The sequence below is a fragment of the Phocoena sinus genome, chromosome 3, assembly GCF_008692025.1.
Source record: "Phocoena sinus isolate mPhoSin1 chromosome 3, mPhoSin1.pri, whole genome shotgun sequence".
Taxonomy (NCBI): domain Eukaryota; kingdom Metazoa; phylum Chordata; class Mammalia; order Artiodactyla; family Phocoenidae; genus Phocoena; species Phocoena sinus.
The window spans coordinates 71,864,426-72,008,604 of record NC_045765.1 but is presented as its reverse complement, the minus strand read 5'-3'; the positions used below and the strand labels follow the sequence as shown (position 1 = coordinate 72,008,604).

The window sequence follows — 144,179 nt, the reverse complement described above, 5'->3', positions numbered from 1 at the left end:
AATTGTATATTTAAAATAGACAGCATGGTGATTTGATATACATTGTGGAATGACTACCCATATTGAGATAATTAACACATTTAGCACTTCACATAGTTAACTTGTGTGTGTGTGTGTCTGTGTGTCTGTGTGTGTGTGTGTGGTGAAAATGCTTAAGATCTACTCTCAGCAACTCTCAAGTATACAATACTATATTATTAACTATAGTCACCATGCTATACATTAGATCCTCAGAACTTATTCTTATAATTGGAAGTTTGTACGCTTTGACTACATCTCCTCTTTTCACCCTCCTCCCAGCTTCTGGCAGCTACCATTCTATTCTCTGTTTCTATGAAGACTAGCTTTCTTTTTTTAAGATTACACATATAAGTGATACCATACAGTATTGTTTGTCTCTGTCTGTCTTATTTCAATTAGCATAATGCCCTCCAAGTTCATCCATATTATCAAAAATGATGGCAGAATTTTCTTCTTTATAATGGCTTGCTAATATTCCATTATATATATATATATATATATATATATATATATATATATATATCACATTTCTTTTACCCATTCATCTGTTGAAGGACATTTAGGTTGTATCCATATACTGACTACTGTGAACAGTGCTGCAATGAACATGCATGTGCAGATATTTCTTCAAGATACTGATTTCATTTCCTTCAGAGGCAATCATTCTTCATTCTTGTAAAGGGGGTAGTATATTTACTAATAAGGAATTCGTTGCTCTACTACACCTTGGGTCAAACTGCTTATACAAAGTTCAAATTTAAAATAATTTTTATTAACAACAATTGTTTGAGAACTATCCAAGTGTGAAACGGGATCTATTGCAGGTATAACTTCATGATAACTGTCTTCTCTTACAAATAAATGAAAGCCTACTTCTTTTATTTGGAGAGGCAGTGCTTTCCTGATCTGCATCAACAAATAATATATAGGAAATCATCTTATAAAATGCATGGTTTCTCTCATTCTTATCCACCTAATAAAATCCTTTGTAAAAGAAAAAGGAAACTTAATCAGTGCTGTTTCCATTCACTAATGACTACTGAACCAAATTTAAATAAAAGAGAGAAGAGAGCTGTGCAGAGCTGTAGGGTGTGTTGCGCCCCTAGTGATTATCTTTCCAGTCCTTCCATCCTTCACAACCAATTACCCAAAGAAGTGTTTCCCAATTAGGGTATATGAGTTCTATTCAAGTTAATTTTTAAATTTGATATGTTTATTTTGCTAATAATCTAAAATTTTATACATAAGCATATTCTGGATATCTGCCTTATACTTGAGTGCAGCCGTATTATTTCAGCACCTGTTGAATTTTCTGTACTATCAAAATGAAACTAAACAGTTTGCTTTATTTGTTGAAGCTAATGACAAAAGCACAGATGTGGACTTAATATACAAATAATATTTTCATGCCAAACGAAGGTTAGATGGATATCACTAAACACTCTCAAAACAATGGTTATGAAGCTGTTTCAATGAAGAAAAGTGAAGGAAATTTTGAGGTATCTGTGAGCATATGGTGATATAGGCATGTCAAATTTAATAGAACCTGCCTGTGTAGCAGCTGGTTTCATATTTATATTTTGAGCAATGATTCTGTTTCAGCAAACAACATCATCTGCCATAGTAAAACAATGTTTTTAAATAAAATTTTATGTTTTCTTTTAGTTCTGTTTGCATTTGATTGGTAAGATTATTTTGAAGATTATGTGGAAGAGTTGTATTGAGATTGTGGGGAACTACTCTCCACCCTCGGCTACCAGTTGACAGCCGCATTGGGTAGAAAACCAGAAACACAGTATTACTGTACTATTACATGTAATTTTCCATGTTGTTTTAAACCAAGAAACAAAAAATAGTGATCATGTTTCTATTCTTCCCCATTCAACAAACTTATAAAAGAAGGTAGTATATTTCTTAATAAGCACAAAATGCTTGAACTTTTTAAAATATTGAAAATAGTGATGAATAAAAATAATTTTAAACTACACTGAGGAGGGCTGTGATCATTTCTTTTTCATTTAAAAGAGGCCATGCATGTCTCAGCTTTGAGGAACACTGTCCTTAGATACCCAGCATCTTTTGTCCTACCTTTAGTAATAGCATCCCACTCTTCCCTTGGAAAACTATTCCTCTATTACATGTGGTTCTAGTAGAACTATAAATCATGCTGCTACTTTTTCCCTTATCCAAGGTATGGACACATAACTCACATTAGAACAATCAAAATTCTCTCTCCTAGTATTGTGACTATTGGATGGAGCCATACAAAAAGTGGAAGACAGATAGAACTGAGTTATGTCCAAGGAAAATGATTATGGGTCCTCACTACTGAGATCCCTGGAGCAACAGTGGGTTTCTGTTCTCTCGCCTATGTTGTTGAACCTACCATTTTCTATTATGAGTAATACATTAGGCTTTCTTTAAATTCCTTTTTTCTTTTTTGCTTAAGTTAATCAAAGTCAGTTTCTACTCGTCACCGCCAAGAATCCTGATACACTAACCTAAACAAAACAAGTCCAAACACACAAACGTCAAAGGAGAAGACCAAAAAGCACTCAAGAGTTGAGAAAAGGATAGAAAAGAGTAAAACAAGACTGTGCATAACATTTTATTCCTTTCTCTGACTTTGGATTCACTTAGTAATACATTTTAAAATTGGCATGTATTCAGCTCTATAATATATCACACATGACTAAAGGTTTCTTGAAAGCAAGAATGAAACTTTAGTCATATGGTATCTCTAGCCTCTCACAAAATGCTTGGCATACATAGCAGGTAGTCAATAAATATGTTTTGAACTGACAAATATTCACAGATATAAGATTATGTCAACAAACAAGGACCTTTTAAAATTCATTGAGTTCGTTGAAAAGAGAGATACAGGTGAATTTTCCAGTTATTGGAGAATGTTTTTTAGAAAAGTAATTATTGCTATCATGAACATCCTTCTCTCTATAGTAAGCTCCTTTAAGTAAGCTCCTTTATAGTAAGCTCCAAAAATAGAAAACCATTTCTATTTTTGTATTTCCAGAACTCTAAAAGTGTCCAGTACATAGCTGTCATTCAATAACTATTTGTTTAGTAAATTAATGTATATTGAAAGTAGATACAGCACCCTAGAATTTTCATGATATAAATTAATGTGACTTGATTTTGTAGACACTCTTTGTATCCTACTCTAGCTCACACCTAACGTTCTGCCCAAACTATCTGTATTACTTGCCAAATTTTCTCCTTAAGGCTATCACGTATGTCATACAGTAGCACAAGTTCTTCCAATTCTCTAACAATATACTAGGTCTGTTGAGGTCTAAGGTGAGAACCATGGAGCACTGAATATTAAATTAATTAGTAGCACTGATTTCTGTCAGAAGTACTGCCATTATCAACAGCTTTATTAAGATATTTTCAGTCCTTTTTGCTGAAGCACATGATCCAGAAATCACTATAACATATGTAAAATTTCTGTGACCTAGGTTATTCTTTCACAGAGCTTTAAGAACAATCTAGCCTTACATTTACCTCTACTCCATCCCTATCTCACCATCCTGATCCAAATGGATCACTTTCACGAGACGCTCAGCAGAGTTGAGGCTTGGTCTTACATATATTACGTTTCACTTAAAAATGGATGTTGGTATCATTAATTATTAGAGAAATGCAAACCAAAACTACAATGAGGTATCACCTCACACCAAGCAGAATGACCATCATCAAAAAGTTTACAAATAATAAATGCTGGAGAGGGTGTGAAGAAAAGGGAACCCTCCTACACTGTTGGTGGGAATGTAAATTGGTACAGCCGCTATGGAGAACAATATGGAGGTTGCTTAAAAAACTAAAAATAAAGTTACCATATGACCCAGCAATCCCACTCCTGGGCATATATCTGGAGAAAACTATAATTTGGAAAGATACATGCACCCCAATGTACACTGTAGCACTATTTACAATAGCCAAGATGTGGAAGCAACCTAAGTGTCCATTGACAGAGGAATGGATAAAGAAGTTGTGGTACATATATACAATGGAATATTACTCAGCCATAAAAAAGAATGAAATAATGGCATTTGTAGCCACATGGATGGACCTAGAGATTATCATACTGAGGAAGTAAGGCAGACAGAGAAAAACAAATATCATATTTCATCTCTTATATGTGGAATCTAAAAAAATGATACAAATGGACTTATTTACAAAACAGAAATAGACACACATAGAAAATAAACTTATGGCTACCAAAAAGGAAGAGGGTGGAGGGATAAATTAGGAGTTTGGGTTAACATATACACACTACTATATATAAAGTAGATAACCAACAAGAACCTACTGTATAGCATAGGAAACTCTACTCTACTCTACATCTTATAATAATTATAAGGGAAAAGAATCTAGAAAAGAATATATATATATATATATATATATATATATATATATATATAAAACTGAATCACTTTTTTGTACACCTGAAACTAACACACCATTGTAAATCAACTACACTTCAATTTAAAAAAGAAGAAAAAAAGTTAAAAAGTAGTTAGTAGTAATAACAAAAAATAGAAAAAAAAAAGGTTGATTAGTGTTTGCTTAGGCCTGAGGGGAATGGGAGGGATAGGGGAGTGATAGCTAAAAGGGATGTGGTTTCTATTTGAGGTAATGAAAATGTTTTAAAATTGACTGTAGAGACAGTTGCACATACATGTGACTACATTAAAAACCATCAAATTGTACATATGAAATAGGTGAATTCTATATATGTGAATTATATCTCAATAAAACTGTCATTTAGAAAATGGATGTTGGTGAGAAAGTTCTAAAGGAAGTTGTCCCCATAACTGAACAAAGATGTGGCAAGTATACTGTACTTCTGAACTTTGTGAAGTCACTCTACTCCTTGGAGCTGTGGGATTTGAAATCCAAAGTAGAAATTAAAGACTCCATGGGGCTTTCCTGGTGGTGCAGTGGTTAAGAATCTGCCTGCCAATGCAGGGGACATGGGTTCGAGCCATTGTCCAGGAATATCCCACATGCCATGGAGCAACTAAGCCCATGCACCACAACTACTGAGCCTGCGTGTCACAGCTACTGAAGCCCACGTGCCTAGAGCCCATGCTCCGCTACAAGAGAAGCCACCGCAATGAGAAGCCCGCGCACCACAACAAAGAGTAGCCCCCACTTTACCACAACTAGAGAAAGCCCACGTGCAGCAACAAAGACCCAACGCAGCCAAAAGAAATAAAATAAAAAAATAAAATAAAATAAACAGTTTCTGTTAAAAAAAAAAAGAAATTAAAGACTCCTTACCCTGAGGCATCTGATTATCAAGACAAAAAAACTTTGTTCTATATGTATATGTATAATTGATTCACTTTGTTATAAAGCAGAAACTAACACACTATTGTAAAGCAATTATACCCCAATAAAGATGTTAAAAAAGAAAAAAACCTCAAAGTAGTGGGTGGGGGATTAGGGCACAAGGAGGGTTTTCACTATACCTGTTATTTCATTGTTATATATTGAGAATATAATCATGTATTACTTGTATAATGGAAAATAAGTTTAAATTGTCTCTTACTGATTTTAAAGAGGTCCTGCCAAATTTAATTTTTAAAATAAACACAGAATTTCAATCATAAAGAAAAAAACTTTGTTCTAGTTCTTTCTTTGCCATTAACTATATTTATGACCTTGATCAAGTTATATAATATCTCTGAATTTCAGCTGCCATGCCTATCCACTTTGGCCATATCATGCTTTCTCTGGCCTTCATACTTCTGTACATGCTGAAAATGTTCTTGCCTCCTGATGACTGCCTTGCTAATTTTTTATTTAATTAGCCCACATTCAATCAACACTCATCCTAGAAGCCTCCCAGACTGCCTTAGTTCCCCTTGCCATGCTCCCATAGCATCCTGGACATGTCTCTCTCACAACTCTTATCATACTACATCATCAATGCTCTTGTTGATCTATCCATCTCTTCCTTTGGATTAAGAGCTCTTTGAGTGTCTGGACTGTGTCTTATTCCGAATGCTATTCTTATTAATTTACACAGTGCCTGTACGTATTAGAAGCTCAATATGTGAATTAATGAATGGATAGATGGATGAATGGATGGATGGATGGATGGATGAATAAAATAACAGATTGTTCTAATACTGGTGGCATTTTAATGACCAAATGGCATATTTGATAAATATTATTCTACAGATATAAAAAAACCCTGGAATAATGCTTGGTCTCCTTACAATACAAAATGTAAGTGAAGGAAAGAAATCCAGCTGCATCCCTTCCTGACAAAAGAGGACTACACGCAGGATCTATTGTTTCTGTGGTCCTTAGATCAGCTTAATTATAATGGAGGTATTTACATAAACATGATTATGCTATCTGCAGTCAATTCACTATAAATACTTTCTTTTGATGAATGCAGAAGTTAACAGAAAAAATGAGTGTCATCACAGCAATTTTTGTAATGAGTTTTGAATAATAAATTAGCAGTGTACGACAGTAAAATTTAAGAGCCATTTACGAGGAATATTGTTTCATATTTTTTCATTGTTTTATCAATAAAAACAGTGTTTAATGTCACATAACAGAAAAATGCCAATGTTAACAATATCACTAACATTTTAGTTTTGGAACATATTTTAATAGAATTCCATTTCAAGTTTTCTTTAGTATAAATGTAGTAAAATCAAGTATATCTTATTTGAAGCTTAAAAAGAAATCACTTACTAAAGTTTCAAATATTTGTTATTGGTTGGAATTTTACCATAACAAATAAGGCATACCATTCACGTTGATGTTTGTTTTTATCATTCCTCTATATTTTACTATTGGAAGAAAATATGCTTCATGGTCTAAGCCTGCATTGCATTGTTTCCAATATCTCAAAAACTTACGTATCTGGAAACCAAGAGTGTGTTGACAAGATGCTATTTTATTTTTGACAATGGTTATAAATAGAAGAAAAAGAATAGCTGAAAATTTGAGAATCAAAAATTTTTCTTCCTTATCAAAGCAGCAAACGTGATGACCACTGTCCTAAAATTTCAGTAGATTTTATAAATTTCCAAAAGAGCAATGCAAAAGCAGAAAACAAGGGAGAAGATACACAACCAAAAAGCTTATTTCTTACAGTCATTACAGTTTTTCTGGAAAAGCTGAGTAATAATACAGATGCTTTTGGAAAACCTCTAAAAGGCAGTCAACGTAAAGAAGTTTTCAATTACAATTTATTCTTTGGCCTTGTATATTGTTCATATTTGTGTTTATTTTCGATTTTCATATTTGTTTCTTAAAATATACCAGCAAATGAGTTGATTTAGGGATTACATATATTTTTCTGTAACACTTGGGACAGCTCGGGGCAACTATAAGTTTGAGGAGAGGTGTGAAGGCAGCAAATCTGATTGTACAGATTATACAAAAAGAAAATGTCATGAATGAACAAGTAAGAGTACGGTGAGTCACTACTTTATACAGAATTTAATTGACAATTGCCGTTCAAAACGACACTGGGTTCTTACCTAAAGAAATTCATGGCCATTGATTTAAAAATAAAAATTTTTACCTCTTCTCAACAATCATCAAAGGATATTGATAAGTTACAAAAATTACATTGTCACCATTTGGCTTTCACAGTTCTGATAGTTATCCTCTTGGCTCCCCACAAGGAGAGTTTGTTTACATGATAATTGCATGTTTTAGACAGATTGCTAATGAAGTCTTTTTCAATATGGTAATAATAATCTTAACCAGAAATCGCTCTTTAATTACTTACATACAAATTTTATGTTTTCTTGAATCATGTCATCAGGTTTAGTTTACTTCATTTTAACTATTTATTCTTAAATTATTATTTAAAATAGTAGCTTTTTGTGGAGTGCTTACTCTGTCTCTAGGACTATACCAAGAATTTTTTGCAGATTGTCTCATTTAATCTCTACAAAAAACAGATCAAACAGGTGCTCTTATTAACTTCATTTTAAAGATGAGATAACTCAGGCTTAGAAAGGATTTCTTGATCTGGTTAGCGGCAGAAACTGAGCCCGTCCCAGATCTGTCTGATTTCTGAACTTACGCTCTTAGTCACAAACTCAACTGCTTGAAGAGAGAACATGATCGTACCATTCAAAGTCTCATTTTAGTCACTTGTTATTCATAAAATGTTCGTTTTATTTTAAGTTAGACTATAAACAGGACTTTAAGTTAGACTATAAACAGTAAAATGAAATTCTGAAATGCAGAAAGAAGACGGAGCAAAACTGCTGTTAAATCTTGATCTTTTCAGAGTATTACAGTTAGCAATTTATACCAGATTCATAAACATCGTGTACCACAGGTCAGAGCAAGTTTTTCAGTTCAACTCAGCTTATTCCATAGAAATAGATGCTTTATTAAAATACACATGCATAATAATTACTAAACATTAATTTCTAAATTACAGACACCAATACATTATTTAGAGCAGAAGAGAGAATCTCAATCTCATAAGATCAAATCTCAGCAAAAACACATTTCAAACATTACATAGTTCTGCATAGTATTCTCTAAACTTGATAATGTCTAATACATCCTAAATCTCTTACATCGTACACAATATTTCCCATGGGCTTCCCTTGATCCTCTAATTTACAATTTTTTTAATCTGCTTTACATTAAAAGCGTTTTCAGTTATCTTCCTGAGAACTTCTGAATTCTATCTAACTATATACTTAGAACTTATCAAAGAATACAACCTCAGTTATTTGTACAGTATCTACACCTAACCTAACTCTTCCCAAATCCACAAAAATGGAAAATTAAGAAGCACCATGAAAATCTAGCTCTTATGGAAACCACATGATGGTCTATTGTTTCCTTATCAATATTGTAGGTGGCTATTTTCCCCATTTTGAGAAGCTTCATCTCCTTTTTTCCTGACTCTTACTTTTGCCGACAAACAGTTAACATGCCACTACTGTTAGCAGGCAAGATTTTGTGGTCAGGATTTCCACAAAGATAATATATATTTTTGTGGGACCATTCTCCACTTGTCCAGATCATAATACCTTAAATTATATTTTAATGTAACATACATTTTTTAAAACAGAAATTTAAAGTAGTTTATCTATATTTGTCTAAGACTTCCTTACACTGAAACCTGTGCTTCAGACTGGTTGATCCTTTTACCAGATTTTAGTATCCCCACGTTTGCCAGACACAAAGATGGCAGAGTTGTATAGCACTATACTCAGAGGCTAGAGATATACCTAAACAACTTGATTCCCTCATAACGTAATAATGCATAATATAATAGTCATTCCCAAAATGTGCTATACTTAATACTAAGTACTTGATATGATTTAGCTAGTACACAGATAAACATTTTTAATTTGAATTGTAATGTGTTTATTAAATATATATATCAAAACATATTACTAATACATCAAAACTGTGATACTATTATAAGGAAAAGGCTAAAACATTACTTAGGTTTTATTTTCTTTTTAAGAGAGTCATTTTAACAGAAAATATTAAGCAAATAATAGGAGAGGAGGTAAATGGACAAGTCAAAACTTATGAAAACTCTATAAGAATTACCTAAGTTTGAAAAACAGATATAATGTTTAAATAATTGAAAGTTGACTATGGTCTCAAAAGAAGCATCAAAATTAGGCCAACCTAAATTACTGTAACTAATTCATAGTTGTTATTGAAGTTTTAAAAAAAAAGAATAATTTGGTTCCATATTAGAGGGTAATATCTTCAGGCATATCTCAAAGCTAATGTTTTATTCAATGTGACATTGTAAGCATTAACTTTTATGAACCAAGCAAAGAAATAAAATCTGCAGCTTTTTAAATAATGTATAATATTTACAGATTTTTCTCCCACTCAAATGTGTGCTTTATTCTGTAAAGACAAAAATACCAAGGGCCCGAAAAGATTTATAAATGCTTCTTAAAAGTCTTTGTAGAAATTTATTTGAGGCAGAAATATGAGGAACCATGTAAAATAAAGGAAAACTAGGAGTAAAGTAGATTCCATTCCTGATGCTACATTGTAATACGAATGTGAGAAAAAGCAGGTTCCATTTAATAGGTACAAAGGCGAAAGTGGTACAAATAATTTCTGTAAATCAGATTAGGTAAAGTTTTGATTCTATCCACTCTTAGCTCTCTCAAGTTGTGTGAATTTGTGGCTTTTTTATTTAGTAGAGGGAAATTAAATAAAATTAATTCTCAAAAATAAAATTCTTAAAATGTGAATTATTTCTCTTGTTTTACTTTTGGATATAAGCTTCCACTTTGAGCCATTCTTTTTAGGGGAAAAATGTTAAAATTATACATACTATGAATATTAAGTAAATACAGACTACATTAAATTATTCCAGATACAAGTGCTTCAATACCAAAAGTCAAAAGTATCGTAATTCAGAAGCAAATAACACATACATGATTTTACACATAAAACTTGTATAGTTTACTGTATGTAATGATACTTCAATAAATAAAACTGACTGAGAAAAATTATAGAAAGATATGTAGTAAAACTGAAAGAATTAGCCAACTCCTAGTAATGGTGAGCACTGACTAAAAATTGTTTCATGGAAGTAATCCAAAAATGACAAATTATACTTTAAAAGGCTTTGTCATAAAAATTGTGACAGACAGTAGCTGAGGGGAAAATTAGAGGGCTGAGCCTCAGGCACACTGGTCTGTTTGTAAGATTAATCAAATATATGTCCAGTGAGACAAATGTATACATTTTCAATACAGCAAAGGGATAGGCAAAGTCACTAAGGCTAATTGTTAGAGAAACACAACATGTACACACAACAGTCATCAGCAGAAATCCATCACCTTGATCTCTCCCCGACTGTTCCCAGAGGAGGGGCCAGTGAGAGGGACTGAACACAAAAGTTCTGTAGGCTTCAATTTATTTATTTTTAATCAAAGTACAGTTGATTTATAATATATTAGTTTCAGGTGTACAACAAAATTATTAGATATTTTTACAAATAATACTCCATTTAAAGTTATTATAAACTACTGGCTATATTCCCTATGCTGTACAATATATCCTTGTAACATTGTAGTTTATTTATTTTATACATAGTAGTTTGTGCCTCAATCCCCTACCCCTATATCTAGCCCCTCCCTCCTCCTTTTCCCCACTGGTAACCACTAGTTTGTTCTCTTTATATATAAAGCTGTTTCTGTTTTGTTATATTCATTCACATGTGTTATACTTTATATTCCACATATAAGCAATAACATACAGTATTTGTCTTCTGTCTGACTTATGTCACTAAGGATAATACCCTCTAGATCCATCCATATTTTTGCAACTGGCATCGTTTCATTCTTTTTTTATGGCCGAGTAATATTCCATTGTGTATACATACCACATCCTCTTATCCATTCACCTCTTGATGGACACTTAGGTTGTTTCCATATCTCAGCTATTATAAATAATGCTGCATGAACGTTGGGGTGTTTGTATATTTTCAAATTAGCGTTTTCATTTTCTTTGGAAGTATACCCAGGAGTGGAATTGCTGGATGATATGGCTGTTCTATTTTTAGTTTTTTGGGTAAACTTTATACTGTTTTCCACAAGACTGCACAAATTTACATTGCTACCAACAGTGTACAGGGTTACTTTTCTCCACATCCTTGACAACTTCTATTATTTGTAGACTTTTAGATGATAGCCTTTCTGAGAGATGTGAGGTAATAACTCATTCTAGTCTTGATTTGCATTTCTCTGATGATTAACGATGTTGAGCATCTTTTCAGGTGCCTTTCGGCCATCTGTATGTCTTCTTCAGAAAAATACCTATTCAGGTCTTCCACACATTTTTTAATTGGGTATTTTTAAATTGAGTTGTATGGAATGTTTTTATATTTGGGATATTAACTCCTTATCCATCATATCATTTGCAAATATTTTTACCCATTCAGTAGGTTGTCTTTTCATTTTTGTCAATGGTTTCCTTTGCTGTGCAAAAGCTTATAAGTTTAATTAGGTATCATTAGTTTATTTATTTATTTATTTATTTATTTATTTATTTTTACATGTTTATTGGCGTATAATTGCTTCACAATGTTGTGTTAGTTTCTGCTGTAAAACAGAGTGAATCAGCTATATGTATACATATATTCTCTCCCTCTTGAGCCTCCCGCCCACTCTCCCTATCCCACCTCTCTAGGTGGTCACAAAGCACCGAGCTGCTCTCCCTGTGCTGTGCAGCTGCTTCCCACTAGCTATCTATTTTACATTTGGTAGTGTATATATGTCAATGCCACTCCCTCCCTTCATCCCAGCTTACACTTTGCCCTCCCCATGTCCTCAAGTCCATTCACTATGTCTGCATCTTTATTCCTGTCCTGCCCCTAGGTTCTTCAGAACAATTTTTTTGATTTTTGATTCCATATATATGTGTTGGCATATGGTATTTTTTTTTCTCTTTCTGACTTACTTCACTCTGTATGACAGACTCTAGGTCCACTTCACTACAAATAACTCAATTTCATTTCTTTTTTTTTTTTTTTTTTTTTTTTGGTGGTACGCGGGCCTCTCACTGTTGTGTCTCTCCCGTTGCGGACCACAGGCTCTGGACGCGACGGCTCAGTGGCCATGGCTCATGGGCCCAGCCGCTCCACGGCATGTGGGATCTTCCCGGACCGGGGCACGAACCCGCGTCCCCTGCATCGGCAGGCGGACTCTCAACCACTGCGCCACCAGGGAAGCCCTCATTTCTCTTTATGATTGAGTAATATTCCATTGTTTATATGTGCCACTTCTTCATCCATTCGTCTGTCGATGGACACGTAGGTTGTTTCCATGTCCTGGCTATTGTAAATAGTGCTGCAATGAACACTGTGGTACATGTCTCTTTTTGAATTATGGTTTTCTCAGGGTATATGCCCAGTAGTGGGAATGTTGGGTCATATGATAGCTATATTTTTAGTTTTTTAAGGAACCTCCATACTGTTCTGCAGAGTGGCTGTATTAATTTATATTCCCACCAACAGTGTAAGAGTGTTCCCTTTTCTGCACACTCTCTCCAGCATTTATTGTTTCTAGATTTTTTGATGATGGCCATTCTGACTGGTGTGAGGTGATACCTCATTGTAGTTTTGATTTGCATTTCCCTATGATTAGTGACATTGAGCATCCTTTCATGTGTTTGTTGATATCTTCAACAATCTGTATATCTTCTTTGGAGAAATGTCTATTTAGGTTTTCTACCCATTTTTGGATAGGTTGTTTGCTTTTCTGATACTGAGCTGCATGAACTGCTTGTATAGTTTAGAGATTAATCCTTTGTCAGTTGCTTCATTTGCAAACATTTTCTCCAATTCTCAGCATTGTCTTTTCATCTTGTTTATGGCTTCCTTTGCTGTGCAAAAGCTTTTAAGTTTTATTAGGTCCCATTTGTTTATTTTTGTTTTTATTTCCATTTCTCTAGGAGGCAGGTCAAAAAGGATCTTGCTGTGAGTTATGTCATAGAGTGTTCTGCCTGTGTTTTCCTCTAAGAGTTTTATAGTGCCTGGCCTTACATTTAGGTCTTTAATCCTTTTTGAGTTTATTTTTGTGTTTGGTGTTAGGGAGCGTTCTAATTTCATTCTTTTACATGTAGCTGTCCAGTTTTCCAGCACTACTTATTGAAGAGGCTGTCTTTTCTCCATTGTATATTCTTGCCTCCTTTATCAAAGGTAAGGTAACCATATGTACATGGGTTGATCTCTGGGCTCTCTATCCTCTTCCACAGATCTATGTTTCTGTTTTTGTGCCAGTACCATACTGTCTTGCTTACTGTAGCTTTATAGTATAGTCTGAAGTCAGGGAGCCTGATTCCTCCAGCTCCATTTTTCTTGCTCAAGATTGCTTTGGCTATTTGGGGTCTTTTGTGTTTCCATACAAACTGTGAAATTTTTTGTTTTACTGTGAAAAATGCCAGTGGTAGTTTGATCGGGATTGCATTGAATCTGTAGATTGCTTTGGGTAGTATAGTCATTTTAAATTGAAATCATGTCTAGTATCTTTTCCAACTACAATGCAATGAGACTAGATATCAATTACAGGAAAAAATCTGTAAAAAATACAAACACATGGAGGCTAAACAATATACTACTAAATAACCAATAGATCACTGAAGAAGTCAAAGAGGTAATCAAAAAATACCTAGAAACAAATGACAATGAAAACACAATGACCCAAAATCTATGGAATGCAGAAAAAGCACTTTTAAGAGGGAAGTTTATAGCAATACAATCTTATCTCAGGAAACAGGAAAAATTTCAATTAACAACCTAAACTTACACCTAAAGCAATTATAGAAAGAACAAAAAACCCCCAAAGTTAGCAGAAGGAAATCATAAAGATAAGATCAGAAATAAATGTAAAAGAAATGAAGGAAACAGTAGCAAAGATCAATAAAACTAAAATCTGGTTCTCTGAGAAGATAAACAAAATTGATAAACGATTAGCCAGACTTATCAAGAAAAAAGGAGAAAAGACTCAAATCAATAGAATTAGAAATGAAACAGGAGAAGTAACAACTGACACTGCAGAAAGACAAAAGATCATGAGCGATTACTACAAGCAACTCTATGCCAATAAAATGGACAACCTGGAAGAAACGGACAAATTCAGAAATGCACAACATGCCAGGACTAAATCAGGAAGAAATAGAAAATATGAACAGACCAATCACAAGCACTGAAATTGAAACTGTGATTAAAACTCTTCCAACAAACAAAAGCCCAGGACCAGATGGCTTCACAGGTAAATTCTATCAAACATAGGTGTTAGAGAAGAGCTAACACCTATCCTTCTCAAACTCTTCCAAAATATAGCAGAGGGAAAAACACTCCCAAACTCATTCTACGAGGCCACCATCACCTTGATACCAAAACCAGACAAGGATGTCACAAAGAAAGAAAACTACAGGCCAATATCAATGATGAACATAGATGCAAAAATCCTCAACAAAATACTAGCAAGCAGAATCCAACAGCACATTAAAAGGATCATACACCATGATCAAGTGGGGTTTATTCCAGGAATGCAAGGATTCTTCTATACGTGCAAATCAATCAACTTGATACACCATATTAACAAATTGAAGGAGAAAAACCATATGATCATCTCAATAGATGCAGAGAAAGCTTTCAACAAAATTCAACACCCATTTATGATAAAAACCATGCAGAAAGTAGGCATAGAGAGAACTTTCCTCAACATAATAAAGGCCATATATGACAAACCCACAGCCAACATCGTCCTCAATGGTGAAAAACTGAAAGTATTTCCACTAAGATCAGGAACAAGACAAGGTTGCCCACTCTCACCACTCTTATTCAACATAGTTTTGGAAGTTTTAGCCATAGCAATCAGAGAAGAAAAGGAAATAAAAGGAATCCACATCGGAAAAGGAGAAGTAAAGCTGTCACTGTTTTCAGATGACATGATAGTATACATAGAGAATCCTAAAGATGCTACCAGAAAACTATTAGAGCTAATCAATGAATTTGGTAAAGTAGCAGGATACAAAATTAATGCACAGAAATCTCTGGCATTCCTATACACTAATGATTAAATATATGAAAGTGAAATCAAGAAAACACTCCCATTTACCATTGCAACAAAAAGAGTAAAATATCTAGGAATAAACCTACCTAAGGATACGAAAGACCTGTATGCAGAAAATTATAAGACACTGATGAAAGAAATTAAAGATGATACAAATAGATGGAAAGATATACCATGTTCTTGGATTGGAAGAATCAACATTGTGAAAATGACTCTACTACCCAAAGCAATCTACAGAGTCAATGCAATCCCTATCAAACTACCACTGGCATTTTTCACAGAACTAGAACAAAAAATTTCACAATTTGTATGGAAACACAAAAATCCCGAATAGCCAAAGCAATCTTGAGAATGAAAAATGGAGCTGGAGGAATCAGACTCCCTGACTTCAGACTATACTACAAAGCTACAGTAATGAAGACAGTATGGTACTGGCACAAAAACAGAAAGATAGATCAGTGGAACAGGACAGAAAGCCCGGAGATAAACCCACACACATATGGTCACCTTATCTTTGATAAAGGAGGCAGGAATGTACAGTGGAGAAAGGACAGCCTCTTCAAAAAGTGGTGCTGGGAAAACTGGACAGGTATATGTAAAAGTATGAGATTAGATCACTCCCTAACACCATACACAAAAATAAGCTCAAAATGGATTAAAGACCTAAATGTAAGGCCAGAAACTATCAAACTGTTAGAGGAAAACATAGGCAGAACACTCTATGACATAAATCACAGCAAGATCATTTTTGACCCACCTCCTAGAGAAATGGAAACAAAAGTCAACAAATGGGACCTAATGAAACCTCAACGTTTTTGCACAGCATAGGAAACCATAAAGAAGACCAAAAGACAACCCTCAATATGGGAGAAAATATTTGCAAATGAAGCAACTGACAAAGGATTCTCCAAAATCTATAAGCAGCTCATGCAGCTCAATAACAAAAAAACAAACAACCCAATCCAAAAATGCGCAGAACACCTAAATAGACATTTCTCCTAAGAAGATATACAGACTGCCAACAAACACATGAAAGAATGCTCAGCATCATTAATCATTGGAGAAATGCAAATCAAAACTACAATGAGATATCATCTCACACCAGTCAGAATGGCCATCATCAAAAAATCTAGAAACAATAAATGCTGGAGAGAGTGTGGAGAAAAGGGAACACTCTTGCACTGCTGGTGGGAATGTGAATTGGTACAGCCACTATGGAGAACAGTATGGAGGTTCCTTAAAAAACTACAAATAGAACTACCATATGACCCAGCAATCCCACTACTGGGCATATACCCTGAGAAAACGATAATTCAGAAAGAGTCATGTACCAAAATGTTCATTGCAGCTCTATTTACAATAGCCAGTAGATGGAAACAACCTAAGTGTCCATCATCAGATGAATGGATAAATAAGATGTGGCACATATATAGAATGGAATATTACTCAGCCATAAAAAAAATGAAATTGAGCTATTTGTAATGAGGTGGATGGACCTAGAGTCTGTCATACAGAGTGAAGTAAGTCAGAAAGAGAAAGACAAATACCGTATGCTAGCACATATATATGGAATTGAAGAAAAAAAAATGTCATGAAGAACCTAGGGGTAAGACAGGAATAAAGACACAGACCTACTAGAGAATGGACTTGAGGATATGGGGAGGGGGAAGGGTAAGCTGTGACAAAGCAAGAGAGTGGCATGGACATATATACAGTACCAAATGTAAAACAGATAGCTAGTGGGAAGCAACTGCATAGCACAGGGAGATCAGCTCGGTGCCTTGTGACCACCTAGAGGGGTGGGATAGGGAGGGTGGGAGGGAGGGAGACGCAAGAGGGAAGAGATATGGGAACATATGTATATGTATAACTGATTCACTTTGCTATAAAGCAGAAACTAACTCCATTGTAAAGCAATTATACTCCAATAAAGATGTAAAAAAAAATAAAAAGAAAAAAAGAGAGAAGACTCAAATCAATGGAATTAGAAATGTAAAAGGAGAAGTAACAACTGACACTGCAGAAATACAAAGGATCATGAGAGATTGCTACAAGCAACTCTATGCCAATAAAATGGACAACCTGGAAGAAACGGACAAATTCTTAGAAAAGTACAACCTTCCAAGACTGAACCAGGAAGAAATAGAAAATATGAACAGACCAATCACAAGCACTGAAATTGAAACTGTGATTAAAACTCTTCCAACAAACAAAAGCTTTGGACCAGATGGCTTCATAGGTGAATTCTATCAAACATTTAGAGAAGAGTTAACACCTATCCTTCTCAAACTCTTCCAAAATATAGTAGAGGGAAGAACACTCCCAAACTCATTCTATGAGGCCACCATCACCCTGATACCAAAACCAGAGAAAGATGTCATGAAAAAAGAATACTACAGCCCAGTATCACTGATGAACATAGATGCAAAAATCCTCAATAAAATACTAGCAAACAGAATCCAGCAGCACATTAGTTTATTCTTGTGTTCTTTTCTTTTGCTTTAGGAAGCACAACTAAAAAAATATGTTGCTACAATTTATGTCAGATGTTTTGCCTATGTTCTCTTCTACAAATTTTATGGTTTCAGGTTTTACATTTAGGTCTTTAATCAATTTTGAGTTTATTTTTGTATAAGGTATGAGCAAATGTTCTAAACTCATTCTTTTACATCAGGCTGTCCAGTTTTCCCAGCACCATTTATTGAAGTGACTATCTTTTCTTCATTGTATATTCTTGCTTCCTTTGTCATAGATCAATTGACCATAAGTGTGTGGGTTTATTTCTGGGCTCTCTATCCTTTTCCATTGATCTATGAGTCTATTTTTGTGCCTGTACCATGCTGTTATGATTACAGTAGTTTGGTAGTATAGTCTGAGGTTACAGAGCATGATACCTCCAGCTCTGTTCTTTCTCAAAATTGTTTTGACTATTTGACATCCTTTGTGTTTCCATACAAATTTTAGAATTATTTATTCTAGTTCTATGAAAAATTATATTGGTATTTTGATAGAGATTGTATTGAATCTGTAGATTGACTTTTGTAGTATGGTAATTTTACACTTTAACTCTTCCAATCCATGAACTCAGTATATCCTTCCATCTGTTTGTGTCACCTTCAGTTTCTTTCATCAGTTTTTTATAGTTTTCTGCATACAGGTCTTTTATCTACTTAGCTAGATTTATTAGTAGGTATTTAATTCTTTTTGATGCAATTGTAAATGGGATTTTCCTCTTAATTTCTCATTTGGATTGTTCATTATTAGTGTATAGAAAAGCAACAGATTTCTGTGTATTAATTTTGTATCCTGCAAATTTACCAAATTCTTTGATGAGCTTCAGTAGTTTTTTGGTGGCATCTTTAGGATTTTCTATGTATAATATCATGTCATCTGCAAACAGCAACAATTTTACTATTTTCTTGTCAATTTGGATTCCTTTTAGTTCTCTTTCTTCTCTGATTTCTGTGGCTAGGACTTTCAATACTATTTTGAATAGAAGTGGTGAGAGTGGACATTCTTTTCTTGTTCCTGATCTTGGAGGCAATAATTTCAGCCTTGCACCATTGGGTATGAAATTAGCTGTCTGATGACCATAAATGGACTTTATTATGTTGAGATATCATCCCTCTATATCCACACATGAGAGTTTTTATCATAAATGGATGTTGAATTTTGGCAGAATTGGCCTGTGAAACCCTCTGATCCTGGGCTTTTGTTGGTTGAAAGTTTTTTGATTACTGATTCAGTTTCATTACTAGTTATTGGTCTGTTTAGGTTTTCTATTTCTTCCTGATTCAGTCTTGGAAGACTGTATGTTCCTACAAATTTATCCTTTTCTTCTAGGTTGTCCAATTTGTTGGTGCATAATTGGTCATGGTATTGGTTGTAACTTCTCTTCTTTCATTTCTGATTTTCTTTATTTGAGCCCGTTCTCTATTTTTCTTAATGAATCTGGTTAAAGGTCTGTAAATTTTCTTTATCTTTTCAAAGAACTAGCTCTTGATTTCATTGATTTTTTTTGGTCTCTATCTTATTTAATTCCACTCTGATCTTTATTATGTCCTTCCTTCTACTAATTATAGGCTTTTAAAAACTCTTTTTCTAGTTTCTGTAAGTGTAAAGTTAGATTGTTTATTTGAGATTTTTCTTTTTTTGTTTTGCTTTGTCTTTTTTTTTGTTTTGTTTGCAGTACGTTGGCCTCTCACTGTTGTGTTCTCTCCCGTTGTGGAGCACAGGCTCTGGACACGCAGGCCCAGCGGCCATGGCTCACGGGCCCAGTTGCTCCATGGCATGTGGGATCTTCCCAGACCGGGGCATGAACCTGTGTCCCCTGCATTGGCAGGCAGACTCTCAACTACTGCACCACCAGGGAAGGCCCAAGAGATTTTTCTTATTTTTTGAAGTAGGCCTGCATTGCTATGAACTTCTCTCTTAGAACTGCTTTTGCTACATCCCATAAATTTTGGAAAGTTGTTTGTCCATTTTCATTTGTCTCAAGGTAGTTTTTGATTTCTTTTTTGATTTCTTCATTGATCCATTGGCTATTTAGTAGCATGTTGTTCAGTCTCCACATATTTGTGATTTTTCTCCAGTTTTCTACTTGTAATAGATTTCTAGTTTCATACTGTTGAGATTAGAAAAGACGCTTGATATGATCTCCGTATTCTTAAATTTACTGAGACTTGATTTATGGCCTAACATGTGAGCTATTGTGGACAATGTTCCATGTACACTTCAAAAAATGTGTATTCTGCTTTTTTTTTTTTTTTGGATGAAATGTCCTGTAGGTATCTATTAAGTCCAATTGATCTATTGTTTTATTTTAGACCACTGTTAACTTTTTGATTTTGTCTGGATGATCTGTCCATTGATATAAGAGGGGTGTTAAAGTCCCTTACCATTATTGTATTACTGTCAATTTTCCCCTTTATGTCTGATAGTATTTGCTTTATATATTTAAGTGTTCCTTTATTGAGTGCATATATGTTAATGAGTGTTATATTCTCGTCTTTTATTGATCCCTTTATCACTATTTAATTCCCTTCTTTGTCTTTTTTATAGTTTTGTCTGATATGAGAATTGCTATCTTCCCTTTCTTGTCATTTCCATTCACATTACTATCTTTCTCCATCTCTTTACTTTCAGTCTGTGTGTTTCTTTGTAAAGTGAGTCTCTTTTAAGCAGCATATAGATGAATTCTGTTTTGTTTTTTTATCCAATCAGCCACCCTCTGTTTTTTGATTAGAGGATTTAGTCTATTGACATTTAAAGTAATTATTGATAAGTATGTACTTATTGCCATTTTAGTACTTATTTTCCAGCTGTTTTTAAAGTTCTTTTCTGTTCTCTTCATCTAATTTTTGTTTCTTCCCTTGTGGTTTGATAATTTTCTCTAGTCCTATGCTTGCATTCCTTTCTCTCTAGCTTTTGCCCATCTATTGTATGATAGGTTTGTGATTTGTGGTTAACATGGGGTTCTTAAATGTTGACCTATAACTATATCTACTTGTTTTAAGTAGGTTTTCCTTTAAGTTCAAATTCATTCTAAAAGTTCTACATTTTCATTCCTCTCCTCCACATTTTGGTTTTTGATGTCATATTTTAAATCTTCATGTTTATTCCTTAACAGTTTATTGTGGTCATTGTTGCTTTTACAATTTTTTGTCTTTTAATCTTCATACTAGCTTATTTAAGTGGTTTATCCTCTGCATTTACTATATATTTACCTTTACGAGTGGGATTTTTCCTTTCCTCTAGTTTCTTACCTCTTTTTATTGCCTTCTATTTTCCACTTCGAGAAGACCCATTATCATTTCTTTTAGGTTTAGTATTGATGAACTCTTTTAGTTTTTACTTGTCTAAGAAATTCCTTATCTCTCCTTCAATTCTAAATATAATCCTGGGTAGAGTATCCTATGTTGCAGGTTTTTCTCTTTCAGCAGTTTGAATATATTATACCATTCCCTTCTGACCTGCAAAGTTTCTGCAGAGAAATTAGCTTGTAGCCTTATAGGGAGTCCCTTACATATGATTCTTTGTTTTTTTCTTGCTGCCTCTAGAATTCTCTTTACCCTTAACTTTTGTCTAATTATGATATATCTTGATGCGGGTCTGTGTTCATCTTGTCTGGGACCGTCTGCTTCTTGTACCTGGATATCTGTTTCCTTCTTCAGGTTTGGTAAGATTTTAGTCATAATTTTATCAAATACATTTTCAACCCTCTCCTCTCCCTCTTCTTCTTCTGGTACCCTTATAATGGGAATGTTGGTATGCTTGAAGTTATCCCAGAGATCCTTTAAACTCTTTTTATTATTATTTTTTCTTTTTTCTGTTCTGATTGGGTGATTTCCATTATTTTATCTTCCAGATCATTTATGTGTTCTTACGTATTACCTAGTCTGCTATTAATTCCTCCTAGTGTGTTTTTTCATTTCAGTAATTTTACTCTTCAGTTTTGACTGCTTTTTAAATATTTTCTAGTTTCTTATTAAAATTTTCACTATTTTCATCTATTTTTTCCTAATTCAGTTAGCATTCTTATTACTAATGCTTTGAATTCTTTATCTGGTAAATTATTTCTTTCTGTTTCATTAGCTGTTTTTTCAGGGATTTCTCTTGTTCTTTCTATTGAAAGAAACCTTCTTCCTACCTATTGAAAGAAATTCCTTTGTCTTGTCATTTTGTTTAACTTTTTCTGATGAAATTAAGTGAAACAGTTATCTCTGGTGGTCTTGAATGGCTTCCTCATGTGGGAGCATCCCTGTATAGTCTGCATATGCCCAGTGCTTTGGTGGGAGAACTGGAATTGATGTGAACACAAGTCGCATCTTTTCTCTGGGTGTGTTGCTAGCTATCACTTGGTGAGAGGTGGGGCTGGAAATGGCAGGACTAACACTGGAGCCAGCTATGAGCTGGGGCTACCCATCAGATAAGGCTGTCACCACCTTATCAGGGGCAGAGGCAGGTCCCAACTTGCATGAGTAGAAGCCCTGAGGATCATGTCCAACCTGGCTCCATTCTCTTTAGGTGTGTGCTCTCCCCACTCCTAGCACCTGCAACCTCATCCAGAAGGAGAACAGTGCTGGAGCAAAAGTGTGTGGTGTGGTCATTTGGTGTGTGTCCAGGCACAGGCTGCAGCAGTCCAGCCTGGGTCTAGATCTGGACTACTTCTGATGCACTGCTTTTGTAAGTGCCAGTAATGGCTGCCCCACCCTGCTGAGATGCAGCTTTGGCTCTGAGCTGCCTCTGTGTCTCACAGCCAAGCCCTTGCCCCAGTGTGGAGTTGTTTCATGAAGCTTCAGGCTGGACCATTTGCTTGGCTCAGGCTGCGGCACACACTAGGGCAATCATAGGTAATTTTCCAGCCACTGGTGCAGTTTTCAATCCAACCTCTCTGCCCTGTTTTGGGAGCAAGAAAATGTATCCTCCTTACTTGCAGAGTTCAGGCTTCCCACAGCCCTCCTGTTAGTCTCATCAGCCTTCCAAACAACGAAGGGGGCTTGTATTTCCTGTGTTGGGCCCCAGAGCTTGGACATCTAATATGTGGCTTGAACCACCCACTTCCCAGGGAGGATCTCCACCTGTGTAATCTCCCTTTTCCTCTGAGTCCCCTCACAGGGGCAAAGGTCCCGACCTGAATGCTTCTCTTCTCTTCCTACCCAAATCCACATGGATCTTTCTTACAGCCTTGGTTGTACAGGAGTCTTTCTGCAAGTCTCCTGTTAGTTTTCAGTGAGAATTGTTCCACATATAGATGTACTTTTCATGTGATCCTGGAGGGAGGTGAGTTTCACATCCTCCTACTCTGCCATCTTAATCTCCTCCAGAACATTCCATCTTCCCAGTTTCTAGAGGCTACCTGAATTTCTTGGTACCTAGTACCCTTCTTCCCACTCTTATAATCTTAACATTTGCCATTTTAATTATGGTATATCTTGATGTGGATCTCTTTGGGTTCATCTTGTTTGGGACTTTCTGTTCTTCCTACACCTAAATATCTGTTTCCTTCCCCAGATTAGGGAAGTTTTCAGCCATTATTTATTTAAATATTTTTTTCTGCCCCTTTCTCTCTCTCTCTTCTTCTGGGACCCCTATAATGCAAATGTTGATATGCTTCATGTTATCCCAGAGCTCCCTTAAACTATCCTCATTTTTTAAAATTCTTTTTTCTTTTTGCTGTTATGATTGGGTGATTTCCATTATTCTGTCTTCTAGATCGCTTATCTGTTCTTATCACCTAATCTGCTGTTGATTCCTTCTCGTGTATCTTTCATTTCAGTTATAGTCTTCATCTCTGATTAGTTCTTTCTCATATTTTCTAATGTTTTGTTGACATTCTCACTGTGTTCCTCCATTCTTCTCCTGTGTTCGATAAGCTTCTTTATGATCATTACCTTGAACTCTCAATCAGATAAATTACTTATCTCCATTTCATCAGTGTTTTTTCTGTGATCATATCTTGTTCTTTTGTTTTGAATGTATTCTTATGTCTATTTTGTTTGACTTTCTGTGTTTGTTTCTATGAATTAAGCAAAACAGGTACCTCACCTGGTCTTAAAGACTGGGCTTAGAGTAAGAACATCCCATGTGTAGTCTGCATGTACCAAAAGGCTTTGGCAGGCCAGCTGGGGCTGGAGCAAGTGTGGGTTAAGGGGGTCCCAGGGCATGCTGCAACAGAGCCAACCCAGTGGGACAGCTTGAGCTGGAGCAGGTGTGTGCCAGGAGGTCCCGCAGCCTTGTGCTCCAAGGCCACCCTGGTGGGATGGCTGTAGCTGGAGCAGGCACAGGATGAGTGTGTCCCAGGATGCTCTGCACAAAGGCCACCTCAGGATGACTGGGGTTGGAGCAGGCATAGGCTGGGGTGGCCTTGGGTTGTGGGGATGTGGCTGGAGCTGGTGTAAGCAGGGGGCCTGGGATGTGATGAGGCAGTTCTAGCAGGCTGGCTAGAGTGCATGGACCATGTTCCTAGCTGCACTATCAAGGTGGATGGGGAGTGCAAAAAATGGCACTCTTGGTACCTCATACCCTGGCGAGAGTTCCAATAATTCCTGGCCCATTTGGAAGACTCTCTAGGGTCAGTTAATGGATTTCCTTCAAGTGTAGTTTGGTGCCCTTTAAACCATTGTTTTTTTCACTGTACCCCAGAACAGGCAAGTCTTACTATTACCTCTTCTTACTGCAGGTCACTACATCAGGAGTGGGGGTTCCCATCAATTCCATGTTTCTATCTCTTCTATCTATCTCTGTGTGGTCCCTCTATCATTTGTTCAGAAGCTGTTCAATCAGCCTTCATTTATTCTTTATGAGGAATTGCTTTATATGTAGGTGTAGATTAGGTGTGTCCATAGGAAGAAGTGAGTTGAGGGTCTTCTTATATGATCATCTTTGACACCAGATAAAAAATTAAATATTCTTAAATGTTTACTTTAAAAATGGTTAAAACACCCTAGTAGAAACACTTCCACCTTTCTTCCCAGGACAGGAGAAAAAATAAACAATTGTACTGAAAACAACAATATTGACGGGAGAGAGACACACATGCAGAAGTAAATCCTAGAATCCTAATCCAGGAAACAGTTCAAACTCTCACAGAAAAGATATGATAAAAACAGTAGTCCACATGATTATTAAAATAACCTCCTAACAGGCATAGATTCTTTGCAGTTTTTCTTCAGCTAGTATAAAGAAGACCTTTGCCTGTGAAATACTGATCAACCAGGAAATAATTATTTCTGACTCAAACGTTATTCTTAAAAAGATATAATAACAAATTATCTGATGTCAATAATAAAAGCTAAGGGTGTCTTCTGAGTTTAGACTAAGTTTTTAACTGTCTTTTTAAAAATGTTTAAAGCCAGAACCCCTTTTCTGCTCTACATTAATTTATCATTTTAAGCTTGGCTACTTCTAACAATACAGTCATACTGTATATGATACTATGATTGAAATAAGGACTCTAGTGATGTTGTATTGTCTTTTATTTTAATAGAAAGAATTGAGTAGAAATAAAATTGTACTCAACTTACACAGCTAAATTGAAACCACCACTTACCTGAGTCTTTCAAACACTCATTTAATCAATGTGCATTTTTAATTGTAACAGTTACATGCTTACTGAGAGAGATTAATTAAGAAATACAATGATGAAATTAGTAAAGGTACTAAAGGAAGCCATCTGGACATTTAGTCTCTCATCCCACAGACTATCTGTAATCATTTTATGTTTTAAAAGTGCATTTAGGAACAATTTAGTGAGCATATAGCAATACCAGATGTACTTGAGAAGCTGATTATGAAGCAGATGGTTTTATGATCACACTTGTGTTTTGAAAGGTGTTATTCTATTATATAAGGTTCACATTTATGACACATGCTTCTTGTTTAGTATTGTGGATGGTGTCATCCTGTCAGAGCATCTCACACATTTCTCTTTCTTTGCATCTGTTCTGTAAGTATGCTTACTGATTCCCTTAGCAGGAGGGATAAATCATCCAATTACATTGTTGAAAGTATGGTATATTACACAGTCTTAATTTTCTGATTAACATGATGACATCAGTATAACTTACACTATAGGCAACCATGGAAAATCAACAAGATGTATAAAGCCAAGTCAGATTGCAACCTGTTTATTAAATGCCTGATCCATGTAACCTAAGAAGATTTGATGTGAACATTTTATTCGTTAACGGTGTCTTTCTGCTATATATGATATAGTCTTGCTTAACCAAGCTCAAAGGTAAAAAGCAGTCTGGAAGTAATTCTATATTAAGAGGCTATAACCATAATTATTCTAGACATACTAATCTAATAATAAAAATATTAGTCTCTACTTAGCCATAATAGAAAGTAAATCTGATGACAGTGATAAGCATGGCTTTCTGAAGAAAGCAATTAAGCATTATGCCTTTTGTTCATGCAATAAATTTCAATTTTGTCACTTCTTAAGGATGTAATGAAATGTAAGAAAAGTGGTTCAAGAAAGAGCCCAACTTGTCTATGAACTCAGTCTTAAGTGTCCTGATATCTTGGCAATGTTCTCTGCCTGATTTGTCAAGATAACCTAATTCTGGATTTGAGTGATCCAGTGGGATTTATCCTATTATCTTAACTGACTAGATTGGTATTACTGTGAGGAGAGACCTTCATTCATTCAACTAGCATTTATTTACCACCTACTAAATTTTCCTGTGCTAGCCAATACAAATATAAGTGGATCATTGTGCATGCCCTCAGGGAGATCACAGTTCAGTGGTAAAGCAGGAGCAGGATGCAAATAATTACGTGTGTGTGTGAATCACTATCATTGTAAACAAATATTAAACTATAGTTAATGACATCTATTCTAAGGTACTAAAGTAGTTTTACTCATGTCTGCAATTTACTTTGAAATGCACTTAAAATAAGATGAAATAATGATGGAGAGAGGGATGGATAGATAGATAGATAGATAATGTTGTATAGCAAATACAGTAAAATGTTAATGATAGAATCTAGGTCGTGGGTATACAGATATTTACTGTAAAAATTCTTCAACTTTTCTGTATGTTTGAAAACTTTTTATAATAAAATGCTGGAAAGGAAAAGAAAGCAGTATACTTAAACATGAAATGATGGATGAAGAAGTACAATTGTTGGTTATGACTAGTTTAGAGTAAGAACATGAGAGTTGCCTGTTTTAAGATGAAAAATATGGTTAATAAAGGAAAGTCAAAGAATTGAGAAACCGGGACAAGGAAGTGGAAGGTCCATCTACTTGAATCTATGTGGATACTGAAATCATCAAATTTTGTGTTTGTTGTACTGGAGTGTGACAGTGAACCAGTACTTAAGTATTCAAGAAATGGGAGAGACTGGCCTGTGTGTAGCTAACAGAAATAATAATGAGTGACACAGTCTGATGGCAGAAGCTTCAATGCTGGAGGCTTTTTGGAAAGAGGGAAAGACAGTGTTCTGAATATAACAGAGAGAAACAAAAAGGCCATTTATTTCAATTTCAGGCTCAGAGTCACAAGGGCCATAGGAGAAGAAAAATAACCGGTACCTGAAAAACATACATGAAAAATAGTGTGGTGGTTATGAGAGTCTGGGGCTTCCAGCAGGGACTGGAATACACAAAAATCAAAGTTGCGGTGGGAATAGTCTTGGTGGTCTCAGAGACTAACTGAGCTGATAAAGTTCTGAATGATGGAAGGGGAGAAGGATTTGTAGGTATATTGCCAGAAAGCATGTAGAAAGAGTAGATATTTATTAGGCAGATGGGTGAGGAAGGGATTTCCAAGCAGTGGGAACAGCCTGAGCAAAGACTCAGAGCTTTGTGAGTCTCAGATGTTCCAGGGATTACAATTAGTTGAGCATTTGTGGTATATTACAAGTGCACAGGTGGGAGTCCTAAAAGTTAAAGCTGCAGAGAAAGGCAAGATGTTATATGCTATGTGGAAAGGATTTAAAATTTATTCTGTAAGCAGTGGGGAACCACTGAAAAATTGTACAGAGGGAAGTGATATGATAACATATCCTCGCTACAAAGATTACTCTGGATGCATGATAGAGCTTTGGTTTGGATGGCTTTATTCCAGAAACAGAAAGGCCAGCTAAGAGGATCGTTTCAAGGGGATGGAGAAGCATGGAGAGAAATGAGATGTGTTTAAGTAAAAGGACCAACAGGCTGCAGCAACTGATGCAGAAAGCAAGATAAATAGAAAAACTCACGACAGTTTCAGGTTTCTGGGATGATCCTGGAGCCAGTCACTATTCAGAAAGTAATGAAAGTTGAGGATTTAATGGAAGTTGAGACGGCTTGGAATAAGGGAAATATAATGGATTGCTTTTGTAATATGAGGCTGAATACAAATGTAAACTTGTATGGTGACAATTTGGATTTTAGAATCAGGGAATGTGTGTGGATTGCTAAGTAGCTTTTAAATATTGAACTAAAATCTGATCATTCCCTGCCCTTCTACTGCTAGCCCAAACATTAAAATCAAAGAATGCAAATTACCAGGAGGGAAGCATGGAAATCAAGAGAGATATACAAGATTAATACATTATAAGACACTCACTTGAAAAAAATGTAGTATTCAATAATAAGTTAAAATATTCAAATAGCTAGAATAGTTCTGATGTATTATCTCAATATTTTTGATTAATAATTTTAAGAGCCATAACATTGTAATTATGAGCCTATTACTATTATGTACCCTGATATATTATGGAGTCAACAAAACTGGAAGCAAAGTCTTCACTTTCTTAGAATAGCTGCAGAGTTGAACTGAACAAAACTTAATGTTATTCTAATACCTTTGCTTGCATTAACCTAGGTACTCACATGGCTCCTTTACTCTACAAGCAGTGATGACCCAATTTTTTTGGCTATGGCATCGGATGGGTGCTATCCTGAAAACCTCAATGCAAAGCCAATGAAGAACGGGCTTAAGCCCTAGTAAATATACTAAATATGCCTGACCATAGGAAACTGTTGCTCAAATTAAAAATTAAGAACCATTTCATAAATGCGTTTTTATTTTTGGTATCATGTTCCAATACATTTAGGGTATAAAATTTCTCTGATCAGTGGATCCATGTAGAGATAACTTTTCATTAAGAATATAAAATCATACAACACTGCAATTGATTCCTACATTTAAAAATATTAATATTATGAGGTTTTCTTGTTTAAAATATGAAAAATGAAAATTTAAAGTTCACTTCTTGAAAACTGAAAAAAAAAGTCACATTTATCCTAAAGGGAAATGTCATTTCCTTACTTTGTTATGGAAGCTATCTTGCAAAAATCTTAACTACAAGGTAAAATCAAAATCTGTAACGATAGCTTTGAGCTTCTTTTTTGACACAAAAATATTACGGTTGAATGATTCATCATTCTGCCAAGTTCATGAGTCTGTTTTTCCCATTTCTGTTTAGATACAGTATTCTATGCTGGATGGACATAAAATCATTTAAGGCTAGAAAACTGTCAAAATTCTAATCAAAATTGACATGTTTTAAACTACTTCTATCAGTACTTAAATTTGACTTACTACTAGCAGCAGACACATTTAGCATTCTCACATAAAATAAAATTTATTTTAAAACCTTTGCATGATTCTTAATTATCTAGTTTTGTTCAAACTTGCTGACCTGTCTCCACTGAAAGAACACTATTTATACTATTGCTCTTTAAGATAATCAAATAATTGAAAAGGAAAAAGTTTCTCTTTATAGAAGTAAGAAAACTCCTAAATAAACAAACGATGGAGTTAAAATATCACCATTTTGTAGCCATTAAGAAATGAATTGAGCTAAACAATGATGACAACAGCTACATTAAGTCACAGGAGTCAAATATCCATGCCTTTCATGGAGGTACACATTATTACAAATGAAGTGTCTTTATTTTTTTAAAAAAATCAAAATCCTATTTAGCCTCCAGATCTAAGTACTACATCACAAAAAATATAGGGGTTAGGGGACAGATTAAATGATACTATGGTATTTAGAGGTGGTTTTAGTACTTAAAAAAACAATTTTAAAACTCAAAATATTCATAACATAAAATATATCTTGTTTAGAAGTATAATTAATACTGACTGAGAGCATAGAAGAATATCTTTTTTTTGAATTTTATTTATTTTTTTATACAGCAGTTTCTTTATTAAACAATTTTTTTTTTTTTTTTTTGTGGTACATGGGCCTCTCACTGTTGCGGCCTCTCCCGTTGTGGAGCACAGGCTCAGCACACGCAGGCTCAGCGGCCATGGCTCACGGGCCTAGTTGCTCCGCGGCATCTGGGATCTTCCCAGACCAGGGCACGAACCCGTGTCCCCTGCCTTGGCAGGCAGATTCTCAACCACTGCGCCACCAGGGAAGCCCTAGTTATCCATTTCATACATATTTGTGTATACATGTCAATCCCAATCTCCCAATTCATCACACCACCACCCCCCCAGCCACTTTCCCCCCTTGGTGCCCATACGTCTGTTCTCTACATCTGTCTCAATTTCTGCCCTGCAAACTGGTTCATCTGTACCATTTTTCTAGGTTCCACATATATGCGTTAATATACGATATTTGTTTTTCTCTTTCTGACTTACTTCACTCTGTATGACACTCTCTGGATTCACCCATGTCTCTACAAATGACCCAATTTCATTCCTTTCTATGGCTGAGTAATATTCCATTGTAGAAGAATATCTTAAATAGGTCTATATTCATTTGTTTGCTTTCTTTCAGTGATTACAGGCCTGTGCTGCCTATTGTCCAATTCCATACATTTCCATACATTTCATACAGTTTTCTAGTTGTTTACAGCAGAAAGTAATCCCAGATCACGTTAGTCTCTCAAGGTTGGGAGATGAACCACCCTGCCCTCCACTTTTTTTTTTTAACTTGATCTTCAATATTTTGAAACAACACTTTGGTGAATCAAAACTTTGGATGCCCTCCAGTTGTAGAACACAAAATATAAGCATTCTTTTAAGGACAGATAAATAGTAAACAACAGGAAAATTGACAGTGTTGATTATAAAAATTTTCACAATGTCTTCATTGACATGATGGCTTCAGGAAGGAGGATATAGTTGAGGTTGGTTCTCCGTGATCTTAGTATCAGTGTTAATTACCCTTCTAAACAATGAGAAATATGTTATGTTATGGACTTTTAAAGCATCAAAATTACTGTATTTCTCCCTGTATATTAGCACTATAATTTTAGATTTTAACTCATGGCTCATCCCTAAAAAACATATAGGACCTTGTGGCATCCATTTTGTATATTAACCTTTGTTCTGCTTCCATTTTATTTTCCTGCCTAGAGGCAAGGTTTCTTTTCACATTAAAAATCGAACCTCAGGGTCCAGGTCTCTCATATACATTTGTAGAGGCTTTCAATCGGCCTGAGCCATCAGAAAGAGGGCTGCCTTTAAAGGATGTATTGGATGGAGATGTGACACTGGCACAGTCAAGTTTTAATTGAAACCTAATATTCCATAGGCAAAAGCTAGCTTTTGGTAATCAAGAAATACAGTTTTCTGAAACTTCAGCAGAGGTTCTTAGTTTCTCCAGCACATTCTCTTTTACCCCATGGTTCTGTCAACTTTTTCCCTCCTCTGCCCATGCGCTCTACTCAGTTTATCTAAGCAAGAAAATTAACATGGGGTGTGCATATTCTAAGATTTCTAAATTCTGCTTTGGCCAGTGGCTGTTTTTTTTAATTCTTCTGTTTGTTTGTTTGTTTTCTTAATACTTTCTGTAGCCTTTATGCTTTTCTCTGGGTAATTTTTGTCCTTTTGACTGGGAAGGGAAGAAGCTTTCAGGGTTCAGATGAAAGTATTATGGGAGATGGGGAAAGGAGGCAGATATTCTTTTTTTTATATTATGTAATTTTGATGTTTTATAATATTATCCCACCACACTGCATTGAGTTCTTTTGAATAGATAATGACAAATGGGTAGCTAAATCAAATGAAATTTTTAAAAATACAGTTACCATTATTATTATATCAGAGGAAATTAAGTTCACCCCAATGTTTCAAAACATCCAAATTTAAGTGGCTCAAGCACACAAGTTTTGTCTTATATTTCTTTTCACCCAAGGAATAGACCAGTCTTGGTATGACAGTTCAATGAAGTAATCAGGGAACCAAACTCCTTCCAAATTTTGACTTCATCATTATTTTATGTAGCCTTCATCTGTATGTTCTTAAATATTGCTGGAGCTCCTACCATTAGGTCAACATTCCAGCCAGTAGTAAGGAGGCACAGCAAGAGGCACATTCACTTTAACATAAGCTACCAACCACTTTCATTTATAACCCTTTGGTCAGAAATTGATAAGGTGGCTAGCTTACCTGTAAAGGAGGCTAATACAGAATCTATACTCTGGGTGGCTGAATATATTTTTAGTTGTCCCAGCTTTAAAAAAATCAATGATTCTTTTACAATATCAGATGAGGAAAAGAAGTAATAGAAGAAACTCTTAATCTCTGTCACAGTTGTTATAGAATTAGTAATAAATAATTTCAATAAATATTTACTGAATGAATTTTAGGGCACAGACCATACATGATGACAGTTAGGACTAGATGTGAAGTGAGATCTAAAGTTAAGATATACCAAATTGTCAAGGGCCTTAAATAGCAGCATATGTACTTATATTATGCATAAGAAAATGTATAGACAAACTGAGCCATTTAAGGTTGTAAAATGGAGGAAGAACATGATCTTATTTATGTTTCAGGAAGTAAACCTTTGATAATAGTGAGAGGATAACATGATTAGCTATAAAACTAGAATCAGGAACATCTGTTTGCTAGCAATTGCAACTCTTCAGGTAAGAGATAATAAGGGCCTGAATCTAGATATTGAGATAAGAAATGCAGGAATAATTTTGAAAGGCATTTCATGGATAATTAGGAGTAAAATTGGTGATTAATAATCCTCTAAAATGTCAGGAGTACAAGAGATGAGAGATGAATGTTAACCATATGCTTCTTATTTGGATGACTAAGGTTATGCCAGTAAATAATACAAAACAAAGAACAAGTACTGTAATGGATCTAAGAAAGGACAAAACAGCTCTTGATATTGGAGACCTGTTCTAATACACACCTATTCTCAATGTTATTACAAGTTCTTCTGATGCTAAAAGTTAAGCCATATTGTTCTGCTCTTGGACATAAACAACCTCACCAAACATGAATATCAAACACAATAACTCTGTAACCATGACTAAATAAGACAAAAAGATGAATTGGGAAATTCACAAAATACTAAATATTCCCCTCCCTCAGCTAAAATAAATGACTGCTACTTCTTTACCAATTACAGCTTTATTCTCACTCTAGCCAGCCCTCCTAAACATAAAATGTATTGAGATATTCAATAATAGAGCTGCTCTCTGTTTCTGATAGCACCCAATCTAGAGCTAGTCCCTGCTTCCTTAGATCCTCTCCAAAATTACCCAAACTAAACTAAAATCTCACAGTAAGTTCTTTCTAACATCCTGTTTGCGAGACACCCTGCATTTTGCTATGTTGTGCATTTTCCCTCACTGTAACCAGCAATAAATTCAACTTGTTTAACTATAAGTGTATGTTGGTGGTCTTTGGCTTCAGGTCATTGATACAGCAACAGGCCTAATATTGGACTATATAATCTTGAAGTACCTCTGGGTATGTAAGAGACAGTTGGAAATTCAGTCTTGGAGTTCACATAACAGGAGGGACTGGATACATACATTGGAAAGTTATCAACTTTCATGCCAATATTTCCCAAACTAGTATACACAGTTTCAGTAGATTTGATAAATGCACCATGATGTGATCTATACTCCAATGGTATTCGAAAGGATTAGTTTAAACATGGTTGAGAAGGTTCATTACTTCAGAATTATCATAGGATTTAGTTTGCATTATGAATGTTACTTTACATCATGAATCACACAGAAAATTCTAAATGTATTTAAATATAGAACTATTTTTCTAGCTAGACCTAATGCCGTGAGATATTGCATAGAACATTACTTGGGAAATGTTTCAAAAGAAAGGTGAAACATTAGGGGTAGATGAGATTCCTCAAAGAGTAAACATACACCAAAAGAGGAAAAAAAACCAAGAATATAATCTGTTGCAAAACATAACCATTATTGGAACTTCCCCGCTGGCACAGTGGTTAAGAATCCGCCGGCCAATGAAGGGGACATGGGTTTGATCCCTGGTCCAGGAAGATCCCACATGCCACATAGCAACTAAGCCCGTGTGCTCTAGAGCCTGCAAGCCACGACTACTGAGTCCGTGCACCTAGAGCAGGTGCTCTGCAACATGAGAAGCCACTGCAGTAAGAAGCTCACGCACCGCAACTAGAGAAAGCCCACGTGCAGCAATGAAGACCCAACGCAGCCAAAAATAAATAAATTTTTAAAAACCATTATTAAAATTTATCTAAATTTATAATTAAACATTAGAAACAAAGGTAATAGATACTCAAAACTCATCCCTTCCTAATTTTTTTTTTACTACATCATACTTTTTTTAAATTAATCAATTTATTTATTTATTTTTGTCTATGTTGGGTCTTTGTTACTGCACACTGGCTTTCTCTGGTTGCAGCAAGAGGGGGCTAATCTTCGTTGCGGTGCACGGGCTTCTCACTGTGATGGCTTCTCTTGTTGCAAAGCATGGGCTCTAGGCATGCGGGCTTCAGTTGTTGTGGCACATGGGCTCAGTAGTTGTGGCTCACGGGCTCTAGAGCGCAGGCTCAGTAGTTGTGGTGCAACGGCTTAGCTGCTCCGCAGCACGTGGGATCTTCCTGGACCAGGGATTGAAGCTGTGTCCCCTGCATTGGCAGGCGGAGTCTTAACTACTGCACCACCAGGGAAGTCCAAACATCATACAATTATCTACGTTTTTGAGCTTCTGACTGTTTGATCTGTATGGTGGAATGTGAAGATTTTAAAACAGAATTAGGTAATGCACATTTTGTAAAGACACCTGCCCCCTCAAAAAAGATACATATTAAATACAATAGAATAGTTACTTACCAGGGTGGAGGGTGGAAATAGGAGTGGATAGAGGAAATACATAACTAAAATAAGAAAGGAATATTGTCCTGACCAATGATGAAAATGTATATGAACTGAGAAATATGACTAAACCTAACCTGAGATTACACCAGTTTCTGGTGGGAAAATGGCATCAGAGTTAAGTAATCCAGACTGATAAATATAGAAGTAGATAAATGGACCCCTGGGCAAGCGTGAGGAGTGAAATGTTCAGTGTTTGGGGCCAAGAATCCATATCTACAATGACATATCCAACAGAAAATGTTAAAAGAAATGAAAATTTGGGGGTACATTTTATAACTATAAAGTTTTAGCAGGGAATATACCTGTAGATGTCATCACGGACCAAATCATAAAGAGTCTGATATACCATACCAAGAAGTTTGGTTTTTATACTAAAAGCAATGAAAACCCAGTGAAAGTTTTATGGAGGGAATGATGTGATTAGTTATCTAGAAAACATCCCCAGCAATGTGAGGAATGGATAGATAGTGGTAAATGTGAAGGCAGGGAGCCAACTTGGGAAACTACTACATAATCCACGAGAGAAAAGGGTAGGGCCTAACTGAAATCAGCAGCTGTGTGGATAGAAATGAAGAGATTCAGGAGAGAGATGAAAGAAGGAGAAGCTAAACAATGTTATTATTGACTATTTATGTGGGAGTGAGGACTGAATGAAGGAAGAAGTCAAGGATGATGGTGTGAATGATAATGCCATTTACTGGAATTAGGAGTTCTTATTGTTTGCTTTTTAAACATGACTTCATGAAGGGTAAGTAGTGAATTTATCAATAGTTTCAGACATATCAACTTCAAGTACGTCTCAGATATTAGAACATCAATGGCATAACCTATTGTACATCCAGAACAAATCATATTACTATTCTCTATACAAAAAAATTATTTTCAGAAAAAGTTGTAAAAAGAAACAACAAATAATGGCCAGAAGAGAAAGCACACAGTGAAATTATTTTTTATTGAATTTTGTATATAAAATCATGTAGTAAAAAAACTTTAAACTGAAAATATTAATTAAATGCTGGAATATAAAAATATAAAAGAAAACATACTAATGATTTTTAACTATATTTTAACACATTTTTGACCAGAGACACATTACAGGCATTAGTTTCTGCAAAAATCCCCTGGTCAATAATGTCTTAAAAAGGTAAAATTTATTCCTACATATTGGTCTGTCACAGCATTCAATAATAACATAATTGTTTTTCTTTTCAAGCCCAAACTTTTGCATATTTGTCAAAAACTTCATCAAAAATTGATCTTCTTCACATATTCATATTTACAAGATAGTATAGCCAGATTTGTCAACTTCTCTTCACTTAGAATTGAAGAGCACTTTTTTTTTTCTTTTTTTTTTTTTTTTGCGGTACGCGGGCCTCTCACTGCTGTGCCCTTTCCCATTGCGGAGCACAGGCTCCGGACGCGCAGGCTCAGCGACCATGGCCCACGGGCCCAGCCGCCCCACAGCATGCGGGATCCTCCCGGACAGGGGCACGAACCCATGTCCCCTGCATCGGCAGGTGGGCATGAACCCGTGTCCCCTGCATCGGCAGCTGGACTCCCAACCACTGCACCACCAGGGAAGTCCGAAGAGCACTTTTAACTAATTTTAACATTTATGCTTCTTTCACACGAAGCAACATATATGCAACTAGTGAAGAAAACCTTAAACTTTATAATAATCTGATTCCCAGTAAATTCCAAAGATTGTTATACTATCCATGTATTTGTTTCTTTAGAATGTATGTTGGTGGTTTCAAATGGCTCTTCAGTCAAAAATACTTCCACTACAATATTTTCACCATAAAATGCATCATAAATTTCTATAACGCTGGTTATAACTACAAATTTTTTCTTCTTTTGCAAAAGTGAAAGAAAATGGCCGAATGATAACAAACATGGACATTATTTGATCCATTGCTTTAGAAAAAGTGTCCATTCTTCATGGAAACAATTAAGGTATTCACATGTTGCTATTTTTAATGGCAATGTAATACTAGCATCTTCTGTTGTTTCTCCTGGCATTCTTCTCTGAAATTTGACTCTTTTTTCTATATGAATGTCCATTTTCTTACTTTGTTGGTCATTGTTGTTAAATAGTTAATATCCTTTCCCACATTTTCTGTACGCCTCTCTTTAAGAAATGATTTTAAAGCTTGGTGTTTCTGTACAGTGTACAGTGCTCCAGGATAATTCCAGATGTTTGTGATTTTTCTTTTTTGGTCAGATTAACCTCATCTAAAACCTCACACTAGAAAAAGCAAGATAACTCAAAAAAAAATCACACACAGCTATCATTGTTTATTTTGAATCACTGTTAAATGCAGGAATTTGTCCTATCACAGAGATTGCAAATGAACTGTGTCAAAAAGTGAGCTCAGTTGATTCCAAACAATTACAAACTTATTACTGAATAGGTGTCCCTAGGTCTACATGTGTCAGGGGCCTACTGCATAACTGGCAGTGCTCCAAACTTACTTTCATATAGAATATAATGTTTATTAAAGTTAATAAAACTTTACTAATTTTGAAGCCTACATATATAATTTTAAAACTTAACAGTAAAACTGAACTAGTTATTTATACTTAGACTGATAAAATATTTGTTCAGGGAGGAGAATTTTTATCACTGAATTTTTTTTTTAGAATTTCTAATGCATGGTGATAATAAAACCAGATTGACTTTTAGTCAGGATTATAACTGGTTTAAAATTCTACACAGGGACTTACCTGGTGGTCCAGTCATTAAGACTTCATCTTCTAATGCAGGGGATGTGGGTTTGATCCCTGGTCAGGGAGCTAAGATCCCACATGCCTCATGGCCAAAAAACCAAAAAAACATAAACCAGAAGCAATATTGTATCAAATTCAGTAAAGACTTTAAAAATGGTCCACATCAAAAAAAATTCTAGGGCTTCCCTGGTGGCGCAGTGGTTGAGAGTCCGGCTGCCGATGCAGGGGGACACGGGTTCGTGCCCCAGTCCGGGAAGATCCCACATGCCCTGGAGCCGCTGGGCCCGTGAGCCATGGCTGCTGAGCCTGCGCGTCCAGAGCCTGTGCTCCGCAATGAGAGAGGCCACAGCAGTGAGAGGACCACGTACCGCAAAAAAAAAAAAAAAAAAAAAAAAAAATTATATACAGACCAATCCCTGCACCCTCCCTCATTTCTTGTACACAGACCTAACCTCTCCCACAGCCTGGTCCTTGGTACTTCACTGCACTATAAAATGGATTGTTACAGACATGAACATAGATTAGCAGCTCTCAATCTCAGCACTAGTGACATTTGGGTTGGGTAATTCTTTGTTGAATCAATAGTGTTCATATGGCTAGGGTCAGGCATAAAAAAGTCTGGTATGAAGTGCCACTACATAGGTAAATCTATCTGGCAAGATTTCTAGCTTGGACAATGATACATGTGGGGAGATGAAAGAGGAAAGGAGTCACTGGCTCAGCCAACACATTCGGGTGAGTCAATGCTGGCAAAGAAAAGAGGTTATATCTTGTACCCCAAGGTCAGTTGAGTACCTGGGAGGTTACTGGTGACTCTGACCAGCAGAGCTTCAGTGGGGTTTTAAAAGGGGATTCCAAAACTATGCAACAGCTAAAAACTGAAGAAGCAGAGACAGCACTTTCAAGAACCTTGAGTATGAGTTGGGGAACATAATGGAATTTCTTTTTTTAACCTTAATCCTTGCCAGCGAAAAGGCATTGAATTCCTTCAAGGAGAAGCTATACGACCTGCTAAATTTAACTCCCAAGCTACGTATTTTCTCTCTGTCTTGGTCTTGATGGACATGCAACCAGAACTATTTGCTATAAATTCCTTGCTCTTGATGGTATGTTCAATTAAAAACGTTTTCTCTGAACTGGCTTTTACACCATTGACTTCATTCTATCTCGAATTTCCGTCTTTATGTTTAAATATAACTGCAGCAAAATTCCCTTTAAATATTGCTCATTTACAAATCTGAAAATTCCCAGGTATTTTAAAACCCACCTCTTCCAGTCTATTATGATTCATGAAGTTTGGTTTTTGCCTCAAAAGATTTTGCTTCACTTTTTAAAAATTTCAATAACTTAAGAGAGCTTCCTTTTTCAGAGGTATGTGTAGGGGAGATATATTTAAGAAATTTAAAAGGTTTTAATTTCTATGTCTTTCTAAGAATGTTTTTGGAAACTTTAAATAAGAGTATATAAAAAAACTTTTAGATGCTTTACTTTATTTATGAAATAGAGTGCCTTTTATTACCTTGCTTTTATTTAACTGATTTCCTCTGCTGAGGAATTTTCTCCCTATTCTACAGCTGCCTATTGAAGTCCCACCCTTCTTTCAAAATAGAACTCAAAACCCACCTCCTCTAGGAAGCCTTCTAATCAAATTGCTCTCACTTCCCTGTAATATTCTTTCTCTGGCACTTAATATATTGAGTTGGTCTTGGTGTTAGAATTATTAAAGTTATTACTCTGTAAGTCTATGGTGAACGTGGACAAGGACAATGTCTTAATCATTTTTCAAAATCTCCTACTGAACTTAGCACCATGCTTTGCAAAACAGATGGTCAAAAATGTTGATTTCAGTGAATCAAAGCCAATCACTTTATTGAAAATGAATCCGAATTGGGCTGTAATAATGTTTTCTGAACTTAGCTTTAAAATATTATAGGCTTTGTTGCATAATCTTGAGCCTATCTTGGGCTAATTGGAAAATAATTTAAAAAAATAAATCATATATATGTTAAGATTTATAGTTTATAAAGTGCCTTAGCTCATTAATTGCTGAAAAATCAATAAATAATTAGGTGAATGGGAAAGAATAGTGGTCATAAATTATTAATGTAATTTACACATTTGTATCATAGAGTTGTTGTAAAACTGCCACCAGTGATTTTATGTCAAGATACTTGGATTGCCCTCTTATTACCTCTGTGACCTCAGGCATATTTGTTATTCGTAAGACATGCATCCTTCATATGTACCATGCCTATCTCCCAAAGTTACTGTCAAGATCAAATTAGACAATGGAAAATAATAGCAGATTAAATTATTGAGAGGTAAATATTCAAGAACTCTACATTGTGTTTTCATTTTACCATTCCCATTTTTATAAAAAAAAAGAAGTCTTGTCACAGACAGTGAATATAATTTGCCCAAGGGCACATAGTTATTAAAAGATAGAATTAGAATTTGATATCCATCTGATTCCAGAGCCAAAGCTCTAGGCCAAAATGCTAAATTGCTAAGTGTCAGCTCCATCCCTTCAGATTTTATAAAACTTGACTATGTAATATTAACTAGCTATTTCAAAATTTTTAAGATCTAAAATTCCTACAATAGAAACTTTTCTTTAAATTTCCTAGAGATATAAAGTAACAAATCTAACCAAAACACTCCATAAACATTGACATGAAATTTAGGCAAAAAATAATCTGTTAGAAGATTGATTTAGGAAACATATTAGCCTAGTAACTTGCCAACTACTTGTCTCCTATACAGTAACTAGTTACACCCTTTGGTATGTTATATATATAAAACTTTGAATCTTACATAAATCCATTAGTAGCTCAATTAGAGGGTTTATTATTGTTTAGGAATTCACTTCAAGTCAAAAATTGAAACCTGAGGAGTTAATCTTACACATTAAAAATACAAAGTCTGTACACTGATGTGTATAAAATTGATGACTAATAAGAACGTGCTGTATAAAAAAATAAAAAGATAAAATTCAAAAATAAAAAAACTAATACTAAACTTTCTTTGGGTTATTTGTATGGAAATATGTTAATATAAATGTTTCAGACATTACATGAAATTCCTAAAAATCTTATATGTTCTGGTGTTACAAGTCATAATTCTAGTTATTACTTTAAAATATATATCTTCTCAGAAATAACTAAATTTCCTTGTCAATTGCATTATTATGAACTTTCATTAAATCTTTAACTGTGGTTATTTTCAAGTCTTTTGTCATTTACAGAGAGTTCTGGGTGTACTCTGATGCTTTTGCAAAAATGTTCCCATAAAAGGGTTTCATTTTCAAGGAATTCATGGAAAAGTCTCTGACAAGTACAGGTTTCTGGTTTCTGACTATACTGCTGAACTGAATGAATAAGCATTTTCAGAACTCTAATGGAAAACTGATGAATTCATAAAAGTGCTAACAAAAGATCAAGATGAAAAAAAATTAATTACATGGGACTGAGTGAACTGATGAGGATGATTATAATTTTTGTGACTTTCTGTTTGAATAAAAAAATATATATAAAATCTGATAGATCCATCTATTTTCCTTCTAATTCAAAAATGCTACCGTAAGCCATTCAGTCAGATTGATTTCTTTAAGATGCCAAGTTTCAACTGTAATGTGAAATGTGGAGAACACTGCCATCCAGGGGATAGAGGATTGAAAATGCAGAGCCAATGTATGGACACCAAGGAGGGAAAGGGGTGGGGTGGGGGGTAGGGGGCAGGCGGGGAATGATGAATTGGGAGATTGGGACTGATATATATACAATAATATGTATAAAATGGATAACTAATAAGAACCTGCTGTATAAAAATATAAAATTCAAAAAAGTATATATATAACTAAAAAAAAAAGAAAATGCAGAGCCAGAATAACAGAGAAACTTAATGCAGTGGTTGTAAGCTGGGATTGAAACAGTTTTGTTGGAATCTGCTGTGAGGTGAATTACTAATAATAGCTCAAGTACTAAAGATTGTAAATGACATGCTGAAAAAAATGACAGGTTTGCCAATAATAATTTCTCTTTACCACTTATTCAAGTAAGAGAAAGGTGTAACGTTTGTTTCTTTAAACCCCATAGCTTTTTTTTAAAAAAAAAAACATTTTATTGTGGTATAATTGACATACAAAAAGCTGTAAATAATTAATATTTTCAACTTGATGACTTTGGAGATAAGCATACACCGTGAAACCATCACCACAATCTGTGCCATTAGCATATCCATCATCTCCAAAAGTTTCTTCCTGCCCCCTCTATCATTATTTGTGTGATGATAAAAACACTTAAATGCTTTTAAGATTTGTCCTCTCAGCAAATTTTTAAGTATACAATAAAGTATGGTTAACTATGAGAACTATGCTGTACAGTAAATCCACAGCACTTACTTATTTTGTATAACTAAAACTTTGTGCCTTTTGACTAATACTTTCCCATTTTCCCCTCCCTTGGGCCTCTGACAACCACCATTCTATTCTTTGCTTCTATGAGTTTGACAGCTTTTGATTCCTGATTTAAGTGGTATCATGTAGTATTTGTCTGTCTGTGTCTGGCTTATTTCACTTAACATAATGTCCTTCAGGTTCATTCATGTAGTTACAAATGGCAGAATTTCCTTCTTTTTAAAAGTTGAATAACAATCTATTGTTTGTGTATAACACATTTTCTTTATCCAGTCATCCACAGATGAACATTTAGATTGCTTCCATGTCTTGGATACTGTGAATGCTGCTGCAGTGGGCTCAGTTACCAGGTGATCCTACCATTCTATATTCCCATAAATGATGCTTGAGAGTTCCAGTTGTTCCACACCCTCACTAGCACTTGTTATGATCACTTTTTAACTATTCCATTAGGTGTGTAATTGTATCATATTGTGGTTTTAACTTGCTTTTCCCTGATGATGTTGAACATACTTTCATGTGCTTATTTGCTATCTACTTATCTTTTTTTAAAAATACCATTTTAAACTATTTATTTATTTATTTATATTTGGCTGCATTGGGTCTTCATTGCTGCATGCAGGCTATCTCTAGTTGCGGTGAGCAGGGGCTACTCTTTGTTGTGGTATGTGGGCTTCTCATTGCAGTGGCTCCTCTTGTTGTGGAGCACAGGCTCTAGAGTGCAGGCTCAGTAGTTGTGGTGCACAGACTTAGTTGCTCCGCGGTATGTGGGATCTTCCTGGACCAGAGCTTGAACCCTTGTCCCCTCCGTTGGCAGGCAGATTCTTAACCATTGCACCACCAGGAAAGTCCCACATATCTTTTTAAGTGTATTTTCTGTCCGGATCTTTTGGCCACTTATTTTATTGGGTTCTTTTTATCCTTATTGAGTTTGGAGAGTTCTTTACATATTCTAGATAAAAGTCCTTTATAAAATATGTTAGTTGCAAAATTTTCTTCTACATGTAGAGCTTATCTTTTTACTATCTTAACAGTGCATTTTGAAGAGAAGTTTTAATGTTGATTCAGTCCAGTTTATCAGTGCATTTTTATATGGATTCTGCATTTGTTCTGATATCCAAGAAATCTTTGCCTAACCCTAGGTCACAACGTCTTTGTCCTATCTTTTATTCTCTAAGTTTTACAGTTTTGTGCTTTACATTTAGGTGTATAATACATTTTAAGTTTTTTTTATTGTATTTGGTGTGAGATGTGGGTCAAAGTTAATTTTTTATATGAGTATCCAATTGTTTCAGCACAAATTTTGAAAAGGCTACCTTTCCTCCACTGAATTATCTTTACAACTTTGTTGAAAATCAGTTGTCCATATATGCATGGGTCTATTCCTCAATTCTATTCTGAATGCTAAACATCCATGAGTTTAGTTGTAATCTAGAAATGTATGATTATAATTTTTTGAAAGTGCAAAATGATAGAAATGTCAGTCATCAGGTATGTTAGATAAGGAGAATATTACTTTTGAGGCAATTTCCTTTTTTCAAAGAACGTGGGTGTTATAGACTGAATTGTGTCTCCATATATTGAAACTCTAATCCCCAATATAATGATGTTTGGAGATAAAGTCTTTAGGGAGTCAATTAAGGTGAAACAAGGTCATAAGGGTGGAGCCCTAATACAACAGGATTGGCATCCTTATAAGAAGAGGGAAAGACATCAGAGAAGGCTCTTCCGGCTATGCACATTGGAAAGGCCATGTGAAGACACAGCAAGAAGGCTGTTTCTGCAAGCCAGGAAGAGAACTCTCAGGAGAAACAACCATGATAGCACCTTGATCTTGGACTTCTGGCCTCCAGAACTGTATGAAAATAAATTTCTGTTGTTTAAGCCACCCATTCTGTGGTACTTTGTTGTAGTCTGAGTAGACAAGTACAGTGGGATTTGAGAAAGTCTTAAGAAGTTTGAATTTGGAAAACTTGAGTCCCTATTGTATATGCTTGCGAATCCTTACTTCCACTAAATGTAACACTGCAATAAAGAGGAAAAAGATCTTGTACCAGTTGCTTTTAATGATAGTAGTTTTGTTGTTTCATATCTCTGACAGCATTTAAATGATCCAGGACCAGCCCTTCAGGAATAAAAGGGGCAGGTGCTGCTTTCTAGAGAAACTTGTAGCCTGATGAACACAAATGCATTATTATTCCTAGAGGACATGTGTATAGCTTAATGAAAGCAGATTAGTTAGTAGAACCAACTCTGTAAAGAATCAAAATGATTTTTGAGGTTGTAACATCAAAAGACAGAGATGGATTGATATTTAAGTGATATATCAGGCACAATGAAAAACTACAAGTCACTTTAAAAATGAATATCTAAAGTTGCTGAGAGCTTATCATGTAAAAGAGTAGACAGTACATAAGAAATTTCAAATTAAAGTAGAATATTGTAAATAATATAAGAATGAACTGCTGATGAGAAAAATTAACTTCTGTTGGGGGCTATGAAGACCATTGTTAAAAAAGGATGTATAGAATGTGAACCTGTCTTGAAAAGTAGCACTTGAGAAAGCCGATCTGGCAGAGGGAGCATCATAAGCAAAGGAGAGAGCTTCTGCTAAGAAAAGGTAGAAAACAAATGCTGAGCCTGAAGAGACTGTGCTGGCTAGAGAAATGAGATGTTGGAGAACAAGAGGAGTGGTCAAGAGAAAACATTACAGAGACTTTAAGAGCTATAGACAAACTTCATATTAATACATTTTTTGAAGCATTATGGAATCATACTAACACCTTTCTCCTAAATTAGAAGACACATTTTCCATAAAGCTCTACATTTATCTTTAAAACAACCTTTCCTGAGTATTTATGTATGAAGTGCCTACTAGCCACCTGGGGTGAAAAACCCCAGCACTCCAGGAGATCAGTTTTAATGAGGAGAAGAAGTAGCTGAATAAGGAGACAATTAAAATTCAGCGTATGATTTATGAATGCAAAAACTACCTTTATGCAACGCTAGTCAAACAGGAAGTTACGCATTAATCTAATTCTGCCCAAATCACACACTGAAGAATACCAATCCAAACACAAGACTAAGTTATTGTAAATTGAGTACAGAATCAGGAGTCAAGAGCATTGGACTTGCACAGGACTGTCTTCCTGAACAGAAGCTCAGAAGTGGGCCTGGCTTAAATTTACTTTCCACACAGTCTTGAAATACTTAATAAGTTTATCTGTGAATTTGAGTTTTGTAAGTGAAATCCAGTGGGACAATGAAACATATGTCAACGGTTTAGTCTCAGGTCAAGTGTGGTCTTACCTGCTACATACTTCCATTTGGGTTCTCTGGCTTCCTACTTCCCTGTCTCTGCCCAGCAACTACTGCCATCTTGGTCCAGTACAGGCACTCCTCCCTGAGTCCTCAAGCATGGGTCCCAGGCACCTGTGAAGATGTGCACTAGCCCCATGGCATCCCTGTGCTTGAGGGAGCATCACACTAAATACCAAATAGAAAGCACATGACAGGTCAAAAGACACCACGGAAGAAAAGAAGAAACTTTTTCCTACTTTTTGAATGGGGGGGGGGGTCCTGCATTTTCATTTTGCACTGGGCCCCTTAGATTATGTAACCAGCCCTGGAATCCTGTAGCAGTGGTCGGCTCCAGCTCGGCAACTCTTGACAAGACACTTGGCCCCTCGAAAGTTAGTTTCCAAACCTGTAAAATAAGAATAATATTTCCTATCTCATTGGATTTGACTATTTTGGAGATAATTCACGCAAAGTGTTTGTCCCAGCACTTGACCCATTTTAAAGCTCTATACTACCAGGTGTTAACTATTAATGTTATTTAACTCCGACTCAGTCCCTCATGTGTCCTCTACACGCAGCCTAATACTTCAAAACAGCCAATCTCACAGGCAGCATGAAATGTGCATCCTGGTTCTGTTTTATAAGCTCATTAGACCTTCTTACAGTGTGCAGAAAAATATGTCAATGCTTGAGCTATAAAGTGAGGCTGGTAAAAAAGCTGAATCTAAGAGATGTGTTTGTTAGAAGCGCAAAAATCTTCACAAACGCTAGATAAAAATTCGGAGCAAAACTGGTCGCTCAAGTGATCATTTCATGAAGGCTTTCACTCCCATTGAGACACGAAAAACAAGGTCCTTACACAGCTGGACCCACTCTGCGAACGAATATAAGAAAATTAGCATCTTGAAAAACTTCTAAACAAGGAAACGGCTTCTGGAGCGTCCTCTTTGCCACCGGCCCCTACCTAGTTTCCATAGGAACGCGCAAATCAGACGGGGAGCACTCCACGCAGGAAGTTGTTATTCGTCACTTCCGTCCTTCACCTCAGAGTCAGTGTACCTTTTACTCGCACTTCGGCTGAAGCAGTCGGCGGATGAATTTTGGCCCAACGAGGCCGCCGTTGGAGGGGCGTGGCAACGCACCCGTGTTCCGGCCGATGCAGTTCATGTGCGAGCAGCCGGGGTACTTCTTAGAGCTACCATGGACCAGCCGGGGACTTTGAACCTCAATAATGAGGTGAGCACCGAGGTCTAGAAACCTGTGGGACTGATCTTTAGGGCCTTCAGAACAGCTTTGCTGCGTCATTTTGAGGGGCCTGGGCGAGGCGGGAGTCAGGCGAGTTTTCCGGAGCTCAGAGACTGACAACCGTAACTCCCCACCCCCACCCTCCTACCCCCTGGTTTCTAGGTGAAGTGTCTCTGGCCCTCAGTCCTCGTGAGTTTTTATTTGTGGTACTTTGGGAAGAATATTTAATCTCTTTATTCAGTGTCTATCTGTAAAACGAAGCTCATGATAGTACCTTCCCCAGCAAGGCTGGAGTGAGAAATTAACTGGAGTATGTAGTGTTTGCACAGTGCCTGACAGTAAACTCTCAGTATATATTTCCTGCCTTTTGTTGACTGCAGAAAATGAAGGAGAGATTGAGAGCTGTAGCTTTTCCTAAGAAATTGTTCATCTTGAATGAGACCGTATCATTTATAAGGATGTACGCTCGCTCAGTACCTCATTTCTTCTTTCCGCTACTGTCCTATTTCTGTGCTTCCATTTACAGCAAAACTTTAATACTTGCTGTCCACAAGTTTTCATCTCTCCTTTTCTCTTGAATCCAGTCTCATCAGACGTTTGCCCTCATCACCTCCACCATTACATGTCACCAGGTTACCATTTCTGTCATTTTCCCCTTTCTAGTTTCTGCTTCTATTCAAGGAAGTCATAGTCATCAAAGACTTAAAGTAATCTGGAAAAGCAGGAATCAAATGAGGACCTCACAACTACAGCAAAGGAAATTATTCGCCATTTTTATTCAGTGGATATATGAGTCTGCTGTGAGCAAGCCACTGTTCATATTACACAGTTCTGTAAGCAACCTGTTCTGAGGTAGGAAAGGTTAAGCACCATTCATCAATGATACAGGACAGTGCTCACAGAAAAAAGTTACGTAGTGCAGAAAAGTTTCCAAAGAGGGCAAGATGAAATGAGTGATAACTTGTTCTTGGTCTTTAAGGGTCCTACACAGGATTGCATTCAGGAATTCAATGATGGAGAAAGAAGGTGTTCTAACCAGAGGAACCAGTATAAGCGAGGAAAGAATGGGAGTGGGAATCCCCTTGGATTGTATAGTAGTAGATAACTCTCTACTGATGAGAACTTGTGGGATAAAGTAGGAAATAAAGCTGAAATGTATTATTGCCTTACTACCAGGTTAGTCAGTCTGGGTTTTGCTTGACAGTGGAGAACAGGGTATACCTAAGAGGAGAACTCTTGAAGGTGTTTATATTGGTAAACATATGTTAAGCTTGTGCTAGTTACAGAAAGCATTTGGTGGTCTATTTTTCCATTAGATTCCCTAGGAGGTATAAAAGATCTTAATCGGAGTGATGTCCTTGGAAATTCACTGGAAATACTAGTGAACTTCCTGTTCAATTTCGAAATTACTGTGAAAGGAGTGGTGACAGTCATTTACCCCACTCTTCGCTTAAGGCTCTTTCTTTTTCCACTTAGTTTCCAGGCCTCTTCAAAGCAGTTAAAATTTGGCCTTTAGGAAGTCTTCACTAATTCACCGCAGTCTGGGCTAGGTGTCTATTCTTTATGCAACCAGGATGCTTTCCACTCTGAAAACACTTGTTTACCTGTTTCTCTCTTTTGGTGTGTATGTCTGTCACCTGCAACATATGTGGTCTGTAACTGTTTGCTGGATGATTGAATGAACTTATCCAATTAGGAAATTTGTACATCCCACACTGAAGTAAACCTTACATGTTCTAATATGAAGGTAGGAAAAAAAAGGATAGAAGAAAGTGGAGATGGTGGAAGAAAAGTGTTATAATTTAAAATTAATGGGAGAAACACTACTAAAGGAAAAACAGTTGTTTACATAAAAATTGAAAAACAAAGGGGGAAAAACGGGACAACCAATTAGAAAAAAAATACAGCAAATATGACAGATAAATGGCTAATGTATTACTATAAAATAGCTCATGGAACTTAAGAAAAGTCATCTCATAGAAAATTGGTAAAAAAAATGAATTAAAACTTCTTCATGGAAGAAATATATATGAAAAAGGGTTTAAATTCACTGTTATCTTTCTATCTTTCCATTACTTTTCCATCATCACCCCTATCTTAGTCCAAGTTATATCTCCCAGCAGAACTACTATCCTAGCCTCCCAGCTACTTTGACTTGTTTTCTCATCTCATCTCTCTAGTATAGCTGGAGCGCTCTCTTCAAAACAAACCTAATCATGTGTTTCCTTGCTTAGAACTGATTTGGTGGCTTCCTGTTGCTTTTGGTCAAGACCAATCTACACAAAGCCAGTCTCCACTGTTATACCACTACCCTCACCGCCCTCAGGCTGTGTACTTCAGCCACACTGGCTTTCCTCCACTATCTAGCGTAGCCTTCTCCAGATCTTTTGCACTTGCTGTTCCTTTTACCCACAGCTCCTTTTCCTCACAGTACATTTTATACTTCTACTTAGTCACTTTCTCAGGGAAATGCTTTTTGACTTTCATTTACTCCTTTTGTAAGCTTTTGTTACACTATTTACTTCTTTTTAGCATGTGTAAGAATTGCTTAATGTGTGGGGCATGTGAATGTGAGAGAGATTTCTTATGCCCTCAACCTGACTAAATTTTCGCTCACCATCATATCCTCAGTGCCTGTCTGTTAAATGAGTAACTTGAGGCATCATTTTTATGATCCTTAATGACTTAAATTAGGTCTCCTTAACTGAGATTCAGGAATGAATTTCAGGGATCGTATAACTGCCTAAAATTGTGTGTAATTTGTTGTATTTAGCCTGTCTCTGGGGGAGGGCGAAATATTTCATAGGTTTTATCACATTTGCAAAAATTTGTAAATCTCTGGTATTATCTTTGGAATATTGGTACTCATATCTGTGATTAATTTGATTGGAATCCTTTTTCCATAATTTTTAATTATAGTCTTTTCTTTTAAAAAATTATGTGGCCAGCTAATTTACAGTATCTTTAATTTCCCAAAATGTCTTTTGTGAAGATAAAAGCCAGCTTGCAGACACAACTATTATATTATGCTAACTTTCAATGTCATCGGCTCTAATTCTGTTTTTTTAAATAATTTTCCAGGGCTAAAGGCTGACATTTATAACACACTTCCTGGCTGTAGGTTCTTAAAATACATGTATTCTTCTGAAATAATGTAAAATTCTACCTTTACTTTTTTTAAAAATAATTACTTTTTACTTTATCTTATGATTATTTATTGCATATTTTATCTTCACAAGCACTCATGTGGACTTTGAAGAGAGAATATTTAATTGATTTATTATAGCAGCTTCCCTAATGTTTAACATAGTACCTTGTGTATAATAAGGACCATATACTTGCTGGGCAGGTAAAAGTATGGCTAACTCAACTTGAATCACCTAATGTTAAGATGAGGGGGAGAAATCTGCTAAATGAAGACTTTTTTCTCCCTTTCCATTAGAACCAGAGAAGGGAAGCACAATTGAAAACAACAGTAAGCATTTAATGAGTAAAGAATTTGGAAAACTAGAGCTGGGTTTCCTTCAGTCATTTGTTTCTTTAGGCAGCAGTGATATATAAAATCAGAATTAGGAGGTGAAACATTCTAATCTGGTACTCTAATTCCACAGTAGGGCCAAAGGCTTCTGTATGAAACTGACATTATTTTATTCTTGATAGCAAATTATTAAGAAGCTCATTAGAAAATGGCTTTCCATGTCCTGCAAGATAGTAAAGGTAGAAACTAAAATGCCAGAGAACAAAATGATTTGCCTTTACTTATTTGTAAAAGATAAGAATGTCAAGAATTGTGTTTGTATGTGCTTCTGAAGTTGCAAAGCTCCAGTTTCATAATTAAATATGTGATACTTTTTAATAATTCTTTACTGAAGTAGTAAACTAGGGTCCATCCTTCAGAAGAGAACCATTTTCTGTTTGGTTGTTAAACAATTCTGGGAAGTTTTGCTAGGTGGCAGCATATGCTCAAGTTGTAGATAATCACCAAGCACTCTAGAATTTTAAAATTGTTGCTCATCAGAAATAAAAAGTATAATTCAGTAGTAAATTATCATCCAAATGGCCAAATTAGAAGTCCTCTGTATAAACCTGTAATTAATATTGTTAACTATGAAATAGTTCAAACATATGGAAAATGATATAACAAATGTCCTTATAATCTGTTTTCTGTATTTAGCAAGTGTCAATATTTTGCCATATTGTAATGCTTAATTCCACCCAGCTTCTTTTCCACCTTAGAAGTATTACTCATTCAGTGTGTTTTCTCATATGTATTTTTTATAATTTTCATATTCATACCCAGTGTATAGTATTGTGTTGTATATTTTTACACTTTGCATGTGTGGTATCATACTGGATAAATGCAGTATCATATGTATAATTCAAAAAGTTATTTTTTTCACCAAACAGTGTTTTCAGTGTTTATCCATAATACATGCAGATTTCCTGCATTGATCTAAAATGGTACATTGCTTATGCTTTATTTATATGCAATATTTTATCTCTTATGCAACATTTTGTAAAAATGCTGCATTGAATAGTCTTGTGCATAGCCTTTTGCTATAGCTGGAGGTATGTCTTCTGGACAGATTTCTAGAAGTAGAATTTTTGTTAGGTGTTGCCAGAGTTCCCTCCAGAAGGAGTATACCAATTTGCATTCCTACCAGCAATGTATGAGAGTGCCTGTTTCCTCACAGTCTCACAAACAGAATGTGTTGTCATATTTTTTTGTATTTGCCAGTCTGACAGGTGGGTAATGAATAAGCAGAAGTTTTAATATATTCTAAGAAACAGAGATACACTCAGATTTTTCTTAGCACTGCAGGCTTCTCTAGAGCAACTAGCTCTTAGAATAATTGTTTTCTAATAACCGTGGGTTTTTGTTATAAGTTAATTCATATGTGTAGCAAAGTTAGTACATTACCAAAAGAGGTTGGCTAATTGGCTAGCAGATAGCCAACTATGACTCATTTCAAGGTAACATTTACGTTTACTTTTGTCTGTGAAGCAAAGTTTGCTCTTAGCTTTGTAGATCAGAAACTTGCTATTGTTGTCACCCCAAAAGTATTCTCTAAAAAGTATTCTCTCAAAAGCAAATTCATATCAACCATAAACTTTTAAGAGACCATATACATAACAAAACTAGTTTATTGAGAAATATATTTAATGTGGATACTAATGCTCACATAGTAAGACACATTCTTTTCCTGTCTACTGATCCACATGAGATACTTGAAATACAGAGCCGCAAAAAGGGTTTCAGGTGCATGATTCAGTGTTGGGCTGTGATACATCTGTCCCCATAATTGAGTTATTCCAGTACAAATTGGAGTTCCCAGGTCTTTGAGCTGGGGAACCTTTCTTTGGAATCTTCTTGATTCAGACAATGCCAGCTTTTGCTCTTTGTGGTTCCCTTTCCTGTGTTTTAAGTTGACTCTTAACCATATGTTCACATGTTCTTTTTCCAGTCAGGTATATTAGCTTTTTATTTATTTATGATTGTATTTTTGTACTGTCTACCTAAGAGTTGATCCAGGTTACATTACTGTGTTCAGATTTCGCCAGGTTAACTGAGGGCATCTCTATGCCTAGGTTTTAGGCGACACCTCATTTTCAGTGCATGTATTTTGTGTGGGTGTGGATGTGTGTGTCTTACCTCTTTTTCTTGTCCTCTTATAGATTATTAAATGCATTATTTTGCAGCTTGGAAGCACTCAGCTTGGGCCTATCAGTCTTGGTAATGATGACCTACAGAGTTTTGTCTTTCAATTTTTGACTTCAAACTCTTCCCTTCCACTTCTTTTTCATTTTGTCTCTTCTCTTTCAGCACATTTCATTATTCTGCCTGTTTTGTCCTTGCTTACTTTATTTCTCTTTCCTTCTTTTCCTCCTGAACAATATTATACTCTTTTCACATTTCTAACAAAGACAGTTCTATTTGCTTTTGGTTGAAGAATTCACCAAAGCATGTTGCCCTTAAGCAGTACATTGGCCTTCTGACAATATTGAGTGTTTTAGGCCTGTTTGTTGACATCTGGGTTATCTGTCAACCAGCTTCATAATTCCTGGGTAACAAATGAATTGGCAACCTTTTAAATCCTAACTAAAAGGCTACTGGTAGCTGTTTGTCAGTTTTACAAAAATAAATTTAAATGCTTGGAGAAAGCTAGGTGTTTGGGGCAGGCAGTGTGAGGAAAATAAAAGTAATAGTTTCATTTTTACATGAAGTGAATATACTTATTTTTTTAGTATATTAAACTTAACAAATACTGGAAAAGTTAATAAGCTAGAAAAGCATTTTTTGGCATTGGCATGAAACTAAATACATGAAGCATCCCTTTGCTTTTCAGAATTCCCTTATGCAGTAATGACAAACATAGTACTTCTTAAATTGGAATTTTAAAATTGGAGTCTAGCTTTCCCAAGATTGAAATGTAACTGAGGACCAGTTCTGCCCACTGCAATTTATTAATCAAGTTTGGTTAAGAGCAGTTAGCAAATAGTATATAATCATGTCATGCACCTACAGGTTACAGCAGTTAGAAATATTTGTTACTATACTTCAATGCATAGTTTATTACTTGCTATTTATTTTATGAATGACTTAACTTTCAAAAAATGTATCATAACCCCCTATTATGCTGCTTATGAAATGTAGCAATTCATTTTTCCACTTAAACCTTGTCTAAATGGCTTTTGTTTATGCAAGTATGATTTTTTTCCTAAGTAGATCTAACTTTGAAACAAATTTCAAAGAGGTTAACATATCTAGTGGAAATCTGATTACATTCTGTTATTATATTACTCTTTTGAAACAGTGAATGAACAAGTGAGTATTGCTCCCTTTCTGGTCATTTGCTTAACAAATATTTATTGAACACACTTATTGTATGCCATCTACTAAGCTGGGTGTTAAGATGCAGTGTTGAATAAAACCAGATATTTGACCTTCATGGAGTTTATAACCTAGTGGGAGAAAGACACATTAAGCATAATCAGATTAAAAGTAAAATATCTTAAAATAAGTGTCATGATAATTCTAGAAGCACTTTTTGACCCCTGAGGGAGGCCAGGAGACACTTTATTGAAACATGACAGTTGGGCCAAAATCAGAAAGATAAGATGTTAAGCTAACATGGAGAGAAAGCAGTCCTATCAGAGAAAACAGCAGGTGTAAAGATTTGGTGGTAGTTATAAGCATGGTGAGGATGGAGTAAAAGATGGCCCATGTGGCCATTCTAAGAGCAATTGGATCTAAGTGTTAAAAAATGTATTCTGATTGAGTTGTGGGTACGTGATTGGAGAAGGGCACGAATGGATATTGAGAAAACAGTTGCCAGTAACTCAGCCAAGAGAGCCAAGAAGTCAAGATAGAAGAAAAATGGTACAATTTGAGAGGTAATTAGGAAATAAAATTATCAGGACTTGATAATAGATTCATTGTGAGGGATTTAGAAAAGAAAGCTACCTATAATGAGCCTAGGTTTATAACTGAAAGGATTGTTCTATTCCCTTAAATATGAAACACCAAAAAAGGGATCCAGTTGGGAGTGAAGAACATGGGTTCAGGTGTGAGTTGGAGGTGATTTTTTAAGCATACTTGAAATACCAAGTAGGCAGTTACACATTTAGGTCTGGAGCTAAAGTGGAGATCTCATGTGAAGGTAGAAATTTTCAAGTCATCTTTGTTTAGGTGGCAAATTAAAACTGTATACACACATAAGATCACTTAGGGCTAAAATGTATATCTTGAAAAGAAGAGCTGGCCTAATCAGTTCAAGACTGATTAGAGGTGGATGTGCCTTCACAGAAGACCAAAGTGAAGTAGCTAGAGAGAAAGCAGGAAAACCAGGATAGTATTCTGTTACGGAAACCAAAAGGAGAGTATTTTAAGAAGGAGAAAGTGTTCAACAGTATCAAATGCTGCTGAGACTTCAAGCAAAATGAAGTCTGAAAAATTCTTGTTGGATTCAGGGACTTGTAGACATCATTGGTGACTTCTAGAAATCATTTTGACAGCTTTTAGTAGACTGATGGGAATTTTTATGTGGCATGCAGATAAGGAGATGGTGAGTTTGAACATCTCTAAAAGCTTGACTCTGGGGCAGTTGAGAGAGGGTGCTCCTAGTGAACTTTGTACTGAGATGTTTTGTTTGTCTTTTCTTTAATGAAAATGACTCAAACATGATTAAAGATTAGTGGAAAACATCCATTTAAGAGATTGACAATGCTAGAGTAAATGGATAGTTTGTAGTAAGGGTTATAAGAAGGCAGAAGAGGATGGGATCCAAAATACAGTTAAAAGATTAACCTCAGAAAAGTTCAGGGATATTTCTTATATTGTAACTTTATTAATAGAGGAGGATGGGTGATGCAAGTAAATTTACATTCATGGTAGTAGAAAGACGATGTTTCCCATCTGATGTTTATTTTCTCCATGAAATTGGAAAAGAGAGAAGAGAAAGGTTAGATGTTTTAGGAAAGCAGACACAGATTTAAAATAGTCATTATAAAGTGAATTGACCAAAATATGTATGTATAATAGGATTGCTAGGAAGTGTAAGGACCCATTTGAGGTTAGTATGGTGAATATCTAGTAGATAGAATGCCTCAGATATTTCCTGGCTCTTGGGGTACTGTGATAAAAGAACTCAGAATGTTGTTTTTATCCAGGGTTCACTAGAGGGATTGCTAACCAGAGGGATGAGTTTAAGGTATTGGCAAGTGTTGATTATGTACCTAAACTGGATAAGAGAAGGAAAATTAAAAAGAAAAGGACTAATCATTTGAGAGAATGTATAGGGGTCAGTGAACTAGTGGTTCCAGTAAACTCGAAGACCATTATGGTGGGTGGGGTTGAACAAGCAAGCTGAAAGAAGTTGTGATCTCAGTGCAGAGTATTTGAATTGATGGTTTTAGAAATGGAATAGTTACGAGCAATGACTAGAACTATGTGTGACCATGGAAGTGGGTGGCTATGATAGAATAGATTAGGTCATTAGAAAGGAGGAAGTCAAGAAGTGAGGATATAATATTGGGGTGGGTTATTCAAGTAGACACCTACATCACCCAGAATAATGGCAAAACTTAGGGTGGAGAGAAATTGTAAGTTGGTTGCCAATATTGTCAATGATAAGGGGGCGAAAGATATTAATGAAGGGTAAGAGGTAACAGCTAAATACAAGAGTCTTGTAAAAACAGAATCATGTTGTTACTGTTATTTTGGCAAGAAGAATTTGAGGATTATGTGTGCTAAGCACTCTTGCCAAGCACAGAAAACATGTAAATATTGCAAGGCCCCTACTCTTCAGGAGATTTTAGACAGTAGAAAAAGACAGCCTCATGAGCAGTTAGTGACAGTACAGTGGTAGGTGCTACCTACAGGTATAGTGGGAACTCCGAGGATGGAATGGTTATCTAACTGAAGAAGTCATTGAAGGTTTCACCGGAGCGATTATCTCTGAACTGAATTTCATGTAGTTCCTGAAGTGGAGGAGGGGTGAAGCATATTACAGGAGGAATTATAAGACGTATGCCTCGTAACAATGATAGATAAAAGATAAACTCAATAGCATCCCATTGCACTAAGTACTATTATAACATGGGGTTCTTTATCATTGGAATATTTCTATCTCTTGGCCAATAATTCTGTATTTTTGTTCTTAGACCTCAGCATTGTTCTGTAATGGGGCGATTTAAATGTGTGTGTGTATGTGTGTGTGTGTGCACCTGCGTGTGTGCCCTTGTGTTTTTTGAGTTATGCTTGAAATAATTTGTTACTGAATATAAATAAAAGGGGTGTGCTAAAAACAAATAAAATAAAGTCACTTTCATGCATTTGCTTTTGTTAATACAAATGCCCATTCAGTAAATTAAATTCCTACAATTACGGGTGAAGCTTTATTTTAAATCACAAGGATTCAAAGATAAATGTGGTGGTCTCTGATGTCAGGGAGCTCACAATTTATTATGTTCCAAGCCCAACAAGATATAAGTGTAATTTAAAATACTAGCCACTGGGAATGCTGTGATTTTTTTTTTTTAATAAGTTGTTTCTCCTAAATCCTCAGATGCATATTTAGAATGTTGATTTCTTATTCCTTCACTGTTTATGGAAGAAGTTTGATTTCATCAAACTATGAATATAGTTAAATAAAGCTTTGATTAAAGTGGTAGACTTATTCTATAATATTAATACTCAAAATAAGGTATGTTGCTTCTTGAATTAAGAACCTCTCTAATTGTGGCTTTATTCCTTGAAGGTTGTGAAGATGCGAAAAGAAGTGAAGAGAATCCGAGTTTTGGTTATCCGAAAGCTTGTCAGGAGTGTTGGCAGACTGAAGTCAAAAAAGTTAGTCATTTAAAGTCATGGTCCTATGACTAATAAAATGTCAAAAGTTGTCTTTATTCAGTATTTACAAAATTTGAGGGTAGGACCTAGAGGAGTAATTAAATGTCTTACTCATACAGCACTTTGTTTTATATGTAGATAGGATCTGAGTGAGAGAAAATGTGCTCTGTCAGCATGTCCTTACATAGTTTGGACCATATTCAATTAAAATATATGATAAATTCTGTTTTCTCAAAACTCTTCTTGTGGCTTTTTCAAAGTGAAAATCCTTTGGGGTTATTCATGTATTTTATGTTATTAGTAGTTATTTTTTTAAGATGTTGATATAGTTTAACAAATCAAGTGATACCTTCAATCAGTTATAAAGATTTCATATCACCTTATTCCTTGAATTGATAATTAATTTGAAATCTTTAGGACCTTTTGGAAGTGTTTATCAAAACATTGTGTTCCATTTAATTTTTTTGAAAAAATAATGTTTTGTATTTTTGGTATCACTAGTATTAGAGAAAAAGTATGTTATTTATAGTTCTTATGCTTTAAGCATGAGTACTTACAGAGTCTTCAAATGTGTTTTGTTTCTGATTAATTTCTTGTTTTTTCTGTTGTAAATGTTTCATAAGATAGCCCTTCTCTCTGATATAATCGTGTATTTAACATCTTTATGTATTTATTTAATTCCAGAGAACAGTTGTCATTTAATAAAATTATATCCAACCTTGTAGCTTATGAAACTTAACTGTAGCTTATAAAACTTACATGAAATACAATGTGCTATTAATCAATTGATTAGAAAGTATTATTTGGCTTTCCCATTAAGGAATTAGAAGGCAAACTGTCTATCAGTGGTAATAGTCATTAATATAATACCTGGACAGTGCTTATTTTTGCCAAAAGCTTGGGTTTGTTGATGGAATTGGGGCATGTGTTGGATGCAGGAGAGGGCAGTGCAGGATAACAGAATGTTTGTTACTTAGTTATTAAGCTCTTCTAAAAGAAATGGAGAGACTTTTCATTATGATACTAGTCTAAAATAAATGGTTTTTCTGGCCACATATTATAATGTGTCTTTTGCAGGGGTACCAAAGATGCACTGTTGAAAAACCAAAGACGAGCACAACGATTGCTTGAAGAAATTCATGCCATGAAGGTAAGAAATTGTGTGGATGTGTATATATGTGTGTTTCCATGTCTCCTGTCAGCCTGCATTCTGTGTGTGTTTGGTGTTACTTATTTGAATATAATCGTGAGTTGACCAAGACTTATTTGTGTGGGTCTGTTTGGTGAAGAATGTAGCACGTTTAGAAAATTGTAATATGTTTGTTTGCATTATTCTATGTTTTTTACTGAAGTTCTTAAAGTACTAGACTAATTTGAGTCAAAACTATGCCAAACTAAACTCATCTATGTTTAATAATGCTTCATACCTAAGATTTTTATTTTTACTGTAACTTTAGGCATGAAGTCTAAGTTAAGATCAAGTCTAAGTTAAGTTCATGCTGTTTGGTAATGTGGATGGTGATATTGGTGGCTGACATCATGCTTTGCCTATTGCCAACTCAATAAATTTTTGTGTGGTGGTGTCAGCACTTTATTCAGCTCTGTAGTAACTTGAAATAAAATTAGTACTGGACCAAAATGATCCGTATTTTTGTTTTATTTCAGCCAAACTCTTCACTAGCATAATTTTTAGGTCTTCTCTCTGTTCTTACTTTGTGGAAACTTTCATTTACCAAATGACATACTATTAAATGTCTGGGAGACTGTTTTATTGCAGTACTGAAAAACAACATTTGGTACCAGCAGTTACCTTAATTGCAGGGTCATTTTGCATGTATGTTTGACTATTACATTTTGGTAGAACTTCTAAGTTTTGAGATAGATAAAAGAGCAAGAGAAATCTCTAACAATATTTTAATTGAGTTAGATTATCAAAGCTTCTCACAATTTTTTCCTTTTGAAGGATGATAAAGTGTCCTATAAGACAGAGTTATCATAGTTAATCTGAATAGAAACCGATGTAGGACATGATTCTTTGGTGTGAGGTATGGTTTTTGTGGGGGTTTTTAAAGTTTATTTTCACAGGACTGTAAAATTCATGGAATCCATTTGATATCTCATAAGTTTTAATACCCTTGTTGTCCAGTCATTCATTCAAAATACTCTGTATTTGACTCTTAATTATTATTTGTATCACTTTGTATTATACATCATTTAGACTTTTTCTTTTTTTTCCATAAAATTCCTGTGAGAAATAAAATATTTAGAGATTTTTGTTTTTGAGGATAACACTAAGGTAGGAAGTTATGGTTATGCCGTTGTCTTTCACTTTCTCTTAACCAAGCTCCTTACTAAATTACATTCCTTACCTAAATTTTTCCCTGTAATTTCTTCTGAATAGTCATTTTTGTAGTCCTAAATTATTCAGAGGCTTTGAGCTACCATATAATTGCTGATATAATTTTACCATGGAAAGGATGGCTTATATATAATAAGCCTGTGTACAGTATATCAGGAGTTTGGGAAGAAAAGGTATTCATTAATCTTTAAAATACTTCCCTTCCATAACTCTCAATAATGCATTTAATTTAGTTAATTAGAAAGAAAAGTTTTCCTATTTTATCTATATATGAAACTTATTTTCTGTAATTCTTAAACCTCATCAGCAGTAGAAAATCAGACTCAGTGATAATTAAAGTTTATAGGTTTACAAGATTACTATGTCATGATCATTGTTTTTGTTTGTTTTGTTTCTGTTTTTCCTTGTGTTTATAAAAGACCACTATGGAATTGTTGCCTCATATAAAGCTAAAATTCCTAGCCTGGTATAGTCCTTGAATTCATAAAATTAATAGTATATATATTCCTTGAGTTATTGTCAGTGGTTAGCATGGTTTATTTGGATACTCTGCCTTCAACTCCTTTTGTAATGGTATTTAAAAACTGGATTAAATCTAAGTATAAAAACCAGAAAAAGAGTAAGTCTGTATGTTTGCTTTCTTTACATGTCAAATTTCATTCTTCATCCGTGGTTCTTTTACAAAATTGGTCTACTTTTCTAAAAGAAGCAAATACATAAAGCACTTTTTTAAATTGAAAGGTCATTTGTAATTTCTTAAGGGAGTGTTTATTGTGTACATGGGAGTATCAAAGAAATAGTCACAAAACAGAAAGCTCACAGTCTCAATTAAATTTGGAGAAAAACCTCTTCTTACTCATTTTTCCAAATGAATTTTTTCCTTGGCTTATATACCATTACATTTTTAGTCTTGTTCATGACATACTGTCCTATACTTGCTTTATATGATAATAGGGTATTTTGTTGCAAGAAGACTTCCTTAAGAAGAAAACCTGATATATTTTTAGAAATGGGAGTTTGTTTTTTCTGGCCAAGGGAAAAAAATGGCCTGATCTTTATGATACTATAAAATGAAAGATTCCAGTTTTATAGACTGTAATGTATAAATACGAAAGAAATCTTTGCTACCTTTTCTAATAGTATTCACACTTTTAACTTTGATACTAGCATATACCCTGCCTTTTGAAACAGTTCCTTTTTCTTTGGATATTAAAGTAGCTTATTGACTTTTACAGATCCCTAAGTTATTTAGCTAGAGAAAGAGATGGTAAAATTAAAGCATACGGTGAAATTAATCAAAATGTCCAAGAAGTCCTTTTCTCAACAATAAAGGTAATATAACTAGCTTTTATTATTTACTACGTGCCAGGCACTATATTGTATGTTTTATATTCACTATCTCATGAAATAGATATTATTATCCCTATCTTACAGAATAGGAAACTGAGGCTTAGAGAAGTTCAGCAGCTTGTTCAAAGTCAAATAGTTGTTAGGTGGTGAACTAACTGTAACTAATTATAAAGCTGATACTGTTAGCTATTTCACGGTACTGCTTCATTAAGATGAGAACTTCTGAAATATATCTAGTCTCTACTTTCTTAAAGATTGGATTAAGTAATATAATAAGCGTGAAATTTGCCCACTAGGAAAAAAAGGCCCAAAGATGTGTAACAAGTTTTCAGATTCTTTAATTCCTTACAGCTAAATATACCGTTACCTCTTTTTTGTATTTTTTACTTTCTCCTCTCTGAGGCCATTAATTTTCCTTATGCTGAATATTCCTATGCAGTGATAATTTGTATATCATGTGAGATCTTGCTCTGCCTGCTACCTTTTACTTCTCTATTTTAAACCTCTTTCACCTTTTGTTGCATTTTTTTTTTCTATTTTTACATCTTCTACTCTCTATTATTAAAAGCATCCTTTGAGCTTTATCAGCTGTTAGGATTGCCTTATCTCATGCTCCATCATGGCCTGTTTCTAAATGGTTGTCATTAGTGGATCACAGATAGGAAAATGGTGTAGATTATGATCTTTAGAAGCATTATATAAAATAAAGTAAAGTAATACATTATCAAAATAATATAACTACAGTTGACCCTTGAACACATGGGGTTTGGGGCTCTGACCCTCTGTACAGTTGAAAATCTGGGTAATAGTTGGGTATAAATTAGTGTGGGACCTCAGTATCTGTGGTTCTGCATCTACAGATTCAACCAGCCTTAGATTGTATAGTCCTATTGTATTTACTCTTGAAAAAAATCCTCGTGTATGTGGACCCATGCAGTTCAAACCCATGTTGTTCAAGGGTCGACTCTATATCATATCATTTGAACTTCACAACTCTAAAGTGGGCAAAATCTTAACTTAAAGGACATATTTAGACGTGTTCTAGACTGCACACACCCCCTTGGTTGCATGTTTGTCATATATAGTCATATATTAATTAGAATTTTATGGTATTTCAGGTTATATATGCCTTTCAAAAATTTATTGAGATTTTTCTCTGTAATTTCACGTACTGTGATTTTGTTAAGTTTTTTCCATTATGAATGCTTAAAAAGAAATTTGCCATAGGGTAAAAGATGCCTTATTTGTCCTGAAAGTATACTGTGTTAATTATTTGTGTCAAATTAACATTTAATTCACTTATTCTACTAAAGTAATAGTATTAATACTATTGTTCTAAGATTGTAATTATTTTTGATAGTTTCATCTTTTATTTGTAAGCCAATCCAAAGAATCATATCATCAAATCAGACTCATATATTAGAGATCTTACCTAGAATCCAGCTTTACTAATAGTTTCAAAGATAGATGCAATCAGAAGGCATAGGTGAACATAGGAGAGATTTAGGACTCTCCATGATTCCATAGGTCCTTCCTTTCTGCATCAGACATGTACTTTCTGGCACAGAGTAGATGAGATATTTAAATGAGGAAGTTTAGGTATTACCTAATAGAAGCGAGCATTTAGATTTTGAAACTTATTCATTCTGTACCCCAAGGTTGTGTAGCTTACATGATATTCTCTCATGTGCCATCCCTCATAAATTCATAGATTCCAGGTTAGTTTACTGTAAGCATCCTTAACAACAGGACATCCCACTGAGAGCGTTCATTAGATAAGGACTTTCTCCTAACAAAAATTATTAGCATAATTACCAGGAGAACCAGTTATCAGCATATTAACAAGTAGATTAAACTCCATCACCTACTTTTCCCTCAGTTTCTTCCTGGTAAGGGACGTGAATAGATCCCAAGACAGCTGTTTTAATTCTTCCCCTCTCTGATTTATAATAGTATGCCTTTTGGCATTTTTTCCTTTTGTTTGTATTTCCCTCTAACTTTTTGGAATGTATTTCAAACCTATAGAAAAATTGTAATGTTACAGTACAGTAATAATGCATTGTATCACATACATGTTTGTCCCTTTACTGGTAATGGTGAGTTCCAGTTACTTGGTTTAGATGTTGTCTGCCAGATTCCTCCCTTTTAAAGGTACCTTTTTCTGTTTGCATTTGTTAAGTAATCTGTGAGATGATAACTTTGAGACTATGTGAATATCCTGTGGTCTTTTCACCCAGTGACTGATGTTCTTTGGCTGAATCAGTTAACAGTTTTTTATTGTTTCTCTTTCTCTGCTGGGATTTTTTATTTCTCTGGTAAGATTTTAATCCATTGAGAGGAATTTTTTTTTTTAATATCATGGAGGATAGTGATAATAGCCTTTTGTGCTTGTGGAGAAGAAAAGATATTTCTTTTTCTTGGTTCTTCATCTGCTGGGTAATTTTGTTTGTTTTTTTGTTTGGGGCCATGCCACGCAGCATGCGGGATCTTAATTATTCCTCAACCAGAGATCGAACCTGTGCCCCCTGCAGTGGAAACACTGAATCCTAACCACTGGACTGCCAGGGAATTCCCATATGCTGGGTAATTTTGAATTGTGCTCTGGACATTATGAAGATTAAGCAGAGATTCTGTGTTTGGTTATTTTTCTCCAGTGAGTGGTGGCTTTATCAGTTAACTTTTGGAATAGGCTTTAATTTCAAACAGTGTTTCTTGGACACCACCTCTAGCCTCAGTTCAGATCTTTTGCCTTTTAGTGAGATGCTTTGAATCTGTTCCTTGGATGAGTTATTTAAGTTTAGGGATTCCTTGTGTGGTTCTTTCCCTTCTGGGTTTCCCCTGCTCTCTAAGTGGATAATGTACCCAGGCTTCACTGTTCCATGAACACTGTTCTTCAGCCACTGCTCCTGAACCATGCAGACTGCAGTTAGTCTTAGGTTGCACTCTGAAGAGATGATGTCTTATTTATATAGCTTCCAATCTTTACCCTAGTTTGTTTAGACTCTACATCAGAGCCTGTCTTCTTTCATTTACTCTGCTTTACCTTCAGGTAGGTTTTTTTGTACTGTGTCCGGGTTTCATGTTTTGCTTTATTTTGTTTTTTGGAGGAAGGGTTAATCATATTATCTGTTAGTACCTTAGTCTGTTATACCCAGAAATGGAAGTAGTGAAAGTTAAAAGTAATTGTAAATAGCTGAAAAAGAGGACTGAGCACCCACGACACTGACACTGTAAATTTAGGTCTTAGAGAGATGGAATAAGTAAAAGAGACTGAGAAAGTGTAGGCAGACAAAGAGAACCAAGAGAGTATGGTATCTAGGAAACCAAGTGAAGAGACTATTTCAAGAGAACAGAGTGATGAACTAGGTGTTTATGTTGATATTGTTGTTCTTGTTTTCAAAATTAGCAATATTATTTTTAAAGTGTAAGCTCATTTATTAGATCCTAATTATTGATTAATTTTTCAAGTTGTTGTTCTTCTGTGGTCTAGAATACTTTGCAGAACTGTGCTGATAGAATTAGAAAGGGTTTTGTTCTTGCTCATGTGATCCTAAGCATGCCTTCTCTCCTTCTTCCCCTTCCCTGTCTTATTTCTTTCTGTTAAAGTATATTTAAATCTCAAAAGTCTGAAATTGTTTCCACATTCATATTTTCTTCCTTTCGTCTGAAACCTAAAAGCTGCAAACACTGTTCCAAGTATGGAAGAGGCATAATGTTTCTCTTTCTTGTTTGCTGTCCCATACTCATTGAGCATACCCACATTATGGTCTTTTATAGCTTCAAGATCAGCACTGTATAACCTATAATTCTCTTTTATATATCTGTACTTTTAATTTACAGTATTTTTCTCTAATGCATTATAGAAATCAAGTAATAAAGAATTTCTTTAAACCTTTAGGTAACTTTAAAGATCCTCAATAAAAATTTTCAACTTAGGGTAGCATGTTTTGTTTGTTGGTTTTAATGTTAATTATCAGAAACAGAAGAATGAATAGGCTCTCCATTTTATAGCCAGCTTAGCCGGTGCTCTAAGAGCGGTTAACTTCTAATTCAGTTTTCTTTAAGGGAGAACTTTTATTGCCTCTGAAGGCAAAGCAAGATGCCCTGATTTAATATCCTTCTGTACTCAACTTGTGACATTTGAAATGATAAACAGGAAGTCATAGTGGTGTTTTAAAAGGGCAAGGGGTCAGTATATACCGCTCTCTTCACACTCATGCAGCAGTGTTTAGAAACAGATCATCACATTGGAATTCTAGTTTGCTTTCCTGGCATGTGGTTTCTGTAGCTTTAAGCCAGTATTTTGAATAGCTCATAATACTAAAATCCTTAGCAGTGTTGCATTTTTAATGTGTAGGGGTCATGATTTTCATTGTAAGCTGTGTTGATATAAAGATGTTATATCAAGTCTATGGTGGCCTTAAAATATTTTTGTCTTTTAAATAAGAGCAGTGGTAGCAAATAAAAGTGGTATCCATTCTCTGCTTTTTAACCTTATTGCTTCTATTTGAAAACAAAGGAAAAGGTACAGGTCCTTGTTGGTAAAAGTGATGAAGTGCTCTTACCATTTACTGAGTCATTATACATTTAATTTTAAAATAAACAACTGACTTTGGAATTGCTTCAGTCCAGATAAGCCTAGTTCAAAGGCTACTGAGTGTGTAAACAGGATTTAGGGGTAGGAAGGAAGGAGTATCACATGAGCCTTTTTTCCAAAATTTTTTTTTCTTATTACTTTCTGTTTGTTTTGATTTGATTTTTTAAGTTTTGTAATTTTGGAAATTTGAACTTACAACCTTGGCAGGACATTCCTACTAACTGTGAAAGTATCCAAAGCCCTTTTCAACTTTTAATTTTAAAAAATTTGGACAACTAATACTACTATCCTAATTCCAGTATGGAATAATGTGGTGATTAAGAAAAGGGGCAAATATTACAACATATTTTGTTGGAAACACACAGTGGGAGACAAAGGGCCCCAAAGAAAAGCAGCAATAAGAATAGTAAATAACTTTTTTTTAATGGGATTTTCTTTTTATTCAACTGTGATATCACCTGAATTTTGGGTTAAATGGAGATAGATTATTTTTAAACATTTACACTCCTTAATTTGAACATATGTTTTATGTTGTTAGATTTCTGTTGTAATGGAAACTCTGTATTCTTTTTTTTTTTGAAACTCTGTATTCTTTATGTTTTTTTCCCCCATATGTTAGAATAACTCATGTTAGTGTTTTGCTACTCAATTAGTATTTTGTGATGAGAAAAACTCAGTAAATGTTCTGTTTTTTTTCTTGGCTGTGAAGAATTTTATTTTTTTCTCTACCTGCCACTAAATTATATAAACTATGTAGTCTTCAAAGAAATAAAAATAATCCCAAGGGTAGTAATTGCTCCAATTAAAAGTGCTTTTTTAGCGGTTTACATTGAAAATGTGTAGTTCTTTTATTCTCCCCTTCTGTAAGAACTAAACTCTTTACAAGGCATATTAATTTTATGTATGGGTGAGGTAGGGAGAGAAATTCTCACTTTTTTAATTCTTGATTTTTGTTGAAACTCAGTATATTAAAGTAGAATTTATGAGTTTTGGTGGTAGTCAGTCAATAACTACAGTTACTCTTCTGTTCATCACCATCTAAGATAGCCTCCTAGTTTATTAATGATCATATATCTTCTAAGACCCATAAAATTTGCAACCAGAAATGAAAAATGTACAAATAAAAAGACGATTAAGAATTTACAGTACAGCTATTATAAATCATATCATATACTCAGGTTAGTTAAATACATTTTAAATTAGAACCTATTATGTATGTAGATTAATAGGTTTCTGCTGTCAGGGAACATACTGTTCTGTGGGAAACAAGCGTATGAGTCTCTGTATGATATATACCATACCGTGTTACAATCAAAGATTTGTAGGAACCTAGAGAAGGGATCAATTTATTTCATTACTTACAGAATTTAGGGAGGATCTTACAGAATGTGTGGCACTGAGTTGGAACTTGAAGAATAAATATGATTCTGTTTTAGAAAAGGTAGTCTGGGTAAATAGAGCACAAGAACAGAGCATATAGGTCTGCAAGTACATTGTGTGATTTGGAAGGGCTGCTTAGGACTCTTTTGCTATTATAGTATTCATTTAGCACATTGAACTGTAATTATTTCTTTATATGACTTTTTTACGGATAGAATATTTCTGTCTCCAGTGCTTAGTGCACTAATTGACATAAAACACATTCAGCAAGTATTTCATTAATGAATTAATGTTGTGGCTGGAATATAGATTGAGAGGAAGAACAAATAGCTGAAGATAGTGGCTAGATGGAAGATGTGATTACAACTGAAAGCCTTTTGGGAAATGTGGGTAATCAAAGGTTTTTGAATAATCATATGTGTTTTCTAGAAAGAGAAATTTGGAGGAGAGTGGAAGATTGATTAAAAGGAAACAAGATTGGAGGTGAGATCCCTGATTAGAAAGCAATTACTGGCTTAATTTTTTCATTCATTAAGGAGACATTTATCAAGGTTATCTTTATGGAAGCTAATATGCTATGTGATCCATTGATCCTGCTCTGCAAAAATCGTATACTATCAGAGAAAGGAGCTGGTATGCACAGTTTTAAAAACTGGGTAAGTTATGATAGGGTCTTTGAAAATCTTAAAAGAGCAAAAGGTTGCTTCTAGCTAGTAATTAGGGAAGGTTTCTTGGAAAAGTTTAATAAAAAAATTTAATTTTTAAATTTTAAAATTTAAATTTTACTGATTTATCAAATTGATATGATTTCCTTGATAGTATTTAATTGAATCCAAATTATATAGCAAGGATACTGTGTCATGTAACAGCTTTACTTCCCAGACTTAAATATTATTTATAGCACTAGGAAGCTCAATTTCAGATATAAGAACACTGCTCATAAATAACTTAATAATAATTTTAGTTTTTATTGAGCACCTACTCTATGTCATGTTCTTTGCTACAGCCTACATATATGATCTCTAATCTTCATAGTAGCTCTTCACGGTTCCTAATTAGCCCCGTTTTACTGAAGTGGAAACTGGGGATTTAAGCGTTAATTGCCTTGCTCAGAGTTACACTTCTAGAGCATGGCAAAGCCAGGATTCAGTCCAAATCTATCTGAATCAATAACCCATGTTCTTAACACTCTACTAACCTAACCTCTCTTAAGAATTAAGTGCATAATTTTATCAAGAATAATTAGGTATGATCAATGTGCTTTTGCATTGTACTTTTAATGATCACGATTAATTGAAAAGTGAAAACAATAGTGAAATAATATATCATCATTGTCCCTTTTGGAAAAAAATAGGATTTATTATTAATTTGATATAATTAGAATAGTTGGGCCTCCCTAAAGATACAGCGTGTCTTGTTATCCATAAAGGATTTTGTGTGTGCATTTAACATTTAAAAATAACATCTGGAAGCTAAATACCAAAATAATCAATTTCCTTAGGACTGTGAATTGGTAACTGATTATATTTCAAAGCATTTTTTTTTCTTACTCAGTTTGGCACTATATTTTAAAAACATTTGAATGTAACATTCTAGAATTGATGCATGTTCTTTAAATTATTAACACATAGAAATATATTTAAGAAATAAGTATGTATTTTATTATCATATATGCCCTTGAAAAAGATTACTGAAAGCTTGAAGGTTCTAGAGAAAATACTTTGAAGGAATTAGAACTTATAATAACAAATAGTTTGACTTTCTTGAGACTTTGAAGATTGTTCCTTATTCTTTCAGTTAAAGACTGCTCTCTTTTAACACATACCTATACCCTTTAGAGTACTTCCCTATATCATAGTCATAATTCTAAAATTAAAGGGAAAATCTGCCTCAGTCACCTAATACAATTTTCCTAAGGCCTTTTGATGCATTTCCTAGGTGCTACACTCTTGGGGGGAAAATGTGCTATGAGTTTATGTAATTGTTCATTAAATTTGAGATTTTGTTTCTTTTTTTTTGTTTCCTTAACTCTTTGTGGTTCAGTAAGGAAACCTAAACTTGCATGGGTATGTAGATTTAAAAAATTCAGGAGTAAAAAGGTGAATATAATATATTCATACCAAGCTGTAATTTTGTCATTTTTTAATTTGATATACTAAATAATAAAAAATAATACCTATATATATCTCACCTTTTCTAATTATTCTTATTCTTAACATTTTATTCTAAATAAAGTGGTTTTAAGTATTTTATTTACTCCTTATAAATTTGCCACGAAATAATGCCCTTTTAAACAAATGTTTGGATTCCACTTCAAAATGGTTAACTTTTATCCCCAAAGCCAGCCATTTTGTTAGAAGAGAATCTAGAATGATGAAAGAATCTGTCCACTCTGACTTATTCCTTAGAGTGCAGAAGTGTTCTATGTAGAATCTTTGGGTTGATATAATTGCTCTGTCTCATTTTCTCTGCCTGCCTCTTTGAACATGGCAGAAGTGGGTCATTTTATGTGCCAAGAACAGTTTAGATCAGGGGAGGGGAGGATAAAAATGTTTTGTTCGGGCTTCCCTGGTGGTGCACCGCAAAAAAAAAAAAAAAAAAAAAAATTTCTGTTTTCTAAAAGGTATTTCTATTGTGAGAGATAGGAGTATATCATGACAAGGTGGTTTTGGAGCTTCATTTGACCAAATTATTTGATGACATTTATGCTTATTTAATATCTATTTTTAAGTGAAATGCAAATCTTTGGACTATTGAATTATGCAGGTTGTTTTTAGCACACTGAAATGGTAATTATTTTTGTGTCAGTAATTATTTTCATATCTTGATGAAAATAATTTATAGTTAAAAGATGAATTCTGTTTAGTTTTTAGAATATGAAGATTCAACTTTAAACATGAAAGTCAAGTTGGAAGTAAAATGAGACTGTATAGTAGTCCCTTGTCTGTAGGCATGCCAAGACCCTCAGTGGATGCATGAAATGGCAGATAGTACTCAATTCTATAAGTACTATGTTTTATCCTAAAAGTAAATACCTGTGATAAAGTTTAATTTATAAATTAGGCACAATAAGAGATTAATAATAAAATGGAACAATTTTAACAATATACTGTAATAAAAGTTATGTGAATGTGGTCTCTCTGTTTAATCAACCCCTTTAACTCTGCCAAAAATGTGGCAGAGGCTTCGTCATTGGCAAATGCAGCTTTTCCAGTAATTTTTATATCTTTCAGTCCAAACCTATTACTGAATCTGTGTAATCATCCCTCACTTGCAGTAAAGCTAATGTCACTTGTTTCAGTGGATCCCTGGCTGCAGTCTTCCTATAGGCTCAGTGCTTTCTGGTGCAGCACATGGCCGTCAGTTGGAACATGTTTTGTGTTCATGTCTTCCATCCACAGATTTAATGCCTTTTTTAACTGAGCACTTATCCGTGATTTTTGCAGTTTGAGGTGCAGCAGCAAAACTAGCCTGAATTTCTTTTTCTTCTTTACCATTTCATGGATTGAAGATTTGTTCTTACTGTGAATCTTAGCACCCTCAGCTTAGGATTTTTTTCTTACTAAGTCGAGAACTTCCACCTTTTGGCTTAAAGAAAGCACTTTATTGCTTCTTTTTGGCATAATTGAATAGCCAGTGTCACTACTCCGAGGCTCTGTGATACCTCAACAGTCAATTTGGTAGGAGATGGCTTCTGAGCGACTAACGGGCAAGAAACCTGGACAGAGGGATGATTGATGTACCAGGCAGGACAGGTCAAAATGGCACAAGATTTCATCGCACTACCCAGAATAGTGGTGCACAATTTAAAACTTATGAATTGTTTATTTCTAGAATTTTTTATTTTCGATCTGCTGTTTACCATGGGTAACTGAAACCACAGAAAGCAAAACTGCAGATAAGGGGAGACTACTGTACTATTTGTTGATATTTAGTAATTCTTTTAACTGGCTGCCAGCAAAAACCTGACACTGGTAAAATTTCCTAATAGTAAACCTACTTTGTTTTATTATATCATCCTCATAATCGGCAACCTAAGTTAGCTTTTCCTGTTGTCTACCAGACCAGTTCTGATTCCTTGTGGGTATTAAAAGCTTTTTTATCAGTTGGCCTCTCTCTTCCTGACCATTTCTGTCTACATGTTTCAATCAATATTATATCCCCTCCACATACTTTGTGCATTCCTGTTGTTAAGTTTCTGTAGCTTTATCTGATAACAAGGCAGAATTCACCACCTCGTACATGCTCTTAACAAAACCAGAGCGAATCATTTTCACAGGCTTCACCATCCTCTGAAACAGTGATTTTGTTGGGGGAGGCAGAGGATAAATGGTCGAAGATGCATGCCTGGGGACATACATCATAATGAATGGGATGTTTGTGCGATTTGAGAAAGGTCCCGCAGTGATTCTGGGTATGGTTTTATTTTTCTCACCATTGAGAGCGACAGCTCTGAGGAGAAATTGCCTTGCTACTTCATCTTCATATGTTTAGTACTTGGGTGATCAGTTTTTAACAGTCTATTGCAGTGCTTGCTCCTTTGTGTTATGTCAGGTCATTTGCATGTTATTTTTTTTTTTTTTTTTTTTTTTTTGCGGTACGTGGGCCTCTCACTGTTGTGGCCTCTCCCGTTGTGGAGCACAGGCTCCGGACGCGCAGGCTCAGCGGCCATGGCTCATGGGCCCAGCCGCTCTGCGGCATGTGGGATCTTCCCGGACCAGGGCACGAACCCGTGTCCCCTGCATCGGCAGGCGGACTCTCAACCACTGCGCCACCAGGGAAGCCCTGCATGTTATTTTGAAAATTAAACTCTACTCTTTCTGGTTATTTGTATTTTTAAACAATGCCTGATATTCTGCACAATAGAAGACTCTCATAACATATTTCAAATATTAATGTGCACATCTATTATAAATAGATATTTAAAGAGGTTATAGCAAAGTACCATTAAATTTTTCTAATCAAAATGAAGATAAATCTTATCAAAGTTGTTTGGTAATTTTTTTGTTTCTTTTTCTTATACTCCATCTAATACTAATGCTAGAGACTTTATTATTAGTTCATTTTTAATTTCAGGTTTAAGAATTTGAGTTTCAGATAGTGAGTTTTTTGAACTAAAATCAACAGTATGTTGATAACTTTTAAGATGAGGAAGGGTATAATTACAACAGCAAAGAAGAATAAAACCATTTGTGTTATTTCCTGAAATTTTTAACAAGTTGGGTTGATATTGTTTTTGTACCATTAACTAATTGTGTGTCGTTGAGTCTGTTTCTTCATTTTAAAACTGGAAATAATTCATGTCTGACTTCTTTGCTGTGGGGATTAAATAAAATATGCAATATCAGTGTTCCTAGTATAGTACTCTTTTAATAAACTTTTTAAGATTTTGAATCTCTGTAGTCTTTCACTCCATATAAATAGCATAGATGAAATATTATTCAAGATAGCCATTGCCTTTAATACCATTTTTTTTAAGGTAGGCCAAAACTATTCAATGACAGAGTTCTTGATCAGAGATCTTTTGGAGATGTACTATATATACCACGCGGTCCATCATCATTGTCCGTGTTGCATTGTGAATTTAGACCGGTGTTGAAATCATTCTTATTATTTTAGTTTGTACTGTAGGATCCAAAAAATGAAAGTTTTACCTGATATTGTTTAGTTCTGTACTTTGCCGGAAAAGTTTGCACATTTTTATAATGTCATTTCAGAACCATCCTCATGTCCAAAGTACTTTATTTCAGCTCAACAAAAATATACTAGGTCTGTACTTCATATGCCAAATACTGTGCTAGTTTATAGATATATAGAAATTAATATGGTGTTTGCCCTTGAGAAGCTTATAGTCTAATGAGAGACATGGACATGTAAACAGTTTCACTACAGTGTATAGAACACTGATAGATGTATTGGAGGAGCACCACTTAGTACTGCTTTGAGGGTTCAAGGAAAACTTCCTGTAGCATGAAGCTGAGTCTTAAAAAGTGACTGACTGTTACTTCACAAGGTAAGAATGGAGACTTAAATTTATATTGCTTTATCGTGTTTGTTTTGTAAAGGAAATACTTGCAGGATCAAGAGATACAAAGTTTTTAGATTACTAGTTTACCTAAATGAAGTTATGTGTTAGGTGTGATAGCAATTTAGATTCACATATCAGCCTGGTCAAATAATAAACTTGGATGAAAGACATAGTTATTAAATGTACTCTCTTGTAGTTCATTCAGCTCCTGGGCAGGAGCAGTGTTTACTGGCAGGTCTGATTTATGCTATACCCAATACTGAGATAACTGAGATATTCAGTTTAACAATTTATAATGTCTAACAAGTAAAAATAACTTCAGTATCTATTCTCTTAACAAGTATTTTTGAACATTTACCAAATGACATGTTCTTTTTAGGCACTTATGATACACCTGAGGGGGTAAAAATAGAATTTCCTCGTCTTTTGTAATTTATTTTTCTGGGGGATTGGGGAAGATGACATAATAAATAAGTTACTTATGTATTATGTTAGTGGATGATATACTGTGGAAAAAATAGAGCAGGGTACGAAGGGTTAGGAGAGATGATATGAAGTAGTTTGATATATAAGTCTGGAGTGCAGAAGAGAGGTTTCGGCTGGAAAGAGACTTCTGGGAGTTGTTGACATGTATGTGATCTTTAAAGTCATGAAACTGGATGAAATCACTAAATCTTAGATAATAGTGAAGAGAAGAATACCAAGGACAGAATCTTGGTCTACTGTTAAGGTATTTAGTTAGAGGAAGAACTAGCAAAGAAAGCTAAGAAAGAACAACCAATAGCATGGGTCCTGTAAGTCAAATAAAGAAAGTATATCAAGGAAAAAGGAGCAGTTAACTTACTGAAAGTTGGTAATAGGCCAAGGAAGGTAAGAGTCAGATGCTGTGGATATGTCGAGTGAGAGAGCACTGAGGTCTGCTCATTAGATTTAGTAACGTGAAGATTGGTCAGTTTAACAAGAATAGCATTGGTGGGGTAAAAGCCTGCTTGAAGTGGCTTTAAGAGAAAATAAAGAGAATCTGGAGGTAGCAAGAATTATCAAGTGTTATAATTAGGGTGACCATATGACTAGATTTCCCTGGTGTTCTGGTAATCATCACTTGTCCCAGCATTATTTTTAATAGAGCCTCATTTCACTCTCAAATGGATCCTGGTTTGAACAACAAATGATATGGTCAGTGTGGTTATAATTTGCTGTCATTACTCTTGTTGGACACCCAAATTTGACCAGTAGTATCCTTTCTAAGCCAGCTTTTATGACTTTTTGAGAGAACTCAATTAGTTCTTCCTTTTCTGGCATAACAAAATTTTGCAGGGATTATACTTTTTCTGCCTCAGATCTATAATCAGCCATTTCTCTAAGAAGCCTTGTTTCATTTTAGTGGCGTTCAGAAACCAAGAATTGAGTAGATCTTGATTGGGGAGAAAGGGAGTGAGAAAGGTAGGTGACCAGTCAGAGAAAGGCGTTTCACGATAAAAATTTTAAAAGCAGATGGCCAGCCAAAGATACTGAGGTGGGAGAATAGGAAATTTATTCAGGGAATTCTGTGTAAAACTGAATGAATGGCATATGAGACTCCTAGAAAAAGTGTATTATGTAATATTAGAAAGAGGCATTGAGACCAGGTAATGAAAGACCAGACTTAAGTTCTTTGGCTTCATTCTGTATTCAAGATAGTGACATAATGGGCCTTGGAGTTAACTGGTTCTGGAAGCAGGAAACCCAGTTATGCTATTATAATCCACACAATCCATAATGAAGTTCTGAGCATGTGGGTAGGATAATGGTAATCCAAAGGAGGGAACTAAATTCAACAGACACTACAGCAGAGAAAGTGGAAAGGGGGATGGGAGCATAACAGAAGCATGACGAAGAGGCCCACAGCGTCAGATGACTCTGAGTAGCAGAGGCTGGAGATGCCATTAATTACCATAGATAACACAGGAATAGGTGAAGGAGGAAGACAAAGATATTTTATTTGGAAAAATCCCTTGGCAATATGATGACACAGTATAACCTTATTGAAGTTACATCTGGTACTGTATTTAGGAGACAGTAGAACAATATTTAGGAAATAAGGTTTTTGTTATCACTGAAGGGTAACCATAATGAGATTCCCATCTGTGGAAAAGCATGAATTTGGATGTCAATAGGTCTCTCACGAGTTATTTCAGTTTCTTTATTTCAGAGAAGTGTATTTCTTGCCTCATTTCCAAATAGACAAGAAAAACCTCCAAGAATCCAGACTTTTCTTGGCACCTTGTAATTCCCTAGTATTGGGATTAACCCCTCATAATCTAAATATCATGTTCCAATTTTAATCACATTTTGGAAACTACAAACATGTTTTGTATTTTACTGCGTTAAAAGCCCAATCTTAGAGCCAATTGGAATTAATGTCAGCTTGATTACTGCGTCCAAGTTACTTTTTGTCTTTACCCAGTGTCCCTCCCCACTGCCTGATATAGAATAGTTCGGTTGCAAACATACTTTCCCCACTCAGCCAGAGACAACATTACACTGGTTATATAGTTATGAGTCAGTATATTCATTTGTTCAAACGAAAGCCTCTGGAGAGAAGGAGACAGCCAAATATTCAAAATTGGGATTAACTAATTTCAATTAAATTTGCTCTTTTAAATATAAGCAAAGCAATAGCATCTGGCACAGTGTGAAATAAAGGAACTGAGATATATTCTGATGGATCTGGTTATTAGTGAATAGCTATCTTTAATGCAGGAAACTTGAGCAATGTTAGTTTAACGTGATGAAGAAGGAATTTCTACTTTATCACCACTGACAACAGGTTATGGCAAAAAGCAAACTGCAGGGATTCTAGTTTGAGCCCTATTGTAATACCTTGAATGAGTCTCTTAAACTTTATTAGGTTATCATTTTCTCTTCTATAAAGTTGAGTGGTTGAGGGTCCCCAAGGTTAAGTGATTCACTAGAAGGATTCACAGGGCTCAAGGAAAAAAAAAAAGTTTATACTCAGAGCAACAGTTTATTTCTCTTCAAGGATACAGATTAAAATTGGCAAAAGGAAAAGGCACATGGGGGGAAGTCCAGGAGAAATCAAGCATAAGCTTGTAGATGCCCTCTCCCAGTATAGTCGCATGGACACACTCCTAGCAGTGAGGTGTGACAACACTTGCAGAGTGTTGCCTACCAGGGAAGCTCAGTTGAGCTTTGGTGTCAGGGTTTTTTTCGGGAGCCAGTCACATAGCCATGAGTCACCTCTGTGACTCACCTTAACTACTTAGACTCCAGCTCCCCAGAGTAGAGACATGATCACCATAAATCACATTGTTAGGGTAAACTGCCTCATCAAATTGGTAAGCCTGTGGCCCAAGGGCTCAGAACTTATTTCCTAGGAACTGGCCAAAGGCCAGTCCTGAAGATAGGCCTTCTCAGGACTGTGCAGAGTTTGAGCAGCCCAGGCCTGCTGAGTTAACCCTTTCCTACACAGGTATAGAATTATGTGAGAGCTGAAGTCCCCTATAATTCTGATGTTTATGAATGGATTAGTAACTCATAGCATATATATTGTAAAGAAGTTAATGCTTTATTTCATCTTTAAGATGGATTGGATAGTTATAAATTTGAAACCTTAAATAAAAGAAACAAGTTATACTGATGCTAGAAATAAAGCTGGATTGAATGTCTAAAATAAAAGAATGTATGTCTTATGCAAGTCAACACGGAGCCCTGCTCACTGATGAATAAGCTTGCAAGTGGGAAGATGAAGATTTTCAGACTTGAGTTATTTTAAGGAAATCTAAGGGAAAAAAACTACTTAAGCTCGGTTTCAGAGCATTTGTTAGCATTAGCATTTGATTGGTGGCAAATTAGTTATTTTTAATTTCCCTTTGATGATAAATTTAAACATCTTTTTTATGAAAAATCTTTGCAGCATTTTAGTAAAGTAGCTCAGGTTTTACTTGTCCAGTTTAATGTGTCTCTCTTACACTCATTTTAAAGTTGTTTAGTACAGTATTCCATATTTAGCATTTGTTACATAACTCAGGTATCTTCATTTTCCCATTGTTTTTTCTTGATCCATGGTTTTCTAATTGATAATGGTTTTGTGTTTTTACTTTTGTCATTTTACTTTCTGTCAAACTTTAAAAGTGTTTAAAATTTTCCTTTTTAAGTTGAAATCTAGGTAGGTATTTTTTTCCAAAGTCCATAACGTATGACTTTGGTATAAAATTTGCAAATTACCATATGGAATAATGCATCTTATTCTGCATTTGAAATTGCAGAATTATTTGAAATGGTTAAATTCAATTTAAAGTACAGAAAACTCTAAAATTTAAGAGAAATATTTTATTTGAAAAAAGGCACTGGAATTAGTTTCGTATAAAAGAAAGCCAAGTGTTCCTGTCTTAGTCATTTTACTTAGAATTAACCCTATATACTAGGAATGGCATAGTGTAAAATTATCATATAAGCACTGAACTGGTGTCTTTTCTTTCACATTTTTATTGGTATTTTCTTAACCATGTTTAAGTCTACCTTTCTACATTGAGTATGTTTAATGTCTTTGGAATAGGAACAGAGCTGCTGTGTAAAAATGTCTTTTGCTGGGTCTAGAAATGGATCTTAGTTTTCCAGTTGGTAATGAAATCTTTTCTCAGAAAGAGCAGTCTTGTCTTTTATGGCACCTGCCTGGCTTGTTAGCTAATGCAGTTTCCCAGCCATTCACAATATAATATCTACGTTTCAGTGAGTTCTTAAGTAGTATTTGGCCTTCTCCCACTATGAATAAAAATTATGGTAATATAGAATACTTTTGAGCAGTAAGTCTTCTGGTTTGCAACACTCTAGTAGTCCTAGCTATTTTTTCTAGTATTTTATCTCTTCATCTTTGCTTTTCTAAAGAAAAAACCCACATTGGCAACTAAAAATTCTTTGGAAATTCTGAATTTGACTTGTCTATTGGTAAGAGACTTTACTGACCTCTCACTAAGAAATAGGCATTTAAAATTTTTTCACTCTGGTCCATTTCTGTTGAACAAATGTGTTGATAGCATTATACTAGGATCAAATAGTCAAAGGTGGATAAGAGACCATTCTCACCCTTGAAGAACTTACACTCTGGGCTCTTCATTCCATTTTCCCATAAAGAAAGTGAAAGATTAAGCTTAGTATAAGCATAAATTATTCTCTGACTGTTTTATGTAGTTCCTCAGACCTTTTGACCAGATGGCTTACTACCTAACCATGTTCAAGCTAGCTTAAGCAGAAGTGTTCCCAACAAGCTGGTTCCAACTACTTCCTCTTCTGAGTAGTTAACCAGAAACCTGGCATTGTTGCAACTCTTTCATGTCCAAGCCTCTAAATACCATTTGTCTTTTAGAGTTCTCTATGTTTTACCTAAATGAGGGCTTTTTGGAGTTTTATCCACAAAGCTTGCAATCTTATGTGCTTTTCAAACTCTTGTGGGAAGCCATTCATTTATAACGAAGAGAGTAGATGTATTGTCAGGTAAGATACGGCAGCCGCAAATCCAGTAAAACATCCATCATCCAAGGCATTCTTTGAAAACTGTGAATTACTTCAGATCTTTTAAAAAAAAAAAATTCCCACTATCCCCTGCGGTTTATATTACTGATCTATTAGACCCTAGTGAATTTTGCTGTAGCAACCGGCTTTCATAATCAGTTTGAAGGGTAATTTATTCTTAAAATATGAGTAAATGAAATTTTGTGGCTAAATTATAACCTGTCATGAGAACTACTAAGTCCAATCCAAGAATAATGAGAATAGTTGTTTAAGACTTCTTCCTTTAAACGTGTATTAGATATTCTGAGTCAGAATGTATATAAATTTAGAAATTGGAGCAATTAAGAGATGATTTGAAAGTCCTGGCAGTTTACCATGAACTTGTCAAGTAGACTGCATAGCAGACTCTTAGAAGGATTGAGAAAGGCTGTGGGTTAAATTTCGTCTTACATGCTGAAGGGAATAACATTTGAGGTGCTGTCTATCCATTTGGAACAACACATCAAAGAGTCTTATTCTGAAAGGCAGTTCCTGATCTCTTCTGAATAAAAGTGTAGGGAGGGAAGAATAACTTCATAATATATATTTTATTGCAATTTTTGCATTGTCTGATAAACTGCTTGATTTATTAAATTCCTCAGTGTCTAATTAAGATAGTTCTGAACCAAAATTCTAGTTATGGCACAGCGTTCCTGTCCATACAGTTTTGTTATTTAAGCACCATTTAAAAATTTTATATGAACTATGTCATAGGAGATAGCATTCCCTTTTAATGACACATATGTTTATATTTAAAATTAAGGTAAAAATGAATTGACCCAAAATACTGAAGTATGAGTGGGGTGATAAGGAAAGTTTAAGCCATCTAAATGCATCTAGATTTTACTTTTATGGTTTTAAGGTAAGTATTTAATTCTGGGCATTATTTATGGTATATGGTACTTGTCCAAATAATATGGTGTAATGAATTATTTCATAATATGAAGATTGGTGGGAGATAAAACGTATGTATATTAGTTTTCTAGTGCTGTTGTAACAAGTTAACACAAATTTAGCGGCTAAAAACAACACAGATTTATTATCTTACAGTTCTGGGAGTCAGAAGTTTTAAACCAAGATGTCGACAGAATTGTATCCCTTGTGGAGACTTTTTCAGGTTTTAGAGGTCACCTGTGTTTGTTGACTCATGGCCCCTTCCTCCGTCTTCAAGGCCAATAGCACAGCATCTTTAGTTCTCAGTACCTCAGTATCTCTCCCTTTTTCTCCTCTTTCTCTAACTTATACCCTTCTGCTTCCCTCTTAGGAGGAGCGTTGTTACGTTAGGCCCACTCTGTGTAATCCAGGATCCCCATTTTAGGATCCTCAACTTAAATACATAATAAAGTCTCTTTGGCCATGTAAGGTAACTTATTCACAGGCTCTGAGCATGAGGACAAAGTTTATGTGTTATTCTTTCTCCTGTGCCCCCACATTTCTTTTAATTCTAGCTCTGCAGATACATACTCACCGTCAGTTCTTTTACCAAAATTATCTCTTGCTGGCTGAACTCCTCCTCTAGAAGATTCCTTTGGACAAACATATGTGTACTGTATTTCCTGAATTTTTGCAAGTTCAAAACTATTTTTTCTAGACTTGATTCTTTAGAGCTATTTGACTGTAAAATTCTTGGCTTACACTTGCTTATATTGAAAATGCTGCTCCATAGTTATTTTTATTTTGTTCTTGATATCTGATACCAGCTCAGTTTTTTCACCCTTATAACTAAATTGATCTTTTTGGCCACGAGCTCTGAAGATTTTTTTCCTTTGTCTGTAAAGTCTAATAGTTTTACCAGAATAGGGTTTCATTATTGATTGTTCCAGGTCTCTTTAAGCTAGGTACATAGTAAACCCTTTTGTTAAATTCTTTGGTTGTTTTTTTCCAGAAAGTTGTTTTAGAACTATAGTTTTAAGTACTGGCTTTTGTCTATTGTTTTTCTCCTTCAGAGACTCCGATTACATGTATGTGGGATCATCCTTTGCCACTTTCTTTCTCTCTTTTTCTTTATCTTTTTTTCATTTTCTTGTCTTTCTTCAGTGTTTTCTTGACTTTCTTCAGTGTTCCTTATTGAATTTTTCTTTAAATCTGTTCTCTCTTTCTGAGATAGGTTTTCTTTTCTTGCATTTTATTTCCTAAGCTTTATCAACTGTTGATGCACTTCTGTGTTTTACCTATTTCTCTTCTACAGTGTTTTAATTTCTCATTTTGCAAATTTTTTTGTTATAGGCCCCAACTACTTGTTTGAGGCTCCCTAATGAAGTTTGCAGGGTTATGTTACAGTTGTCTTTTTGATGTTTATAGGAGAGAATCAGATAAAATGTTTTGATTTACGTTTTCTTTTTTCTTCTTAAATTAATTTTAATTAATTAAATTAATTTTATATGAATTTGACTTTTTTTTCTTTTCTGAACTGTAGACGTTTCTTATACAGAGCCCACCTTATGTCAGTATGGCAAAGTGACATTTTTTTAGCGGATAATGAGAAGGAGGACTTGGTTTACATGTATTTTCTTTTGTCTCTGTAGGGTCCTTAATTTATCTTTCTTTCCTTTACCTACACTGTTATCCCTAAAGGGAGGTGCACAACCCCTATTTATCTAATTCTCCTCAAAGCAGTGCTTCTTGAGGCTGTCGCCTTCAAAATCACTCACTTTCAAGCCCTTCCTTCTCTGTAGTGCTGTGAATTACCAAGTCTGAGACTTGTGTTCAACACTTTGACCTTTTGTAGTACTTTCTGCTTTCTTGTGGAGCTTCTTCAGTGTCATTAATGCATGTCCTTCACTCCACTCTCTTCTTTTCCTCCTAGTATCTTAGTCTTTCATTCTCTGGCTCTGTAAATTCATAAGCTATAGCAGCAGTGAGAGCTGTTGAATTTGGTGTTAGTTTCTCTGCTTATAGGTATTTATCTACTAATAATGCTGAGGGCACGGTTCATGTTTGGTTTTATTTGTACTCCTTGTTGAATTTATTGTTTTGGAGGGAATATGTGGGTGGGTTGAGATTTAGGTAGTATCATTACCATCTGCACTTACTTAAGTTCATTTTAGCAATAAAATTTAACCAATTCACTCTTTAGGCTGATTTTTGTCTTACAGAGTAAAGAAAGGTGCTTATAGCCAGTCATTGACAAACGTGGGGCAAGTCTTAAAATCTGGATTTTTAACTATAATTTAAATAGCTTTATTAACTTGAAACTGCTTAAGAGAGGCCATCTCCTAAATTAGCTCATCAAACTTAAAGACATTTTCAACCAAAATATGTCACATAATGAATATTTTTATATATACACATATATACAATTTAAAAATGAGTCCATTATTTATGTACTTTTTATATGGATTTGTTTTACGTACACATTTTTCACATTTATATTAGTGTACACAAAATGAAATTGAGTTTTTACCCTCAGAAACAGTGCTTTCCGATCTTTTTGACATTGGATCATCATTATCAATATTTGATATTTTTTTCCCATTCTACTCTTCTTCCAAAACTCCAATATAGCTCTTTAATATAGAATCTGTGGTAATTTTTCAGAAGGAGTTACACAAACCAGTATGTACAAGGATACTCATCACATTCTTATTTATAAAAAGATCAAAACTCAGAAAATGTATTAATGTCCAGTAATAAGAATTTGATTAAATAAATAAGAGCAAAAAAACAAAAAATAGACATTTGCCCTGTTATTAAATAAAGCTAGTTTACAAAATACTATGGTCCTGTTTTTGTTTAAAGTATAATTTAAATATCATTTTCACTTAATGTTTGCAGTTTTGTCACATCACATATCTACCTTACTGTCACTCAGTGTTGTTTTAAAATCAACTGATTTTTCTATTTAGCTTTCTTCTAGACAATAATAAAAAAAAGTTCATTTTTTATGCATATTAGAATAACTTGATAACTTACTAATGTAGAAAAATTGCATTTTCATATGATGTAAAGTCATCTTTCATTCGCTTAGTGGAATGCATATCAAACTTAAATTCTTTTAAAGAAACTTGTAGAAGGGTGTATAATAAAATTATAACCATGTAAACATTACTGGTAATTTTACTTATTTTTCTTTCTGTTTTTCTGTGTTTTTTAATTTTCTAAAATGTGGATTAATTCCTTCCATAATAGAAAAGTGTTTTGTGGGTTAGATTTTTTTTTTTTTTCCCGGTACGTGGGCCTCTCAGCCTTGTGGCCTCTCCCGGTGCGGAGCAGAGGTTCTGGTCGCGCAGGCTCAGCGGCCATGGCTCACGGGCCCAGCCGCTCCACGGCATGTGGGATTTTCCCAGACCAGGGCATGAACCCGTGTCCTCTGCATCGGCAGGCAGACTCAACCACCGCGCCACCAGGGAAGCCCAGATTTGCCGTGGAGCAGCTGGGCCCGTGAGCCATGACCGCTGAGCCTGCACGTCCGAAGCCTCTGCTCCACACCGGGAGAGGCCACAACACTGAGAGGCCCGCGTACCGAAAAAAATAAAAATAAAAAAATAAGTGTTTCTCTGTAAATCTCTGCATTTCTTTATAAATTGATAGAATTGCCAATGTCCTGAAATGTCATTAAAATAAGTAGTAGTTTCTTTAAATAATGGATTTCTTAAAAGCACAACATGGGAAGGAATTTCTCATATAATAATGACAGTTTAAAATAAGGCTCATAACTAAAATTAGTTTGTTTTATTCTTTTACAGGAGTTGAAACCTGATATAGTAACTAAATCTGCTCTTGGTGATGATATCAACTTTGAAAAAACCTGCAAAAAGGTACTTCTGCCAGGGGTTGTATTTCTTTTAGGAAAAGTTCCTTATTTGTATTGTTGACCTACTTTTTTCCTTTCACTTTTTTCCTTGAAGAGAAAACTTAGCAAAAGCCAGTTACTAAAAAATCAGTCAGTCAGTCAGTCAGTCACCTGGTGTGATTATTTTTTTAAAAAGCCAGGTACTATTAGTGTACAATGATTTTTCCCCATTTGAGCTCTACTACTGCCACCAAAAATTATTTTTATGGTAATTTATGAATTTTGCTTTGCCGTGATACCACACCCTCAAGTACCTTAAAGGTATGTTGAAGTTAATGTGGCATTTGTGTGTTAGATAGCAGTTAGTCTGCTAATCTTACAAATTAGAATAAAGACTCTTTATTTTTATTCTTTCTAAATAGTTTTTATGAATATTTTATTTAATCCCTGCATTTACCCTATGAAAATTATTTTTACCCCCTTTTTGTAAGTAAGGAAACTGAAGCTCAGAAAGAATAAAGTGAGCTAATTAAGGGTATGCCACTCTTAGGTGCACAGTTAGGACTTTTACCCAGATATTCTGCTCCTTGCATTTGCGTCACTTGCTTCATGCTTAGTATTTCCTCTTTTTTATTTCTACCCACTTTGCTAAAGGCTATGTGACAGTTCCACCAGAGAACAGATTTTTGGATTAATTAATTTTTATAACTCTATTACATTTCTTTTTTCACTTTTATTCACATTTGCTCTAATCTGTATTATTTCTTCCTCTTGAATTTGTGCTTACTTTGCTCTTTCTCTAGTTTCTTAACGTGGAAGCTTAAATTACTGATTTAGACCTTTCTTTTTTCCTAAAATAAGCATTGAATGCTATAAATATCCCTCTAAGCACTGCCTTAGCTACATCTTATAAATATGATATGTTATATTTTATTTTCTTTGAGTTTAAAATGTTTTAAATTTTCCTTGAAATTTCACCTTTAACCTATGGTTTAATTAGAAGTACGTTATTTAATTTCTGAACAATTGAGGGTTTCCAGGTATCTTTTCATTAGTTTTCTTTATGATCCATATGCATACTCTTTATGATTTTTATTCTTTTAACTTTATTATTTGTGTTATTTGTCTAGAGTATGGCTTATCTTGGTGAATATTTCATGTGCACCTGAAAACAATATTATTATTTTGGGATCAGTGTCCTATAAATGTTATTTAGGTCCAACTGATTGATGGTGTTGTTCAGGTGATTTACATCTTTACTGACTTTCTACCTACTTGTTTTATTGTTGACTAAGAGACGTGTGTTGGAATCTCCAACTGTAAGTGTCAATTTTCCTGTTCCAGCCTTAAGGAAAAAAATACTCTGATTCTACATTTATGTACACTAGCACTCACCTCTCTGCAATTCACTGATTTTAGCCATGTTAAATTTTAAAGCATTTTATTGTAAGAAGGCCAGAACATGAAAGTTTTTGTATGTTTGAGGGGAGGGAAGATTTGTTGTCACAGTCCTTGTCAGGAAGGTAATACCAAAGTTGTGAGCATAATTTTACAAACAGCTTCCTTATTTTATACTAACATGATTTTACAGTAAATATTCTTATTTTATAGCATTCATTCATAGAGAGGAAAAAATTTTACTTCTGTTATAGTTTTTAACTTGTGTCTTGGTCTATATATATTTCTGACAAAATAATGATGTTAAATAGAATAGTGGTAGTTGTATAAAAATATGGTAGAACATATTTGTTTTCTCTTGAGAATTTAAAAAAATAATAATTTAAGGTTTTTACCAGAAAAAAATTTTTGAATTTTCTGGTTGCTGCATTCTAAAAGTATTTCAATAATATTTAATTTGTGATGAGAATAAAAAGCAATTTATTTTTAGTTGGCTAATACTATGTTTCCATTTAAATGTCAACACTAAAACTTGACAATATTATTTAATTTTAACTTGAAATATCCAAAATAAAATATCCTTTGTCTTTTTTTTTTTTTTAACTTTTCAGTCAGATTTTTTTCACTTTGGAAGGTTACTATTAGTTGATGTATGTGTAATATTTGTAGCATCAGGTTTTTTTAGGGTATCTTCTTTCATTTACAACCCTTTGCTAAACCTTCCATTGTGTAAAATGTCATCCTAAAAATGGGGAAATGTGTCTATATTCGCTTATCCATTTTTATTTTGTAATAGTAAATTCATTTGCATATTACTATATTTGTAGTCATGAGATTTATAATATTCACATAGAAAGTTTAGGATCTAACTGAAATATTGTCAAGCAAAACCTGATTGCATTTCTGCCCTTTTGGTATCTTCCTCCAAACAGAAGGAAGGAAAGGGAGGTGGAGAAGGAGAAAAGGAAAACAGTTCTGTTTCAAGTTCTTGATGGAACCCTTGAGCATTTAGAGCCAAGGGAAATTGCCTTGCTTAAAATGATTTCAGATTCCTCCCAAGCTATTTGATTTCAACTATATTGCTACTGTTTTATGTCATTTGTGGTATTCTTTGATTGGATTCATGTTCTGTATCAAAATATGTTAATAAATTAAACCTCTAGAATAAAAATGAGGCAAGTAGCAGTGTCATGGAGAGAAGACTGATTAGTTTGCCATAGGAAGGGTGGTTAGTGAAAGATGACCAAAGAGGAAATAAGGCTATTATATAGAGCTCTGTACATTTGAAGCTGTCTGACTATCAGAATAGAGCAGAACAAACTAATTTGTGTAACTTCTTAGAGCTTGCACAGTTCTTCCATATACATTATTACCTCAATTGATCTTACAACAATGATCTCATATGGAAAACATTCATGTGTGCACACGCATGTGTGTACATGTGTGTGTAGTAAAACTAGTAGTGTCTTCATTTTCCAAATTTAGAAAGGGGTTAGAAAGATTAAGTAGCCAGTTAATATTTGTACGAGAGTTTTAAAGCTAGAGAGTTTGGGGACTAGAACTGTGACATTTCCAGACAATTATTGCCAGAATTTCAAGGGCTTCTCAATTCAAAACATCTGTGATATGCAGAGCAATCAGCTATGCACTATGGAAAAAAGGAAGGAAATAGAACACAGTTATTAAACAGCTACAGGATGAGAGGAAGCAAATTAATATTTGTTAACATCTACCAGTTGCCTGACTTGTTAGATGCTTTATACACGTTAGCTTTCTCAGGGAAGATGATGATAATCTCATTTAACAGATGAGACAACGGGCCCAGAAAGGTAAAATATACCGATGGTCATAGGTAGTCAGTAGGAAATGTCAGATCCAAGTTCTAAACCCAGTTCTCTGCCTACAAAATGAAAGTTTAGGACAAAAGGATGGAATAAGTCCCATATGTGTAAGACTGCATTTTGGAAATCATGGTGTTGTAGGCATTTTAAGAGTTCATTGAATACAGAAAAGTCTCCCATTCTCTTATAAATGTGGACTCTAAGCCATATTTTGCTTTGTTTGCCACAGTTCTTCTGATCCAGCTGAATAGACTGTTTCTTATTATATCTCTAAATGTTTTTAATAAATACAAATATGAATGTGTTGGTTTATATCATTAGATAAAACCTGGAATTGAATTTAAGTCCAGTTAATGATAAAAGTATTCTACTAGCATTCTACCTGTACTAGTTCATTTAGCGTCAGTTTGTTTTAAGGCAACATTTCAAAGGAATGAACATGGTGTGTAAGAGAGCTTTTTCATTTTTAGACTCTTGTTTATATTTACATGTACATTCTCAAAATTCTTTTCAAAATTGAACACCAAATGCTTTGTGTTCACAGTAAATACCCATATGCCAAAATAAAATGTGTCCATTAAAAATTGAGGTGTTTTCCTTTTTTAATTTAATTTATTTGAAATGGAAGAAACTGGAGGTGTATGAAAACCACAGTTTCCTGAGAATTTTCCAAGGCAAACACTGTGTCAACTTCAAGTAATGAAAGCTGTGGTTTCCTTCATATCCCCCAATATTGTGAAGATTGTTTCATGCATGTGTAAAAACTATTTGTTAATAGCGATTACTTAGCCTTTTAAGCTTCAAAATAATTTTATTTAAATTTAAGAAGTATGGCTGTATTTGAATTCTTTTATAAACCTCCACATTTTCAGTCTCTCCTATGAAGTTTATGACATTCTACCTTGGGTTAGTTATTTGTGCATTTGTTGTAACCTTTTAAATTAGTGCAAGATCATGAACCTCAAAAGATGGTGTTTGTGTCCTTATGTGTAAGACTGTGCCTTCACATAATGCATATTTATGTAAATATAAATATCTGTAAATATAAAGAGGGAGAAACTAAGTGAGGAAGGAAGATGGACAGGAAAGAAGTAAGGAAGGATGAAGAATTTTTTTACGCGGGCCTCTCACTGCTGTGGCCTCTCCCGTTGCGGAGCACAGGCTCCAGACGCGCAGGCTCAGCGGCCATGGCTCACGGGTCCAGCCGCTCCGTGGCATGTGGGATCTTCCTGGACCGGGGCACGAACCCGTGTCCCCTGCATCGGCAGGTGGACTCTCAACCACTGCGCCACCAGGGAAGCCCAAGGATAAAGAATTTGAAGTCCTTCATGATAGGGACTGTTGTACTGACTCTTGTGAGTTCCTACACTTAAGCTCAGTGGCTTAAGCAAAATGTAAACATCTCGCATTGCAGCAGAGACCCAAAACACTGCCAAAGGTAAAAACCTGAGCCCTCTTGATTAACAACCTCTTTTCTTATGTTTATATTTAATTTCTTTACAAAAAGATTTGAGGGAGGCTTGGAGTTGGGTCACAAAATGAGGGAAAGTTATCTTGAATAGTTTAGAAGAAAACTTGTTGAGAATACTAGACTGAATTCAGAAACCTGACTTTGAATTCTAGCTTGTTCCTAACTGGCTAAGTGGTCTTGAAATCAAGTCAATACTGTTAGTCTAATTGTTAGATAAAATCTTTGGTCTATATTCCCTTTACCTCTAACCTCTTGTTAAAATTTGAACTTAAAAAATTAAATGAATGATTTCTAATTGCTTTCTTAAGAATAAAATTAAAGAAAGGTTTAAAGTGTTAAATTTGACAAATTTTTATTAGAGAAATTTAAACATTTATTTAAATGATTGCTGTAATTTATAAAATTTGGTATTTTTAACTATGACTTTTTCCAAATCAAACATTTTAAGAACTACAGACATACCTCAGAGATAACGGGGGCTCAATTTCAGACCACCTCAGTAAATCAAATAACCGCAATAAAGCAAGTGACAAATTTTTGGTTTCTCAGTGCATATAAAAGTTATGTTTACACTGTACTGTAGACTATTAAGTGTGCAATAGCATTATGTATAAAAAAATATACGTACCTTAATTTAAAAATACTTCATTGCCAAAAAGTGCTAACATCATGAGTCTTCAAGTTGTATTCTTTTTGCTGGTGGAGGGTTTTGCCTTGAAGTTGATGGCTGCTGACTGATCAGGGTGGTGGTTGCTGAAGTTTGGGTGGCTGTGGTGATTTCTTAAAATAAGACAACAGTGAAGTGTGCTGCATCGATTGCCTCTTCCTTTCAGAAACAATTTCTCTGTAGCAGGCAGTGCTGTTTGATGGCATTTTACCCACAATAGAACTTTCAAAATTGGTGTCAGTCCTCTCAAACACTGCTGCTGTTTTATCAACTAAGTTTATATGATATTCTAAGTCCTTTGTGGTCATTTCAGCAGTCTTCACAGCATCTGCACCAGGAGTAGATTCCATCTCAGGAACCACTTTCTTTGCTCATCCATAAGAAGCAATCCCCATATATTCAGCTTTTATCATGAGATTGCAACAATTCAGTCACATCTTCACTTCCAATTCTAGTTCTCTTGCTGGTTTCACCACATCTGCAGTTACTTCCTTCACTGAAGTCTTGAACCTCTCAAAGTCATTCATGAGGGTTAGAATCAACTTCTTCCAAACTCCTGTTACTGCTGCTATTTTGACCTTTTCCCATGAATCATGAATGTTTTTAATGGCATATAGAACGGTGAATCCTTTCCAGAAGGTTTTCAGTTTACTTTGCCTAGTTCCATAGGAGGAATCACTAGCTATGGCAACTATAGCCTTATGAAGTGTATTTCTTAAAGAAGACTTGAAAGTTGAAACGACTCTTCGATCCATGGGGCTGCAGAATGTGTGTTGTGTTAGGAGGCATGAGAACAACATGAATCTCGTCGTACCCCTCCATCAGAGCCCTGATGACCAGGTGCATTGTCAATGAGCAGTAATATTTTGAAAGGAATCTTTTTCTCTGAGCAGTAAGTCTCAACAATGAGCTTAAAATATTCAATTCATTAAGCCCTGTAATAAACAGATGGGCTGTCTCCAGACTTTCCTGTTCCATTTAGAGAGCCTGGGCAGAGTAGATTTAGCATAATTCTCAAGGGCCCTAGGATTTTCGGAGTGGTAAATGAACACTGGTTTTAGCTTCAGTCACCAGCTGCGTTGGCTTCTAACAAGAGTTGTCAGCCTGTCCTTTGAAGCCAGGCATTAACTTCTCCTTTCTAGCTATAAAAGGCATCTTCTTCCCAAAAAGGCTGTTTCTACGTTGAAAATCTGTTGTTTAGTGTAGCCACCTGCATTGTTTATCTTAGCCAGATCTTCTGGATAATATGCTACAGCTTCTACATCAGCACTTGCTTCTTTACGTTGCACTTTGATGTTGTGGCGACAGCTTCTGTCCTTAAACCTCATGAACCAAACTCTGCTAGCTTTCCTTCTGCAGCTTCCTCACCTCTCTCAGCCTTCAAAGAGCTGAAGAGAGTTAGGGTCTTGCTCTGGATTAGGTTTTGGTTTAAGGAAATGTTGTGGCTTGGTTTAATCTTCTGTCTAGACCACTAAAGCTTTCTGTGTTATCAGCAGTGAGGCTGTTTTGCTTTCTAATCATTTGTGTGTTCACTGGAGTAGCCCTTTTAGTTTCCTTCAAGAACTTTTCCTTTGCATTTACATCTTGGCTAACTGTCTGGGGCAAAAGGCCTACCATTCAGCCTGTCTTGGCTTTCAGCATACCTTCCCCACTAAGCTTAGTCCTTTCTAGCTTTTGATTTAAAGTTAGAGGCATGTGACCCTTCCATTCACTTGAATACTTACAGGCCATTGTAGGGTTATTAATTGGCCTAATTTCAATATTGTTTCGTCTCAGGGAATAGGGAGGCCCAAAGAGAGAGAGAGACAGGGGAACATCTCAGTGTTCAGTGGAGCAGTCAGAACATCAGTTGTTTGTTTTCTTACCTGAGCGTGGTTTTTGGCATCCCAAACAATTACAGTAGTAACATCAAAGATGAGTGGTCACAGATTCCCATAACAAATATAATAATAATGAAAAAGTTGAAATTTCAGGAATTAACCAAAATGTGATACAGAGACACAAAGTGAGCAAATGCTGTTGGAAGAATGGTGCCAATAGACTTGATAGACACAGGGTTGCTACAAACGTTCATTTTGTAAAAAAAACATAGTATCTGTGAAGTGCAATAAAACAAAGCACAATAAAACAAGGTATGCATGTACATGTATAATATCTTTTATTCGTCTTAAAGAATGAAAATTTAAACCCTGAGTATTTATAAAGCATATTACTAATGTGTATGTCATTAACAGTTTTTCCATTTGCACTGTTTTTTCCCCATTAGAATATTTTTTCTACTCCCCAAATCATGAGCTACTCAGATTTGCAAATCAGTAACAGACCATCAAGAACAGATATGAATTAAATACAGCTAGCAAATAATTAATTAATTAATTATATCTGCAATGACCTTGTTTCCAAGTAGGATCACATTCTCAGTTTCTAGTTGGATATAAAATTCGGGGAGGATACCATGTGACCCAGGACAGAAGGTAATTAGGCAGCAAGTCATCCTGGCACAGGATTTGCACCAGGTCTAATTTAATGGAGTTGTTCTCTGAGGGACTCTACCTAGATAAGTTCTCCAAACAATAGATTTCAAACTGTTATCATCTTGCTTTTACTTAGGTACTCATAAGTGTTTATTACTGGGAAGGAAAAGGCCTTATTGGGCTGTTAACAATGAAGAGTAAATTTAAAGTAAAGATGTTTGAAGCTGATAGCTCTACTTTCACACACTAGTGAAATTTTTACTTGCTTCATGGAATATTTATTGAATGCCAACTATTATCAGTTATTGTCCTAGGCACTAGGTCTACAGGAATGTGGAAGACATAAGTCCCTGCCTCACAGATATGAAAATATCTGCACTGGCGTGCTGTGTTGAGTGATGTGAAGTAAATAGTGATAGAAAGTGTTTTAGTTCAGATAGCATTTGAGCAGAGACCTGAATACGATGAGATGATCAGCCCGTGTGTATTTGGGAGTAGAGTATTCCAAGTAGAGAAGAGCTTGCAAAGGAAGAGCCTAAGCATCAGAAGGCAGTAAAGCTTTAAAAAGAACAGATAGGGAAATAGCATGATCTGGTTTTGTTTAAAAGCTTGCTGTGACTGCTATATGGAAATTGACTGTGAGAGAACAGGAGGCAATGGAGAATGACCAGGTGTGAGCTTATTACATTGGTCCAGGTGAGAGGTATTGGTGATTTGGTCAAAGGTAGTAAGTAGAAATGGTGTAAGTGACTGGTTCTGGATAGATTTTGCAGATGAAACCACAGGATTTGCTGAAGGATTTATTGTGAGCTGTGAAGAAAGGAGAAATGTAATGGAAGAATCATTTGAGTTTTAGGCCTGAGCAACCAGAAAAATTAAAATTACCTACAATAAGATGGGAAAGACTATAGCAGAAGTAGGTTTAAGAAGAAAGTCACAGCATTCTCTTTTAACATGTCAAGTAGGTGGTTGGATATGTGAGTCTGGAACTCAAGTTAGAGCTTGAGGTAGAAATTTGGAAGTTTTCAGCCTACAGGTGATATTTAAAGCAGTTAGTCTGAATTATGAATTTTCTAAATGTATAAATACTAATGTATGTATGTGTATATATATATATGTATATATATATATATATGTATATAGTCCCATTCAGTCATCATCAAACATCTATAAAGTGTTGGCTATAAGCCAGGCACTGGTGGAAGGTTGTGAGAATACAGTAATGTACTAGTTATTCAAAATAAAAATATATAGCATTTGATAATTTTTAGGTCTCTAGTAAATGGAACTTCAAGCATTATAGTAGTCATGGATTATATCACCCAGCTTAGTACTAATATGTTACTTGATTCTTTCATATTATTTTAGTCTTCTTAACTAGATCTTTTAAACTCTTTGAATACAGGAGCTATATTACTTTTTTTTTTTTAATATCACACACGATGCCTACCACAATTCTGGGAAGATATTAAGTACCCAAAGAATATTTATTCATTGATTACATGATAATTTTAACTGTTAAGAACAGTAGTATTTTTGTCACTGTGTTATCTTTAGCATGGATTACAGGTGAGTTGTCTAATTAGAGTATTAACAGATTCCTGTTCCCTAACTCTTAACTTTTAAAAATTACAGTGGATTGCATTTTATTCACTTCTTAGTAGTGTTACATAGTTTTTATTCGCATGTGCTTGTTATTTCAATTTACAGCCTGATTCTACTGCAACTGAAAGAGCAGTTGCCAGACTAGCAGTGCACCCTCTTCTGAAGAAAAAAATAGACGTGCTAAAAGGTATGAATTAAATGACTTTTAAACCGTTTATGGTACATGATTTGAATAAACAGCCATTCATTTGTTTACTTTCAGGGTGCTTTTCTCCTTTTGAGGATCTTTTATATTATAAATGTCTCTTTCAAATATTTCCAAATGTGGGAAGCTACCTGAAAATATGGAAGTTATCTGATGTCTGAAAAAATTTTGTATTTTTTCTAAATCCCTATTTCCTAAATTTCTAAAATATATATTCATGATAATATTGAATACAATTGATTTTCTAAATATTGGTATAATTCATATTATTACTTACGATGTTGCCACTTAGTCACATAATTTCTATTTATGTATGTACATTTTAAAATGTTTTGAAAGGGGCTTCCCTGGTGGCGCAGTGGTTGAGAGTCCGCCTGCTGATGCAGGGGACACAGGTTCGTGCCCCGGTCCGGGAAGATCCCACATGCCGCGGAGAGGCCGGGCCCGTGGGCCATGGCAGTTGAACCTGCGCGTCTGGAGCCTGTGCTCCGCAACGGGAGAGGCCACAACAGTGAGAGGCCCGCGTACCACAAAAAAAAAATGTATTAAAAGAATTAAATGTTTGTGTCACAGATTAGAAGATACTTATTTTTAATGTCTGAAAGCACAATTTACGGTATTTACAATTGTATTAATACATTATTATTACAGAAATTAAAGTTGTCATTTTAGTCTGTTTATTTGTATTTAGTGAAGTTTTTACTGTTCTTCTTAACATCCATACATGAAGGAATAAATTTTCTTTTAATTTTAGAGATTTAAAATGGATACCTCTGAGCATTTTGTATATGTTTGGTTTTGTAAAAGTTAATAGATTTCTTTGTAAATTCATACCCATTATATGTATGTAATGTAAATTCCAATCATTCTCTTAAGTATTTCCAAATAATTTAAGAAATACTGTACTAAAACAGTAACGTTTTGTATTATTTGTTTCAATGCTGAAACAAGTCATATCCTGTTTCTCTTGCAGCTGCTGTCAAAGCCTTTAAAGATGCAAGACAAAATGTTGTTGAAGTTAAGTCATCAAAGAATGCTTCAGAAGAAAATCATTCCAAGGACACTTTGTGTTCAAATGATGATGCCAGTAAGTTACAGCATGAAGGAACTATTATCAGTGAGCAAGAAGAGAAAGAAGCCAAAATATTGGCAAAGAAACCAATAAATAATTCAAAAGAAAAAATAACCAAGATGGAGCATGGACCCAAAACAGTGGACATTCCAAATTCTCTATCAAAGCCTTCTGAAAAAGATTCTGCAGTACCCTCTGAACCCCAGAAAACACCTACTGACCCCAAAATGAAAACATTTAGTCAAACCAAAAAAGAGAAAGAGTCCAGTAGCTCACTTGGTGTTAACAGTGATGGAGAAGAATTACATGAAGAAGAGAAGGAATATTTTGATGATAGCACAGAAGAAAGGTTTTACAAACAGTCTTCCATGTCTGAGGATAGTGATAGTGGTGATGACTTCTTCATTGGGAAAGTCAAACGGACACGGAAGAAGGAAAGTAGTTGTCATTTTTCAGTTAAGGAACAAAACCCCCCCAAAAAATTGTTGCCTGAAGAAGATATACTTGAAACCCATCAGGATATGAGAAGTGATAAAAACAAGCCACGTACAGAAGCAAGGAAGTTTGAATCAGTGTTTTTCCATTCTTTATCTGGATCTAAAAGCTCTGGAAGGTAAGGGTATTTTTTTATCCTGAAAGAATTATTAGTTCTTAATTTTTCAAAAGATATGAAATAACCACACATCCTAACATTGAGATACTATCTCTCATACATAATTCTAGTTTGTACAATACATCCTGTGTTTAGACTTGGCCCTCTCCAACTTTATATTGGATAATATATACAAATACACGTATGATAATGCTACATTTTTCCAACCTCATCAGAAAATGAGACAATATAGATAAATTTGTCTAATTTAATTGTCTAGCTAAGTTAAGTTTATTCCTTTGATTATCAAAGTTTTGAAACTTTGAGTTAGCTTTTGGTGAAAACTTTTGAAAATTTCTCACATATCTCACTTTTTAAACAGAACTTTCTGAAAAGAATGTGGTTTTTTTTGTTTTGTTTTGTTTTTTCTCTTGTTGACCCAGGGCATTATTGTAAAACTCAATTGTTTTATGTTTTTCTGTTTCAGTAGATAAGGCTGCTTGCCCTAACACTGAGTTTCTCCAGACTGCTTTATATTTGGTGATGCTGTCATCCTTATCCCTTCTTTTCACAGCTGTTTTGTTATAAATCAATAAGTTTAATTTCATTTGTAATTCTAATCTGATAGGGGATATCTTCACATTATAGAATAAAAATCATGATTAGCTATTTTCTTCAGTAAACTTTTTCTATAATTTATAGGTCAGGCATAATTTTTAGTAGAATAGAAAAATGTGATGTTGAAATTTTCCATAAAAGTCAGAGTATGGAAAAGACACACAAACCATCTTTGGAGTCTTGAAAATTATTACATTATTTCATATATCTCCCAACTGTGCCTAAAAAAGCTACAGTTTTTCCCTCACTTGAAAATTAAGCACCACTATCCCTTCCCTCTCCCAAAAAAATGTTAATCTTAGTTATATGTGATTGTTATATGTGACTCATTCCCCCTGTAAGATTTTTGAAATTCTTTGTCTAGATAGTTCTCAAAGGTACAAGGTAACCAAGACAGGATATTTTATGGCCAGAAATCCCTATACAGGTGGTGAGAGGAAAATTCCTACATTTTTCTATAGTAATACTGGGGTCTAACAAACCTTTGATGTAGCTAAAACGTGGGGTTTTCATAATTTTTTAATTCATTTCTCGGGGGGTAAAGGAGTATGATAGTTTTTTTTAATGAGTTTTATTAACATTTTTATTATGTTATCTTCTTAAAGTCAGAGGATTTATCTTTTAAATGTCCTAATGGTGTTTTTCTTCTTTTAGAAATTACAGAGAACAGGCTCCAAGAAGCAAAACCCCAGGCATGTATTAATGACTTCCTGACTTCCATATGCAGTTGAGCAATGCTTTGCCAAAGAGGAAAGATGAAAAATTCTGGTTGCTTAGTAGCCTGAATCAGTTATGTACCCACAGAAATGGAAATAGAGCATCTTATAATTATCAGAATAATTTTTAAATTTTAATTATTTTTTTTTACCCTCTCTGTCCTGCCAATAGGAAATATGTTAGATAAAAGTTATCAGGAAATATTGGGTCTATTTAATTTATCTTGAACTAATCAACATATTCTTTAAGTAAATTGCTATGTAAGTTCCATCTTAGTCAACGCCATGCCATTAAACATTCAGTAATAAGTATGTTACTTCCAGGGTTAAGAGTGAAACCAGATTTTCAGATTAATTTGTAACAAATCAAGTTTAATATATTTGGGTGGTCTGACTTCTCTACATAATCCCAGACTCTCACTGATTTAAAATAATAAAAATTTATTTCTCACATTACAGTCTACTATGAATCAGCACAGGGGCTGTGTTTCACATAGTCATTCAAGGATCAGGCTCCTTCCCTCTTTTGCCTCCTTTCTACTCCTGTTCCCAGGTATTCTCCATTTGACCAACAAAAGGGAATAGAGTACATGGAGAATTTTGTAAGATGTTTTCATGGGCCAGGCCTGAAAGTGTTAAGGATCAGTTCTGCTCACATTTCATTAGCCAGAATTTAGTTACATGACCCCATCCTAGCCAAAAGGGAGCTAAGAAATGCAGTCTAACTATGCGGCTAGGTGGAAAAAGAAAGTGGAATTTCTTGAACACATAACTGTCTGCTGCTGACCATCCTTTTGATCATCAGATAGTAATTTCACTGGTAATTTTCTCTGGTAATTTCTCAACACAGAGCACACTATGTGCTTCCTTCCTGAGAAAGCCAACCCAAAGTCCCATCCAGTCATTGTATCCAGTTGAAAGCCTAGAATTCCTGAGTAATGATGCAGTGCTTTCCATCAGATCTCATGATGTGACTGCTCAAAATTTGGTGACCTGTACACTAAAAAGACAGACTGCCTGCCCACAACTCAGACCAGATATTTAGTGGCAGAGCAGGAGCAAGGTAACCACAATAAAATCTCTCATTCAGTGAAGGGAAACATGGGAGGTGTGCAACATGTCTACTACCTGAGCAAAGATTGTGAAGAATCTATGAGGAATTTTCTTATCCACTGTTCTCTGTGGTCTCTGACCGTGTTCTTGGGAGGGTCTTTGTTCCATGGCCACAGCTGAAGTAGACAGTTAGTATGATCTTCTTGGGAGTTGCCCCAAGTGATTAGTAAAAATATATGATCGTGAAGATGGTTTAAAGTCTTAACAGTCAGGTTTTTTCCAGCCTAGGTTTGTGATTTCTTTCACAATAAAAGTTCCCTCCAAAACTTACTGGATTTCTGACCTCTTTATTTCCAGTCAGTCCATCAATGAGCTAGTCACCACACCAAAAATTCTTTCCTAGAGCTATTTTTTAAACTTGCCTTATTTATGTTAGTGGGTCATTCCCCACCCCCGCCCTCCGTCACTGTCCCAATCATTCAGTGTCTGTTGCATTCAGATTCTCAGGTTTGGTTGAGACGGCCATACCTTTACTCTTATCTCTGCTGCAGAGCTAAATCTCTTCGGACCTTTACTGCTTAAAATCTTTCTCAGTCTTATCTCTTACTGTTAGGAGTCCAAAGGCTTTTCTAAACCTTAAGGTCCCAAATATCTGAACCCTCTCTTCCCTTTTGATTCTGCTTGTGAGCTGGCCGGTTCTTTCCTGAACTTTTCTCTTTTTTTTTGTAATACTTTGCCAAAGAGCCATCAGTACACTAATCTTTTTATTCTTTCCAGCCACTTACCCTTGTGCTGCAATTCCATAGGCATGTAGCCTACTTCCCAAGTTTTCGCTGGCAACAGTTTTATCTTTTCCTTAACATATACATAGGATGCTCACTTTTCAGCCTCAGGTATCCATTTCCTTACTACCCTCCACTGAACTGCAAAGCCCATGCCAAATTTTTGTTATTTTAATGGCTGTATTAAAATACTAGGTTTGGCAAATACATGGCCTTATATTCACAAATACAGAATAACTAGAAATTTAAGACACTCCCACATTTTCCTGATTAGGAAACCCAAGTAAAACATGTTTTTGTTTTTAGTTTATAAATTTATAATACTTAATTTATCCATTTGTTTGCTCATGCAAATATGCTTTACATAATTATGTAAAATATATATCAGTTTATAAATATTGCCTTATTCAAATTTCAGTTTACATGAAACAGTTTCATTTAACATTTAAATTCATCACTCTATCACTAGAGGCATTCTTTATTATAGATTTCTAGAGCACATGTGATTTGTACAAGATATGGGACGTTTTGAATCTGTGTGCAGTGATGTTTTGGAAATGTTATCCCAACTGTACACTTGCTTGTATAACATTATGACATTTGCTTTTTTAAGATCTTTAAAAGGCTTCTGACAATGATAGCTAACTTGCAGTGGAGAAATTATACACCCCTAGGACTGATTAATAAATCTGTATTAAATTTTTTGCTTCTCTTTTTCTTTCTGATTCTATAAATATGCATTGATTCAGTCTTTTCAGGCTAGCAAGTCTCCCTGTACTTTGTTCAAAATAATATAATTGAAGTTTCTCATAATAAAAGAGGTTGTAAGGACTAGAATACAAGTTGCCACCCTCATATCTGGTGGATAACTTTATGGTTAAAAAAGAACTTAGTCTTAAATTTGAGCAGATACGGCAGTTTACCTTGCAATCACAACTTTTTGTTCAATAACAAGGGAGTGGAATCAGTTAACAGCCCTTTAAAAAGCTCACCCATCAACCCTGTTGGATTCAATATTTTAGTTAAAACATGTGAATTTTCTGGCTACATTGCTCCACACACAGGTGTCATATGATAATGAATCATATTCCTTTAAAAATACAAAATGTCCTTCCTTTTTAAATTTTTTTGCCTTATATGTTGTCTGGACTGTGTTTCTTAATGTCAGTGTAAATAAGACAGCACAGCATATACTAGGAGGCATGCAACAGACATCTATTTACAACAATTAGAAAGCATGTGTCCCAAAACTGACTGCTCATATGTGTATTTCAACTTCAAACTTCCCTGTAGGACTTAGATTTTACACTGTGAGGTATTCCATTTAAGTAAAACTAAATTTCTTCCTTAAACACTGATTTGAGAAGATAAAATGTATTTGTTTTCTATGCTACTTATGTATAGACTTAGTTTTCATTAATTTTGCTTTCTCCTCCAGATTTTCAGCAAATTGAACCTCAGATCAATAATCAGTTTAATAAGAGTGCACGAAGAGGACCTGAAAATACAAAACAGAAATCACAGCTGCCTCTTCATCCTTCATGGGAAGCAAGCCGGAGGCGAAAAGAACAGCAATCCAAAATTGCTGTGTTTCAGGGGAAAAAAATTACCTTTGAGGATTGATTAGTACTGTTTTTTTGTGAACTTCTCTATCGAAAATTTGTTTTTCTTTTTTTAACCTTTCTTTTTTTTTTAACCAGCCCATTATTTAAATATGTATTTGAATAAGTCTCTTTGAATGGGTTATAGAAATGAGTTTGGTTTTGTCTTTTTTTTTTAAGTATGTTCAAGTTATGTTTAAGCTTCCACAAATAAAGTGCATACTTAAATTAATTTTAAATATGTCAAGACTATTCCCTCTATAAAAGAATATTGAGATATTGGCTGTCCCAGATTTTCTCATTTGTGCTAATGAAGTATATTTCACTAGTTTAGCTCTGTTTCTTTACTTTTAAAATAATAATGGAAAAATATGAGGAAATTGTAGCTATCTAAAATAGATCATTTTTGCTGAAAATTGCTCTTAGCAAAACTAAGATGGTAACTTCTATTATGGGTATACAGATAATAAGTTATATAAGTAAATATTAACTTTTGTCATAGTTTTAATTATTTGTAATTTTTTAGTTTTTAACTTTTAAAACAGGTTCCCAGGAAAATTTTGTATTTCTGAATTATGCTTCACTTAGTTGGACAACATTCATGTTTAAATGTAGCAACACAACCAAAAATGCATTTTGTATTTTACTGCATATAAAATTTCTGTCAAATCAAGAATGTGTAATATCTTGACCATGTGTTCTTATTTTTTTTTCAGGCAGGGCTTTATTGGGTCCCTGCAGCAGCAGGGGGCAGTGAGAACCAACAACAGGTTCCCTTGCTTGCTCTCTCCCATGTGTTCTTATAGAAACAGTTTTTGAGGAATCATAGATTGGAATTTGTAAGAACAAATTCTGAAGGAGATGTGATTGAAGGAGCATTTGTACTGATAGCTGAGCAGAGGTTATGAGATAACTCACTGAAGAAGGGACTGTTTTATACTTCATAGTACTGTTATTTAAAAGGAAAACAGGATGTTAAAAATCCCTTCAAATGTTTCACTTTTTGCTGCTCTGAGAAATTAAGGTTCTTGGTTAACTAAGTAACACTAAGTTCTGCTTTCTATGCATTGGTGCTGTTAATGACAGAAAAAAACCTTCTGGTTAACAGGAATTCAGAAGCTCTGGAAAGTCATTTTTATCTTTTTGAAGAGCTTAAGAATTTAGATAACTAGAGCAATAGAATTCAAGAGATCATAGAGAAAGAAAATTATTTTTTCTGTATTAAATGCAAAATTTGTTTTTTTCTCCTTTGTTAAATTTTTATTTTTACATAATTCCAATTATGTCAAATTGAAATTAATTTCAATTGAAATTTTAATTATGAAGAATTGCTACAGGAAAAGTTAAAAAATAATGTCTCTATCCCTACCCAGATTTAGCCAAACTGTGAGGTTGAGAGCACTGTCTGTCGGCCCAAGACATCTAACCTCAACTTCAAGGAATTACGGTTTGCCTACAAAGTTAGAAGAAAGAGCCCATACAAGACCACTCTCACTTCTGACACCAGCTGCAGGTTCGGAGATTGCAGGGGAGGGTTCACCAAATACACTCAGGTTCAAAACTTTGCTTGCAGAACTCACTGAAACCTATTATATTCCCAGTTATAGTTTATTACAGGGAAAGGGTACAGATTATAACCAGCCAAAGGAAGAGGATGCTTAGGGCAAAGTCTATGAGGGTTCTAAAAGCAAAGTTTCTGTTGTCCTCAGGTTGCATTACCATCGTGGCATCAATATGCACAGAGTATTGGCAATCAGAGAAACTCACTTGAGCTTTAGTGTCCTGAATTTTTATTGTAGCTTCGATATGAAGACGTGATCAGTTGATTGCCAGTGTGATTGTTGCAGATGGATTAAGAATACCGAAGTCCCCATCCTAAATTACATGGTAGGTCTTTTTTAGTTCAGCCAGCTCCTGCCCTAAACAAAGACACTCCTATCAGGTATGACATAGAGTGCATCCACGAAGCTGAAGCCAAAGGCACTTTCTCTCTCTGGGCAAGGCCAGGTCCTTTACTACACAATATCCTTCACCCAAATTTCCCAAATATTAACATTTTCCTGTATTTACTTTATCCTTGCCTGTCATCCTCCCTTCTCTCCTCTCCTTTTTTCCTTCCTTTCCCCCTTTCTCTTCTTCCTTTTTTTATCTTTCTCCCTTTCTTTCTTGTCTCTTTTCTTCACTTCATCCCTCTCTCCCTCTCTACCTACTCTCTACCTTTCACCCTTTTATCATTTCCATCTTTTTCTCTCTCCCCTTTATATTCTCTCTTTAAAAACAACTCTTTACCTCTCACCCTTTTATCATTTCCATCTTTGTTCTCTCTCCTCTTTATATTCTCTCTTTAAAAACAAAGTCATTCTCTATTCTTTTGTATTACCACACTCCAATTATCAAATATTCAGATTTTGCCAATTTCCCAGGGTCTTTTTACAGCAACAGAAAGTGCAGCATCATGCCTTACATACAGTTGTCACATTACATTGACTTGTCATCTCTCTTTGGTTGAGAACAGTACCTCAGTCAGAGGATTTCATGACATTGGCATTTTTCAGGAGTACAGATCTATTTTGCAGTGTCCCTTTATTTGGGTTTGTCTAATATTCCCATTATCAAATTCAAGCTCTGCACTTTTGGCAGGAGTGTTAGAGAAGGAATGTTGTATTTGTCCTAGTGCATCATATCTGGAGTTAGGTGACGATGTTGATATGGCTGGCCCACTACTGGTAGTATTAATTTGCTTACTTGTTTCAAGTGGTATCTATAAGGTTTCTCCACTGCAAAGTTACTGTTTTTCTGTTTATAATTAATAATTATCTTGTGAGGAGATACTTTGAGACTATGTTTAATTCTGTCCTGAAACTTTCATGCACTAGTTTTAACATTCATTCATAATTCTTACCTGAAACAAAGATTGCTATAGTAACTGTAAATGATGATTTTTTTTTATTTCACCTTTTTTCTATACTTTTTAGATGGCTTTTTAGAATAAGGAAGAGTCTTCCATTTTCTCCTGTTTATTGAGTTTTTAAATGTATTTCAGTATTATCTCAGGGGGACTTCTTTTTTCTACTTTTCTATTTATTTTTTATTAATAAGGTATTTTTTATTACTTCATTTTATCAATTATTGGCTTATGAGGTTTACTGTAGTATATACATCTTTAATTTATCACAGTGTAACCTCAGGTAGTATTTATACCACTTTACATATGGTCCAAGTACCTTACTACAGTACACTTCAGTTTTTCCCCCCAGCTTTTGTACTATTGTTTATATACTTTTTGCTAAGTTTGCAAGTTACCTGGGATAATGTCAGCAAAAATGACTGAGTAAGAACATCCAGAAATTCTTTTTCTCCATTAAAAACAATGAGAAAACTGTCCATATTGTCAGAATCAGTGTTTTCAGAACTGTGGAATTAACCAAAAGTTTACAGCAATCCAGGGAATGTTATTTATTAAAAATGGCTGACTCTTGGTAAGAACAGTATCTTTGTGACATGCTAACTTGTCCTATTTTCATCCCCCACTCCCCAAATCCATGGTGTCTTGAAAATCAACAACCCACAGTAATGATGAAAACCTGCAGCCTGGCAGACACTATAGGGGCCAGAACAGGGTTGGAGATTATTCAAAGACACATTCCCCGAGAATTATCACTATTTGGCCAGTATGGTAGTTCACTGGAAGACCCCATGGCAATTCTGTCTTTATCTAACTTGACTAAGAGCTTTCCCAGTGTGAAAAGCATTTTTTCCTCAGATCACTTTTTGAAATCAATTAGAGGCAATTGTTAACATCACAGCTGCCTGAGGCAGTGAATAACAGTTGGGGAAAACAAGAAGTTAAATTAAAATGAAATCTGGAAAATTCAGTATCTTTAGGGAATTTGATAAGTTTTGACAAATTTCCTGGAATTAAGGAAAAGTCACACGAATGACAGGGCTATGTGCATGTTCAGGAAAGTGCCGAGAAGGCCCTAAACTCTCACTTCTGGTTGACTTTGGGGGCTCTGCATAAGCAGGAAGTGAAGGCTGATGTGGAATTGTCAACCTCCTGGCCAAGTGTTGAAGCTGTACCCCAACACACATACAGACTCAGCAAAATGAGAGAAATATCAATTGCAAGCATTAAGGAAATCTTTGTCCAGTTATTAGTGTACCACTAAGCTAATGAAGCAGAGACTTTAGTAGCCATATACAACAAAGAATACAGACTTCACAAAAATAGTTCAAAAAAGTCACTAGACAACAACAAAAAATAGCAACAACAACAAGCCCTGAGGAGAAGAGAATATCTGATTTTGGAGTTGCAACATTATATTATTTAAAATGTCTAGTTTTCAACAGAATGTTGTAAGACATACACAGAAATAAATTGTGGCTCATATACAGGGTGGGGAAGCAATCAATAGAAACTGTCCCAAGCAGGTCCAAAGTTTGGATATATTTGACAAAAACTTTAAATAAGCTATTTTAAATGTGTTCAAAGAACAAAAGGAAGCCATATCTAAAAAACTAAGAGAAAGTTTGAGAACAATGTCTCATCAAATAGAGAATATCAGTAATGAGATAAAAATTATAAAGAAGAAAGAAAAAGAAGTTTAGGAGTTGAAAAGTACATTACTGTGAAACAAAACTTTCAACAGATGGGTTCAACAGTACATTTGAGCAGACAGAAGAAAGATTGGGTAAACCTAACAATTGATCAATTGAGATTATCCAGTTAGAGGGGAAAAAAATAACAAAAATTTCAAAGACTTGTGGGGATACCATCAAATGTACCAACATAGGCATAATGGGAGTCTCATATGATCCCATATTTCCAATCATAGCTGTATACCTGCAAGAGAATTGAAAACTTGTTTAAAAAAAACACCTGAATATGAATTTCATAGGAGCATTATTCATAATAGATAAAAAGAAGAAAGAACCCAAATATCCATCAACTGATGACTAGATAAATAAAAGTGGTATGTACATGCAATGGAATATTATTCAGCCATAAAAAGGAATGAAGTATTGATACATATTGTGATATGGATGAACTTTGAAAACATCATGCTAAGAAAGAAGCCAAACACAAAACAGGGTTCCATTTATATGAAATGTCTAGAATATGTAAATCCACAGATCAAAAGTAGGTTAGTGATTGCTGAGGGCTGGGGAAGGAAGAATAGTGAATGACTGCTAATGGCTGTGGCATTCCTTTTAGGATTGAATGTGTTCTGGAATTGGATTGTAGTTTGGTTGCACAACTTTGTGAATACAAAAATCCACTGAATTGTGCACTTTATAAGGATGTACATTATTGTATGTGAATTGTATCTCAGTTTTTTAAATAATAATAAAAAGTTACCTGGGTTAGTGTTTCTTTTTTTTTCCCCTCTCCTTCCATATAGTACTTCATTTGAAATGCATTTTAATTCATATATTTATGATATTTAATTTGAAGCATTTTTTTCTCCAACCTTGGTAATTTTATTTATTTTTTCTTTATGTATGTGAAACGTTAACATTGTTCCATATGTTAGAGCAGCACAAAACAGTATACTCAGAGAAGTGGCAACTCTGCCTTTCCAATTGTTTCTTTCCTTTCCACCCCAATCCCACCTACCCCATGTAGATAGTCAATCTCATTTGTCCTTGGTGTATTCTTCCTGTGTTGCTATTTGCACAGATTAACAAACATGTATATATTCTTATTTCCCCTTCTTTCTTACATAAAAATTGACATTTCCTAGATACTTTTATGATCTTTGCTTTCTTCATTTAAAAATGTATTCTGGAAATCACTACAAATCTGTCAATAGAGATCTTTCTTGTTTAAAATAAAACGAATGAATATAACAAAACAGAAATAGACACAGATAAAGAGAACAAACTAGTATTTACCAGAAGGGAGAGGCTTGAGGGGAGGGAATTAAGAGGTACAAACTACTAGGTATAAAAAAGTTATAGGGGGCTTCCCTGGTGGCGCAGTGGTTGAGAGTCTGCCTGAAGATGCAGGGGACACAGGTTCGTGCCCTGGTCCGGGAAGATCCCACATGCCACGGAGCGGCTAGGCCCGTGAACCATGGCCACTGAGCCTGCGTGTCTGGAGCCTGTGCTCTGCAACTGGAGAGGCCACAACAGTGAGAGGCCCACGTACCACAAAAAAAAAAAAAAAAAAAAAAGTTATAGGATGTAATATACAGCACAAGGAATATAGCCAATTTTATAACTTTATATGGAGTATAATCTATAAAAATATCAATTCACTATGTTGTACACCTGAAACTAATGTTGTAAGTCAACTGTGCTTCAATTAAAAAAAAAAAAAAAATGTGTGTGAGAGGGACTGCACCCGCTATTGCTGCCTTCGAAGATAGAGAAAATGGATCACAAGCCAAGGAATGCGGGTGGCCTCTAGAAGCCTTCAGTTTACATCCAGTAAGAAAATAGGTATCTCAGGCCTACCCCTTCAAGAAACTGAATTCTGCCAACAACCTGAACAACCCACAAAAAGGATCCTCCCAGAGAGCCTCTAGAGAGGAGCACAGCCCTGCTGACACCCCGATTTTAGCTCAGTGAGACCCGTGTCAGAACTACATGGGTCTAAACTACAGAACTATTAGATAATAAATTTTTGTTGTTTAAGCCATTACAGAATATAAATAAATAAAAAATGACATTGTACCTCATTGCGTAGGTCTATCAATTTATTCAACCACTCATCTATGTAGGAGCCTATAGATTATTTTTCATATTTTACAGCTACAAACTGTTTCAAACAAAATATGAACCAGCGGTATGTATTTTCATATTGTTGGAGATATGCCTTTGGGGTAAGTTCCTAGAGGTAACACTGTTATGTCAGAAGGTAAATATATGTAGTTAAAAATTGCCAGATTTTTTTTCCATCTGCATTCCCTTCCAATTTTTAATTGCATTAATTTAACTTCATTGGAATGTACAACATGTAACATTGAACATTATTATATAACATTATTCTACCCTTATCCCCACCTTAGTTTTAGCCTTAGATTTGCAGTTAAGTATATTAAAGCTAAATTGCTGAAGTTTTCTCAGTTATGTTTTGTTTGGATGAAGTTCATTTTCTAGTACATTCCTCAAAAAAAGACTCATGGAAGGAATTATTTGAGCTCTTGATATTTAAATATTTTTTCTGTAGTTTTCATACTTTAAAATTTTTTCTGTGGTTTTCATACTTAAACATTATGACTGGATCTTGGTATTGTGCCTTTCTGAACAGAGATCCTGCCCCTCTTCCTTGTGGCAACTAAACTTTCATTGCATCCGTGGTGAATCTTGTTTGAGAGAGTTCCTTGCTCCTTCCCAAGTTAGGTGATCTAGGTGAAGGATAGCTTCTTGACCTTTCCCAGGGATACAGAGTTGTTTTTGTTTTTTGTTTTCCCTTTTACACTTCCAAGCCACAGTGAGTCTTTATACCTGTGTCCTGGGTAATTGTTTGATGACCTTACCCTGGCTTAAGGCTTTTTTCTTAGTAGGGAAGAAGGATCCCAGTGGGTATTTGTGTCCTTCCTGTAACAGTAACCTCCTCTTTCAGGCCTGCACCATCAAGGAAAGTTTTATCTTTGTTCTGTCCCCCATCTTTCTCCTGAGTGCCCATTGTAGGCCCATGGAACTCCCATACCCTTTTGAGTACTTGACATCCCTAAATAATTCTACTATATTTTCCTCTAGTACTTGTATAGGTTTATGTTTACCTTTAGGCCTTAATCTTTCTGGAATTTACCCCAGTTGGCAAACTGCTTAATCAAACCAGTTAGTTACAATGAATCTGCATTTCTCAGCCTCTCCTGAAGTTAGGTCGGGATCATGTGACAAGAATTACTTATTGGAATATGGGTGAAAATTATGTAAACCACTTCCAGGTCTGGCCCATGAAATCCTCTTCTCTCCTCTACCATTCTTTTGTCCCTCAGCTGGGTGTCAATTCCCAGGGAGACAGTAGAGGACTCCGTTTTCAAGATGAAGAAAGAACCATCCATGTGGGAACGTCAATAACTGAAAACCATAGTTATCCACCTTTTCCTCCACTTAAGCCAACTGGACTTAAGTTATCATCAAACAAGCATCTATTGTGTAAAACCACTGAGAATTTGGGCTTTCTGTTTGTTTGTTGATAGTACAAGGTATTACTCTGATGCAGAAATTGTTGCTAGGAGAAGGATGCTACTGTAACAAAAATCCAAAATTCTTGGCATTGGTCCACCATACAGTCAAGATGGAAACTAATATCCAGGGCTATAAAACTGGAGATTTCTGCATGCAGTAACAAAACAATTTTTTAAATGGTGATTTACAGTTACTTTGAAGGTGGACCACATGCTTACTGACAGTACGGAGAGAGGCTGAAGAATGTTGATTGTTACTATCTGCATTTATCAAGGTGATACAAAAAACAAGAAATGGGATGTAGCAAGAACTTGTTAGTTTGAAAGCAGGAAAAAAAAAAAAGTAAAAGGATGGAAAAGCCATGGCTTCTAGCCCCAAATAATAAGAGATTATGGACAAATGCCCACTAAGAGTTTTGGCTCTACACAGTTCTAAGTAAGGATGTGGCATTTCCTCCTAAACATGATGACTTTAAGCTATGTTGGCAAGTGAGGGAAAAAATAAGGCAGGCGTGAGAATTATATTTAGGAAAGAACTTTGGGGGTGCTGTCAGCATATGTGACTGAATAGATACCTTTCCCTCAAAAACAGTAGTCTGCTTTTTTGTAATGCCGAAGAAATTGCAAGACTGGATTTCAGTAGCCTTCAAATGTTCTATTACTAGTATTTTAGGGCTCCCAAACTTGCTCAGGAAAGAGATGGGTTACAAAACCTGTGAAGGCCCCCAGTGAGGGCAAGATCCCCATCATTTGTATCAAATGCAATAATGGACCAAAAAACCTCCAAAAAGGTAGATCCAGAGCTTTTAAGAACATTGAATAAGTAGTTCCTTCCAGATAGAAAAACTGAAATCAGGAAAATGTCCCACTGCCAGATTAGAGGGACCTCAAAACACCTGCCAGAAGGATGTCATAACTGCTGTAGACCATCGCCTTCTGTGTGTCTCCCATGTTCCCTTTACCAGATGGCAGTTTTTATTACAAATGTCCTGTCCATGCTTCACCACGATAAATTGGGCCTGCTGGCAGTAGAGAGATTTCTATAACATCTATTGCTGGTGCAAGTGTCACTGGAACCTCAAGTGTCCATATCCAGAACTGGTAGAAAGAACCGTGCATTATTCAGAGATCCTGGACATTGAGCTGTTTGTAATAACTGGATGGAATTTTGGCTTGTCTCACTTAGGGAAGGAGGGAATGTGCTCTATGTGATAGGGCACCTGGTAACCAGAAGGACATACTATGTTAGAAATTGGCTAAAAAGTGTTCGCTTAATCTATTTCTTCTTTTATTTTGGTAACCGAATATGGGTAAAAGTGATTACATGATTTTCACATGCCCCACAGAACTTTCCAGGCAATTTCCACATTTCTTTTCTTTGTTTTCCAGCTAGATGTTAACATCTTGGGCAACCTTGCAAGATAGATTTCGAAGATGGTGAAATTTCTGTCCGCCAGGGTTCCTGCGTGGTGGCATGGAACAGATCCCCACAACCCTACCAAGCCACCTGTTGAACTTCACATGAGTAAGAAATAAGTATTTGGTTATGTCACTGAGATTTAGGGTGTTATCTGTTACTGCAGCTAAGAATTATTCTAATAAGTGTATGATATGTTGTTGGGATCTAACTCTTCTAATTTTTCTGAAATGAATATGGTTTTAATGCTATTTTTGAGTAGTTGGGTCATCCCTTCTCTACTGATTTGAAATGTCACCATATAAGCACAGCATTGTTCCTAGGCTCTCTTTCTTTTCTGCTTATCTGTTTCTCTGATCAGATATTACATTTTAAATTATTATAGCTTTGTATTTTCCTTAGATACCCAGTAGCCCTGTTTACTCATAATTGTTCATCTCAGAATTTTCTTGGCAAGTCTTTTGTCTTTTCTTTAGAAACAAATTTTAAAATCAGCGTCTAAGTTTTATTTTAAAAAATTGTCTTGGGATATTAATTTTGATTACTCTTAGAATATTTTTGTAACCTGGCAGGTATTTGTGTTTCACACATGTTCTTATTGTTGTTCTCTAGTTGTATAAAATGATGTATCTGCTTCCATGGATGGGCCTAAAATATAGAACTGTAGAAGAAATGATATGAACAGGAGCAAGTTCAGTAGTCTAAGTATGACATCATCGTGCAGAAATTAAGTAGCCTTAAGTTGAATACTGGAATGTTGTTTGTACTTTGAACATGTGTTTCTCCTCAAGGGGAAACTTGTTTTCAAAGAAAGTCATTCTCCATGCTGTTTTCAGGGTATAATTGAAAGGATGTTTTTCAGTAAAGACAGCCAAAACTTAGAGGGTCAATGAATGGAGGAGGATTATTTGTGTTTATTTTTAAACTAAACATGGTATGAATATTCAGTGTTTAGCTTAGCTCTCTCTATTGTGGACGGGAGTTCATAGTCTTCACATATACCAACAACAACCAGTTTAACTCAGGTCTAAAATAGGTGTGAACTAGTTCTGATTTTGTTTTTGTTTTTTTTTTAAATCATAGGTACCACCTGTGATAAAGGAGAGGTTTGCAAGCCCTATCAAATTTTTAAGGCCTGTAATGCTATAATTGCCTTATCAATGCTTAGAATTTTCTTACTTTAGTGAGTTCTATAATTGCATTACTAATGCTTAGAATTTTCTTACTTTAGTGCTTGAATTTATAATCTCCGCTTTGATATCTGCAAGTCTCCCTCCCTCAGTTTTGCAGGTCTCTGTTCAAATGTCAGCTTATTAGGGAGAGCTTCTCTGATTTCCCTTAGAAACCTACTGATTATTCCTTCCCCTTTGCTTGGTTTTTCTTCTCTGACATTCATAGAAGTGCACGGTAGTGCTCAGTTAAATATTTGCTTTTAAAATACGTATTCTATAAATATTTGAATAAATATTATTATTGAATAACTAATCATGGATATATACAAGTTTTTTCAGCATACCAATGACTCATATAGTTGAATACCTGAAGCTGCCAGTTAGGAGGCTATTAGAATAATCCAGGTAAGAGATAGAATGGCTTGGACTTGGATGGTAGCAGTGGACAATGAGAATGGGAGAGAAGGTAATGTTTGATTATAGAGGAGAAAGTAGGAATTAATGCTGGAGAAAAAGTATGAGAATAATTGAAATAAGAAACAGTATGATTACTAGGCAGCATTAGAAGCTCATTTGAAGTTTACTGTAATTAATTTAAAATGAGAACAATTAACACAGCCATTTGTATTTTCATTTTCTATGACCTATTTTTTGACCATATTTATTTGGGGTTCTTAGTCTTTTTGCTACTGGTTTGTAGGAGTTCTTCATATTTTAGTGAAATAAGCCCTGTGCCTACCATGATTTGCAAAGAATTTCCATTTTGTCATTTGTCGTTTGACCTTGATTTTTTTTTCTAAATAAGGTATTTGATTTTGTTCATGTTATAAATGATACCTAATTTTTAACCTCCTGACTGGTTATTGTTGGTATATATGAAGGCTAAAACTTTCTCAGCTACCTTACAAAACTCTCACTGTTTTTTTAATAGTTACTCCACTGTTTTTCCTCCATCTTCCCAGGTTCAGAATTATACCTTCTTCAGATAATGATCATTTTACTTGCTCCTAATTTTTGTAACTCTATTTCTCTTACCTAAGTAGAATGGCTAGTACCTCCAATACAACATAAAATAATAACACTGAAAGTGGACCTCTTTGTCTATTCCTGACATTAATGGAAATGCTTTTAGTGCTTTCACTTAAGCATGAAGTTGACTTTTAGATTAGAAAGATATGTTTTATGAAGTTATGATCTTTTCCTCTTATTAAAACATACTTTTTTATAATCAAGAATGGATATTGAGTTTTAACACATACCTTTTAAGCATTTTTGAAAATTGCTATGTGATTTTTCTCTTTTGTTCTTTAAAGATTTAGTGGAATAATTCTAAAAAAAACATTTCTGCCTAGTGTATTTCTCTATTTTTTCTATATTAATTTATCTATTTAGATTTTCACCTGAACTCAATTTTATATTTTTCTTAAAAAGTAACTTTTTCAGGAATTACCTGGTGGTCCAGTGGTTAGGACTCGATGCTGTCACTGCAGGGCCCTGGCTTTGATCTCTGGCTGGGGAACTAAGATCTGCAAACCACACAGTGTGGCCCAAAAAAAAAAAAAGTAACCATTTCATGATATATATTTTATTTGCAGAGCTAAACAGTGTAATCTCTTGATTTTAAAAATTACCTCTACAAATTTGGGCGAGTTCAGTCTTTTGTTTTATTTTGTATATTTATGTTTTATACATTTTTTCTAGATTACTTAGTTAATGGTTTACCTAAGTAAGGTATTCAGTTTTTTCTTTGTGTGGTCTTTTAGCCGTATACCAAAGATTCTGATACATTGTGATTTCTAAGCTACTGGTTTTCTCTTTTCCTACCTTTTTCCAATTGCATTTCAGATGTTTTTCCTATTTTCCTTCTCTGCTATTTTAGAATTTCTTTTGGTAATTACCCTTTAAAATTTAAAGTGAATATTTTTAAAAATTAAAATTAACCTCAGTAACTCTACCAGCCTACTAAACAATACATAATCTTCCTAACTCTTTGATCACTTTTTTATCTTGCATGCATTTGTGTCAAAATTTTCAGTTCTGCCTTTTAACTTTATCTCCAAATTAGACATTATCATTATTGCTTTATACAGTTAATGTTTATATAGATTTACTCACATGTTTACCAGTTTCTTTGTTGACCAATTTTTTTTTTTTTTTTTTTTGTCTTTGACCTTCTTTCTGGTATCATTTTCCTGCTTTCCTAGGTACACATTTTTCAACATTGTATAGTGAAGATCGGTTAGTGGTAAGCCCTCTTAGTTTTTGTCTATTAGAATAATGTCTTTATTTCAGTCTCATTCTCAACTGACATTCTAGTAGGGTAACTAATCTTGGTTAATAATTATTTTCTTCATTAGTATGAAAATATCTCACTGTTTTCTGACTTTGTTTCTGTTGAGAAGTCAGCTGTCAGTTACATTGTCATTCTTTCTAGGCAACTTTTGTGTGTGTCAATGATTCTTTTATAATATGAAATATTTGAATTTTGTTAATAGAGACTATCTTTATCATTGTAATCGTATATATACACAGACATACTTAATACTCTATTGCTTTAGAACATGGGTCATCAAACACTTTCTGTAACAAGTGAGAGAGTAAATATTCTAGGCCTTGCAGCCCATAAGGTCTCTGGTGGCCACTTGACTCTGGTGTTGTAGCACAAAAGCAGCCATAGATAATATGTGAACAAATGGATGTGGCTGTATTTCACTAAACTGTATCTACAAAAACAGGTGGTGTATTTGATTTAGCCAATTGTCCATATTTGTTGACTTGCTTTAGACAGTATATTCTGAACAATGATTAAATTAAATTGTTCTTCTTCCTTTCAGCATTCTTTCCTCCATCACTATTAGTCAGTGATATTATCTTTCTTAGGGTTTATCTTTATACTAATAAATCTAAGAATAGGTGGATGGATATATTTATCTGCTTTCAATTACATATTTTGACCCAGCTATAAAAATATGAAAAAGTAGCAAATTTTTCTTTGCTTTTTCTTCCCTTCTCACTGTTTGTTATTTATACCATTTCTACCTTATGAAGGTTTATAGAATTTACATTCTGTTCTATCACCCTAATCTTTGTTGGTCACTTGACTTGTTGAAGGTCACACAGCCAGTAAGTGGTGAAGCTAAGATGTGAACTGAATTGCCTGTGTTGTTAACAACTACATCATGCTGCTGTATTTTTTGGAAGATTGGATAATCTTGGTACTACAATTAACAAAGATTATATTATGGGGAGTGGGAGGAGCTGAATCATTTATAAATGTGAATGGGAAAATGTCAAATAATACTGCAAACCAACTTCTCTATATTTTTTAGTGTTGTTCAGTATTACCATGGTTAATTAAATGATAGGAACTGAATTTGACCAAATGCATCATTCCAGTAAGACCAATAAAAAATCTTTTTTCATCCCGTTAAAACACCAAGAGATTCATTAATCTGTCCATTTCTAAACAAAGCACTTAAAAAATCTAGGAGTAGAAGTTTAATTTCTTAATGTGAAAATGGGTATCTTAGACTAATAGCTAATATTGCATTTAATGGAGAAATATTGGAATTTAGAAACATAACAAGGATGGCTGTCATTATACTATTATTACAATTTCACTTCACATTGGTTTGGAAAGTTGAAGCCAGTGTAGTTAGAAATAAAAGAAATACGATAGGTATAACTAACAGGAAAAGAAGAAATAAGATTAACACTGGTTCTACCTCTGCCTCATTTATAGTGGAATTTCCCATTCATTTTATTCCAATTTTATTGCAGTTACAATAAGGGTGTTTTTTGTTTGTTTTTTCTCATCTTCATGTAAGGTTATCCAAGTTCCCTCACCCCTTTCTCCAGGAGGACCCACAAGTATTCAGGACTGTTGAATGACAGGTTACCTGTAGGTAAAAAATCAGAGAAACTTTCACTCTGCTCCCCCAAACTCTGAAAGTTCTAATCCTTCCTCTTTCTAACCATCTTCCTCATCAGGTTGAATTCCCACTCTACCTTTTTCTTTTTCCAGTTCCAGTTTTATTTGTTCTTTTGAATCCAGAGAAAACAGCCCTACAAATATGCCTATAAGAACGATCTGGAGATTGGTTCAAGATGGAGTAGAAGGACGTGCACTCACTCCCTCTTACGAGAACACCGGAATCACAGCTAACTGCTGAACTCATTGACAGGAAGACACTGGAACTCACCAAAAAAGATAACCCACATCCAAAGACAAAGGAAAAGCCACAATGAGATGGTAGGAGGGGTGCAATCACAATAAAATTAAATCCCATAACTGCTGGGTAGGTGACTCACAAACAGGAGAACAGTTATACCACAGAAGTCCACCAACTGGAGTGAAGGTTCTGAGCCCCACGTCAGGCTTCCCAACCTGGGGGTCCAGCAACAGGAGGAGAAATTCCCAGAGAATCAGACTTTGAAGGCTAGTGGGAATTGACTGCAGGACTTTGACAGGACTGGAGGAGACAGAGACTCCACTCTTGGAGGGCACACACAAAGTAGTGTGTGCATCAGGACCCAGGGGGAAGGAGCAGTGACCCCATAGGAGTCTGAACCAGACCTGCCTGCTAGTGTTGGAGGGTCTCCTGCAGAGGCAGGGGGTGTCTTTGGCTCACTGTGGGGACAAAGACACTGGCAGCAGAAGTTCTGGGACATACTCCTTAGTGTGAGCCCTCCCAAAGACCACCATTAGCCCCACCAAAGAGCTGGATAGTCTCCAGTGCTGGGTCGCCTCAGGCCACACAACCAACAAGGAGGGAACTCAGCCCCACCCATCAACAGATAAGCGGATTAAAGTCTTACTGAGCTCTGCCCACCAGAGCAACACCCAGCTCTACCCACCACCAGTCTCTCCCATCAGGAAGCTCCCACAAGCCTCTTAGGTAGCCTCATCCGCCAGAGGGCAGACAGCAGAAGCAAGAAGAATGACAATCCTGCAGTGTATGGAACGAAAACCACATTCACAGAAAGATAGACAAAATGAAAAGGCAGAGGACTATGTACCAGATGAAGGAACAAGATAAAACCCCAGAAAACTAAATGAAGTGGAATTGGCAACCTTCTAGAAAAAGAATTCAGAATAATGATAGTGAAGATGATCCAGGACCTCAGAAAAAGAATGGAGTAAAGATCGAGTAGATGCAAGAAATGTTTAACAAAGATCTAGAAGAATTAAAGAACAAAGAACTAGAAGAATTAAAGAACAAACAAACAGAGATGAGCAATACAATAACTGAAATCAAAAATACACTAGAAGGAATCAATAGCAGAATATATGAGGCAGAAGAATGCATAAGTAACCTGGAAGACAGAATGGTGGAATTCACTGCCATGGAACAGAATAAAGAAAAAAGAATAAAAAGAAACAAAGACAGCCTAAGAGATCTCTGAGACAACATTAAACACACCAGTATTCGCATTATAGGGATCCCAGAAGAAGAGAGAAAGAAAAGATCCAAGAAAATACTTGAAGAGATTAGTCAAAAACTTCCCTAACATGGGAAAGGAAATAGCCACCCAAGTCCAGGAAGTTCAGAGACTCCTAGGCAGGACAAACGCAAGGAGAAACATGCCAAGACACATAGTACACAAAAATTAAAGACAAAGAAAAATTATTAAAAGCAACAAAGGAAAAATGACAAAGAACATACAAGGGAACTCCTGTAAGGTTAACAGCTGATTTCTCAGCAGAAACTCTACAACCCAGAAGGGAGTGGCATGATATACTTAAAGTGATGAAAGGGAAGAACCTACAACCAAGATTACTCTACCCAGCAAGGATCTCATTCAGATTCGACAGAGAAATCAAAAGCTTTACAGAGAAGCAAAAGCTAAGAGAATTCAGCACCACCAAATCAGCTCCACAACAAATGCTAAACGAACTTCTCTAAGTGGGAAACACGAGAAGAAAAGGACCTACAAAAACAAACCCAAAACAATTAAGAAAATGGTCATAGGAACATACATATTGATAATTACCTTAAATGTGAATGGATTAAATGCTCCAACCAAAAGACACAGGCTTGCTGAATGGATACAAAAACAACATACCACTTATATGCCGTTTACAAGAGAAGCACTTCAGACCTGGGGACACATGCAGACTGAAAATTAGGGGATGGAAAAAAATATTCCATGCAAGTGGAAATCAAAAGAAAGCTGGAGTAGCAATACTCATATCAGATAACATAGACTTTGAAATAAAGAATGTTATAAGAGACAAGGAAGGACACTACATAATGATCAAGGGATCAGTCCAAGAAGAAGATATAACAATTATAAACATATATGCACCCAATGTAGGAGCACCTCAATACGTAAGGCAACTGCTAACAGCTGGAAAAGCGGACATCAACAGTACCACAATAATAGTGGGGGACGTTAACACCTCACTTACACCAATGGACAGATCATCCAGATAGAAAATTAATAAGGAAACACAAGCTTTAAATGATACAATAGACCAGATTTAATTGATATTTATAGAACCTTCTATCTGCAAACAGCATATTACACTTTCTTCTCAAGTGCACACAGAACATTCTCCAAGATACATCACATCTTGGGTCACAAATAAGCCTCGGTAAGTTTAAGAAAAGTGAAGTTGTATCAAGCATCTTTTCTGACCACAACGCTGTGAGATTAGAAATCAGTTGCAGGAAAAAAAACTAAAAAACACGAACACGTGGAGGCTAAACAATATGCTACAAAATAACCAAGAGATCACTGAAGAAATCAAAGAGGAAATCAAAAAATACATAGAGACAAATAACAAAGAAAACACAGCAATCCAAAACCTATGGGATGTAGCAAAAGCAGTTCTAAGAGGGAAGATTATAGCAATACGATCCTACCTCAAGAAACAAGAAAAATCTCAAGTAAACAATCTAACCTTACAGTTAAAGGAACTAGAGAAAGAAGAACAAAGAAAACCCAAAGTTAGTAGCAGGAAAGAAATCATACAGATCAGAGCAGAAATAAATGAAATACAAACAAAGAAAACAGTAGCAAAAATCAATAAAACTAAAAGCTGGTTCTTTAAGGAGATAAACAAAATTGGTAAATCTTAAGCCAGATTCATCAAGAAAAAGAGGGAGAGGACTCAAATCAATAAAATTAGAAATGAAAAAGGAGAAGTTACAAAGGACACTGCAGATATACAAAGCATCATAAGAGACTACTACAAGCAACTCTATGCCAATAAAATGGACAACCTGGAAGAATTGGACAAATTCTTAGGTATAACCTTCCAAGACTGAATCACGAAGAAATAGAAAATATGAACAGACCACTCACAGGCACTGAAATTGAAACTGTGATTAAAAATCTTCCAACAACCAAAAGTCCAGTACCAGATGGTTTCACAGGTGAATTCTATCAAACATTTAGAGAAGAGCTAACACCTATCCTTCTCAAACACCTCCAAAAAATTGCAGAGGAAGGAACACTCCCAAACTCATTCTACGAGGCCACCATCACCCGGACACCAAAACCAGACAGAGATGCTACAAAAAAAGAAAATTACAGGCCAATATCACTGATGAATATAGATGCAAAAATCCTCAACAAAATACTAGCAAACAGAATCCAACAAAACATTAAAAGGATCATACACTATAATAAAGTGGGATTTATCCCAGTGATGTAAGGATTCTTCAATATATGTAAATCAATCAATGTGATACATCATATTAGCAAATTGAAGAATAAAAACCGTATGAACATCTCAACAGATGCAGAAAAAGCTTTGACAAAATTCAACATCCATTTATGATAAAAACTCTCCAAAAAGTGGGTATAGAGGGAATCTACCTCAACATAATAAAGACCATATATGGCAAACCCACAGGAAACATCATTCTCAATGGTGAAAAACTGAAAGCATTTGCTCTAAGATCAGGAACAAGACAAGGATGTCCACTCTCACCACTATTATTCAACATAGCTTTGGAAGTCCTAGCCACAGCAGTCAGAGAAGTAAAAGAAATAAAAGGAATCCAAATTGGAAAATTCGAAGAAGTAAAACTGTCACTGTCTGCAGATGATATGATACTATACATAGAGAATCCTAAAGATGCTACCAGAAAACTACTAGAGCTAATCAATGAATTTGGTAAAGTTGCACTATACAAAATCAATGCACAGAAATCTCTTGCATTCCTATACGCTAACAATGACAGATCAGAAAGAGAAATTAAGGAAACAATCCCATTCACCATTGCAACAAAAAGAATAAAATACCTAGGAATAAACCTACCTAAGGAGGTAAAATACCTGTACTCAGAAAACTATAAGACACTGATGAAAGAAATCAAAGATGACACAAACAGATGGAGAGATATACCATGTTCTTGGCTTGGAAGAATCAATATTGTGAAAGTGACTATACTACCCAAAGCAATCTACAGATTCAATGCAATCCCTATCAAATTACCAATGACATTTTTTACAGAACTAGAAAAAAAAATCTTATGGAGGCACAAAAGACCCCAAATAGCCAAAGCAATCTTGAGGGAAAAAAATAGAGCTGGAGGAATCAGATTCTCTGACTTCAGACTATACTACAAAGCTACAGTACTCAAGACAATATGGTACTGGCACAAAAACAGAAATATAGATCAATGGAACAGGATAGAAAGCCCAGAGATAAACTCATGCACCTTTGGTCAACTAGTCTATGACAAAGGAGGCAAGGATATACAATAGAGAAGACAGTCTCTTTAATAAGCAGTGCTGGGAAAACTGGACAGCTTTATGTAAAAGAATGAAATTAGAACACTCCCTAATACCATGTACAAAAATAAACTCAAAATGGATTAAAGACCTAAATGTAAGACCAGACACTATTAAACTCTTAGAGGGAAACATAGGAAGAACACTCTTTGATGTAAATCACAGCAAAATCTTTTTTGACCCACCTCCTATAGTAATGGAAATAAAAACAAAAATAAACAAATGGGACCTAATGAAATTTTAAAGCTTTTGCACAGCAAAGGAAACCACAAACAAGACCAAAAGACAACCCTCAGAATGGGAGAAAATATTTACAAACGAATCAACAAAGGATTGATCTCCAAAATATTTAAACAGCTCATGCAGCTCAATATTAAAAAAGCAAACAACCTAATCAAAAAATGGGCAGAAGATCTAAATAGACATTTCTCCAAGGAAGACATACAGATGGCCAAGAGGCACATGAAGAGCTGCTCAACATCACTAATTATTAGAGAAATGCAAATCAAAACTACAGTGAGGTATCACCTCACACCAGTTAGAATGGGCATCATTAGAAAACCTAGAAACAACAAATGCTGGAGAGGGTGTGGAATAAAAGAGAACCCTCTTGCACTGTTGGTGGGAATGTAAATTGATACAGACACTATGGAGAACAGTATGGACGTTCCTTAAAAAACTAACAGCAGAATTACCATATGACCTAGTAATCCCACTACTGGGCATATTCCCAGAGAAAACCATAATTAAAAAAGGCACATGCACCCCAATGTTCATTGCAGCAGTATTTACAATAGCCAGGTCATGGAAACAATGTAAATGCCCATCAACAAACGAATGGATAAAGAAGAAGTGGTACATATATACAATGGAATATTACTCGGCCGTTAAAAGGAACGTAATTGGGTCATTTGTAGAGACATGGATGGACCTAGAGACTCATGCAGAGCGAAGTAAGTCAGAAAGAGAAAAACAAATATTGTATATTAGCACATATATGTGGAATCTAGAAAAATGGTACCAATGAACTGGTTTGCAAGGCAGAAATAGAGACACAAATGTAGAGAACAAACGTATAGGTACCATGGGGGGAAAACAGGGGGAGGAGGGTGGTGTGATGAACTGGGAGATTGGGATTGACATATATACACTAATATGTATAAAATAGATAATCAGAACCTGCTCTATAAATAAATAAAATTCAGGAAACAAAAGCCTTTGAGTGACTTTGCTGATTTTCAGAAGTGTTTTGTGTGTGTTTTATGGGGGAAAGAGAAGGAACTCTTAAATAAATCTCTGTAATTCATAAAAAAATAAATAAAAAAGAAAGAAAAGAACTCATCTGACACTTCAGGGGTTTTTTTTTGAATTTTTGTTCCTGAGTGAATATGAACTGGGAGTAGAGAAATGACCAATTGAGGGTAAGTGAGAAAGAAAAGAGGGTAAGAAATACCCTGAAAACAACAAAATAAATACTAAGACCTAGCCCTGCTATATTTGCAAATAGTAGTCTATACATAGTATTTAGGGTTCTTTGTCAAGTGCCCAGTAAATAATAGCTATTAGTTCTTGAGAAACTCATCTGGCTGCCAGTTAATCCTTTATAACCATTATCAATCTTTTAGTCACTTTGCTGATAATTAAAATTTTAGGGAGAAAGTCTCCTTTAATTCATCGAGCTTGGGACCTGGAGCTGTGTCCTGCTTGGTGTAGGATACCGTGATTAACAATGCAATGTGAGAGAAGTATTCCCCCAAAAGGAAATCAGGGTGCTAATTTCTTTTAAATAGTAGGAAGACATGGTGTTAGCCGAGAAAGAGTAGCTGTCCACTACAAGTCTAGTAAGAGAGCGTGAATATATATGAATCTATTAAAAAAAAACAAACACCTTAAGAGAGAAGTGAAGTCCCTCTGTGTACCCCAGGAAGTACTTAACTCCTGGGGAGACAAGAGGGGTAAGGAGAATAGTCAGTTGTCTAGTTTGGCCAGAGGAGACAATGCACAAAAGTAGTAGATATGAAACCAGTAAAGTGGAGAATTAGGGTGAGATAAAGGTAGGCCTTGAATGTCATTTAAAGTTCTTGAAATTTAGTTTACAGGAAATTGAGAAACCAAATTTAAAATTAAAAAATCTGAGGAAGAAGAAAGCTATGTACTTGTGTAGAGATTTGAAGCAAGTAATATAACCTCCTTGCCAAGTGTCCTTAGCTTTTGTGTATTTCCAGTAACTATCCTCTTTGAAAATGTTCTAGGTCAAAGTTTTCCCATGATATTTCAAGTCAACAAATCACTTGTGTAAGGTTAAAATTACCTTTGACAATAAGGGGAGAAAAATATACACGCACATGAGAAAAACAGCTCCAAAAACAACGTTTTGGCCTTTCTTGTGAAAGAGCACAGCACCTTAAATGTCTTTTATAAGGTTCCAAAACTATCTCAAATTACTAAAAGAAAAAAAAAAATCAGTTATCAAGTTTCATGTTAAATGTTATTTAATTTAATAAAGTGCATTAATGAAAGAAACAAGTAGTTCAATTCAAATGAAAAAGCATATATAGCATTATGGAATACTCACTGTTCTTTTTTTAAGAAAATCACTTATTTTGACCTAGATGAGAAGGAAATCCAAAAAAGAGGGGATATATGTGTGTGTGTGTGTGTATATATATATGTGTATATATATATATATATATATATATCATTCACTTTGCTGTACAGTATAAACTAACACAATATTGTAAAGCAACTGTACTCCAATAAAAATTTTTTAAAAAGAAGGAATAAGTAAAAAAAAAAAAGTTAAAAAAATTTTAAAATCACCTATTTTGAAAATTTGATAATGGATCTAGCAGTGATCAATAATGGCTGCTAAAATGAGTAGGTGAAAATCTGATGGGGACGTCTATATTGGATGGATCAGACTGACAACACTGAACCCACTAGTCATTCTTAACATCACCAAAAGATAGATGGTAGAGACATCCTGGGCTTCCTCATATGATGCAGTTATGAATAACACACCACCATGTATCATGTCTTCTTGCTCCCCCAAATCACCTAACCTACATCTGGTCAAGCCTCTAGATTTGACTTTTCATAGGAAATACAAGGAACAGAAGAATGTATTAAGTGACACCACCAGGACACAGTCTGGAAAATCTAGGATGTGGAAAATTCTATGAGACAGTAGGTATTCTATAAAAATACCTATTTTTTCACACACATTAAGAGCAAGATAAAGAATGATAAAAAGGAAATATATATATTTTAAAGAGGCTAAAACACATAATAACCAAGCCATTGTGTGGTCCTTGTTTGCTCCTCAAACAAATCAACTTAAAAGGAAAAGAATTATGAGACAATTGGTGAAATTTGAATGCTAACTAGATATCTGATGATATTAAGGAACTGTTACCTTGGTAATTACTGCGGAGAAATGAAAATTATTTATTGATGATAACCAACTTAAAGGATTTCAGTGGAACCAGGATGGAAGTATTGATTTTGAGTGAAAATCTAAAATACTCTGATAGGGCAAAGTCTAACTCTTAGATTTTTTTCTAAGTGCATTCAAATGAGACCAATGTTTGAGGTTAAAGCACTGTTATTGGCCTCTTGTTGATCATTAACAGAGGAACCCCTGTTGCTAAATTGTGAAATCTTGTACATGATGAGAGAGAAAAGGAGAATGTCATTTTTTTCCATGTCTCTAATACTCAAAAGTATTCCTTTCAGAAAATTGGGGAGAAGGGGGGCAGGAAATAAGGCTATGTGTGCCTAGCTCCTGATAAACCTTCTCAAACTCTGAAAGAGTAACAGAATAACTCCCTGCGGACGAAAAGGCAACTCTGGTCAGCCTAGGCCTTGGAGAATATCTTGGCTTTGTAGGTCACTTTCCAGAGAGCTAGTTGCCTAAATTAGTGAAGAAGTTGCACCATGTATGTTTTCCATCCCATTCCTCTGACCTCATCCTCATCTGCAAAGCAAATTTAACCCAGTTGCTGATGCTCTTGGACTCAGGTTCAGAAACGTCTGGGATGAGTTGTCATACCTGTGTACCACTCCTGCCTCACCCCAGCATCAACCCCGTGTAAATTTTTCTGTACTGTAGATTTAAAAGAATGGTGAAAACACTAAGATAATATTGGGAGAGGGATGGGTATAGCTGACTACTTACTACTCTCACCCAAGCCTCTCATTACAGCTGCATTTCTTCCAGAACACTAATATTTTGCTGTGCTTTTCTCTGAGGTTTTCATTCCCCACTTTCCCTGCCATTGAATTATACCTACTCTACAGGGACTGTAAATGTGTTAGAAGCGTAATGCAACTAACAGAACTAAAGAAGGCAACGTTCCCTCTCTAAGATATCCCTTCCAAATGGGGTCTCTCACTGATGGTCAAAGACAAACAACAGGGTAGAGGGATAGTAGACGAGTCAGTGAGAATGGGTAGCATTTGGAGGATCAAAATCTTAAAAGAATGGCTCTTTTTCTTATTTGTTTTCCTTTTCCTCTTTGGATGGATTTCTTTTTTCTTTTTTGCAACTTCAAGGTGACTGGTTGAATAAAAAGGAACTAGTATCTTCTCGCACGTGTAAAGATGAGCTTCCCTCCTGAAATGCCCTACTAAAGATGTCGTGAAATGGTGAGTGAGAGTGAACACGCTGTTCAGACTTGCCAATAGGGGAGGTGAATAATCTTGAAAGGGAGAGCAAGATGGCATTACTTCTTTCTGGGTGAATAGTCAGCCCTTAGATACAGAGAATATGGGGTTCTCTTAACAGAAATGAGGTGGGTGAGTATTTTGGAAGGAAACGTTATGAGTTGAATTTTATAGATATTGATTTTATTAGTCTTTTTGCTGGACATAAATTGAGTGACTTGCTGGCTCCCAGTAATCTTTTCATTGACAGTACCCATTATAACTCACCCCCTTCCTCTGGAGTTACCATTGTCCATGCCCCACCTTCCCCTCATACCCACACATGAAGCCAAAAATGCAGTCACTTGCTTTGGATGGGAGTAGCCATCCTCTTACTTGACTCTGTCTCCTTGACCTTGGTGATTTAATAGGGTAAAGAACTTGACTCAGTTGGACCTGTCATAGTATCCACAGTGACTGGAACGGACATTGGCACATGACCCAGACTGAGCCTATGAAATGCCTTCCCTTAGAATTTTCACACTTGAGTAACAGGCTAATGCCATTTTCTTTCTGATCAACAAGCTATGTTGGTCTGTACCCAGATCTGCAGGCAATAAGGTTTCCATCCTTATTGAGAAACTAAATTAAGAGAATGAAGTTGACACACAGAGAAAAGGTAGCAAGAATGTGGTCTTGATAGTATTTGATTTCCTGGTTCCATCTGCTCCTGAGGCAAACCCTAACTTGCCCCTCCTCTGTTTGGTTACATAAGCCTAAAAATTCCTCTTTGGAGTAATCAAGTTTAAAATATATTCCTGTTACCAGAAACCAAAGAGCCCTAAAACAAAAGTGAAGTGATCACAGCTATCAGATTGTTTATATATCCATGAATCTTAGCCCTGCATCAACCCAACTATAGATTGTTATAAGTTTTTTTCCTAAAACCATCTCACTGAAAAACTGTCATTGTAATAATTGAAAATGGTTGATTCTCATGGTTTGCTGTATGACAGTGGTATAATTCACTAGTTTGCAAATGACTGGTTGGCAATATTGGCTCCAAAATTTTCAGGCTCCAAATGTATGCATTAGTTCAGTAAAAATATGTGAATAAACATCCAGCATTATTGATTCATTTTTCAAAGGAGTTCTCTCTTAAAAGTTTCTATCATCGCATTTGTCCCTAGTCCCTATTATGTACAGTTGTGTCATGAACTCTGGCTTGACTTGGTATTTAAAGGAATTAGGAACTGGAAATACTGTATTTCTAACATCGGCAAAGACATATTCTTGGTCATTGTATTGATGGTTCACCTTGTGGTTTGCGGCTATTTTTTCTCTCTCCAAAGTTGCTTGTTGCCTGTTATCAACAGTTTAAACAGCAAATTATTGGGAGCAAACTGTAAATACATGCATATATCCTTCCAAGTCATTCATTAGCAGTTTTGTTTTTCCCTGCCCACTGTGAGAAGTACTAAGATTTAATTGAAATTTACTTAAGCTATGCTATTATGTATAACATAATGATTTCAGTTATACAAAATGAATGAACCATGAAGAAAATGACTGGTTCATCCTGAATGTTATAAACAATATGTAGGAGAGAAGAGATTTTAATTAGGGGTATATAAAGCTTTCAAGTTACCTAACAAATAAGAAAGATCTCTGTTTCCTTCTGAAAGAGAACATGATTTAGAAGCTGAAATAATCGTTTCCTTTGAAAGGACCCTATTTAACCATGCAGTTTTTTGGAAGCAAGGCAGGCAGTAAATTGGTGAGTTTCAGGTATTCCTATGTCCTATAGTGCAAATGCTACCTCAATCATACTTTAAGTAATTTGTAAATGATCTTATTTTTATGAATTGATAATTACTTAATATGTCATATTCCAGAGTTTTCCAAGGAGAAAAAAAAGTTTAACAGGATAACAAGTGCTATTTAAAAAAAAAAAAGAAGACTTGTGGCAAAATAAATTTGAGAAACACTGGCTAACACACTGGTTTCTTCCCTGCAGGGCTTCTCAGAATCTTTAACATGGTAATATGTATTGTGAATCGCCACCATAAAGATAACATTTCCCATAGTTATTTTACTGTGGGGTTCTTTTTGAGTAGAGTATTTGTGAAACTAGAATTCCTTAATACATGCTTTAAGTGATTTATTCAACCTATGTGTTAATTCCCTACTAATATGTGGCAAGGATTAGAAATATTAATAAATGAGTAACTTAAGGCAGTCAAAGTTTCTGATAGAAGGGAAAACCTGCCTTTCCCTATCTTTGGTTAGTGAGCTAATAATAATGAACAGTGCCTGAAACAGTCAACACTGATGAGAGAAAGGTAAACATCTTTTACACTAATAACATATTTTGCCTTGAGCAGGCGAGGAAAGCAGGAAATTGGTGGTTTCCAGTGTCACTAATGTCCTGCTAATGTCAAATCTGAAAATTGCCAGACACAAGCCTACGTCTACTTTGCCTGCAAGAGCTCCTTAAAGGTGAATTGTTCGTGGGTTAATTTTTCAAATTGTCCTCCCAAAACACTTGCCCACAGTTTGGGGCCTGTTTGTCCTCTCAGGTTACCAGCTTCCAGGCTAATCTGGTACACGTTTAAATAATGATTACTAAGATAGCAATATTTTTCTTCATATGAATAATTTGTATCTAGAGCTAGATGTGTCCCCTGGGTGTATATATGCTCTTGTATATTTCTAAGAAATGCTAATCAAAACAGAGAGTGGTTATTCTTACAATGCTTGCCCTGCATCCTTGGAAGTGGTCGGTAATGATGACAAACATTAGAATCTGTTCATGTATGATAGTTTCTTTTTAAAACGTCAGCTAGATTTTTATCCATCACAGACAAGTTTCAAGTCATGTGAGCTTGTTAAATAATTTGTTAATACAAAAGGCAATTAAGCAAAACCACCAACCATACACATGGCTTTAAGATCTTAATCTAAAGTGAAATTCATATCATTTATTTATATGTAACAATAAATGACCACTCTAGACACTTGAAATCATTTATTCAAGGCATTTTTACATAATCTTGCAATCATAGTGTAGGCATATAATAAAAGAATGTGAGAGTGTAAAGAAGAATATAAAGCCAGTGTCTGGGCATTTAAAATAAGAGCTCTTCAAAAAAGTTAAAAATGTTTTACAACTAGAATTCCTGAAAAATTTGGGAGAAACTAAAACTTCATTAAAAACATTACAATACCAAATCACATGTTACTCAGTTCATAGCAAGCAGTTATATATTAAATGTTTATATCCTGTGAGCTAAGACAACACATTTTACATTCAAGTTGAAATAATTCAGCACCATTTTGGCTAGAAGGTTAAATGAAATGCTTTAAGTGTTCAAAAGTGGCCCAGGACTTTTGGTAGCTGGGAATGAAATATGGCTATTGATTGAATATATTGATTGTGAATATGAATTCTAAACATAAAAAATATAGAAAAGGGTAATTTTTACTTATCAGTTATACTGTTGACTATCAAAACAAGCTATTTTTAAAACAAAATATCTTCTGACCATAAATTCAATATTTTAACAAATTTGGTAAAGATAAATTCTTAGTACCATGATAATTTTAGTGAACTGCATTTCCTCTACAATCTAAGTATTGGGAACGTTTATGAGTGTGATTATCTCCTATGAGGTCAAGGAGAAAAAAATTGTTCATTATTAAAAATAATGCCTAGTGAATAATTAGATGATAGCAATTGTGAATAAAGTCATTATGTAAAAATATAAAGATTTCCTGGAAATAGGCAAGTTATGTGTTTGTATGTTATGGTACTGTTGCGAGACTGAATCCTAGCCTCAAAGGTCAAGACATCTTTAATACAGACTGTGGTCTGAATAATTATGAGGCCACTAATATGGCATGTGGAAGACTCACTAAGTTATCTTCCCATTTAGCCAACTTTTTCACAGTTCTTATTAGTTTAAAAACCAGTCTCTTTTCAGTACTCAACATTCTTTGTATCATTTCTACTTCCTATTTAAAAGATTCTTTATTTAGAGTTTGGTAAGACTGGATTATATTTTTTATTTTATTAATGGATAAATTTTACCAGCTAATCATTATCTGTGAGTCTTGGTGGTTATTCAGAGAAGAGATTACTTGAGGTTCAAAAATATTGAGTGTTAAATCAATACTTGTGAGTTATGTGGGAGTGTTTAGGGGTGGGGAGGAATATTTATATAAGGAATAAGTGAGAATCTTTAGCCTCTTAATCGAAACTGTTTTTTTCTAAAATCAACGAAATAGTATGTGTTACATTTAAAAGGCAGACACTTCAGGGGTTGGAAACATAGTTTTAACTATTAGTAACACGTACATGCATATATCTATTCATTTTTAACATTTTCTTTAATAAACTATGGTCATGAAAAACAATAGTGCTTAAAACAGAAATTCTTTTAGACATGTACTTATGATGTTAAAAATAAAGTAAGCTGAACCTCATGGGTTATAATGACATTTCAAATACTTATTGAGGTTAGGGACAATCATTTTCATATCCCAATGCCTAGCATGTGAGTGCCTAGTGTATATTAGGCCTTTAAATGATGATGGATGTACAGATAGATGGAAGGCCATGTAATGATAGTAAATACATCTTCTCATATGTATCCAAAGGCCATGATATTAGCTAGTTTTTAGTATAGGGGTAAGAATCTTAATGAAATGATAAGTCTTAAATCTGTAGATGCCAGTCTGGCTCAGTATTAATACTGACAGTAGTTTTTGTTTTTAAAAAAGCAAGTATATTAAAATATCTCTATTAGAAAAGATTACAATTTAAAAGGATCATTCTACAATCTTAAAACTAAAAGCAATTTAAGGCAAAGAGGTACATCAAAGAAGCTATTCCATAGCTCAGATACTAGCTCAGTGGAAGTTCTGGGTCTCTATCAAGCTGTCTGTATTGTCTCTTGGTAAGTGTGTGCCCTGGCAGATGAGGATCATGTGGCCCACTCTATCTTCCCTTGATTACTGTCCATCTCTAGCCCCTCTTGCCTTGCTAGGTACTCGTTGAGTGCAGAACGGTTACTTATAGCTGGTGTTGACATTACAGCTCTATGACATATAATATAGGGATGCCAACTCACTTTTAAATTCTACCTAATGTATCCTGGCACTGGAAATACCTTGCTTGAGATTTTAATACTGGTTAAGGGAGGAAAATTTCTGCTTAAGCACCACTAACTTAAAAGTGTAATTTGATTGCTTTCTGTACCTTTTGAATCTCAGAAAAATAGAAATTCTCCAAATTCTGTTGTGGCACATGGTTTCACAGTTTAAAATAAAATCACAGCTGTCTCATGCAACACAGTCCTTGGTTTTGCAGAAAGTTGTTTTTTCTTTCCTTATTGACCAACATCTCAAGTATATAATGCTATGTGCTTTGCTAATTTGTATTATATTTCAGACACACACAAAAAAACATGTATGACTGATTCCTGGTTGACCTAGGATAATGTTCTTGTATCCATATACATTGTCATTTATTCTGGATAATTTAAAAATTTTCAGTCTTATTCTTTTTAAAGCTGATCATTTAAAAAATGTAGAAAAGTTGAAAATCCTAAGGTGTTTTTCATTAATATTTCTAAGTATTTTAGAGACAGTTGTGGTTTGGGGGACTTGTTTGAATGATTTTCATGTAAGCAAGGAAATTCTTTTGGCTAATAGTTTAATATACTTAAATGTATACTATCTCTGGATGTATTACATCTATCATCAGAATGACTTCCCATTGACACAGCTGTCCTATGTATAGCAGTCCCCAGAACAGTAATTTTAAGAATGCCAATTAAAAGGTCTCTGCCCGTAGGAAAACTAAAGAATAGAGGGGAGCATCAACAAAGGTCAGACACGAGTTGGGCAGCTCAGTTACTTAATTCATTCCAAAACAAAAGCTGACTTAAGTCAGAATGAAATTTTACACTTGACAGAAAGAAAGGAGTTTATCTACTAATTTTAAAATGTAAACATAAATTTTATATAGGGTGTAACTATCTGAATACATATATTGCCATTTCTCTGCTATATAGTAATATTTCTTGACACCAATGGTAACATGTTTGTTCCTTCCTCAGTACCAAATGTGTCCATATCTATTTAAACAGTAGGAGCCTCATTTCTAAAGTAATCTATTCTAGGACATATATAAGCCAGTTATTATTATGGTTCACTAAAGTTTCAGAACTTTAGAAAATTCTCAGTTTAAAATAATTTTGACTCATTCATTGAAATATTTTTTTTCGTTTTGCACTATAATTTCAGAAGGAGCATAAGAAATTTGGATTTCTTTGAAAGAGCCAAGTGTGCAATTACAGACTTGAAACACTGCGTTAATTCACAAAGTAATGTGAATGATAATATTAAAAATTTCCAAAATAATGCCGATTTAAATGTTCAAAATCCAGTTATGTGCTTTGTTACAAAACAGTCCAAACAAAAATTCCTTTGTTGTTTTCTGTTCTCTCTTTCAAAATACATGAATCCTACTGAAGTTAATCTATTTTTTCCCACTTCAGAACACCAGGTACTGATTTATCCATTGGAAGTTTTGGCTTGCTTTCTAATACCTAGATTAAGAAAACAAAATAAGACAAGTTATTAACCTGATAATACTCTGAGTGAGTATAGTAGACAAGTTTAAAGTCACCTTTTTAAAATATGTGTCTGTGTATACAGATAGATGGATAGATAGATAGCAATTTCCCTCAACCAAAGCGATAGTCATCTTCTGAAATTATCCATTAATACATTATTTTAATACTGATTTGAAGAAAGTGAGTATGTCAGTAGCAGAAAGTGTATGCCTGATACCTACAAACTTGATGTTTAGAGTTAAAAGAAACATCCTCTGAAACAATCAAGGCTAAAGCAGGATGTATAGGAACAGCTGCCCTGGCCCGGTGAGTTCACTCCTTGCAGCAAGTGTGGCATGTCCACTATGAAGCAGGTTCATGACCTCTGCACTGTCCTGCATTAGTCCTTTCCCAGCATGGTTCTGGATGTAGAATGTTACATTAACAGGAGGAAACTGGGTCAAAGCCAATAAACCTAATATTGTATTTATATTGTGATCATAGATCCCCACATAAATGAAATAAGAATCACTTAGTCCAAATCATAAACCATCAGTTTCCAAATAGTCATTTCTATGAAAAAAGAACTTAATCATGGTATCTTAGAATTGAACTGGGCCACAGAGTTACCTGGTTCATACGTTGGGTTTACAGTGAGGAAGATGAGGGAGATAGGACACATCAAAGGCACACACTTTCTTACTGGGTGGTTTTTACACACCAATAGAATGCTCTCAAATATTTGATTAGCATGAAAAACAATCGGTGAACTAAGAGATGATGTGTCTTTAAGAGTTAAAAAAATGTACAATAACGTTACCAAGGGAATCACACACACTTGCTTACAGAGCCATGGACTGATCACATGGCTTTAGGCAAGATACACACCTTGCTCAAGAAACTTCAAAGACTCCCCGTGGCCACCAGGATGAAGTTCAAACATTTTAGATTGCTCTTCAGTGCTCGCTTTGATCTGGTCCCAAATTTTCCATTCTTTTTGCCCATGAAACTTATGCCTTAGCCAGACTAGAAGACTTGCTTTTCCAAACATGCCCTGCAATTTCTTCTTGCCATGCAGTTGCAGGTGATGTTGACTCCTCCCAGCATGCCCTTCCTTAACTCTCTCCAGTGCAGTCCTCCTCAGCCCTCAAGGCCCAATTCAAATGCTGTCCTAAAGCCACTCCTGAATCTCAGCCAGAGAAAATTTCGCCTTCCTCTGAACTCTGATCCCTACCAAGGGAGGCGAAAGTGAAAGTCAAAATATAAGAGGTGAGCATCATTCTAAAGGTGAGGGTTTCTTTTGCAAGTCAAGGTTTCTGTACTTCTCCCATTATTTTCCACTCGTAGAGAAGTATGAGCTCGTTATTTTATTACAAATCACTACCTATGGGTCCTTTCATTTTTTCATCTGATCAATATTGCTCATTAAAATTTTACATCAACCACTCTTGCAATTTATAGTCAGTGACAAGTGGCTAAAAAAAGAGAAAGAAACTATGCTGGAACAAAATAATTTTTATTTGTTCTAAATATCTAGCAATACCCAATTCAATGGATTCTACTGATGACAAGCAAGACACTTTCTATACAACAACAGAATCACCTCACCAGACCTCTTCCTCATGGGAGGGCAGCAGTTGTACCTGAGAGTCACTTAGCTTATTGTAGCAGAGGTCATCCTGTTTTGACTGCATTTTATTTTACCCCCCACCATGGAATTTTCATATTGTATCAAAAATGAAAGTGCCAATGAATACATAATGAGTGAATAAATTAAGGAATTATAAAAATTAAGGGAAATTAATCCACTTATTTTAAATTATTTTACTTTAAGTTCCTCCTCTTCTGGGGATTTTCAGTTATACGGTGATCAGCTCCACACAATATGGGCCATAAACAGCCAGGTTTTCTGTATTTTGGGCATGTTCAGAAGAATATACTTGATAATCTTCTTTCAGTGCTACACCTTTGCTGTCATAGACTACATCTGTCTCTAATGCTATGAGGACACTTAAAAAGCACAGGCTTTGCTCCTCTATGGAAATAAGGAAAAGGCTCCCCTCCAAGATGAATGTAGCCCAATGCACTTTAAGCTCCACCTTCCTCCTGGCTAGGATCCCCAGTAGTGGGCAGAATATGCACAACCAGATAGGTTTATCTGTACTTTGGAAAGCCCACACACTACAGGTTCATCTGCAGCAACCACTTGGTTTGTGTAGCAGGGAGAAATTTCTATAAATTTTAAGTTTCTAGTGTAGCTCTGTTAGACACCTTTCTGCATGATCCATAGGCACTCACTGGTGCCTCTCACATCACAGCAAAGCTGACATGTGTTCAGTATCACTCTAATGGTGTTCTTGTGTTGGGAAGGTACCACTCACAGGTGGCATATGTAGTTAGAATCTATAACCCAGCATCACTAGAGCAGGCAGTGCTTAAGGGGTCAAGGTGGGACAGAGAGACAAGAACGCAAAACTACCTTTTAATTACTCTCATCAAAGCACCACACCTGCAATATTTACATGCTGGGATTCCTTCTAAGATTTCGTTCAAGGAAGGGTTTCAGGACTAGGAAAATTATGAAGGCACCTCCATACAAGCCTCCTTTTGCAGGGTATTTCCCTATTACTTGTGTTTGTAGAACTCAAATATGTGAAATCTTGATTTCTACAGAACAGGTGGTCTGACCTCTTCAGCTGCATGCTTTAAGACAGTCACTTTCAAAGTATACTTTGAAGAACTCTAGGAATTTCTTCAGGGCTCCTTCATGGACTATGGGGAAGAGGCAGGAAACCCAACTCTCTGGGCTCCCACAGGGTTATCCACACTGCATATTGCATATTTTACAGACTCAGCTGCCATAGACTTTGAGGGTAAACAATGTGCTCTGTGTCTTGTCTTAAAAGCTAAGTTTCAGGGTGATAAAAACCTGAGTACATCCCCTTCTCCATTCTCTAGCATTATCAAAAAAAGATCAGCTCTAATTATGTTATAGTACGGAAGCTACCGTTTTCTACCTTTGGTCTATTTTACAAGGAAGCTGCAGTAGTAGTGAAAACAAACGTGTATAATGCCTATCAATGAACTAAAACTCATTGTCAGGAGAATTACTTAGCTAGGCAAATAGGACTCACGGTGAAATTGTGCAGCCCGAGGCATATGCATGATGTCCTGTGTAGCGAATTTCACAGCGGACGACATTGTTGGTATAGTCTGACTCAGGCACCAGGTAGCTGGGGTTCACACTGACCTAGGCAACATAAACATCATCTGTGTTTCAGATTTTATTAACAGTGTTTACTGGTTAATTTCTTCCTATTTTCACAGGGCTAGAACAGAGGCAATGTGCTCCAACTAAATCAAGCAAGGAGGGGGTGTAAGTTAGGCACGTGGTTCAACTCTGGAGAAGTTATCGAAGGAGGCTGTATATTTTTCCCTAAAGTTCTTTCAAATAAGAATTTTAAAAATATATCTAGGTTGGTTTAGAGGTACTTCTGGAAGATGTATAATTGCTTGAAGGACCGTGATTATTTAACTTTGGAATCCAGAGAAGAGGCCCATGAGTTGCAACTGAAATAAATTATGGGTACATATTCAAAGTTCTCTACCTTTAGAATATAGTTTCCAGGTTTTACATCTGTAATGTCAATCCACTGGCAGTCTATGTCTGCATTATAGGTATCATAGCAGCCAGGACTCAGCCCCTGAAACAAATAAAATTCAAAAATTAAAAAGATGGTATATGGCTAGAATGTGCTAAAGAATATGCTTATTATTTGCAAATTAAATTTTAAGTTAGTACTTACAAGAGTTTGACATAAAACTATACTTATATTGCATCTCCTTTGAGAAGTATATATTACTCAGCCTTATAGCACCTCCAGCTAAAAAAAATACAGGACTAATATAAGTAGTAGTACATCTCGCTTCTTAAAATTGTCATAAATCACTAGTGATAAATACAATCTTAAGTGACAAAATAGGCCTCTACCAAAATTCTTGAATATTACCAGTTCAGGAATAAAGGCCATGTAATAATCAACTTGACTCAAATGTCTTGTTATCAGTGGAACTCTCTCCAATTTCTCTTCTTAGAAATTACCTTCCTATACTCTGAATATCCAAGATACTCTGTGTATAGATTTTATGGTATTTATCCTTCTCTATATTAAAATCATACTATATAAGAATATATCTAACTAGAGATTGTAAGCTCCCCAAGGACAGAGTCATATTGCATTTTTGAATAGTTAACACTTATGAACTATGTATTATATGCCAGGATCAATTAAACATGTTAAATATATAAATTTAATTCTCACAACTACACGAGGCAGGAGGTAGTATTAACCCATTTTACAAATAAACTGAGGCACTATAAGGTCAAACAGCTCACACAAGAATATACAGCTAGTTAATGGCTGAGCTGGTTTTGAGTTTAGGCATTTGGGGTCCAGGGTCCCTGATTGTAACCACCACACTATGTTCTTTTTCACATCATCACTGAATATTTTGTTGTATTAAAGGGATGATTGCCACATCAACTCTACTTGCAAAGATAGTCACTTCAGTAAGTAAATGAGTGCCTTCTACAGGCTGAGAAGAGAAAAACACCACTAAGATATGGTCCTTGCTCTCCAGAAAGTTATAGCCTGGTGAAATTTGCTCAAATTGGGAGTCCATAGGTATATTCTTGATTCCACTGGTTCTTCATCAGACATTTCAACTGTTGTATTTGCAGTCTAATACTAATCAAAATGAATTAAAAAGTATAGGCTAGAATCATTTAAACTCAATACCACGATTTAATTTCAGCAACCAAAATTGTTCGGTGCTTAAGATCACCTTGGTCACCAGAGAGATGGCAGAATCATCTAAAGCGTGTTCTACTAGTGCTGGTTTGCCTGTGGTTTGATTTGGGAAGAATGGGGGAGAACTATGCTCTCATACAGCAAGCACACAGTAGTACAGATATGCCAAACTCAAAAAGTACCTGTGCCACAGCAGTGATAACCATTTTCCCACTTTGGTCCATACCAACTTGTGATCATTCGTTAACCTTATGTTGAGTAGTAAATATATTATGAAGAATTTTCTGTTTCTGATTTCCAGCACATAATTCTGATTCTGGCACATAATATATATTCAGTAAGTGTTAGCTATTATTGTTGCTACTACTACTACTACCACTACTACTACTACGACTACTACCACCACCTTCATGGCACTGTAAGGGATTCACTGGATTAGATACCCATTTAAGACTGGTTTAAATAATGCTACAATGCTTATCTTACCTTTAAGTGAACAAAAGAATTTTAAAGAATGCTGAAATTGCCACTCTACCTTACTCAAGTGGCAGAATTTAAGTATAAGCTTTGATTATTTGAACTGGCAAACAAAAAAGTTTTTCAGGGCAGTAAGCAAACAGGCATTTCCTGTATTCAAACTTTAAAAACTTTTTAAAAAAATGTAGAACCTTAGCCAAGCCTGTATAGATTAACTATTTGGTTTTAGCAAAACATAACTGTTTGTTACATAAATTAATGAGGTTAATGTAACTTTCTAGTTTCGTATATATTTAATATGTAAATTTGTTATCTAAGAACTTATATCAAAGTATAAATATAAAGAATTCACATCTAGTATTACTTTTGGATACATTTAAAAACTTTATAATACAACTAATCTAAGTCAATACTGGGACTTTGTGAGAATTTTTTTTTTCTCTTTAAATGAAGCCCATGTTCAAGAAACACCAGTCTAGTGAAAAACACAAATACATTTGTCATTTGTAGTGTAAGACCTAGTAAATAATGGTTAAATAGGACACAAAAGGAGGATAATTAACAAGAAAGCTATCTAGCTGATTTCACTTCATTATAAACAGAAACCAACACACCATTGTAAAGCAATTATACTCCAATAAAGATGTTAAAAAAAAAAAAAAAAAGGAAGCTACCACATAAAAAGAAGTAGGGTCACCCCCCACGGAACTGGGGGACTCACATGCTATAAATACCTATAGTCTTAGATTCAAATATTTCAGCAGTGAGCTGTCCAGAGTGCCTCTTTTTCTAAAGGAAGAAAATAAACTCCAGGTCCACTGCACAGGTGGGTGCTGTGGGACTTAGAGATCACTGAGTGAAAAGGGGACCTCTGCATACACATATGTGTAATGTGTGGGTAGGTTACATCTCTTTTGCTTAAAGAGTAAGTGCTGCCCCAGGGCGAGAGGAATTGAACCCTTACCCCTCCAATTACTATGATGTTCTAAGCTGAGAAAAAGAAGCAAGGATAACATTTAGGTCACCAGAAAGCTTCCTGCCACAGCCCTGGAATTTGCTTCCCAAGATGCCAGCTGCTGATCCTTTTGTGCCCTGAGTTATGTACATTCACTACTCCCTGCCAAGATTTCCGCTGGAGTAAAATTATAATGTCCTTTTACAAATTAGGGTTTCTTATGGAAATACTGGCACAGCTTTTAAATGACACACATTTTCCCATTATAAGACATACAAACTGCTTAGGACAGCACTCTTTTTAAAAATCCATCCAAAGGACATCTGACATCAATTATACCGTAGGTTTAAATATATATGCATGGAGAAAGAAACTGTGTCCTCTGCTCTTCTTCATATGATTAAAAGAGACATTTTTAAAAGTACTTTTTAAGAAACTTATTTTCTGGCCTTTTGCTAATCCCAATCACCATTCTATTTTTAGTTTAATAGGTAGAGGGAGGAATAGTTTTGCAGGTGACAAAACAGAGATATCTTTTCTACAATTGCTTACCAATCAAGTTAAAGAATACAGAATGAGTGCAGAAACTGGAAACCATTAGGATATTTTCAGATAATAAACTACTGCTTTTCACTGTAGAACATAACAGGTAGGCACATTGACTTTCTGTGATGATGAAATACTTTAAAAGTAATTTGGATCATCAAGCCATCCCTTTCCTTTTCCCAATAATTTACCGTATGGACTAGATGACCCCCTAAATAAAATAGTTTTTTTTTAAAAAAAGACAGCCTGCAGGAAAGAAAATAGAAGACTGTTTTCTCTCTGAAGCCTGTGGGTTCTTGATTCCAGGTTGCCACCCTACCTGTGTGTGTGCAGTACATGCAAACCGCCTATGGTAGCCGTAGTCACAGGATGTGTCCTCAAGACAGAAACTTGCTTTGTGGCCTTCAGCCACTCTCCTCTGGGTGCTGGCATCAAGCAGGTCATAGTGGCTGAATTCATCCATGCTGTGGTAATGTCTAATGTCCCACACAACACAGAGACAGTGGTCAGTAACATATAGAGAAAGCAACGAGGATTCTAGATGATATCCCCACTGCTTCCTGCACTTGTTTTCACATCAAAATTGAGATCAAGTTGATCTTCTTAAAGGTAGATTCATGCTAGATTTTTTTTCCAGGACAAAAATCTATCAAAATTATAAGGCTTTAACTTTGCTACTAGGAAAAAAAGACCTACTTTGAGTATGTTGCTTTTCTATTTCACTCTGTTTTATATTTGAATATTAAATAGAGATAGATAGTAAATTATCTTTGTTTAAGTGAAACTTGCCATATGTCCTCTAGTATATCTCCTTTGGCTGCCACTACCAATGCTTCATTCCAAAATAGAAGAGCACTTGTCTCTTGGGAGGTTTCTGTGAAATTTTAAAAAATTGTGTTCTCACACATTTAAAATCCTTACTAAAATGCAAAGGAGAAATAAAGGCATGTTTTATCCACCATTATTATTTAACTAGTATAAACTTTATTTAGAAATAATTCTATTTTATCAGCAAATTAGGTGCTCACATCTGTTTTCCTCCTTTCATTAAAGTGAAGGTGCTGAGCTGTTCATCTTCTCACATAAGGAAAGAACAAGAAGAAATGGCTTGAACTATAGAAAGTTTAAGGGCACAAAACAGGATTTCCTGGCAATAAACACCTAGGCAAGTTACCAAGTCAAACTATAGAATTACCTTATGTGAAGATATTTAAATTTAGGATAAAACAAGCAACTACCTTTTGCTTGAGTTTGATACAGGCCTTTTAAAAGATTGAGGTAGGCCCTTCTCAGTTCATGGAGTAAATCATCTACATCTTTCTTTGAGAACGGTATCTGAATCCTTTTCATAATGTGTGATCTTTATTAAATGCTATGAAATGCTAACTAACTATAGATGATCTTGACTGTAATAGGCTTTTTTAGAACTCTTACCTGTAGTATATTGGGATAAAATTCTAGTGAAGCTAATTGCTGTATCCTATCAACGGTTTTAATAAGCTGGGCTTAGAGTTTCCAGTTTAAAAGATAACAGGATATAGTAGTTGATGTATTATTTTAAAGATAGATTTCCTTGATTATGTCAAATCACACAGAGAAATTCTAAATGTAAATAACAGCAATTTTCTCTCTTTGTGTAAGAATTTGTCATATCAAGGATCACCTGTAAAATGAAAAAGCAACTCAAAAGTACCCAAGAGGCCCATCCACTTACTGGTGACAACTGTGCCATTCCCAGGAATATCTCGGTCGGCTTGGTAAGAAATCTGATGTCCCTTGGTTTTTCACTCTTTGGGGAAATCTTAGCAGCACCCTGTGATCATAATCTCTGACATCTGCCCTGTATGCTGAGCTGTGATTTTGAAAAAGGAAACATTATTATTTTCACAGAATATTAACTAAAGACAAAATTACAAGCAAAACCTTTCCATTTTATAATGGTCACTACCCTCTTCCCCCAACTAGGCTATCAGTTCCAAGAGACCAGGGCATTTTGCATACATTTTTTCCTTAAACAGTTAACTAAGATGTAAAGTGGGGAAGTAACTCTAATAAAAGAGTATTCCCAGATTAGATAAATAATGTAGTAACTATCTTTAAAACAACGGCATTACTGTAGTAATATCATAGGCACTGCAATGGTGTGTGGTGCAAGACTCTAGAATGAAGATGATGAGCTTGGATTTCTTCTTTTAGCTGGACAGTTATAAAGGAAGTGGAAGAAATTTACAAAATACATTTTTTCTTATTTATTTTGTGTGAATATATATATTTAAATACTATTGATGACCTTATTTTACATTAAAAAATTTTTTTATGCATCTTATCAAATCATCTTTTGCTCCCTCTGCTGGTTTCCCAGCAGCAAACTCAGGGAATTCCATTCCCCAAATTGCTAAGATTTTATTTTAGGACTAATGCAAAAACAAAGCTCTTGCTCATGCTCTTCTGGCTGAAGTAATACCAAAATAACGAAGTTAATTGTGGCTTCAAATAAAAGAAGAAAACTATGACACCCAATAAGGGGTACCGTACTGGCAAAGTGGCTCCCCAACTTTTAAAGGGGTATTAACAAGCTCTTCCATTACAGTATTTTTTCCACGTTATAGTAGTTTAATAAAACCTTATTGGAAACAGTTGGCTCCAGAGTTTAAGGATCTTGGAAAAAGAATAGGAGACACCCACACACACACCCCCACACACACTCTCCAGGATAGGGTTTGTTTCATCTCCCTGACTTGTGCCACAGTTTGAAAGTCAGAACCCACAGAAATCTTCAAAATTTTAACTCTCCATCCAGGTCAGCATGCCCAGGAGAACACGTTCCACTTCCCAACTCCTGTCTGCACGGAACAAGAGTGGTCAGAACCAGGCACTTGGGCAGCACCCCCGGAACCAAGACGGAGGAGCTGGGCCGAGGAGATACAGCTGGTACCTGGCCAAGCAGTTTTCCTCCGCAGCGCATCTCAGGTTGTACATGGCCGTCTTTTGCACGTACGTGGACGCCTGGATATAGTAGGGGTCGGGCACCAGGTCCGGAAGACCTAAACGTCAGCCAGGCGATAGGCAAAACAGTGAGACAACTCAGCGGCCCTCACCCTGGCTCCGGGTCCCTCCATGTCCCTTACTCCTCACCCTTCACCCAGCCGGACTGCGGTTGTAGGGCTGCGGCTAGCAGAAGAATGGGGACGCCGAGGGCTGCAAAGCAATGTGGAAAGAAAGCAGGAGGGGCCAGGCGCGCGGTTTGCAGCAGATTCCAGGGCTGCCTCTGCAGGAGCAGGGGGAGGGATGGGATCTGCATGGACTGAGGCCTGCCGCGCCCAGGCAGCCACGTCGGGGAGCCACAGAGTTGGGGAAAGGGTGCGCGGGTGTTTCCGGCGACTTGGGGGTGCTTACCATACTGGAAGTAGCCGGTGCCATATCCGGGCCGGTACCTGCTCCCAGGCCTGGGCCTTTCGTATGTGTCGTAGTAGTTGTAATAGGGGTTGTCGTCGGTGTACTTGTAGGGGTTGTACGGGTCGTCGCCCACCATGCTGTCCACGTCCACGCGGTTGGGCGGCCGCAGGTTACTGAGCGCCGGGAGCTCTCCTGGCGCCGTCTGGTTACCGGTGCGCGGGGCCCCAGACATTGAGTAGCCAGCTTGGAACCAGTGGCGGGCGGCGGGCCTGGGGCGGCCAGCTGCGGCTCCAGACGAGCCGGCCGTCCGCGCCCGCGCCGCCACCGTGCGGTTGTTGCGGAGCAGCAAGATTGGCGTGCGCAGCTGCGGGGCGGTGGCGTTGGCGGCGCCCGGGGCGGTGGCGCCCGGGTCTCGCCGGCGCTGTGGCTGGTACTGCGAGCCCAGGCTCAGCAAGCTGAACACCTGCCCGTTGTTCTCCCATTGGATCTTCTGGCGCCAGGCGCCCGGAGCCGCCGGCTGCTCGCGAGGCGGCTGCTGGTGGCCGGCGGCCGGCGGGGCGCAGCGCACGAGTGCGCAGAGCTGCAGCGGCCCGAGCAGGAGTGCGGTCCAGGCGTAGCGCATCGCTCCCTTTGCTGGATTGTCCCCGCTCCGGGAGGACGTAGCTCGGAGAAAAAAACAAAAAAAGAAAGACGGGGCTCAAATCACGAGAGGGAGGGAGAAATCTTCAACTAGGGAGGCGGACTGGGCTCGCGTCTATCTCAGTCCCCACCAAGCAGTGCCAAGGATGGGCTGCAGACCCTCTCCAGTAAAGGCGGCTGCTGGGACGTGGCACTCGCCTCTCTCCTCTTTCTCAGTCCTTCTGGAAGGCGACGGGGAGCGGCGTGGCGGCCCCGGCGAACGGGCAGTGTCTGGAGTGAAGGAAGGAGGAGAGATTTTAAACTTTCTGGCACATTTGCAAAGTTACACAAGCCGTTCTGGCCCGGCCGCCCCTCCGCTATTTGTTCACGTAATGTGATTGGAAACGTGCAAGGCGGACAGCTCCTCGCCTCTGCCCCTCCCTCCCCTCCCCGTCTTGTCCTCCTCCCCCCAGACACGTTGCACAGGGAGCGTTAAGGGGAAAGAACAAAACGGAACACACATCCTGAGACACACTCTTAATCTGGGGCGAACATGCAGGAATTTCAAAAGACTCAGACAGGCAAAGCCAGCCAGGCCATGGGGCGACGCCAAAATATGCACGAAGAAAAATGCTATTAGGTCACCAGCCCTGCAGAGGCGGGAAGTCGGGAGGTGGGGAGGGTGCTGGGGGCGAGAGTCGGGGATGGGGGGAGGGGGGAGGGGGAAAGTGGGCGGAGGAACGATTATGACTAACTTATCCATAAGGAGTTAACCAGACAAATTTCCACACGCCTCGCTTTTATGGGAAGCGCCTTCAGCAAATAAACCCCAAGATATCAAATTTTGTTTTTCTGTGTGTAGGTAATATGAGAAATGGGTTACAAATTTATTTCTTCCAGTGAATATTTTAATAACCAAAAGTAAAATTTTACAGGGAACAAAGCCAGCTAACGCTGAAGTGATGAATAAACCTGTCTCTTTCAAAATGCAGGCCTGAATTGTACTTTAAGTGGAAGTGAAGAACCGTCTTTCATTTCCACAGTGTCTCTCAGGAAGTTTCAGTAAAGAGGGCTAGAGCAAGTCTGCCTTAGCATTCAGAAGGCAGTTTCAAATATGCATTTCATCTGATTTTTTCTCTTTATATGTTTAATAAGGAGGTTTGACTTTGGATTAAAAAAAAACTTAAATAACCATTTGTTAAATGTTGAAAAGTCAGTAAAGAATCCTTTGGTGTTTGATTGATCTTCCAAGCTAAACAAAGAGGTTGAGGAAGAAACAGCCTTGGGTTTCAGATTTTGGTAAAGAGAAGGGAATGGGACTGGCCAGAAGAGAATGTGTAGGAGGCTGTGGGTAGGAGATAGGTAATGCTGACTGGAAAGGGATGCTTAATGGACGAGTTGTTCACATGCCGCTCAGGGTTTGGGCAGTGCTGGAAGCATTTCAAAGAAAAATATTTAACGGCTTAATTTAAAACTACAGTCAGAACCAGGTTTTATTAACCTTTTAATTGGACTCATCATTGATTGGGCCATTGTCTAGATACACTTCAATATTCACCTATCACTGTTGGTCTCTGTCTCTTGATGATTAACCACCACATTTGGATTGTGTCGTGGACCTCTGCTGATTTGACTGCCCAACACACATTTCACTTGTTTTCTGGTCAGAACAACCGTATCTTCCTTTTGGAAACTTCCCCTACCCAGTTGCATGGTGGGACTGACTAAGCATTCGTGAGACTTCCCCCACTTCAAACGGTGGTCATTAGACTCAAGCATGGCTAATCAGACCATCTCCCTAGAGTTCAGATCTTGAGCAGAAGTACACAAAGGTCAGAAATGTTGGAGCCCGCTCTTCCCGCTAGTAAAGAAAGTTTCTGTGAGTTGTTGCTACACAGATTCCCCTTAAGGTGTCTTAGGCCAGTACCTTCGAAGACCTGGTTCTTCAGCTTTTCCTTCCATTCTTCCACTGCATTCCTTTGTGGCTTAATGTGGTCAGAGTCAATTTCTGTTGTTTACCACTCAAGAACCCTGACTGACACTAAGGTGAGGGTTGGCTGGTTCTCTCACTTAATCAGATCTCATGATTCTGAATCCAAGGTGATGCGTTTGGTTTTTACTGAGTCAAGTAAGATTTGCTCTGCTGTGTCCACACACCATCCTTGATCACAAACGGGTGTCAGGTGGAAGCTTGCCTATGGATTGCCAGATCTCTTACTTAAATGTTGAAGATAAAAATTCAAGTGCAAATCCCATGGATGATGGCAGGTCAGCAGTGCTATCCCTCTGTATGAAGTTCAGAGACATCTCTAGCTATCATGTTATAGACTTGTGGCAGAACTTAAACTACTCAATTCCCCAAACGCACTAAGAGAAGGAGTAAAAAGAAGAAGCAGGTGTATATAATTTGGATGGACGGGCCAAATTATAGGAGAATCAGGAAGGGAGAGAGTGTAATTATCTCTCATCAGAAAAATGTTCTATATTCACCCATGAAGAGCTCGTTCGCCAGGAAAGAGAAGCCCACAACTGCTAGGGCTTGACCACACGTTGCTGAGGGAAGACCTCTGCTATGGAGTTCAGGCTGTCAGAGTGGCAAACCCGAGTGTCCCTTAATGAGAGGGTAGAAAATTTTTCCTGGATCTTGGATAAAATACTCTTGCTTCCAATCCTGGTGTTTACATAAAAAAGCTGTGTATCTTTGGACAGCTGACTTACTTTCCCTGGCTCTTAGTTTTATGTAGGATTCAAGGATTAACTCAAATCCTTTCTAAAGTATTTCCCTGTTTTAAAATCACTGGTTTTTGTGAATAGCCAAGTAACTCCAGTTACTTTCAATTCATTCACTATAACGTTTTATTATGATTATTAATATTTAATTGAATAACTCCTTTAGTTGGACTTTAAAGCTTTGGATGTATTTTATATGTGTGAGAGTGTGCAGACTGCCATTTTCCCTTTTTAAATATTTCCCTTCAGAAATTCAGTGTACATTTGTTTTACAAATATTTCTTGAATACAGTTATACTGTGAAGTGTAGTATACCGTAATGGTGATTTGCCCACCTGGGCACTCAATGAATGTCAGTTGATTAACTCATCAAAATTTATGGCTGAATGAAGTTCACCATTTTTTTCAAATTTGCTCCAACAGACTTAAAAATTTCTTGTCAGAATAAAATAACTAGAATAGTAATGTGTGCACTATTTATTTTCTTTTAAACACACAACAGTACTTTAGGGAGGAAAACACATTACCCTTTGTTATACTTCCTCATGAGATGGTTAGTTGCTTTTCTTTCTCTTCCCCTTTC

General features: G+C 35.6%; 2 protein-coding genes across 6 annotated transcripts; one reads left to right on the top strand and one right to left on the bottom strand.

Annotated features, from left to right (window-relative positions):
- Nucleotides 1-46,689: 46,689 nt before the first annotated feature.
- On the top strand, nucleotides 46,690-99,451 carry SRFBP1 (serum response factor binding protein 1). The gene is made up of 8 exons (XM_032628406.1): nucleotides 46,690-46,873; nucleotides 57,142-57,230; nucleotides 58,308-58,380; nucleotides 83,180-83,251; nucleotides 92,788-92,869; nucleotides 93,861-94,572; nucleotides 95,824-95,861; nucleotides 99,159-99,451. Exons 1-8 carry the CDS (start codon nucleotides 46,838-46,840, stop codon nucleotides 99,341-99,343), a joined length of 1,287 nt encoding a protein of 428 aa, XP_032484297.1. The 5' UTR covers nucleotides 46,690-46,837; the 3' UTR covers nucleotides 99,344-99,451.
- A 27,005-nt stretch (nucleotides 99,452-126,456) lies between these two features.
- LOX (lysyl oxidase) lies at nucleotides 126,457-141,302 on the bottom strand. 5 transcript variants are annotated; one of them, XR_004349124.1, is made up of 8 exons: nucleotides 140,249-141,302; nucleotides 139,788-139,896; nucleotides 138,567-138,704; nucleotides 137,172-137,328; nucleotides 133,672-133,767; nucleotides 133,198-133,313; nucleotides 128,117-130,057; nucleotides 126,457-128,023 (listed from the first exon to the last, which is right to left on the bottom strand). XR_004349124.1 is itself a non-coding variant. In XM_032626114.1 (7 exons), exons 1-7 carry the CDS (start codon nucleotides 140,868-140,870, stop codon nucleotides 130,051-130,053), a joined length of 1,245 nt encoding a protein of 414 aa, XP_032482005.1. In that variant the 5' UTR covers nucleotides 140,871-141,302; the 3' UTR covers nucleotides 126,457-130,050. The 5 variants fall into 5 exon arrangements, 3 of the variants coding, with proteins under 3 accessions (XP_032482005.1, XP_032482007.1, XP_032482006.1); XR_004349125.1 differs by adding an exon at nucleotides 133,870-133,947 and having other exon boundaries at nucleotides 126,457-130,057; nucleotides 140,249-141,253; XM_032626114.1 differs by having other exon boundaries at nucleotides 126,457-130,057.
- Between the last annotated feature and the right edge of the window lie 2,877 nt (nucleotides 141,303-144,179).

Excerpts from the sequence above, each read along its gene's own strand:
- SRFBP1 (XM_032628406.1), top strand. The coding sequence starts at position 46,838 with ATGGACCAGCCGGGGACTTTGAACCTCAATAATGAG. Across the intron at positions 46,874-57,141 it reads CTTTGAACCTCAATAATGAG|GTTGTGAAGATGCGAAAAGA; the intron begins GTGAGCACCGAG and ends TATTCCTTGAAG. Across the intron at positions 83,252-92,787 it reads TTGAAAAAACCTGCAAAAAG|CCTGATTCTACTGCAACTGA; the intron begins GTACTTCTGCCA and ends TTCAATTTACAG.
- LOX (XM_032626114.1), bottom strand. The coding sequence starts at position 140,870 with ATGCGCTACGCCTGGACCGCACTCCTGCTCGGGCCGCTGCAGCTCTGC. Across the intron at positions 139,897-140,248 it reads CACCGGCTACTTCCAGTATG|GTCTTCCGGACCTGGTGCCC; the intron begins GTAAGCACCCCC and ends GCTGACGTTTAG. Across the intron at positions 133,768-137,171 it reads CATGTACTGCACACACACAG|GGGCTGAGTCCTGGCTGCTA; the intron begins GTAGGGTGGCAA and ends TATTTGTTTCAG.